The following is a 140,225-nucleotide window of genomic DNA, read 5'->3' as shown; positions in this document are numbered from 1 at the left end:
CTTCCTCCCCACCCCCTTCTCTTTGCTTATCTCTAAGTCTAAAGAAATGTTGAAATGTGTTGGGCAAAAACATCTGGGCAGCGTCCAGGTAGAGGCAGGCTTGTCTTCATGGAGAGGATTTATGAGTTCAGATGTGCAGCCAAGAGAGGAGAATAAACCTGGCAAGTAGCACATGTTCAAGAGACTTTCCCACCAAAGTAAAAGGCAAAACATGTTAAGGATATTTCCTTTTATTTTCCGTTGTCAATATTTTTTCATCAGCTAGTGTTGCTAAATCACATCAATGCCTTTTCAGGGAAAAAACAAATATTCCTTTTCTGATCTACTTCCTTTTTGTTTCCTTAATGTTGCTTTTCCAAAGGCAAAGGTGTTGAAATTTTGATGAAGTCCCATTTATCAAGTTTCTTTCATGGCTCGTACATTTAGGATCCAAAGCAATCTTTGTGTATACCCAAACTACACATTTTTCTCCTGGAAATCCTGCATAGTTTTTAATTTAGCATTTAGGGCTAAGATCCACTTTGAGTTAGTTTTTGCGTGCAGTGTGGCAAGGGTCAATGCTGATTTTTTTTTCTCCACGTGAATATCCAGCTGTCGTAGCAACAGTTGCTAAGAGGTGTTCCTGTCTTCAATGAGTTATCTGGGCACCTTTGTTGAAAATGACTTGATCATATACATGTAGGTGTATTTCTACTGATACATACAGACAGATGATTTTTTTTATGTTGGGCTTGGCTCAGGCCACCCCGCCCAGTCCATGATGTTCCTCCTGGTGCTTGTCTCACCACGCGTGCACAGGTGCCGATTGCTGTCATGGTTTTCTGTGTGTGTCCCCTACTGACAGGACCATGTAATTTTCCTTCTTTGGTCCGTTAATACGGTGAACTACACTGGATGATTTAAAAACAGTGAAACAGCTTCACATCCCAAGAGTGAACTTCAGTTGTTCCCGGCGTGATGTGACCCCGCACGTTGCTGGACTCTCTGCTTGTGCCAGTGAAGGATTTCTGCATCGTGTCTTCTCAGCTTCCCTTCAGCTGAGATGCTCTGGTTTCCCCTCAACCTGAAGCTGTTGTTGCAGATACAGGCCTCTAGGCCGACCCTTCCTTTAGTGTCTGAGAATGCCAGGCTCTGCCCTTTCGGTTTTCTTGCTTCCTCATGAGACGATGTTGTAATGTGAGTGGTTTTCTGAATTTGTTGATTTAAATGCTTAAAACATCATTTCATTTTGTCTTCAGCTTTCAGAAGTTTGACTTTGCTGTTTTTTTGGTGTGGATTTCCCCATTTTGGAATTTGTTTTTTCAGCTTAATTTTGTGGGTTTAAGGCCTTTTGCAGAATCTCAGCTGTTTCTGTCCTTATTTATGTTTTCTTTAGCATTTCCAGCTCTGTCTTCACGCTCGTCTCCTCCAGGATCCTACGACGTGAAGCTGTGGCCCTGCAGTCCCTGACATTCTGAGAGGTTTGGTTTCGGGTCTGGTTTCTCTCTGTTGTTCAGACTTGGTGGTTCTTATTGGCTCAGCTGTCCAGTCACTGATTCTTCCCTCTGTCTCCTCCGTCTTTCTAAGCCAGTCCATTCAGGTTTTTCTTATTTCAGTCCCTCCTTCCAGGAGAGCCATCTGCCCAGCTGGTCTGAATGCCAATTGGGTGCCGTCTCTCTGGGCCCCAAGGAGTGTGGTCAGATGTCAGGAGGACGGGTTGAGTTCGGCCCAGCCACCCGCTCCAGGATCAGGCGGCGCTCGGGGGACTGGGTCGTCACGGGACCACAGCTGCCTGCTCAGCACACTGTCCTCTGCTTCCCTGGACGTAGACAGGCTGCCAGCCAGCCCTGCAGTGGCGGTCGGTCCCCTGATATCTGCTCAGGCTCACAGGACAGTCTCTCTACGTGGCTTCATTTCTCAGACTCGGGCTGTTCCTGGGATGACCGGGACACACAGTGGTGGAGGCGACAGGCAGGCGCACGTCCCATTGACAGTTCCCGGCACCTAACGACCCTTGTGTGTCCCCCGGGGCACGTGCATGGATGAGGAAACACCCGCAGTGGCCTCACCTGAGCTTGTGTCCTGATGAGGGCCGGGTGCAGGAGCCGCAGGGCCCAGCCTGCCTCTGGCCCAGGCCTCAGCGCTGCACTCTGTGCCCCCAGCCAGCAGAGGCCACGAGAAGCCTCGGGCCCTGCTCTGCCCAGCAGGGACGCGGCCATGGGCTGCGTGTGGGTGAGACAGCAGGTCAGCCTTCCTTTCCCACCAGCCTGGGACTCCTGGCGCACAGAGGGCCAAAGGCGTCCACCTCTGGATCAACGAAGTAAGCAGAGCATATTTTCTTAATGCCTCTCACTGTGTCTGTACCTGGTTCTGTGTGATGTGTTCAGTGGAAGGAGAATTCATGCTTGGTTCAAGCAGACGCTGAAGTTGGAAAGAAGGCTGTCCTGTGGTGGGTGAAGGAGCCGGAGGGAAGGCTGGAGGGGGCAGGGATAGGGTTAGGGGCTGGCTGCCCGCACGACCCTTGCGAATGGACTGACCTTCAGTCCTGGCGCCCGGCGGTGCCAGCGGCATCTGGAGTGCATTACATGTGCGCTGCGGGCAGTGACTTCTTGGCTGATTAGAAGTCAGTTCCTTATTATGGCTGCGTCTCGGGAGCCATCTGCCTGAGTCCCTCCGTGATCAGAGGCCCCGCTCCTGTGAAAGCACAGCTCAGAGCATCTCTGCTCAGAGCGGGTCCTGTGTCCTAATCACACTTTCAGTCCTTGCCCGGTTCAGAGCGCCACAAAGCTGGCCGCCCAGAGGGACAGCTTCAAGTCCCCACCGGTCTGTCCTTCTCATACTGTTCAGACGGACTTTGACATTTTGGCTGTGACTGGCTTGCAGAAAACTACAAGAGGATTTTAGAAGAGCAGCATGTCCTTGGCAAGCAAATTAGATAATCCTGCCATGTTTCTGTGACTTTCCTCTGCAATTGTGGTTCCAAATCATAGACAGCGGTTTCCTAGGAAGTAAAACCCCAGGAGACGGAAGACCGTGGGGGCCGTCGGTGGGTAGATGTGGGTGGGCAGCCACCGTCCGGAAGTTTCGGGCGTGTGCTGAGGTTCATTCCACCTGGAGCTCTGAAGCAGGTACTAGAGGGGTGGCGATGCCGCACGGCCGGCTCTCTCAACACCCTCCTGACGCTGCAGAGACAGTGCTTGTGAAACCTGGACGCTGCACAGCAGAGCTCACAGACGCATCGGTCATGCTTGGAACGTCTCTGGAGGGCAGAGCCAGGCTAGCGGCAGGATTCCGTCCCCAAGGGAGGACTTCAGGACAGGCACGCCTAAGGCCGCCCGAGCTTGGCGGACTGCGCAGACGGGGTTTCGAAACCGGTCTTTGTTTCCTCTTCCTCTAGATGCAGTCATCAAAAATCATCTCAACTGTCACTTCGTGCTTAGTCGCTCAGTTGTGTCTGACTCTTGCGACCCCACGGACTGTAGCCCGCCAGGCTCCTCTGTCCATGGGATTCTCCAGGCAAGAATACTGGAGTGGGTTGCCATTTCCTTCTCTGGGGGATCTTCCTGACCCAGGGATCCATCACCTGTGTCTGCTGCATTGCAGGAGGACTCGACCCGCTGAGCCCCGGGGAAGCCCTCACTCACTGAGTGAACTCGATGGCCTGAGGGCCGTGTTGTTCCCCAGACAGGAATCGAGAGGCTGCCGCGCTCCGACCTGAGGGCAGGGGACACAGCTGCTCCATCTGTTGCCTCTAGTGGCGCGGTGGCCAAGGCTGACCCTGGTTCCATCTCTCCACCCCGCTGCCCCAGGAACCAGATGGCTGCGTGGACCTCACCCTGCAGTGACTCCCCAGCGCGTGGGGTGAAAGAGGAGGAGAAGAAAAGGGAGCCCAGCAAGACGCAAGACTGGAGGGGCAGCATGGGCCAGAGCCCCCGGTCTGGTGGGCATCGTCCTGCCACCTGGAGGACAGGTAAGTGTGGGCGTCACACGTGGGTGGTCCTGAGGAGGTTCTCTCTGAGGAAGCAGCTTGGGCCAGTGCAGCAGCTGCCGACCTTCTCTGCAGAAGCCGCCTTGGCCGGTGCTGGGAGTGTGACCACCTGCATGGCCCTGGGGCCTGGCAGGGTGGGCGGAGGGCCCAGTCGACACAGCTCGGATTCAGGCAGGAAACGGGCTCTGAACGCGGGAGGGTCCTGAAATCACAGCGGTGAGAACCTTCCACCCAGAGTGTCCTGAGGACAGAAGCTCTGCCGAAGCCTGTCCCAGAAAAGCGCGTGGAAGGAAGTTCTCGGCCCCAGGCTGGAGCAGGCTGGCTTTTGCCCAGACCTGGAGGCCCAGCTGCCCCAGGGCCTCAGCGCAGGGCTTGCAGGGGTGTGGTGTCCGGCCCACTGCCTGTCACGCGGACGGGCACTCTCCACTGGCAGCTGCCGGTTCAGGCTGTGCTAGCTTGTCATTAATCCTCATACGGACCTTCGAGGACCATCCTGACATGCCTGAGCTCACTCCTTCTCCTGGAGGGTCATCTCTGAGCCCTAAGAGACAACGGCTCCCAAGGCCACCAGGTCAGCACCCACTTTGGCCGTGGCTTGGAGGGCGTGCCCAGACCTCCTGAGCTCTGCAGGGTCATTGTCAGCTCACCCTTTCATGACCAAGGTGGGCGGAGGATGCGCCCTGGCCTCCTGAGCTCTGCAGGGTCGTTGTGGCCCAGCAGAGCAGCGTGTGGAATGTGTGTATTTAGTTCCTGGCTCGTAGCAAGTGCTTGATAAATTTCAGAGATCATCCCAAATATTTCTAGCGCTCTGAGGCCGAGTGTTTAAAACTGCATCTGGTTCATCTTAGAGCCTCTGCAGCCAATCCCACCTCCGCCTTGGTTTAAACTTGGGCCTGGGAGCTGACCCCAAGGGGTTCCTGCAGGACAGAGAACCCCTTTCCACCTGTCATGGGGAGGCCTGGGGTCTCTGGCTGAGCTGCGAGCAGCCCTCAGTGGTGGGTGGGCGACCAGACTGAAACCGCACAGCTGGTAAGTGCCTGTGTCCGGGCCTTGACTGAGGCTGACCCTGCGCCTGTTGCAGAAGACTCTTGAGAGTCCCTGGGGCAGCAAGGAGATCCAACCAGTCCATCCTAAAGGAAATCAGTCCTGAATATTCATTGGAAGGACTGATGTTGAAGCTGAAACTCCGGTACTCTGGCCTCCTGATGCGAAGAGCTGACTCACTGGAAAAGACCCTGATGGCGGGAGGAGAAGGGGACAACAGAGGATGAGATGGTTGGATGGCATCACCAACTCAGTGGACATGAGTTTGAGTAAACTCCGGGAGTTGGTGATGGACAGGGAGGCCTGGCCTGCTGCGATTCTTGGGGTCGCAAAGAGTCGGACACGACTGAGTGACTGAACTGACTGACGTGGCGCCAAACGGTGGGTGTGCCCGCGTCCTCCCGCCAGGAGGCTGTGTCTCAGTGTTTTGCCCCTCACCCCCTCTGGCTCTGGGTAAGCAGACTGGAGGCCTGCGCTTTTGCTCACTGTGAGGCAACCCTGTCCCACAGGGTGCCCTGTCCCCTGCTTCTCCTTCGCTCCCCTTTGTGGCTGAGGCACCCCCCGCCGCCCTACTCCAAAGGGCGGAGCTGCGCAGCCGCAGCTTAGTAAAGGCTTTATCTGATTAAATTTTAAAGTGCGGACATGAGAGATTTTCTCTTTTAGTTTTTACTGCTTAAAAAAAACTACACAAAATGCAATGTGAGTCTCCCCCTCAACTCTCTCATCCACCTCCTCCAGGAAGCCTCACAGGCTCCTCCTGGAGGAGCCTGGCCCTGCCTCCTCTGCAGCCCTGCTGGGACTGCCTGCTCCGCAGTCACTGTCTGTTAAAGTCCCTGTAAGGCCGCCTTTGTGTGACCACCACCTCTCGGGGCCAGCGGTCAGCCAGTCTGCAGATGGAGCTCACCAAGAGAGGGTCAGCCCGGAGCGGTAAATCCACTTGACGTTTGTCACTGTCTTTATTCTCGAGTGAATGTGGGATTTCACCCACTGGTGTGCACTGACTGACTACTCGATGGTAGGAGGCTGCTGGGTTTCTCCCTCCTGCAAGGGAGATGGGGGTGATGCAGGCGTGGGATCTGAGGGAGACCGAAGAAGGAGCAGGGGCCTCTGGCCGCAGGCAGCATCCTGTGCACCCAGCTGTCCATCCACCTGTCCACTCTGTCCACCCAGCTGTCCACCTCATCCACCGTTGCCCCTGCCATCCACCCAGCTGTCCACCCCTGACCACCCACCTGTCCACTCACCTGTCCACTCTGTCCACTCACCTGTCCACCTCATCCACCAACCTGTCCCTTCCCTGTTTTGAGGTGTGACCCTGCTGCAAAGAGAGCCTGGGGCAGAGGAGGCCCTGTGGTTAGAAGCGGCCCCTCCTGCAGCGCCGCCCCCGCTGGGCTTCTTACTCTTCCCCACACCAGGCTCCATTCCGCGAGGGTGACACAGTTAGGAGCTCAGCCACGCTGCAGAAGGTGACGTTCTGTGTCCGTTGCTGGGGTGGGGGAGGCTTAACTGAGCCGGAGCCTGGCCTCAGCCTGGTGAGTGCAGACAGGTATGCTTTCTGTGCTTGGTGAGTTGATCAAGGTGCTGAATTACAGATGTGAGTTTTCACTCTGGCTCATTCATCTGTGGTCTGAGCTGCACGTTTCCTCTTCTAAAAAATGGGATTACTGACTAGATGAAGTAACGTTGGCTTTAACCTTGTAAGTCAATAAAAAAGATAATTTTATTTTATTATGAAAATATTGAAAGACACAGTGTTGCTCACTTTTTAAAACCAGCCTTACCTATTTTGGGTTCTCCTTGTTTCTCACACACTTAGCCACATATGCACACACATCTACACAACTTCAGTCTTGCTCACACACTAGTGCTCCGACTTTCCTCAGATAAGGTGTTCTGGGCACCTCTTTACAAATGTACACATTACCAGTTGTCAGTGATAAAATAATGAGCCTTGAACCGCCTGTTGCTGGACGTTTGGGGCGGTTTTCTGTTTGCAAGCACATAGCTTTAGCATCTGTCCTCTTGCCACTTCCTTATGGGGTTGGATGTGTTGAGAGGCACGGAGTTTCCACATCCCTCCTCACATCTTGCCAGCTTGCCTTCCCAGAGCGGGAAGGAGGCCCACCGTCCCAGCATCTCCTGCCATATGCTGCACCTCAGGTCCTGGCCCCAAGTCCTCGCTTTAAACCATTGACCGGAAGTAGAGCAGCACCCGGTTTCCTGTGCATTTCCGGGGTCGCTGGCAGCAATCCCGAGCTCATCGTGGGGTTCCTCTGTAGGACCTGGTCCTCCCTGCACAGGCTGCTGCGTGCCCCCGGAATTTTGCACGTCAGCCCTTTGTGGTCGGGATGACCCAGCACCCTCCCCTCATGCAGGCTCGCCAGGCTGGGGTGAGACCTGCCTTCTGGGTGAGACACTGCTGACGGGGAACCAGAAGTGTTACATTGTCTTTTGTGATCCAAGTATCTCATTAGTGCGCTAGTTATTCACTGGCGTCAGGCTCTGTGAGACCCCATGGACTAGCCCGCCAGGCTCCTCTGTCCATGGGACTCTCCAGGCAAGAACACTGGAGTGGGTAACCATTTTCTTCTCCAGGGGATCTTCCCAACCCAGGGATCAAACCTGGGTCTCCCACAGGACAGGCAGATTCTTCACTATTTGAGCCACCAGGAAAGCACAATTATCTCACTACGTTTTTAGCTAAAATAGTCGTATACACATGCCACACCTCAGTGCCAATACAACAGGACCAGGAAGCTCACCTGGAACTGCTCGCCTGTTTTCTTTCACTCATTCCTGGATGAGGTTTTGCGTCACTTCTCACGGCTGGTCCTGCTGGCCTCTGGCTGGGGGACGTCGGCCAGGCAGGTGCCGGTCCCGCACCTGGGTGCTGAGCCCAGCCCCCGCGGGGACGGCTCTGGGCTCATGTTTGAGCTGCTCTGTGTCACTTTCATACACAGAGCTGCGCCCAGCAAATCTCCTTCTAGAGGTCTTAAAATGGGCTTACAGACTTTTCTTAACATTTGTCTGGAAACAAGTATGTCATTTCAGCCTATGTTATGCAGTCAGGTTCAGAACATCTTATCAAACTTGCTCTGAGGGTGGGTAGCTGGCTTCTCCGGAGGCGAGTCACTAGCCTGCAGGAACAGGTGGCTTCTTTCACGGCCCCATGTGGCCACCCCTGTGAGCAGCGAAGGGCTAATTCCCAGGTGGATGTGGCAGGATTAGGCCTCCTAATTCCCTCGGGACACTGGCCCTTTGTTTCTGTGGCTGCACTGCCGTCCTGAGCCACACAACCTGACCCGCCATTTACCCTGGAGCGCATCTCCATCCGCTGGGCTGCCCGCCTGCTGTGCAGGAGGCCTGGCCAGGCCGGGAGGCCAGGGCGCACTGCCCTCCCGCAGCTGGGCCGGGCTGGGGGCACCAAGGTGGGCCCGGGTCCGCCCCGGCGCCACTGATTGGGAACCAAGGAGGCAGCAGCCGGCTGTCCAGAGAGAGGCGGGACGGGCTCCGCGTTGGTGGAGAGGATGCTGCCAGCAGTGACCGTCCTGACCACGGCCCTGGTGCCTCAAGCCCCGAGCAAGTGGCAATGCTTCCGGTGAAGCTGCTGTCACCAGGGAGCCTGCGGTCATCATGACGTGCTCCTTCTGCGTGTTCTTGTCCTTTCCTCCGCGAGATGTGACTAACCCAGGAACAGAGGGGAACAGCAGGCCTTAGCAAAGCTCCCTGTCCCCTGAGCGTCCCTTCAGCCACACAGCTGCTCTCCATCACCAGTGTGGACTCGTCCTCAACGTCAGCTCAGGGCCAGCTCTCAGCTGAATCTGCTCCCGACCATAAGGGATCCCTTGTTGGGTTTGAAAGATCCTTAAACTTGCAGTGCTGGTCACTGGCGCGTCTCACAACCCTTAGGACCTTGTGCCCTGTGGTACAGCTGCCAGCGGACAGGTCATCTCTACTGACTGGCCTGAGCCGTAGGCCATCTGTTTTTGTATTTCCTGCACACTGTATTGTGGGCAACAGGCATTGTTCCATAGATGAATCGATAGTTGCTCTCTGAATGTTTCATTGACCATACATGTGACTCACTGTGAATTCATTTACTGAATTGATAACTGTTTGATGAACAAACATTTGTTAAATAGATGAAGAGTATTATTCACTTTCAATAATAGAAGGAACACTGGAAAGAGGATCAAGAAAGAAACAGAGGACTTTGACCGCACTGTCAACCAGCTGGACCAGACCACAGGAGCCCTCAGAGAACCAGCAGACGCACAGGCCGCATGTGAGACGGTCCCCAGGAGAGACGCTGTCAGGCCCAAGACGGTTCTCAGGACATTTAAAAAGATTGAACTCATACACACCATCTTCTCTGGTCACAATGGAATGAAACTGTAAATCAACAACAGAAGGAAAACTGGAAAATTTGCAAACACATAGAAAGCAGATAACGTAAACGGTCAATGGATCAAAGAAGAAACCGTGAGGGAAACTGGAAAACTCCTCTGAGAAGATACTGTTCAGTCGCTCAGTTGTGTCAAGCCATTTGCAACCCCACGGACTGCAGCATGCCAAGCTTCCCTGTCCTTCATTATCTCCTGGAGTTTCTCAAACTCATGTCCACCGAGTCAGTGATGCTATTCCACCATCTCATCCTCTTTCGCCCCCTTCTCCTCCTGCCGTCAGCCTTTCCCAGCATCAGGATCTTTTCCAAGGAGTCAGCTCTTTGCATCAGGTGGCCAAAGTATTGGAAAGGAAACACTTAGAGAAGATGGAAAAGGAAACACAACATAGCAGAGCTTAAGGGTGCAGCAATAACAGTGCTCAGAGGGAAACGTATTAGCTGCAAACACCTACACTGAAAAAGTAAAGTTAATTCAAAAGAAACCCCATGTTCATTGAAATGTATTTAAGATACCCAACACATGAAAACCATTCAAATGCTTTTCATTAGATGAATGGATAAAGGAATGCAGTGTGTGTGTGTGTCTGTGTGTGTGTGTATTTAGATACACACAGCTGTTCCTTGACTTAGAGTGGGGACTGTGTCCCAGTAAACCTATCGTGAGCGAAAATATTTAAGTCAAAAATGCGTTTAATACACCTTACCTACTTGGTGGCTTGGCCTGGCCTACCTCAAACATGCTCAGGACACTAAAGTCTATTTCATAATAAAGTGTTGAAGAGTTCATGTGATTTACTGAACACTGTACTGAAAGTGAAAATCAGAGTGGCCGTCTGTACAGAGTGCCTGCAAGTGTGTGGGCCATTTGCCCTCGTGACCTTGGGGAAATAGGGCATCCGCCCCTGCCCAGCCTCAAGAGCGCGTCATCACCAGCCCAGAGAAGGTCAAAATTCAAAACTCAAAGTACAGTTTCCACTGAATATACAAACAGTGCAGCTGTATGAACCCTGAGAACATTACGCTCAGTGGGAGGATTTAGACACGAACGCTCATAAGGTGTGAGCTTCCTTTTACATGAAATGTCCAAAGATGGAAAGGCCTTAGAGACGGACACAGCCTGGTGGTGCCTGGGGCTGACAAGTGGGAGGGGCAGGGGTTACTTAATGGTTTGGGGGTATTTTTCTGGGGTGAACATTTTGAAAAATTTTTAGAACTAAAGAGAAGCGGAGAGAAGTAGTGGTTATAGACACTGTAAATGCACTAAATGCCACTGGTGGATTGCAAGGACACCCAACCCGTCCATCCTACAGGGGATCAGCCCTGGGTGTTCACTGGAAGGACTGAGGTTAAAGCTGAGACTCCGGTACTTTGGCCACCTCATACAAAGAGCTGACTCATTGGAAAAGACCCTGATGCTGGGAGGCTTTGAGGGCAGGAGGAGAAGGGGACGACAGAGGATGGGATGGCTGAGTGGAAGCACTGACTCGATGGACATGAGTTTGAGTGAACTCTGGGAGTTGGTGATGGACAGGGAGGCCTGGCTTGCTGGGATTCATGGGGTCGCAAAGACTCGGATACGGCTGAGCGACTGAACTGAAGTGAGCTGATACACCTTCAAGTAGTTAATCGTGTGCTCGGTACATTTTACATCAATAAAATACACGTAAAAGAAGGAGCTGTGTTTCTGGGCGAGCCCATCCTCACACGGGCAGTTCCTGAGGTCTACAGTTAGCAGATGGGATCCAGTTCGGCCCTCGCTCTTGTTTTGCTGCCATGTCAGGGTCTTTGGGGACCAGATCGGCCCAGAGGCTGAGGCTCTTGCAGACGCTGCCTGTGGAATCTGCTCCTCCAAGTCTGAAGACCACCTGGAGTCTCCCCAGGAGTTGCCTCTGAGCCTCCGGCCTCCTGGGACACGATCAGAGCAAGGTCAGAGCTCGCTCTGCTTCACCTGGCTGTCCTGGCTGATGACTGCGGCACACTGCACCTGTGGGGCGACTGTCCCCTGGGGCTTCACTCAAGAAGGGGGCCCTTGAGTCCTTGAGTGGGCAGGCATCACAGGCACCTGCCATCCAGGCCGAAGGGTGGAGCGAGGGCTCTGGCCGACCAGAGGCTCGGCAGGAAGCCACTGAGCTCTCTCCAGACCCCAGTCCCTCCATCCCGCCTGCCTGCACCCTTCCCTTCCTTTCCCTTCCCTTCCCGGGGTTGGGTTTCTTGAATCTGGACTTAAGCTCCAGGACAAGGGATGGGCATTCTCCCCAGACCCCCTCCTACTCCACCCCCAGGAGTCCAGCTTGGAGGAAGCCCTCCATCCTGCCACAGGTGGCCCTCCTGTGCAGGGTGGTCGCCTGCTCATTGGGGGCGCACTCATGCTGGGGAGCACTCATTGGGGGGAGCACTCACGCTGGGGAGCACTCATTGGGGGGAGCACTCGTTGGGGGAAGCACTCATTGGGGAGCACTCATGCTGGGCTGCACTTGTTGGGGAGCACTCGGAGCACTCATGCTGGGGAGCACTCATGCTTGGGAGCAGTCATGCTGGGGAGCACTTGTTGGGGGAGCACTCGTGCTGGGCTGCACTCATTGGGGGGAGCACTCATGCTGGGGAGCACTCATGCTGGGGAGCATTCATTGGGGGAGCACTCGTGCTGGGGAGCATTCATTGGGGAGTACTCATTGGGGGAAGCACTCATTGGGGGAGCACTCATACTGGGCTGTACTCGTTGGGGAGCACTCAGAGCACTCGTGCTGGGGAGTACTCGTGCTTGGGAGCAGTCATGCTGGGGAGCACTTCTTGGGGGAGCACTCATGCTGGGCTGCACTCATTGGGGGGAGCACTCATTGGGGGGAGCACTCGTGCTTGGGAGCAGTTATGCTGGGGAGCATTTGTGTTGGGGGAGCACTAGTGCCCAGTGGCTATCCCTGCTCCAGTGAAACAGCAGCAACCATGGGATGACTAAGGAGACTCAGTCACGTCTATGTTTGCCAGAGTTTCCAGTCCCTGAGGCCAAGCTCAGCACCACATGCAAACCCCAGCCAAGCAGACCTGGGCGCCAGCCCTCGGCCTTCTGTCCTCATTTCTGGTGGGCAGCGGCCTTCCACGCCCAACACGCGGCCACTTCCAAGCCCAGCTCTGTCAGCATCCCAGGCCAGGTCTCCAGTGAGCATTCCTGAGCCTGAGCCCTGGCCTGGGCGGCTCCTGGCATGCCCATACAGACCCCCTCTTCCTGGTAAAAGGATGTCTGACTGCGGTAAAAGCCACAAGACCCTGGAGGTCCCGGAACAGGAGGCACTGCATTCCTCCAGCTGTTGTGAAACCCTTGCTCCAAATGTGGCCCATCAGCGAGAGCAAAAGTGGAATTTCTGTGTGCCCTCTTACTCGCTGGCCACGTGTCTCGTCTTCCCGGCCAGAAGGCCTCATGGAGCAGCATCCCGGCAGACCACAGGGAGGAAGAGCACATCCCTGACCTGTGTGTGGGGCTTCTATGGGCTTGTTCAGGGACTGAGCCGGGGAACGGGGGTCTTCATGCAGGGGGAGTGGCCTGGGCCAGGGTGCCGTCCACTGGGGGGTGGCCTGGGGGGCATCCATCACGGGGTGGGGGTCCAGCTGAGTGAGAACAGAGGCTGGAGCTGAGGGTGGAGCCTGGAGCTGAGTCCCCAGGAGAAGGGGGACCGGGGGGCGGAGGCCAGGGAGACCGGGCAGGCTCTGGGCCTCCTCGCCTGTGATGGACACAGAGGGCCTGTGCACCCCCATGGGTCGTGACCCCAGGATGCGATTATGAGCTCCTCTCCAGCCTCCTTAGGAGCCCCAACGCCCAGCTGCCCCTCAAGGGTCCCAGGTCCACTTCGCTCTGGGACCTCTGGTGCTGGTGCTGACTGTCACGCCCCTGGGTCACCATGCCCCACTGTTCTGTCCAGGAAGGAAAAGGGCCCGAGGCCAAGGGCACGGCTGTGTTTGATTAAGGAGATGTCCAGAGCCCTACCTTGGGAGGCTGGGGTTTGGGCCAAGGTCAGAAGAATCTAAGCCCTGGCCACACTAGTGGGGTGGAGGGGCTCCAGCAGGCAGGGCCAGCAGCAGCATCTCAGCCAAGAGAGAAGTTCAGTCCTCCTCCCAGACCACAGAGATGCTTGGGACCCTGGCCTGCAGGCCCTGCTCCCCTAATCAGGGGTCAATCTAAAAAAGAAGTGGAAAATTTTATCTGAGCCACCCTGAGGATTGTAACTCAGCAGACAGTCTTTCAGAATCTCTGAGGACATTCTGCCCCTCGGAGGTCAGAGTACAGCTGGATAAGCGAGACAAAGGGTCTTGCGTCAAAGTCGCGTTATTGACGGTTCACATGGTCCAGCAGGGCGAGTGGTGGGGATTGCGACTCCTTACAGGATTGGGAAAGGAATGTCGTCTCCTAAAGAGTCACCTCGCGAGTGCCCGGAAGAGACCAGCTTTCTTTCCTGGGAGCAGGCAGGCACTCCTGCATCTCCACCTCGCTGTCCGCATCCCGTCCGCCTCCCCGTCCTCCTCCCCCGTCCGCACCAACCCCCCCCGCCCCGTCCTCCTCCCCCGTCCGCCTCGCCGTCCTCCTCCCCCGTCCGCCTCCCCGTCCTCCTCCCCCGTCGACCTCCCTCGTCCACCTCCCCCGTCCGCCTCCCTCGTCCTCCGCCCCCGTCCGCCTCTCCATCCTCCTCCTCGTCCTCCTCCCATCTGCCCCGCCGTCCACCTCCCCATCCGCCTCCCTGTCCGCCTCCCTCGTCCGCCTCCTCGTCCTCCTCCCCTTCCGCCTCTCTCGTCCACCTCCCTCGTCCTCCTCCCTGTCCTCCTCCCCTGTCTGCCTCTCGGTCCTCCTCTCCATCCTCCTCCCCTGTCTGCCCCACCGTCCGCCTCCCCCGTCCGCCTCCCTCATCCGCCTCTCCGTCCTCCTCCCCCGTCCGCCTTCCTGGTCCACCTCCCCCGTCCGCCTCCTCGTCCTCCTCCCCCGTCCGCCTCCCTCGTCCTCCGCCCCCGTCCGCCTCTCCGTCCTCCTCCTCGTCTTCCTCCCGTCTGCCCCGCCCTCCCGTCCCGCCTCCCGTCCGCCTCCCTCGTCCGCCTCCCTCCTCCGCCTTCCCCTCCCTCGTCCACCCTCCTCGTCTGCCTCCGCCTCCTGTCTGCCTCTCTGTCCTCCTCTCCCGTCCTCCTCCCTGTCTGCCTCCCGTCCGCCTCTCTCGTCCGCCTCTCTCGTCCTCCTCCCGTCCGCCTTCCTGGTCCTCCCCTGTCCTCCTCCTCCCTCCCCTCCGCCTCCCTCCGCCTCCGCCTCTCCGCCTCCTCCTCCTTCCTCCCGTCTGCCCGCCGTCCGCCCCCTGTCCCTGCCCCTCCTCGTCCTCCTCCGCCTCCCTCGTCCACCTCCCTCGTCTGCCTCCCCGTCCTCCTCCCCTGTCTGCCTCTCTGTCCTCCTCTCCGTCCTCCTCCCCTGTCTGCCCCGCCGTCCGCCTCCCCGTCCGCCTCCCTCGTCCGCCTCTCCGTCCTCCTCCCCCGTCCGCCTCCCTCGTCCACCTCCCCCGTCCGCCTCCCTCGTCCTCCGCCCCCGTCCGCCTCTCTGTCCTCCTCGTCCTCCTCCCGTCTGCCCCGCCGTCCGCCTCCCCCTCCCTCGTCCGCCTCCTCGTCCTCCTCCCCCTTCCGCCTCCCTCGTCTGCCTCCCCGTCCTCCTCCCCTGTCTGCCTCTCGGTCCTCCTCTCCGTCCTCCTCTCCGTCCTCCTCCCCTGTCTGCCCCGCCGTCCGCCTCTCTCGTCCGCCTCTCCATTCTCCTCCCCCGTCCGCCTCTCTGTCTTCCTCCCCGGTCCGCCTCGCCGTCCACCCCGCCGTCCTCCTCCCCCGTCCGCCTCGCCCTCTGCCCCGCCATCCTCCTCCCCCGTCTGCCTCCCCCGTCCTGCCCCGCCGTCCGCCTCCCCCACCCCCACTCCGTCCACCCCACCATCCCCTCTAGGATATTTGTTAATTTCATGTGAATTTTTGTATTATATTTTTTTGGAATGAGGCAAGAGTTTTAAGGGATTTTCTTTGTTTTGTTGCAGATGAACATCCAGGTGACCCAGAGTCATTTCTGGAAAGATGATTTTTTTCCCCTTGAATTGCATGGGCACCTTTGTCAAGTCAGCTGACTGCATCTGAGCAGGTCTGTTTCTGGAATCTGCTCTATCCAGTTCATCTGTTGGTCTGTTATAACCATGATATATCACTCTTGATCAGCGTTACTTAAAATAATCTTGAAATCATGCAATATAAATTCTCCATCCTTGTTCGTTTTCATGCTTGCGCTGGTCCTATACATTTCTATACAAATTTTAGAATTAGCTTGAATGTTAATTTCTACTAAAAACATGCTAGGGCTTTGATTTGTGCTGATTCTGCAGATTAATTTGGGGAGATTGGCCTCTTGATGATTCTGACAATATTGAATCTTCCACTCCATGACCTCAACGTTTCTTTATTTATTTAGGTCTTATTTAATTTCTCTCAGCAATGTTTTTACATTCTAACCCTATGGGTCTTGTGTATAACTTTTGTCAGATTTATTTCTAAGTATTTATATTTCTAGTTTTGTCTTTTGAATGAATCACCGCTTCATAAGAAGTTGCACAATGGTACAGAGAGGTCCCACGTACCCATGGCTGGGTTTCCACAGATGGTGGAAACTTACATGACAAGACTAAATGTTCAAAACCAGGAGCTTTATGTAGTTAACATTGTTAACTAGACTAGTTAGTGCAGGTAACACAAGTAACTATACTAGTTAGCGCCATTAGACTAGTTAGCACAGGTAGCACCATTAACTGGACTAGTTAGCACAGGCAACACTGTTACTAGGCTATTTAGGACAGCTAACACCATTAACTAGACTAGCTAGCACAGTCAACACAGCTACTAGTCTGAGGCGCTCACAGGGTCACCAGTCTCTGCAGGATTGTGCGTTCCTTTGGGTGTCTCGTGCAGGGGTCCCACAACGTGTAGACCCTAAGGCCGTGTTCAGGACGTGAAACTCCCGTCCCCGCAGAGGACTCCTTCATGTTGTCCCTCCCCAGCCCTTGGCTTCTTCTCCATCACAATAATTTGTCATTTCAGGAGCATAACGTAATTGCAATACACTGCTTCCAGGATGGGCCAGGACTTGTTTAACCACGGAAGGACACGTAGGTGTTTCTGGGCTTTAGCTGTCACAGGTAAGGCTGCTGTGAACATTTGAGTATAGACTTTTTTGTGAATGCAAATTTTTGTTACTCCAGGATAACCCCAGAGAGCAGTTGTGGGTTGTATGGTAGATATATATTTAATTATTTAAGGAAAGTTTGAGACAAACAGAATGGATGGAGGTGAGTCAAATGTGGCAGGGTGCGGGGGAGGACGGAGGACCAAATTTAGAAAAAAGAGTCTTGGAATTTTCCTTTCAAAAATGACTTTAAAAAAGAAACAGACCTGCTGTATACGGTAAATCATTTAAACAAAGGCGCCAAGACAACGCAAAGGGAGAGAAAGCTTTTTCAACAGATAGTGTTGGATCCACTGGATGTCCTTATAGGGAGAAAGACATGTCCTTTGTCTCATACAACACACACACACACAAAACTCAAATAGGTTATACATAAATGTAAGTTCTAAAACCATGAAACTTCTGCAAGGAAACACCGGAGACAGTCTTTCGCTTGGGGCAGGCAAAGATTTCTTAGAACACAGAAAACATGAAATAATCTTAAAAATTGATCAATTGGACTTCGTTGCAATTAAAAACTTCTCCTATTAAGAAAAAAACAAATGACAGAAACCTACACAGCTGCCACCCAACCATCCCACCCTTTGCTGTTTACTCAGAAAACAAAATGTGTGTCCACACCAAGGTGTGAACAAGAAGCTTCCTTTGGAATCACTGAAGCCGTGAACAGACCATATGTCTGTCATCTGGTGACACGTCTGCCTCACGGAGCACAGGGCTACTCAGAATTAAAAAGGGAAGAAAACATGTAAGGACAGGAGAGTCTCAAAGTCACAAAGCCGAGTGAAAGAGGCCGGGCCGAAAAGAGCCCACCTGTGTGGTTCCTATTGTACAAAATTTGTAGCCACAGGCAGACAGCTGGCTTCTGGGATGTCCTGGAGAGTGTGTGATGGACACAGTGAGGTTTCTGGGTTCAAACGCACACCCAAACCTAATTACACACTTCAGGTGCATTCAGTTTATTGCTCTTTAATTTTAATTCAATAATCTTACACCAGTGAAAAAAATACTTTAAAAAATGTGAGTGCTACTGCTAAGTCGCTTCAGTCGTGTCCAACTCTGTGCAACCCCATAGACGGAAGCCCACCAGGCTCCCCCACCCCTGGGATTCTCCAGGCAAGAACACTGGAGTGGGTTGCCATTTCCTCCAATGCATGAAAGTGAAAAGTGAAAGTGAAGTCGCTCAGTCGCGTCTGACGCTCAGCGACCCCATGGACTGCAGCCCACCAGGCTCCTCCATCCATGGGATTTTCCAGGCAAGAGTACTGGAGTGGGGTGCCATTGCCTTCTCCGAAAAAAATGAGAATAGGTACCGACAAAGATCCGTACAGTCAAACTGGTTTTTCCAGTAGTTGTACAAATGTGAGAGTTGGACCATAAAGAAGGCTGCGTGCTGAAGAGCTGATGCTTTCCAACTGTGGTGCTGGAGAAGACTCGCGAGAGTCCCTTGGAATGCAAGGAGATCAAAGTAGTCAATCCAGAAGGAAATCAACCCTGAATATTCACTGGAAGGACTGATGCTGAAGCTGAAGCTCCAATACTTTGGCCACCTGATGCAAAGAGCCAAATCATTCTAAAAGACCTTGATGCTGTGAAAGAACCCAGGAAGAAAAGAGGATGACAGAGGATGAGATGGTTGGATGGCATCACCGACTCAATGGACGTGAGTTTGAGCAAGCTCCGAGAATTGGTGAAGGACAGGGAAGCCTGGCGTGCTGCAGTCCACGGGGTCTCAAGGAGGTGGACACAACTGAGCGACTGAACAACAACAGATGGCTCAGGGCCAGACCCGCCTGCCCATCTTGTTCTGCGGGGTCTGCCTGGACAGGCAGTGTCCCCAAAGGGCTATGGGCGGCTGCCTGGATGTGTGCTGGACTCCATCCTTAGACGTCCGCACGCCACCCACTCCACCCCCCCCCCAAGCAGTGTGGGGAGGCTCGCTTTTGCTTGTCTGGAACCCGGGGCCAACCTGGCCTTTCAGCCCAATCTTTTCAGCTCCCTGGGGTCTCGGCCCAGCCATGTCTGGCTGCAGTGCCCAGGCCTGGGTCCTCCCCCATCACAACACCTGGGCACCCCTCACAAGACCCTGAGGACCAGGGCCTGTGCCTCTGTGTGGCGCCCCTGCCTCAGACGGCCTGGTCAAGCTCACGGTTCCGATAGGCCACTCGTGAAGTGCTGACTGCTTAGTGCCGTGGTGCCCCTGGCCAGGCACCTTGGTGGAGGGTCTCCTGCAGCCATCCGGAGCGAAGGTATGGGAAGAGACCCACCCTCTGCTGCGGGATGGGGCTGCTGGGCCTGGGCAGGTGAGGGCCATGGAGGAGTATCCCGGGAGGGCCTGGCGCCCAGCTCCCCTCTCCACCTGCTCACAGAATCAGCGGGCCTCCCTCTCCCCGACCCCAACCCCCAGTCTTGCCTGGGGTCCTAGTACGGGAAGACCCTTCCTTGCTTCCCTGGGGCCTCAACTCCAGGTCAGGACCCAGTCCTCAGGCATGATGCTGCCGGGAGCCTCCGCCCCAGGACCTCCAGCTGCTTGGAGGGAAAGTGGAAAACAGCTCCCAAAAGCCGCCTTTGGCCCCGGGCCACTGTTTTCTCTCCTAGCAAACTTGGCCCCCATGCGCTGTTTGACCAGTAAAGGTTTGGCCTCTGTCTGCCTGCTGCAAAGCGCAGCCTGGCCGAGGCCAGAACAAACAAAGCCTTGGGGGGCTGGCTTCTGGCCCAGCAGCCTGCCTCTTTCCGCAGCCCTTGCTTTTGTTGGATTTCAGACTGTCCTCTTAAATCTCTCCCAGAAGATCCAGCTTCTTCCCCTTTAGCGAGGAAAGGGTTGGTAGCCTGATCTCCCAGACATCTGTCTCTCAGCAGCCAAACTGGGGGTGCTGTTGGCCCCGCCGCCTGCTTTCTGTTGCTGTGGCAACTGCTGTTTGCGGTAAACTGCACTCAGGAGGCTCGGGGCTCCTGTTGGCTGTGAGCTGCTGGAGGCCTGGACGCGCGTTTGTTTTCACATCTTCTCTTTGCTCCCCTGGAGAAGTACCTGGCACGGAGGGGCTACGCCTCGGCTGCACAAGCGTGCACACAGCCGTGGAGCGCCCTCTCCACGCCAGGCCTGGCGCCAAAGGTCAGCTGAAACTCAGCAACTTTGCAAACTGTGATCACAATCGGAAAAGCCCCTTGCTGCATGGAATTTGCACAAATGACTAGCTTCCTAAAACCCAGCAGGGCTGTGCAGGACGAGCTGGTGAAGGCAGGACAGCAACCCGCGTGAAGCTCCTTAGTGCTTGCGGAAAAGACACTCACCCGCAATAGGTTTCCACCAGGTTCAGAGGATTTTTCAAGAGCTCAGAGTTGGAAAACACAGACACAAGTGCCAGGAAGTGTGGGTCCGTCAGGGACAAGCCCTGGGTGGGGATGGGGAGTTGGGGCTGGGGGGGTGGGGAGTGGGGGTGGGGTGGTGAGCGGGAAGGGAAGCAGGATTCATGGTAGGGACTCCCTGTCCTGCACTCAGCCCCTGCTGCTTGCAGAGCCCATGTTTGTCCAGGCCAGAGTCCAGCATGTCTCAGCCCTGAGCCGCCAGGCAGGCTCCAGGGTCCTGGCTTGGACTGCGGCCCTGGACTCTGCATTCTCCTCGTAGCCGGCCAGGCCCCAGGGTGACGGCTCAGCCCCAAGGGAGCAGCTCTGGCTGATCACAGGCTTCACAGCTTAAGATTCCATCGACTCAGTGCCTCCCCGTTAGTAGCTGGGGGTCAGTCGAGGCTGTGCTGGGCTCCGAGAGCTGCAAGGCCACCTTCAGGGATCCTCTCTTCCCAGCACGGGTGGCCTGACCTCGGGGCCACACCCAACAGCGCAGCATCTCCGGCCCCGCCTGCCTCCGGGCCAGCCTTCCCTTGCCTTCCCTTGGCCCAGCTGGTGCAGTGGCCCACTTCCACAGAACAGGAGCCCCGCCTCAATCCCACCCGCCAAGTCCTTGTCCCCGGTGAGGTGATGTCCCCTTCGGTCCGAGGGTTCAGATACAGGTGCCTCGGGGGAGGGGTCTCCACGCAGCCCACCTTGACGCTTGCTCCAGGAATGCAGTCTCCCCTCCTATCTCCACCCTGGCTCAGCCAGCCCCGTGGCCAGCACCTTCCTGGTGGCCCTCACCTGCCACCCCATCCCTTCTGGACGCTCAGCTGCCCTACAGCAGAGCCTTCCTGAACACAGCACCAGCCTCAGCCTTGCGCCTGTGTGCTCAAGATGGGGCAACCTCCCAGAGTGGGGCGGGGACACCCCTGAGGGAGGCGGGACCAGGGTCTCTGCAGGCCCTGGTGAGAGGCCTGGAGGCTGCCTCAGTTTCCCGAGCTGTGAACGGGCACGAGCACAGGAGGCAGGGTCAGGCCCCAACCGACCTCACAGCTGCTGGCCAGCTCGTGTGCTGCGTGGCCCTGGCCAGTGTGCTGACCTCTCCATGGCCCCAGCCATGGACAGCACAGAGCGAATGGCAGTGCCTGTTCCAGAAGTGTCACACAAGCACCGAATGGGTCATCCACTGAGGTGCTGGTGAGTGTTGGGTGAGAGTCACTGTGGGGGAGAGGCCAGGGTCTCAAGGAGCAGGTGTCAGGTGAGGAGGCCAGGCAGGGGAGGCCACATGTGGGGGGCCAGGTGTGGGAGGCCAGGTGTGAGAGGCCAGGCAGGAGAGGTCAGGTATAGGAAGCCAGGTATAGGAGGTCAGGTGGGAGAAGCCAGGTGTGGGAGGCCAGCCGTGGGAGGCCAGGCAGAGGAGGGCAGGTATAGGAGGCCAGGTGTGGGCGGCTAGGTGTGGGAGGTCAGGTGTGATAGGCCAGGTGTGAGAGGCCAGGCGTGGGAGGCCAGGTATGGGAGGCTGGCCCGAGTTTCTCAGGAAGAACGTTTTCAGGCTCTGGGGGGAGGGCTGCCTTCCAGGCAAGTAGCTGTATGTTCTGGACTCTCCCAGGGCACCCATGAGCTGAGGATGCCGCAGACTTGGGGTTCAGGGCCTGCTGCCCACCTGCTCCCCGTGTGAGGGGAAGACTGAGCTGGAGCCTCAGGCCCCTGGAAGCTTGTCTGCCCTTCCTTCCTTCCTTGGGGTCACAGTGGTGTCCCCAACCTGGACCCGCAGCTGCCCTGCTGGCTGGCCTGGAGGCCCCCATCTCCTCCGTGGGGAGAGGGTGCCCTTGCTCTCTATGTTCCTACAGCACATCTTTTCAGCTTTCTCAGTGATGCCTGGAATCTCCCCTGTGAGCTGTCGTTGTTGAATGGGTGCCCCCACCTGTCCCACTCCCCACTGGGTCAGGGAAAACACAAGCTGAGCCTGGAATATCTTGTGGGGCCAGAAAGCCAGGAAATGTTCCCCAATTTAATTAATTAGGAAAGTAAGAGCCTGTAGCAGACACAGGGCACACCCTGGGAGTGCGGCCAGCAGCCACAGACAGACGCCGTGAGCAGCAGACTCGGGCTGGTGTATTGTCACCCAGAGTGGCACGTGTGTGCGAGCTGGGCCAGTGGAAACAGCCGCCTGTGTAAACAAGCAAACAGGGACGAGGACAGCGCCGCTTTCAGGAAACCTTCCCTAGATAAGTGACAGGGAAAGAGGGAAAGAGAAGGTCGTCTGGGTGAGCCCACTCCAGCTGCGGAGGCTCACAGAGCAAGAGGGCAGACGTCCGCAGGCACGCAGAGCCTTGCACGCCCCTCTGGAGTCACCTCATGGCGTCGGTGTGGCTCCCACGGCTCTGTCTTCACATCCACAATGCAGCCAGCTTGTTCTCCATGGCAGGGGGGTGGGGGTGGGGGATGGGTGGTGTCTGAGCGTGCTGGGGCTGCCCAGGGACTGTCCCTGTGACAAGCAGAACCCTCACCCAGGGAGCCAGCCGCTGGTCTAGAGGGACCCGGCAGATGGTCAGCTGGGCAGGTGGTGAGCTGGATCGGTAGTCAGCTGGGTTAAGTAGTTAGAAGGGCTAGGTAGTCGGTATGGAACATGGTCAGCTGGGTAGGCGGTCAGCTGGATTGAGAAGTAAGGTGGGTTAGGTTATTAGCGGGGTCAGGTAGTCAGCTGAGTCAGCTCTAGGTTAAGTGAGCACCCCTGCAGGGGCCGTGGTGTCTGAGCTGCCCTGCTTCATCCTGTCCTGTCCTGTCGGGCCAGAGGTGTGACTGGGGCCAGGATCACGTGTGTCAGCAGCTGGGCTGCAGGCTGTCCTGGGACTTGTCAGACCCACACCCAGTGCCCCTCCCCGCCCGCCGCTCAGCGGCCCGGGTGATGCCGGAGCCGCCCCGGCAGGACCCTCAACTATTCCGGTGAAAACAGAGGAGCCAGGGCTGGTGTTCCAGGCCAGGGAAGTCCCTGGTTTGGGGGGCACAGACCAGGCTGGAGGTTTCCAGGCCGGTGGACGCTGACTGGGGCACACATCCCCAGAAGCCCCGGGAAATGAGGTCAGAGCTCCACGCTTGGAGGAGGGTCTGGGTGAGACCCTTTCGTTCCGGGAGAGCTGGGAGGCAGGCCTGCGTCTAGGGCTGGGGCCAGTGATCGTGGACCCTGAGCAGGGCTCACACACGGGATGGGGTGGGGACCAGCGAAGCAGCCCTGGGATGGCGGGCAGTACTGGTCACTGAAGAAGCCGGAGTCTTACTCCTGGCCCACGTGGTTGCCTGGCTCCTCAGGAAGCAGGGGCCCAGGTCTGAAGGCCCTGTTCGCTCTCCGAAGGGCATGGAGTCCAGGATGAGAGAGTGTGAGGACTGAGGCAAGGACAGCTGCCTGTAGCCAGGGAGGGCCTGGGAGGAGCCGGCAGGGGCCGGGCCCGGACAAGCTGGAGGCGGCAGCTCTCTGCCCCAGCGCCCCCCACCTGTGGGCCCAGGACGTACCACGTCTCCGGCTGCCCGTGACCCTGGCCCATGAACGAGGCTCTGGCTCCCACATCTTGGGCCCGTGGAGGGTGTTTGTGGCTGAGAGGAGCAGCCCCTGACACACGGCCGGGCAGATGGGCAGGTGGGTGCTGCTGCTGCCCTGGGGGGCCTCAGGTTTGTCTTCCCCTGCCCTGGACAGCCCCTTGGGGACCGCGCTTTTCCCGCTTTCTGCCTGAGGAGGGGCAGGCGGGGACGCTTTGTGTTTTCCTGGCCCGCTCCCTGGCCCGCGATTCTGGCTGTCAGCACTGACCGCTGTCCTGCCCTGTCCAGGAACCCACGTCAGGCCTTGGAACCCAGGACGCCCCAGAGAGCGGCACCAGCCCTGGGCTTGGGGTGCTCCATGTGAGGCCTCAGTGGAGTCCTTGGGCTGTGCTCGGGGAAGGACAACTCATGGACAGGAGGGGTTCTTCCCCTCGCGTGGCCTGGGCTGCTGCTCCCCACCACCTCTGAGGGTTGCCCCTGGGGGCCCGTTGGCCCTGGCAAGCCCCTCACCTCCCAAGGCCTCAGCAGCACCCACTGCGGCCAAGCTGGCCTTTCTCAGCTCCAAGCTCGTCCCAGATGGGCCCTCCAGCCTGGACAGCAGGGTGTCTGGAGCTACGGCCCCAGGCTCAGGGCACCTGGGGGCACCCCGGGGACACTGGGGACATGGGATATGGGGGCACCTGGGGGCACCTAGGGGCACCTCGGGGACACTGGGCACGGGGCTGTAAGCGTGGCGCCCTGTGAGTCAGCTCTGCATTTTGTCAAATCACGTGAAGTGCGGCAGAACATCATGGGGAGCCTCTCTTTGGGGCCTGGGTTCCGCACGGGCCAAGTGTCGTCCACCCACCCCTGGAGGTGCGCAGGACTCTACACAGAGGGCAGGCCTGTCTGTCCGTCCTCCATAGCTCCTGGGACTGTGGGTCTCGAGGTCATGGCACAGGGAGGGCCGGGGTCCAGGACCCTTGACCTCTGTGCCCTGGATGCAAAAGCAGGGCAGCTCCGCACAGGAGGCCTGGGTCCCGCCCCTCAGTCCGCCCGCCGCTGGCCACCAACACAGCCTCCTTCCGGCTGCTTGTTAGTGAGTAGAGGAGAGTTCACGTCTGTAAGGTGAGGAGATGTCAGGCCACCGACTCCTGGTGGAAGGTCTGGGAGCGTCACTCCGGCTGGACGTCAGCGGGAGGCCGGAGGGCCGGCTCGCCACTAGGGGGCGCTCCAGTCAAGCGCAGCCGCCGGTCCCGGCGGGAGCTCAGAGAAGCGGCCTCGGACACGGCCCTTGCACATCCATTTCCTTGGAGCGGCAGGAAGAGCCAGCTGATGCTCCGGCACGGTGGCTCCTGAGGGCAGCTGCCTGGATGCGGGGTGCCCTGCTAGTGACCCCTCACTGCCACCCGCCACCCCTCCTTCCTGCTGCAAAAGCAGGGGGAATAACAGGGCCCGCAGTGTGGACGTGAAAGATGCTAGTCCGTGCAGGGCAGGTCGCGGGGTGCAGAGCAAGCACCGCCCTTGAGGGTCCGCCGCCGTGGCCACGAGCGCCACCCTCAGCTCGCCCTCCCCAGGCCCCTTCCCCGCCCAGCCCACCACCTGCGTTTCCTCCTAATCTGTCAGCCTGACGGCAGGTGCCTGCCCCGGGTGGAGCAGCCGTGGAGCACCGCTTTCCAGGGGATGCAGCTGACCGTCTGTTAGGCAACGAGCAGTGGGCGTCCACGCTTGTCTCCCCCCAGACTGGAGGCTTGAGAGGCCAGGGTTTGTTCAACCACCATGTGTCCCCTGAGTGTTGGGGGCCAGAGTGAGGTACTCCGCCCATGACAAAGGTCATGAGGAAGGAGGCTCGACATACGCAAAGGCGGGATCGAGCCTCAGGAGTCCCCCTGGAACTCCTCGAGCATCTACCCCCATAACCAGAGCCTGCCTACTTTACTACTTTGTGCTCTCACCTACATCTCTGACTTTACGGGGGGCTGTCCCCCACCACCTCTTTCGGAGAAGGAGTTAACCTAGAGCTCCAGTTAATAATAATTCCTGGGCATGATAAGAGTGTTTTAACCTACAAACTCCTCTGAAGGTTCTCTAGCCTGCCTGACAGGCTTGTCCGGCCACATGTGATTGCTCACAGCCTCCCAACCGTGAGAGGCACGAGATGCTTTAAACTTTCTAAAAACAGGTTCCTTAGAAAAGTTAGAAAACCATTAGTATAAGTATAATGGGCTGATTAGAAATTGTGTTGGTGAAGGGTTTTTCATTTGTTGAGCCAACGTTTGTTGCTAAGTCTCCACATCCCTGCCCTTACACACGTTAATGAATATATAGAAGGAATAAGTATTGACCTTTGATATTAATCACGTTAGACCTTAGGCTAAGTAAATTCTTTCCTTAACTAAAACCCACTACACCCTCACCCTATAGGAATGTAACTTTATTTGGGTGGTGTCTGTTTTGAGAATAATCACCCCTGGAGAAATAAGTGTCCTGGTTGACTGACCACTGTCACAAGGAGAGGGTCGTAAATTGTCAGCAGGCCCCCCTGGCCAGAAGATGATGTAACACCCCTAAGACCTCTGTATACATTTGTATGAAGCACCTGACTTTGATAAAAGTCAGGACTGCTGACCCCGCGTGACTTTTGCATAACATCTCAGTGTATAAAAGTAGACCATGGAAAATAAAGAATTGGGATCAGTTTCTCGAAATACTGGTCTCCCCATGTCGCGCTCTCTCTAACTCTGGTTGAGTCTCCATCTGGAGCGCGGAACCCGCCATGCTTACTAATTATGCCTGGGCTTCTAAGATCTGACCGGGGAGGCCTCAGTGTCTCCTCTCCTTCGGGAGAACGGAAGGACGCCTGTGGCCTACGTAAGTGGTGCAAGCTTCTTGTCTTGAAGTTTTATTGGTCTCCCGCGTAAACCAAGCTACTCAGCCTCTTTTCTCCACTGAATTTTCCTACTGAGCTATCCTCATCCTATTACTCTTTATATCTTTGATAAAATATTTAAATAAATAGGTCGCTGATGCCGTCCCCGCTTCAAATACCCTGGATCAGCCGGGGCAGGACCCCGGCACCTGAGTATCACCTGGCACAAGGCAGGCTTTCAGCAAACACTGACCGACAGTAGTGGGAAAGGGTTTGCGAGGATAAAAGGAAAAACTGTAAACAAAACAAAACAAAAAGTAAAACACACCCCAAAACTAGTGCAGTGTGGTGTCAGTTTTGTGAAAAAGCTGTGTTTACCTATCTCCATATACAGCTCGCTCTACATATTTGAAGCAGAAGCAGAAATCCTGCCAGCGGTGGTATGAAGGTCGCAAGGGGACAGGTTACACGCTTTCTGCCAGCTCCCACGTTGCCCACAATGAAAGAGCATGTGCGATTTGGGAGAGACTAACAATGCTGGGAGGAACAGGCTGGCGGCAGGGACAGGCCTAGCGGGGTGCTGTGTCCACCAGAGCCATTGGGCTGGGCCCGCCCTCGGGGCCCTGCGGCCTCGAATTCACTGGTCTGAGCAGCTGTGGGCCTGCAGGTGCTGGGGAGGGAGCCGGGTCAGGCCGGGGGGCCAGCCTCGCAGGCTAAGTTGGGGGCCCTGAGGACTGGGGCCCTCCCGGGTGTATATGCCCCCCTCCCGCCTGCAGTCCATGAGGGCTGGGCTCCAAGTACCGAGATGGACAGACAGCTCCACGGCCCCCGGGGCGGCAAGGGTCGGGGCTTGGCCTCCTTCCTGCTCCGGGGCGAGCGATCTCGCCGCCAGCGGTGACCTTAGGGCTCCACTCTCCTTAAGGCTGTCGGCTCTTCATACCCTGCAGGTCCGGGTCACAGCGTCGTCTCCGCTGGCTGTGGCCCAGCTTCCCAGGTAGGGGTCTCTCTGTGGCCTCAGCAGGCCTGGGGACCAGATCGAAGGCTCCCAGGCCGCGTCCACCTGCCTTTCTAGAGCCTGGCCCGTGGGCTCCACCACTTCCGCCCCCGCACCGTCCTGCCGGCTCTCATGGGCCGCCCTGACTGGCTCCCTGCAGGCGCCCCAGCTGACCCAGGAGGTGAAGGTCACCCGCAGCCAGACATGCACGTATGTGGGGCTGCCCTGCCCTGGGCTCTTCCATGGGTCTGAACAAGGCCAGCTGTCCGTGGAGGCCAGGGATGGACAGGGAGAGTATTGGCTGAGGACCAGTCACACTCCTGGCCTGTGGCCTCCTCTGGCCAATTCTCTGGAAGCTTCTCTCAGTGGCCATCTCGGTGGCCGAGTGCCAGGGCTGGGAGCTGCCACCCAGGGGCAGGGACGAGGGGGTGCTTGCTTGGGAGGCTGTGCCTATTGGTGGAGGCTGTGGATGTGTCCTCAGGAGGCGCTGTGATGCCGCGTCCTCAGTCTTGGGCTGAGTCAGACGCATGGCCGGAGGTGGGCTGCCAAGCCCCAGCTGGTTGGACAAAGGAGCCACAGACCTCGCGGGGTCTCCCTGGTGAGGCTTCCCTCCTGGTCCTGCCTCCCTCCCCCTGCAGGCGGCATCTCCCTGTGGCTGCATTTCCTCCGTGTGGTCCTCAAGGCTCCCAGTCCAGCTGTAGGAACGCCTGCCCCTTGGTCTTCGGGGACCAATGCCCAGGTTCCTCAGTGCCCTGGTGGCAGCTGTGGTTGGGGCCAGGCCCCTGGGGCTCTGGGGCTAAAAGTGAGGTGCTGCATGACCACATGACCTGGGAGGGGAGGTGTGACCACGTGACCTGGGAGGTGTGACCTCATGACCTGGGAGGTGTGACCACGTGACCTGGGAGGTGTGACCATGTGACCTGGGAGGGAAGGCGTGACCGCGTGACCTGGGAGGTGTGACCTCATGACCTGGGAGGCATGACCATGTGACCTGGGAGGCGTGACCACGTGACCTGGGAGATAAGTCCCTGAGCTGCTTCTCTTCCCTGATGTACATTTTGTGGGACAAGATTTGTGGCAAGAAGGGATGGGGCCCTTGAGAAGTACAACATCTTTCATTCACTTTTTATTGCGTGTTTAAAAGATGGCCTCATCGCTTCCCAGTGGTGGAGCATCATGTGTGGAGCAGTCATGGCACCTCTGAAGCAGGCTCCTCTGGTGTCTCAGGACAGCTGTCTGCATCCTCGCCCCTCCCGGTCTGGCTGGTCCAGGAGCCATGTGGAGGCCCAGTTACTGGCCAGAGGGGCAGGTCTGGGGTAGGACCCGGGAGGCAGCCTGCCCTCCGCCCACCCCACGCCATGCTCTGCCCCTCCCTCAGCTCGGCCCCTCCCTGAGCCTGAATTACCTTCTCCAGGCTACGCGCTTTGCTTCACCTTCTTTCTGGTGGAGTACGGGATGCAGCACACCCAGCTGGTCCTGGACCTAGAGGCCAAGGGAAGAGGGTGAGAGGCACCCTACCCCCTCCCACCAGTTCCACGTGGATAAGCTCGCCAGCCAGAGACAGCTCCCAGGCCCCTCTGGGGCCCTCCCCTCTCCTGCCTCGGCATCTCCATTCCAACAGGAGCCCCTTGAGCCCGAGAGGTCTTGAGGGCCCGCTGAGCCTGACGCCCCGTCCATCCACAGCCCAGCCGTGAAGAGGCGTCACAGGTGGACAGTCAGTGTTTCCAGAGCACTGTGGCCTGTGCCTAGTCCTGCTGGGGGAGCTCTGGGGGTTCCACTTCCAACCAAGGCTGCCTCTGGGGTCTGATGGTACTCCTCTTCACAGGGACCTCCATGGCTCTGGGCCAAAGTGCCCCAATGGGCCCCTAACAGGCACCTGGGTGCCCAAGGGGGCCGACTGGACGGACTGAGGCTGCAGGTGAGCAGGCAGGTGACCCCGCCTTCCTGGCATGTATCTAGGCACCCCCCACGAGCAGACCCTGTCCTGTCCGCCAAGCAGTTGCCAGCCGCCGAGGCCTGGTTCCTAGGCATGGCCCATCCACAGGTTCTCTGGGGTAGCTGAGCAGAGTGTGGGAGCCAGACCCAGAGGCTGAGAGGTGGGCCTGGGCCCGCCTGGCCTGGGGCAGTAAAGGAGCTGCCAGGCTGTGTCCAGGGTGACCAAGTCCATCACCATGTCCAGTAAGAAATGATGAGAAAAGCAGACATTAGCTTAAGGAAGACTTTCCTGGCAAGCCTAGATCTGAGGCTGTGCCAGGCAGTCCTGACACCTTGGTAAAAGCTGTGTGCCTGGCCGTGTGAGCAGAGATCAGCGCAGACTTAGGGGTGACACTTCCTCACAGGGACACTGTCCCCCTGGAACCCAGCACAGGGAGAGGCAGTAACAGCCACTGCCAAGTTGCAAAGGGCCTGGATGCTGCGGCCAAGCACGTCTGGAAAGCAGGAGAGTGGCCGGGGGCCCCCTGCCTCCGCTCACCCATGCTCCGGCCTCTGCTCTGGCCCCTCGGGGCCCAGGCGCCCACATGCCCGACTGTTTCTAGTTGGTGGCACATGGGTGTTTTAAACCTTTCCTCTCTGTTTTGCTACTTCATGTCGCTTCATTTATTTTAAATGACTATCAGTTTTACAAGGTGAATAGAGAATTTTTCCTTTTTAAAACTGTGCAAGCAAATCAGCCAAGATATTAATACAGTTGATTCAGGTGAAAGGTGGATGAACTGCTATTTTCTTCTTTGCGCTTCTCTGTATCGTTTAAAATACCACCGACCCACAGCCCTTGGGCGAGCGTCGCACGTCCTCCTGGCTTCAGAGCCTCACGATCTCTACCCGGGAGGGTGGAGGCGTTGGCACAAACACCCCCCTGCCCCCCAGGCCCCCCTGAGTAGACGCCTCACTCACTCGTCCTCTGACACATCCCCCATGTCCCTCTGGGGCCGCTTCTCTTCTTTTGTGATGCACGTGACCACCTGTGGGGTGGGAGGCATTAGGGACTGAGGCTGGACCTGCTGGGCCCGCCGAGAACAAGAGGGGATATGCAGACGGCCCGAGCGTCCTCCCACGCTGCGGGGCTCCGTCAGGCGGGGGTTTCTAACTAGGGGACCCAGACCAAGGGGCCGTGCCCTTGACCCTGGAATGCAAGTCAGAAGGCCTGGTCCCTCAGTCCCAGCTCTGCCCTGGCTGAACCTTCTTGAGTCCCTGAACCCTGTCCCGTCGGTAACCTTGGGGTGAGTCAGTAACCAACTCTCTTCACCATGCATCGTGTTCTGAGGGCGAAGAGCTAGGAAGTACCACCTGGAAAGGAGCAGCCCCGAGGCAGGGGCTTACTTTTGCCGAGAGAATTAGAGAAAGCTTCCAAAGAGACGGCTCCTCACAACAAGAGAAACAGAGAATATTTGTGTTGGAAAGGCCCAATCAGGTCACTGGGTCAACCACTTCCGTTTACAGAGAGTGGTGCTGAAATGCTGGTGGTGTCGGAGGTGGTGATGGTGGCTGTGTGATGGCGATGCTGACGCTGATGGAGACAGTGAGTGGGGTGGTAGTTGTGGTGATGGTGGAGACAGGGATGATGGTGGTGGTGGTGAAGATAGCAGCTGATACTGGGCTCTCTGGGCGCCAGCAGTGTTCTGAGGGCACTGTAGAACAACGCTGGGCTGCGGTATTAAGATCCCCATTTTGCAGATGATAAAACTGAGGCATGGAAGGGCATGGTGACTTGTGTGAGCCTTCCCTGCATGTGGAGACTAAGTCTTCCTGCTCCTGGCTTGGACCCACTCACCACCCCAGCACAATCCCACAAGAGGTTCTTGAGGCCCCTGGGCACCTCGAGTGTCGACCCAGGCCCTGGGGTCTCTGGTGGTGCAGGAATGTGTGTGGGTTGGCGTGAGGGACTGAGAAAGAGGCCAGGTGCCCTCTGGTCCCCAGGCCAGTCCTCAAACCCCGGGCCCCGTCTCTCCTCAGGGGCCAGCACACCCTGCTTGGGCACGGTCCCGGGACCGCTGCGGGCCCCGAGCAGGCCGCCTCCTGAGGGTGGCCGGGCTTTCTTGGCTCTGGCGCTTTACCTCCTCGGCAAGGTCTCCCAGGTCAATCTCCACAAACACAGGTGGTTTCTGTGGAGGGAAATCAGAGACGCATGGATGACGGGCGTGGCTGAGCCGGGGGAGCGCAGCTTCCTGGGAGGGGCGTGGGCTCAAGCCCCGCGGTGCTCAGGTCTGGGCATTCGTCACCCTGGGGTCTCCGTCCCCGGCTGTGGGTGGTGGGTGCTGCTGGCAGTGGGGCTGGTGAGGCCTCCACGGCAGCCCTGGCAGAGGGCAGGGAGGTCTGCCCCCCTCTCCCCGCAGCCTCAGACACCTTGTATCGGGCCCCTGGGGACCCAGAAGGGCCCCCACCTTTACCTGCTGAGAACCAGAGCCTGGGTGAGCAGGCGCGCCTAGAGCTGGGCGGTCGCTGCAGGCCCACACACGCCCCCGGGCCCCGCTGAAGGCGCCCCTCCGCCTGGTGCACAGACGCACACCCAGGAGTTGTGTGGTGGCTGCCCTTTCTCTGCCCCTCAGGCACCTTGGCTCAGCCCTGAAAGTGCTTCCTGTGGTAGCGCCTTGGTTGACACTGGGAGAAATGTTTCTGGGAGTGGAGGGAACCCCAGAACCCCTGGACGCAGGCCCAGGGCCTCCGGTGTAAACCCTGGCATAACTGCCTAGCTCCTCTCCACCCCCATGAGCATGGGGGGGAAGGAAGGCCCCTCCTGGGGGGAGGGCGGCGTCCAGGGAGGGCTGTACCCCAGGCTGCAGGCCGGGCTGGGTCTCCCCGACAAGGCTGAGCTGAGGGTGCCTCGGTCAGGACTCCCTGCTCCCTGAGCACAGTGCTGTTTTGCGAGCTGGGGTTAAGGCGCCCTAGGGCAGAGCACAGGCCTGGTGCCAAGGGAGCTTGGGGCCGGTCTAGCCCGCAAGCCCAGCTCCACCTGGGGGACTGACCGGCATCCACAGCAGAACCGCGCCCCGCGGCCTCCCCGCCTGATTCTGCCACTGAAGCGAGATTCTCTTGCCTCTTTCTCCAAAAGGTCGTCTAGCTTGACGGACTTGGGCTCCAGTTCCTGTAAAGAGGAGGTGGGACAGGCTGGGTAAACGGGGCAGGGCTGAGCTGGGGGCTGGCTGCACATGCGGGGGGCGCGGCCCACCTCGTCCTCCGGGGCGCACTCGTCCGCGCCCTCCCCTCCGGCCAGCTGCTCGTGGCGAGTGCTGGCCTCCTCCACATTCGCATCCTCCAGCGCCTGCCCACGGGCATCCTGGCCCCTGTCCTGCTTGTCCTCCAGGCTGGCCTGGCTGCAGGGAGTGGATAGAGTTGGGAGACGGCTTCGTCCTAACCCTAACCCTAACCCTAACCCTGGGAGCCTGTGCGGTGCCCCTGCGTTGGCAGAGGGGCGGGGACGATGGGCAAGGCAGGCCCAGGGGGAGAGGAGGTGCAGAGGCATGAAGGGTGCAGGGCTCCCAGGGGCCGTTCCGACCCAGACCCGCCCAGCGTGAGGGTCGCCTGAGGCCCCAGCAGCCTCCCGGGCAGCAAGCTTTCTGGAGATCCTGGGGAAGGACTGCAGAGACAGGCGCTAGTGCCGAGGTGCTGGGCCGAGCCAAGATGAGCTGCTGTGTGCTGGGTGACCCGCCCCTCTGAGCCGCCCTGGACCCCGCCGCCCTCCTTCAGGGCCTCCAGGCCTCGCTCCCGCCCTGCCTCGCATCTTCCAGCACGCGTCTGCCTCGGCTGTGCCGAGGCTGCTCACCAGCTGGCATCTTCTGCTTCGCTCCTGACGTCCTTCCCCGGGTCTTCAGACTCTGAGGAGGGGCAGCAGGGCTGCAGTCAGCCTGCGAGGACGCTGATGCCACCCGTGGGGCGCCGGCTCTGCCGCCCCTGTGCGCATCCAAGTCCCCCGGCGTCCTCGCCCGGGAGGCCGCCAGCCCTAACGTCCCCATCAGTGCTTTGCAGGCTAGTGAGGGGCCCTGAGGGATCGCAGCTGGGCCGAGGGGGTCCCCACAGGGACTCGCCCCCTCAGTGGAACTTGGGGGGGCCTGTGGTGTTGCTGTGTTCTCCTGGAGGCAGCAGAGTGGGGGCGGGGGGCACTCGGCCTGCGGCCAGTGGGCCGCGCGACCCCCGGCGGTGGCATCTGAGCCACAGTGGCCCCGGGACACTGTGGGGGCGGGTTCTTGACTGGGGGTGTCTGTCCGTGAGCAGAGCAGGGCGCCTCACACACGGGGAGCAGGGGGGCCGCGTTTCAGGGCCTTGTGGGGCAGTGTGAGTCCTGAGTTCCGGGCAGGAGGCCGTGGCTTCCTGGTGAGATGCAGGCAACTCGCTCAGGAGCTCGGAGTTTGCAGTGGGGGTTCCCATAGGCCCTGGGGCCCCAGAGGACCCTCAGAAGGGCCCCAAGTTTGCCATGCTCCAGCCCCACGACTTTGCAGCCCCCTTGAGCCTGAGGTGCCCCATGGCCACTCCGGAACCCCCCAGTGGCCCGGTTCCCACTCACAGCCTGACACACACCCTGGGCCCTGGCCCTGCAGCCGGCGCAGTCTCGGGAGGCTCCCAGCTTTAAAGAACGCTTTCTGCAGGACGCCCGGCAGGACGCCTCTGGTGGCCATGGTCCTGGAGGGTTTCCTACAGAACCTGGTGGCCAGATCAGCTACTCAGGGTCTTTTCAGCTCGCGGGCCTCGGGGCTGGGGGCACCGCCAGGGAGGGGGTCAGGGCCAGCCCCTCGTGGGAGCCCTGCCAGCTGTGCCGCTTCGTTCGCTGTCCCTCCCCCGGCCTCGAGCCCGTGTCCCCGGCTCCTGACATCCTCCAGTGCCATCCTTCACGGGGACCTGGGCCCCCGCCCAGGGTTAAGTGACCTTCCGAGGAGGGAGTCTTCTGCCTGGCCTGGCCTCCCTGGTGCTCGGCACCCACGCCGAGCCCACTGGTCTGGGTCATTCCCTCGCCTCTGGGCTGGGTTCCCTTCAGGTGAGAACTGGGTGCTGTGCATCCTTCTCCATTTCCAGCACCCGTATGGGCTCCAGGGCACCTGCTGACCTGTGCTGTGCTGTCCCCAGGCAGGCCCTGGCCACCCAGAGACAAAGTCCTGAAGGCCAAGGGTACAGCCGCAGCGGGCCTTCAGAGAATGTTTCAGAGCTCGACTGCTCTCAGCAGGAAGGGCCTGGAGGGTCAGGAGCCGCTGTTTGCAGGCAGTGCTCCATGTGACTTCCGGAAAATCTTCAGCAGCCCCTAGCCTGCACGCACACTTGTGAGCCTGTGTGCTGGTGCACATGTCTGTGTGTGCACAAGTTTGTACATGTGTGTGCTGCCGCGTGTGTCAGTGTGTGAGCACAGGCTGGTGCACGTCTATGGGTGTGTGAGCGTGTGCACATGTGTATGTCGGCACACATGTCCCTGTGTATATGTGTGCAGCGTGTGTGCTAGCGCCCTAACCCTGTGTGTGTGTGTATGCACATGTGTGTGTGAGTGTGTGCACACGTGTCTGTGCATGGGCTGGTCCACATGCTCTCCACTGCCCCCTCCTCCTGTGTGGACTGACAGGGGAGGAAGCATCAGCAGGAAGAGCTGGTTCTTCTCTGCTCTGCCACAGCTGTGGAATGAGCAACAGTCGCCTTTTCCTCCAGCACACCATCGTCAGAAAGGGAGACTCTCATGTGTTGGTGGGTCCCCCGTCTGCCTTCTAAGGACGATCCTGCATTCACCCGGGTTCTGGGCATGTCTGCAGGGTCTGCAATGATCTCCGGGCAGATGGGAGGGCTGCTCCCCTGGGCCCCACAAGCAGCCTCAGGACGGGGTGCAGGGGGTCAGGAGTTGGCCCAGAGGGAGAGCACCCCCTTTGCTGCCTCCCTTCAGCTGGGCTCTAAGCGACCCTCACACCACTCACAGATCACTGTCCGAGACTGAAACGCCCCCGTAGGTCTGGGATGAGCGTGGAGGATGAGCAGGCCAGGTGGTGAGGGGCTGACATCGCAGAACCCTCTGCACGACCTCACCGACCCTGCCTTGCGGCCAGGGTGCCCTCACTCCCTTCACAGCAGGAGAGCCTCCTCCAGCGCGTGGATCTCAGCAGGTCCCACCACGTGGAGCAGCCCGAGGCCCGGAGCCCACCCTCGGAATGGCCCTCCTCCTCCTGGACACGCCCTGCAAGAGGGCTGTCGGGGGCAGGGGCTGATTGGCGGCTTTGCGGCTTCCAGCGGCTCCTGCACCTCTGGGCTGGTGTGTCCGCGGGCCCCCCATCTGTGACCTTGTGGTCTCTACAGCTGCAGGTCAGGCAGCATCAGCCTCCTCCCTTGTGATCCCTGCATGCTAGCGTCGAGGCCGGGAGGGTCTTTAGCTCCTTCAGGGGGGCCATGTCTTGTTCCATTTGATCACATGGACAGCGAGGCCCACTCTGTGTTCCAGCTCCTCTGTGCTGCCCGGGACCTCCCAGGCCTGGGGCCTTGGGGCAGGTGGGCACAGGTCAGGACGAGACTCAGCTTGACGCTCCTGGCCATCCAGCCTTGGGAAACTCCGCGGTGCTGGACGGGAAGGTCTGAGGCCACCGTCACCGGGGAGATACCACAGCCACCTGAAGTGTTTCTGAGCAGGTTACGGGTTGGTTTCCTCTCGGAGACTCAGCCCTCCTGAGAGCCTGACATGTGCTCGGATGTTAACGGTGGGATGTGGGGGAGATGGAGTGGCCTCTGTGCTGTGACCTCCTCCACCGACACAGGTTTGGATTTTTCAGCTGAGATAACAAGTATTTTTACACCACGACCTCTTAAAGGCATTCCTAGGGCTTGACAAGCAGATTGCATTCCTGCTCACTGTTTCTCTTCCTTGGCCTGAATGACGGTCTTGGCAAAGGGTGCTTGCTGGCGTGGCCTTCTCAGGAGAACCACGACCTAGGGGCCCCGCCGATGAGTGGCAACCCGCCCGTCTCTCCACCAGCTCAGGGCCAGCTGCCCCGGGGTAGCTGACCCTCGAGGGGCAGGTCCACATTAGCACCAGGGCGTTTTGAGCATTCAACCCCACCTTGGGCACACCACTGCCCGCTTCCGGGGTTAGAAACACACTGGAGTGGGAAACACACAACACAATAGCAAACGTGCAGTTTACAACGTAAAAGCCTCATTCGTGCCGTGTATGGGGGCGGCTCCAGCCCCGTGGGTTCCTTGCTGCCCCCATGAGGCCCCTGCTTCCCACAGCGGAATCGAGGCTCGTCCTGGGGCCTCACTATGAATCCGAGACGCTTTCCGCGCCACCTCAAGAGCCAGAGGTGTTCCCAAAGTACTCGATGCCTTCACAGGCCACAGGGCCAGGTCTCTGTCACCCCTTTCTCCTGCCCTCCACAGAGCTTACAGCAGGCCCCCCGAAGCCCTGGGCCAGCCCCCAGGATGGGCCTCCGCAGCCCCCGGCCCCAGGATGGGCCCCCGCAGCCCCCGGCCCCCAGGATAGGCCCCCGTAGCCCCCTGGCCCTTAGGATGGGCCCCCGCAGCCCCCCGGCCCCCAGGATAGGCCCCCGTAGCCCCCTGGCCCTTAGGATGAGCCCCCACAACCCTTGGCCCCCAGGATGGGCCCCTGCAGCCCCCTGGCCCTTAGGATGGGCCCCCGCAGCCCCTGGCCCCAGGATGGCCCCCCACAGCCCCATGTGTGGGGATTGGGGGCCTGTGTTAGCTCGGGGTGAGCCACCTGCCCCCACCTAGCTCCTTGCACAGCTTCTTGATGCAGCTCGGCGGGTCCCCCTTCTGGAGCAGGCCGCCCACACTCCGGCTCCGCTGCAGCTCGGCCATCTCACTGGCTGCCTTGAGGTGTGCGGGGCCCACGCCCATGGGAGGGGCGCCGGGGCCGGGCCGGTGCCTCCTGTGGGTGGCCGAGCCGTCCTTGTCCATCCTCCCTGCCTTCTGGTCACAGCAGAGTGGGGGCGGTGCTCCTGAGGGCCCTCAGCCGGCGCGCATGGCTTCTGCCCTGCGGGGAGCTGCCCATGGGCACCAGCCCTGTTGCTAGGTGGCCCCTGTGACATCACCACAGGGGCAGAGGCCAGAGAGTGCCCGGCCCCAGGATGTGGCTCCGAGTGGCCTCCCCGGGCCCCCAGCCGCAGCAGAGGCACAGAGGGCCAGTGGTGGGGGCCGGCACATGGCTCCCAGGGCTCCTGGTCCCGTGTCTGCCAAGCCTTCAGTGAATCCTTTGACTTTTCCCAGGGACAAAGGACTTGGGGGGCGTTGGTGACACTACTTGGCTGGCGGTCTGGGCCCTGGTGGCGTCCTGCATCCTCCCCACACCAGACAAGGGGAGATTCGCTCAAATGTGACGCTGAGGTGGTGGGTGGCCACCTGGGGACAGGCTCCTCAGAACTGTGCTGACAAAACGCTTCCCTGCCTTTTAAGTGGGGCCTTTTGCTGGCATGTCCGTAAACAGGGCTCGGGCAGTGTCCACAGCAGATGCTCTGGGTCTGGAGCCTGGAGTCAGAAGTCCAGGCGTGGGGTGGGCTGCTCTCTGGAGGCCTCTTTCCTTGAGTGTAGATGCTGTCTCCTCACCATGTCTTCACGGGGTTGTCCCTGTACGTGTCTCGGCCCTAATCGCCTCTTCTTAAAAGGACACCAGTCAGACTGGACCAGGGCCCCCGAGGGACCTCAGGTAGCCTTCGTCTCCCCTTTAAAGGCCCGTCTCAAACGCAGTCACTCTATGAGGTCCTGGGGGTCAGGGTTTCACACTGTGCGGGGCACAGTCAGCCTATAACACAACCTAACAGAAAGGTTCTGATGATCTATTCAGTACAGATTTTTCTTCTCCTCTGGGACCATGGGGACAAGTCACAGCAGAGGCTCCTTGAGCACCCAGCTGACAGCACTGTGTTCTCAATGTTCAGAATGAAGCCACAGTGACTGACTCCCATTTCCCACATCCATCCCTGAAGTCTCACAGCATCGTGGCTCACAGGAGGCCTCGGACCCGCCAGCCAACCCCGCCTGTCACTGCGGGGCCTCACCTGTCATCAGAAAAACCTCACCTGTCATCAGGGGGGCCGCCTCCATCATCAGAGGCACCTCACCTGTCATGAGAAGGAAGGATCCCACCCGTCATCATGAGGACCCCACTGGCCATCAGGGGAACCTCACCTGCCATCACATGTCATCAAACTCCTTTCCTGCCCCACTCCACCACCCACCCCCATCTCCACAGGTGCATATTATCAGTGGGTGCTCCTGGGAAACCAAGTCAGTCTCAGAAAGAATAAAAGGTCTGTTTTAATTAGCCAGTAAAATACATCGCACATCATTAGTATCTTAGAAACATTAAGTTACAAATTCATGTTAAAAATTGCTGTTTGGAGCAGCCTAATAGTTGTGTGATGCAAGTTTCTTTTTTGCAACATTTTATTTCACCATTTGTGACAACTGGTAACATTTCTGTCTGTCATCTGGATCTCCAGTGGCACAGGGTACCGGGTCCTAGGGGTCCGAATGGGGCTTTCCAAATTCAGGCTCAGCCTGGCTGACCTCAGGGCGTCAGAGGCAGCAGCTCTGCCTGGGCCCGGTGTCTGCTCCCGAGGCCACCCAGCGCTGGCCCAGTGGCTCCCCCTCCCTTTTCTCTTGGGGACTTGACTTGCTGACGTGAGACACGCCCATTCCCTTTTTGGTCACCAAATCTCTGCAAAAGGACCCCTGCCCCCAAAGACCGAGGCCGTCCTCAAACTGGGATCTCCGTGTGGTTCTGACCCTCCGACCAGGGGTGATACCAATGTCAAGGCTGAAACTGGAGGCCTTGTATTGAGGCTTTGTCCCCCATGAGACACCCCCATTCCCTTTTTGTCCTAAGGTGGCACCTCCCTCGAATGGTAGAGGCTTGGATGTTCTAAGTTATTAACACTTTATATCAAAGAGCTAATTTAAAATGGTTCTTTAAAAACATTAAGAAAAACAGCTTGAAAATAATGCACATTTCCATTTTTACAAGCTTCCCCACACTCCCACCAGGGAGGCATTCTACTTTAAGCCCCACTGACAGAAACACAGCTTTCCTTGATGCGGTAGCGGGGCGGACGCATTTCCGCAGCACGGTGGGAACGAAGGCTGGGACCCCGAGGAAGTCTCTGCAAGAGGGCCCCTGCCCCCGAAGATCGAGGCCATCCTCCAGCCGGGATCTCCGTGTGGCTCTGACCCTCCGGCCAGGGGTAACACCAACGTCAAGGCTGAAACCGGAGGCCTTGTGCTGGTGGCCACCCGGACAGCAGGCTCACAGGAGAGTAATGCTCAGGACGTCCCCACTCAAGTGAAGCAGAGCCTTAGTGCCGTAGAGACAAATGTGCGTGTGACATGGGCACGCGCCTTGCAGGCTGTGGTGTTGCCAGCACCGTGTTCCGGGAGGGCCAGCTCATCTGCCACCAACGTGACCAAGGGCACGGCCGCCCGGAGGTGGCCTGGGAGCCTCAGGAGTTTGTGAGCTGGACGTCCGATGAGCTGCCCTCTGGTCTGGTTCTCTCCTCCCCCAGCACGGGCTCTTCTGGTGCAGCTCAGGCTGCCATCCTGGGAGAGCTTGTGCATAGACTTCACATGGAATGGGCAGGGGTCTCAGACTGCTGCCTGATGTAGCTCTGGAAGCTCTTGTCTCCAATGGGGTGCTCCCTAGAGTGTGGGGACAGGAGCGTGAGCATGGGCTGCGCGTGCCTGGCACACTTCTGAACTCTCACTGCCTGCTCCTACCTTGGCTTGTGAAGCACAACCCTCGTAACATGCACGAAAAAGGCAGACCAGCAAGGGAAGAAGTCAGCCCGAAACCACCCAGGAAGTGCCCACCGTGAGCCCAGCCCCAGTGGGTGGGGCTCGTCCTGCAGGTGTGTGCGGACCGTGAGCTCTGGCAGCGGGCACCGCGGTGCTGTGCCCCGTTGGCTACAGATGCTGGCACAGCTGTAAGTCATGGCTGTTTCCAACAAGGTGGGTCTGCTATGTTTAGGAAAAGGCAGCATCTTCACACGGCTGACGTGGGCTCTGACAGAGGGTGTTAGAGGGTCTGGAAGGTGATGTGAGTGTCTGTGGAGCCGGGAGCAGACACGGTTGGCATTCCTGGAGACGCTGGGCACCCTTGCAGCCTGGCTAGAGTTGGGGTCTCTTCCAGAGGCCCCCTTCCCTTCCCAAACCAAACCCACACGCTCCCTGGAAGGAAGGGGGAGCAGGGAGGGGGACTGGGCCCATGCCAGGTGTGTGCCAGGTGTGTGCTGGGTGAGCTCTGCATGGGTCTGTGGGCTCCAACTGCTCATGGACTCTCAACACCCCATACTCAGAGCAGGAGGACAGGGACCCTTGGCTGAGCCGCCTGCAGCTAGTGGCATGGCGCGCAGGTGGCTGGGTCAATCTGTGTCTCTGCCGTCCATCTCTCCCAGGACGTGGGGTGGGGTCCATGGCCAACCTGGAGAGAGGCTGGGGTGCCTCCTGGAGGCAGGGAGCCTGGGGGCCTGAGGGTCTGGGGGTGGGGGTAGAAGGCACTGCTCCATGACACAGTCCAGAGGGACGTGCTCTGGAGGAGGCAGGAAGGTGGTCCAAGGTGGTCCCTGCCCGCAGGCAGGTAGTCCGAGGCATCCCCCCCGGCTCCCCGTGCCGCTGAGGCCCCACACTCACTGGCTTCCGTACTTGGTCCTCCTGAACTTGTCCCTTTTGTACTGGGCATGCTCCTGCTCCAGGGCCCCGACCCCGGCGACGACCTGCTTCAGCGTCTTGTAGGTCTCCTGGGGGTCGTCGATGATGAATGTGGAGTACTCCTCCTGCTCTGGCCCGTCATACACGGATCTGCTTCCGCAGGCCTCTGCAGCGCCAGGGAGGGCTGAGGTCAGTGTGGGGGGCTCAGACAGGCCGCCCCAGAGCACGCCAGGAAGGACCAACCGCTCGTGCAAATGCACACAAAACAGAAGCCACTAAGAGTCAGGCCCCTGAGCCGCAGAGATGCCCGTGAGGCTGGGAGCCGCCAGGCACCTCCGCCTGAGGGTCCAAACCCTCCTAGAGCCTGGGCCAGGCAGGGTCAGTCAGCCTGGGCAGATGTGCTCAGGGAAACCCCACCTGAGAAGGGGCGCCGGGCTCCATCCACTTTCGTGAGGGTGCCCTGCCAGGGGTACGCACAGGGCACAGGGTGGTCATAAAGCCTTCTGTCGGCCAGTCTGCACTGGCAGCTTTCTAGGGCGCACTGCCTCCCCTGCTCAACAGGTAGCTTCTCCTGAGACCACCTCACTCTTGCTGGAGACCACACTATGGCCTCCAGGATCCCATCTGACCCCAGACACCTGAGCCAAGTCCTGTGCTCCTGGTGCCTGGCCCAGGTGGACCAGCATCAGGCCCCTCACCCTGGTCTGTGATGCAGAGCATCACCACCATCATCATCATCATCACCATTGATATCACCGTCATAAACCTCATCGTCGACATCACCTCATCACCTCCGTTACCAACATCACACCATCATCACTACCACCATTGATATCACCATCATCCCCTCCATCAACATCACCACCATCACATCACCATCATCCCCTCCATCACCACCACCACATCACCATCATCCCCTCCATCATCACCATCACATCACTATTATCCCCTCCATCACCACCACATCACCATTATCCCCTCCATCACCACCACCATTGACATCACCATCATCCCCTCCATCACCACCACCACATCACCATCATCCCCTCCATCATCACCACCATTGACATCACCATCATCCCCTCCATCACCACCACATTGACCCTCCATCACCACATCATCCCCATCATCCTCCATCATCACCACCACCATCACCACATCCCTCCATCATCCCACCATTGACCATCACCACCACCACATCACCATCATCCCCTCCATCACCACCACCACATCACCATCATCACTACTGTCGTCACCACCGTCACAGAAAGCTTCACTGCCTTTACTAACTCAAAGGAGTCTCCTAATTCTTACTGAAAAACCACGAGTCTGTGCAAAGAGAAACAGAAGATTTAAAATTTCAAGAGAAAAGGGAACATGGTGTGAGGAAGATGAGGGTCCACACGTCAGGGGCAAAGAAGCAGAGGCCTGGGGGCACCAGTCGGGGGGACACAGCAGCTGTGCGCCTGCGCCTGCTGGGCCTGCATCTCTTCCCCAAAGCCCTGCTGTGCCAGCTGCTCGGCCTTGAGCAAGTCACTGAAGTGCCGAGCCTCAGTGAGCCCTGCTGGGAGATGGGGCTGCTGAGAGCAGGATGGGAATCACGGAAGGGCCACACTGGGGAGATGGACGGGGGTGGGACAGGGCACAGGCAGGGAGACCCCGAGGGTGGGGGGCGGGGGTGGGCACAGGCAGGGAGACCCCGAGGGTGGGGGTGGGGGTGAGCACAGGCAGGGAGACCCCGAGGGTGGGGGTGGGGGTGGGCACAGGCAGGGAGACCCCGAGGGTGGGGGGGCGGGGGTGGGCACAGGCAGGGAGACCCCGAGGGTGGGGGTGGGGTGGGCACAGGCAGGGAGACCCCGAGGGTGGGGTGTGGGGGTGGGCACAGGGCACAGGCAGGGAGACCCAGGCCGCCTTAGGATGGGGGCTGTATGAACCACCCCACAGGGTGACTATGCAGCCCTTGGAGCAGCCTGGTCGGTGGGGCCGGTTCCTAGAGGAGGAAATTGGCGCTGCATGGTGGGTGATGTGCCAGCTGGTCTCACAGGGGACACCAACGTGGCTCTGAATGAAGATCTGTGCATCGGGGCTCCCCTGGTGGCTCAGTGATAAAGAACCTGCCTGCAATGCAGAAGACCCAGGTTCGACACCTGGGTCAGGAAGATTCCCTGGAGGAGGGCATGGCAGCCTACTCCAGTATTCTTGCCTAGAGAATCCCACGGACAGAGGGTCCTGGCGGGCTGCAGTCCACAGGGCTGCCCAGAGTCGGACCTGACTGAGCGCCTGAGCAGCAGCAGCACTGAGCCATCCCAGGGCAACAGGAACGCGGCCAGGGGACGGGAGCGCGACCAGGGCGACGGGAGCGCGGCCAGGGGATGGGAGGGCGAAGGGAGAGGCTGTGAGAAGGCCCCAAGGCTAGGCTGGGGAAGCAGGTCTTAATTCTTAGCCCAATGTCAGACACAAGACTTGTGACTGGACCGAAAACAGACTCTGAGCATCCGGAGGCCGGGGAGCTCACCCGCTCCTTTTTAACAGGCTCCCAAAACCGAGCCTGGCAGCGCTGGATTGCGTGCTGAGGCCCGCCGGCAGCGGGCATGGTTTTATGAAACAGCTCCAGGAATGAGGAGAAGCGCAGGGCAGACGCGGGACAGGCCAACAGGCGGACTTGCCGATGGGCCAGCCACATCCTGAGGGCCAGAGGGCGGTGAGGTAGACTCTGCCAGGTGACAACGGGGGTCAGAGACTCAAAGTCGGGAGGACACCCAACGGCCAGGTGACGCAGCACACAAAGACCCACAGGCCCAGCCACAGGGCAGTGTCTGCGCCCCGAGATGGAAGGTCAGGCCCGCTCTGGTCTCTGGGCGGACGGGGGCCCTGGGCTCGCGGGCAGTGCTGCTTTGTGTCTGGAGTCACCCTGCGCCCTCCCCAGGCCCCAGCGACCGGGTCTGTGCCTGGGGCACAGCAGGGTGGCCGGTCACCATCACCAGGACCCCGGCCGCACAGCTCTGACCAGCAGCTGGGGCCCACGCCCGCCCCTTAGCAGCGATCCTGCCAGCCCTGCGCTGGGCCTGCCCGCCCGAGGCACCAGCTGCACCATCTCCAAGCTCCAGGGGAGCACCGGTGGGGTCCGTGCTGTGAGGGCTGACGGGTGAGAGTGACGCAGCCCCCTCCAAGCCCCGAGAGGCTGCTTCTCCAGGGCAGTGGCCTTGGTACATCCCGAGCCCACAGGCTGAGTGCTCAGGGCAGTCTGGTGAACACAGACAAGATCCCAAAAGGATGAGAGCCTCTGAAGGCAGACTATCGGCCTTAAGAAAGCGCTGAGGTTCCAGGCAGAGGCCTGAAGACCGTGGAAAGTGACTCGGTGCTTCGGTGCCTTCATGAAGTGGAGGGCAGGGTCCCTGATCCTACTGACATCCTGTGAACCCTGCTTGTCAAGATCAGTGCTGCCCAGGAGGGAGGCGGGGTGCTCAAGACCCCTTTCCATCTGACCGTCCGTCCATCCATCCATCCAGCAAACAGGTACCGAGCACGTCCTGTGTGCCGGGCATGGGGATGAGTCACACCAGCCTCTCTTCTCAAGGCTCATGTGCACCACAGGTGAAGCTCTCTGAGACAACTATCATCGAAGAGACAGAGGTGAGCACAGGCTGTCGGGGGGAGGGGAACCCACAGGCCATGGGGGTGTTAGACTGGGGGTGTGCCAGGGGTAAGGGCACGGGGTCTGCAGCGTGGTGCTGGGCACAGAGGGAGGTGGGCCTGAGAGCAGTGGGCTGAGCTCATGGACAGGCAGCTGCGTGCCTGTCAAAGCAGGGTAAGGCGCCCTCCAGGCCTCGGGCCACACGGACACTTCCGGGCCGGACGAGGGGATGAGAAGGAAGAGTCTGACAGCCTTGTTTCCAGGTTCCTTCCGGGGACTTCAGGGCCTACCGCAGACTGTCTGACCCCAGCTCTGAGAGTGCCGGCCCCAGGGCACGGCTTGAGGATCTCCCGTGATGCAGCCCAACCAAGCCCCCGGGCCTCCTGACTTGTCCCACCTACACTGCTTAGTTCAGTAGGGCAAGAAGAGCAATGAATACCCAGAAAGACGAAGATGCATCGACACGCCTGGAGCTGCTGGGCAGGTACACATGCTCACACACGGGTCCACACGCATGCACACACACTCACATGGGTCCACACTCATGTACATAAGCTCAAACATGGGTCCACAGACATGCACATACACTCACATGGGTCCACACTCATGTACACTCACACACACAAGGTTCCACACTCATGCACACACATATACCAGTCCACAGTCATTCACATATGCTCACACAAGGGTCCACACTCACACACACAACATACAAGGTCCACACACACACACACACATATATACAGGTACACACTCATGCCCACATGCTCACACATGGGTCCACACTCATGCTCACACACTCACACGGGTCCACACACATGTACACATTCACTCACAAGTGTCCACACTCATGCACACATACACTCACACAGGTCCACACTCACACACGCACACACACAAGGTTCCACACTCATGCACACAAACTCACATGGGTCCACACACACGTACACATGCTCACACACAGGTCCACACTCATGCACACACACTCACACGAGTCCACACACATGCTCACGTCTCTCTGGGAAACACGGAAGAATGAAGCCCTCTGGGGGCGTGGGAGCTACTAAGACAGGCTCTTCTCAAGAATTTGGCAGTTCAGAGGCTGCAGGCTAAACGCCATCCTAAAATTATCCACAGAAACTGTTACTAAAGTAACTCCCCCAGAACACCACCCAGCTTGCAGAAGCCTGCGACGCTGGCTCCCCCAGCCCTGCCTCACCTTGCATCTTCTCGAGTTTGCTCATGTATGAGCTGAAGAGGGAGTAGATGCGCTCGGTCTCACGGTCCCCGTCGATGTCCAGCTGGATGTTTGCTGGGAGGCCGCTGCCGAGAGCCGGTGGAGAGGAGCAGGGTCAACTGTGATGCTGGTCATTTAGCGGCCCCTAAAGATGGAGGCCCCGGCCCCCCACTGACCCCTGCGGGGCCGGGGCACCAGCGGCCACGACCTACCCGGTGCAGGGGGAGCAGCCCGCGGCCGTGTCCGAGGAGGCCCTGCAGCACAACCAGTGGCCGTTCAGGTAGGCGGACGGGTGGTAGACGGCCAGCCGCTTCTGGTTGCACTGGCTCACCTTGGTAAGGATGTCGATCCAGGCCTTGGCCTCCACGCAGTTGTTGGCCTGGATGTACAGCGCCCGCTCGGGCTGGATGACCTGGAACATCTGAGAGCGGGGAGGGCTCAGGGGAGCGCACGGCAGAGCCCCCGCCTGCACCGTGAGGGCCGCGGCCGGCCGTGCCAACCTGCCCAGGACGTGTGGGAGCGAGGTGAGCGGCGAGGCTTGGCTGGCTCAGCCCTGCTCAGCCGGGCCAGGCGCTGCCTTTCCTGGGCCCCAGGTGCACTGCTGGCCTGCCCCCGGGACGGCCGAAGTGGATGTGGCCGTTACACAAGAGTGCCGGCTTCCCTGGGCCTCCTTCCTTGAGTGAGACAGGTTTTGTGCAAGATATGCCCCAGCAGACCTGTCCATCCTCCCATCTGCGACCCCAGACCGGCTTCGGGACCGGCGCACGTGCTGTTGTCCATGTGGGAGGTGCCCCTCCCAGCCTGCCACTCCAGTGGCCCCTCCTCCGCCCTCCAGGCAGATGTTATGTCCCCCCTGAGGCTTCTCAGAACGTCCACTGCCTTTCCTGTTTATTATTCACTCAACAAACAATACTAAGCCCAAGGCATTGTCCAAAGTTCTGGGGACTCAGTGGCCCAAACAGAGTTTCTGCTCTTGTGAGCGTCTAGACAGCCAGAAAGACAAGAGTGAACTCAGAGCACTTGGGCTGTGTGAAGGAGGAGGCCTAGCGAGAGTCAGGAGAGAACCTCTAGGTAAACGGTCCTCCAGCTGCGATCGGATGGCTCGCCTGGAGTTACCTGAGCTGAGCGGGGACAGTGAGCAGCAGGGGCAAAGGCCCTGGGGCAGCAAGGGCTGGCACCTCCCGGCCGACACAGCCATGCCGCCCACAGAAGGGCAGGGAGGTCGGCAGGCTTGACCCTGGGAGGCTGGACTTGTCAGAGGGCACAGGGGCCAAGAGTTAGAATGTCAAAGTCCAAGGTGGCCTTTGCAAGGTGGGGAGGTGTGCCCAGTGAGGAAAGAGAACAGGATCTGAAGGATCCCCAGAGGAGTTGGACTTCGGGTTCCTGAGTGAATAGCCAAGGCTCCTCTGGCCGGCCCTACCCACACAAGCACCATTGCACAGGCCGCAGACTGCACAATCTACGTACAGCTCCATCCCCGACGGAGGCAACACCCTGGAGGAAGGCACTCAGAGTCCTTTCCTCCTGCTGCCTCCACAGAGGTGGTTCCCGTGGGCTAACTCTGAAGTTAGGAATTTCCTCTAATACTTCTCATAATAGTTCTTCTAATTATTATCATTAAGGAATCACTCTACACCTGACGGAATGAGCGGTTCCGGTTGCTTCAGGGCACGGCTCCACACAGCGTCCCTCCCTGGACGTTGGGAGCAGGCTGTCCCCAGCCCCACCCTGGGGGGACCTGTCACCGGCCTGGGAGGGGCCGCGATGCTGTGCAGACACACACGGCAGGACACGGGCGCTGACATCCCTCAGGCCCACGAACACCTGCCACGAGGCCACGTCCCAGCCCAAGAAATCACCTCAGATCGCCCTGGGGGCGGGGCAGGAAGCCAAGGTGAGGAGCCAGCGCAGGACGAGGGCAGCTGCCTCTGACCATCATCTAGCCAGCAACTAACCCTCTGCAGCCGCGGGGTCGGCCTCAGACCAGACAGAGGCCAGGCAGACCCACCCTGTGCGGCTGGATGCAGCTATGCAAACCAGACCTCCTGCAGGGGCCCAGCGCCGGGGGCCCACGGATGTGGGTGGGCAGACCAGACTTGGCTGAGGCCTGCGAGCCGGGAGAGGGACTGGCAGACACCAGAAGCTCAGCCTGGAGGGGCTTGCGGCAGCAGCTTGGGGCAGCGGCGTGAAGAAGGGGAGGCGGGTCTGGGGCCCCACGGTCGGCCCAGGCCAGTGCCGCCCCCATGTGAGGGGGTGAGCTCCCGGCCAGCTCCAGGCCCTCCTCCTCGGGATGGTCATGGGGGAGTGGTCTCGAGACACGAGGGCGCTCAGTGACCTCGGAGGATGCAGACGCCTAAAGCCTAGAGGGCACCCCACTGAGCCCACCGAGGCCCCAGCAGTGCCCCTAAGGGCACGGGAGGCAACTTGTCTGAACACTGAAACAAAACCCCTCCTCACGGGAGTGTCCTTTGTGCAAAGAGCTCCAGATGACCATCCTCGCTCAGGTCTCCTCAGGGTCCTGCTCAACCAGACCGTCCCCCGAACCATAAACCATGACGACTCAACACATAAGGGGGAACCGACTACACGGAGCCCCTTGCTGCACCTGGCATTTGCTTGGCCTGTGACCACCCTGAGGATGACCATCGTCTGCAGAGGAGGGCGCAGGAGCTGACCGCCCGGCCAGGTGGTCCCTGCCTGCTCCATCTACCTGATGAAGGGGTGTCCTGGCCACCACCTTCCTCAAGGAGACCCCAGTGGGGCCGTCTCTCCATTCACCTAGCCTTCGGGACACGGAGACAAGCCTCAGAGAAGAGAGGCTCAGGCTGGGGCCGCCGAGCAGATGCCCACACTCCTGAGGGGCCTTTGCCCTCTGACGGCTGGATGGCAGGGCCCACACTGTCCGCCACCCTCCCGGTCACACTCAGGGTCTCTTAGGAAGATCAGCGAACCGTGTGTAGGAGTTCAAGTTTTATCTATTAGTATTTACATCCCGTCTGCCTTCAAAAAAGACTGCACACGACTTACGCAAAATGCATCTAATGAAACTGAAAAAATAGAAAAAATATTTAAAAAATTAGGAGGAGAATTAGAGCAGAGAACGGCAGCAGACAGGATAAACAGGACCTAATCAGAGCAGAGAACGGCAGCAGACAGGATAAACAGGACCTAATCAGAGCAGAGAACGGCAGCAGACAGGATAAACAGGAGCTAAGGACGCAGATTTTCTGAGGAATACAGACAACCCAGAAAAGCCCTTGGATCAGGCTCTGGGAAGACAGCTGAGGGAGATGGGACGCAGGGCCAGGACCCCACGGTGCCCTCACGAGGCTGCAGGGACCTGCCCCCTGGAGGCCGGCCCCTCAGACAGCGGGTCGTCCTGGAACCCAGTGTGGACCCTGTGCCCCCTCGGAGCCTCGAAGGGGAACAGGAGGGACGCGGTGACCATGCGGCGGGGGTGGGCACGTGTTTCCTCCTCCCCGGCGTGTGGAGGTGCTCACCAGGCAGAACTCAGGCACTATCCCCCACCCCCATGGTCCCCACGGTGTTGGGGGAATAAAGGCAAAGCAGGGGTCCCCAAGCTGTTTGCCAGTGTCCAGATGGCCAGCAGAGGCGGACCTGGGGGAGGTCCATCAGGATGGGGGGCCCCACAGCCTCCACCCAAAGCTGACTTTGAGAGAAACCCCATGGATCCTGGCCGATCCGACAGGCAGGGTAGGCTCTCTGCTTCACGGGTCCAGGAACAGACCAGGACCAGGGAGGGGCAGGGGGTCGGGGGGGCTGGGGGGTAGGGGCTGGGACTCACGTTCTTCATCTTGAAGGACTCCTCCTCCAGCGGCTCCACGGCCAGGATGTTCTCGATGGGAATACTGTAGAGAGGTGGGTCCCCTGCGGCAGAGCACGCCGTGAGTGCCAGGAGGGGCTGGTCTCCCTGCAGGTCTCCCCGCAGGCTCCCACAGGCCTCGAGTCCCCTGGAGATGCCCACCATCCAGACCACGCCACCCACATGGGACAAGAGTGTCCGTCCCGAGACCTTGACCCCCCACACTCAGCCATGGAGGGCCAACCGCTCCCCACGCCACCCAGGCCACCCTCTTGGAGCCCCCGCCTTCCGTGTAAGGAAGTGCTCACCCCAAAAGCAACCTGGACCCCACGGGGCCCAAGATGAGGCTCTGGTCCCTTGGAATAAAATATGTGAAAACAAGTAAAAAGTGACCTTTTCTTGTTACCTTTGCTTTTCTGGTAGGTAAATTCATGGTTTGTCAGGCGGAACCATCTTTTCTTAAAATTCTTCATCCCAAATCGTTTTCTCCCTTGTGCCCTCTTAATCATGAACCTGTCGTGAACAGGACAGTCTGGTGGGTGAGCGGCTGAGGGCTGGGCCAAGGCACCTGCCTGCCTGCCCCCGCAGGCCAAAGTCACAAAATCAGAACAGCTCACCAATTCCACTCCTGTGACATTTGATGCAGACTATGGGGTTTCAGTATCTTATTTCCAAGGGACAGGATTTAAGAATCAGAAGATGAAGGCCTCTACTTTTGAAAAGTTTAGCCCCTGTGCTGGTGTCGACTATCAACCTCAGGTTGCGAGTTGCTGACAACTCTGGTCTACCAGAGCTCCAACAAGGAGCCCCGCCTCCTGCCCTGAAAACGTGGACTAAAGGTGCCCCCAGAGCCAGTGTGGCAGTAGGTCCCAGCCCCGCAAGCGTGTTCTGGAGGCAGAGACAGCAGAAAGCCAGCTGCTCTGGGCTGCGTCCTGTGCTCTGAGCCCCGGCGGGGGACGCTTCTGCCTGGGGGGCTGATGGAGGGCAAGGGGCCCTCAGACTCTGCTGCCTGGGGGGCTGATGGAGGGCAGGGGGCCCTCAGACTCTGGTGAGGGAGCCACCGGGCAGAAGCCTCTGACTACTCGGGGGCCATTCAGTCTCCTCCCGCTCCCTGCCCACAGACGGGCATTCCTCCCCTCGCAGCCTCAGCGGACAACAAGCACAGGGGAGCAGCCCTGATGTGTCTCAGAGCCACAGACCAAGGCCCCAGGCAGCTCTGGACGCCCCTGGCCCTGCGGGCAGGCCCCCTGCCCCTGAGCCTCCCTCCCGCCACCTCACCCTTCCTTAAGCAGGATGGGCTGCTGCACGCTCTTGGGGTCTCTCCTCCCGGAGGATGAGATCAAATCCAGGAACTGAAGTGGGACAGAAAGCAGACAGTTAAGGGGAAACTGTGAGAACTGCCCAGGCACCCTGTGTCTCCTCCTGCAGCCAGAGAAGAGGTGGGTCTGAGCGCGGGTGCAGGTAGAGCCCCTCAGGGAACCACAGAGGCCGGGCACCCCGCCGAGCCCACCCCTCCTGGGAAGGTCTCCCGCACCCAGAGCCGCTGCTGCTCCTGAGAGCTGCCAGGCCCCAGGTGACTTGGGGAGGTTCACCCTCCCCTCTCCCCGAGCTCGAAGCCGCTCCGGCTCCCTCCCACCTCTGGGTTTGGCCCCCGCAGGGCCTCCCTGCTCAGCTCGGCCTCCCACGAGTGACCCACCTCGGCCTCTGTGAGTCTGGGTAATTGATGCTGAGACTTACGTTTTTCACCGCATCAGCGTACTTCTGCTCATTGAAGAATTCGTAGAATGCAGCCATGTAGGACTCCTTAAAACTGGCCTAAGACAGAAAAGGTCACTTAAACGAAGCCTGAGGTCGCTTGGCCCAAACCTGAAAGGCCTGGAGCGTGGACGTGACGAGCCTCAGCTCGGAGCTGACCACAGGGGGCTGGCATCTCCTCCCAGCAGCGTGAAGTGCAGGCACCCCTGCTGCTGAGGCCCGCCGCACACCACAGGAGGGGCTCCACTCAAGCTATGCTTCAAATGCCAACTACACAGGGTCCTGGTCCTGGGTGAGACCTGTTACGCATGACTCAACACCCTTCACGGGCATGTGGCTCCCAGATGCGTTGCTGGGATGGGGAGGTTCTCACTTTCAGAAGTCAGGTCAACGGCAGGAGGAACCTGGGGGCCTCTGTCCACATGAGTCATTTTATTACAAGGGGGTCTGTGTGGACCTCAGCCCGGCAGGGGCCTGCTCATTGCTTTGGCTGACAGATGCTGGGCTGATGGACGGACAGAGTGTGGGGCTTTGGCCTGCTTCTGTGTATGTCACTTACGTTCCGAGAAAGCTGACTGGCCTGCAGGGGCTGCTGTGTGCAGGGCCGGAGGCTGGGGGCATGCAGGGCCGTGAACATAGGAGAGCAGGGGCTGCTGTCTGCAGGGCCGGGGGCGGGGGGCACACGGGGCCGTGAACTCAGGAGAAGGGCAGGGGCGGGGGCCCTGTGAGTCGCGGCTCAACCCTTTCCCAGCAGAGCCCGACGGGCCCGCCTCCGAGGAGAGGCCGTGCCACTGGCCCCCGCACAGCTGCCCTCACGTACAGACTTCCCGGCCCCACACGCCAGTCTCGAGGGAGCCCGGTGAAGGGAAGATGGATGAGCGCGGGCCTGGGGAAGGAGCGGCTGCCTCTAGCTGTGTGTGGACAAGGCTTTGGTCACTGGGCGGCACCCCAACTTCCTTAAAACGCTCAGGCTGAGAACGCCCAGCTGTGCAGTGGGGCTGGGCAGTGTCTGTGCCAAGGGCACACGTCTACGGATCCACATACAGCAGTGGAAGTGCCAGCCACTTACAGGGGACAGTCAGCACGCACAGGTGACGTCACAGCCCAACAGGACGGCCACTGTATACGGTGACGTGACATCACTGCCCACGGGGGACGTCACACCTTCAGGTGATGCCACTGCCACCTGCTGTTACCCTGCTCCTCCCAAAGGCGCTCTTACAGCCTCGCGTGGGGAGGCCAGGCTGCGACCCTCCTCACCCTATTACTCCACGTCCTCCTTTGGGGAGGCCAGGCTGCGACCCTCCTCACCCTATTACTCCACGTCCTCCTTCGTGTTGGAAAGGGAATTAAAGCCAGTGACTCACAGACTTGGACTTGGACAGGCTGCCCAGAGTCTGAATGGCCTTCGAAACAAGTGTCAGCGTCCTCGACGTCTGTGGGTCCTGCCAGAGACGGGAGGTGACAGTCTCTCAGACAAGTTGTGACTGAGCCCAGCACTGCCACCAACAAAAGGAAGGACACCCCTAAAAGCTGTGCTGTCACGAGTGTCATCCGTGAGGGAGCAGCTAAGCCCAGAAGTGCTGGATTCACAGGTCCCTGGAGACCCTCGGCCTGTCCAGTCTGGGAACTGCTAAAGAGGCGGGCCCTCGGGCCACCCACACCCAGTGCTGCCAGCCAAGGGGATCTCTGGCCATGTCTCCCAGGACCCTGCCCAGGGGCCCCTCGCCCCCAACACGGCTCACAGGCTGGACTCAAACCCAGGAATGGGCCATCACCCTGGGCTTTCCACCAAGCGCGGGGGCCGCCTGGCACTTTGTCCATGAGGGCGTGGGCCTCGCTCATGGTCATGGAGGGAGTTCAAAAGTCCATGCTGACTACCTGGCCTGAATGATGACTGAATATACCCAAGGTCAGGAACACTCTGTCTTCCCATGGAGGGCGGGGTGGAGTAAGCCCTCAGCTGAAGCCCTGGTCACACCATCCAATGGTTTTAATGACATGACTTAGATCAGAATGTCTCAGCACCTCCCCGAGATAAGGACTTGAGGGCCTGTGGCTTATCCATAATCCAGTCATCACGTGGAGCTGTCTCTGCACCTTCCCCTACTCGGCTAGCAGCACCTTCCCTAACCCTTCCTGGTCCAGGGGGCGGGACGGGTCAGGGCAGCAGGACGGGTCAGGAGGGCTGGGCGGGTCAGGGCGGCTGCGAGGGTCAGGGCGGCTGGGGGTGGTTAGGAGGGCGGGACGGTCAGGAGGGCTGGGCGGGTCAGGGTGGCTGGCCAGGTCTGGCTGACTAGTGCTCTGTGCTGTGTTTGAGGCTCACTCACCGTGTGGTGGGGCGTGAGCTGGAAGAGGTTGGGGGACAGGATGGCTGGAGCGAAGAACCGCAGGAAAATGAAGCTGCTCACAGCTGTGTACCGCACGTCCAGGTCATCTGTGGTGGAGACAGACAGACTCGTCTGGGCTTCTGGAGCCATAGGGAGAAACCGGGCCAGGGAAGAAAACGGGAGCCACTGGGACAAAGCTCAGCTGCGAGCTGTGATTCCCCAGGCAGCGCTGGGGCCTGGCTCCCCCAGGGGCGGGTGTAGACAGGGGAGTGTAGATGGGGGAGGTGCGAGCTGGGGGGTGCAGACAGGGAGCCCTCCACGCTGGTGGCTGACCCCTCCCAGCAGCAACGGCTGGAGCCCTAACCCTGATGGGACCTGAGAGTCCTCTGCGGCCTGGAGGCCTCTCCACAAGGGGCCCACGAGCACTCACCCTGGAAGCGCTTGGCGGCTGCCTCCCGCAGGGAGAAAAAGATGTCACACATGACGGTGGGGCAGCTCACCCCCGATTTGGTGATGACGCTGAACACGCGGTCCACAAACTGCCGCAGGTTCTCCTGCAAAGGCAGAGGGCAGTGCCGGCTGCACCCAGCCCTCCCGGGGCTGCGGAGCCGGCCACTCACCCAGGGCCCTCGGGCAACAGGCTTCCCACCACGGGTCAGGGCCAGCGTGCTGTGGAGTCCAGACCCTGCATCCAACCAGGGAGGGCGGAGGGGCGCATTGTGGCCCTGCCCCTGCTGACCAAGGGCCCATAGACCGCACCACGGGATGTGACCTCCGAAGGCCAGGACCCCTCTGGGCTCTTTAGAGGCACAGACAGTGTGATCCGCGGGCCGGGCCTGGAGCAGGGTGTGGCGGCTGGTGCTGGGTGGCTCCCACAGCCCCGCCCGTCCCGAGCGCGTGGCAGGGCGCGTGGGTCTCACCATGTTGCTCTCTAGGCTCTCGCCGTCCTTCAGCCTCACGGGGTCAATTTCACAGGACTTATGACTCTGGCAAATCTACAAAGAGCGTTCAGGACAAGCCACATGTGAACTGAACTGGGGCCCAGGTGGGCGGAGATCCTATGAGCTCCTCACGGCGCCCTCAGGGCCCGGCTCACGCCTCAGGGTGCCCTCAGGGCTCGGTTCACAGAGCAAACCGGAATCTAGCCTCCATCCTCTCAAAGCAAAGGACCCGTTTCTTGTTAAACTGTGCTGAGGAAATGCCCTTCCCAGAAAGGGGACCCAGAGGAATGGCCTCCAGGACCGGGGAGGGAGGTGTCCTCCCTGGGTCCTCCTGTATGAGCAGAACAATGGACTTTCTGAAGTATTTTTTTAATTTGAAAAATGAGGGAGACTCTGGGATGCTTGGAGGCACCCTCGGGAGGCTGGGAGGCTGGTGTGGCGGCGACAGCTCTGGGTTCCGGGGGCACCCAGCCTCCCCTCCTGCGGGCCCTCACCTCCTCTATGGTGGGTTTCAGGGTGACGTGTAGGTACTGCATGCCTGCCAGCTTCATCGTCTCATCGATGCACTTGGATGTCAGCGAGTTCCCTCGGAAGATCGTATTGGGGTCCCTAGAAAACAGCATGGATAGGGAGGTGTCCAGGGAGTGGGGGGCTGCCCTGACCAACGAATGCCTTGCAGCACCCAGAGGTCCAGGCCTGCCTGCTGCATAACTAACCCCCCACCACTATGGCCACCACGGGGCCCCCAGGGCCCTGCACTTCAAGAGCCACATCTGGTCTTCAGGGACTCATGACAGCCCCAGGGGCAAAGGGTGTCTTCGCCACATCTCCACAGACACGTATGGATCTTTCTGAGCTGTTGGTCCCAGCAGAGCCCACCTCCCAGAACAGTGGCAGGCCCTGGGGAGCAGGGACCCGGCCCCTGACGCAGGCTTCTTGCTGACCCCGCAGCCCCGACCTTGGAACTGAGCTTCCCCCAGGCACCCAGCTCCCCGCTCGCCTGCCCCCCCCACACCTCGTTCCCAGGACGAAAGGCACAGTTGTGAAAGAGCCAGAGTGTTGGTGAAGTCCGCGTGGCTCCCTCCAGCTCCCTGGGCCCCCGCCCTGCCCCAGGACCCCAGAGGGTCTCAGGCCCAGCTGGCACTCACTGGGTCCTGCGGACCTCGGCGCTGGCGATGGCGCTGATGAAGGGCACCACCCGGCCGTAATGCAGGAAGAGCCGCACCAGCGGGATGGCCGCCTCCTGCTTCTCCCTGCAGACCTCGCCCAGGATGTGGGCCGCCGATGCGGAGACAGGCTGGGGCAGGGTGCGGGAAGTGAGCCCTTGCCTGCCAGCCCACTCCAGGAGCCACACCCACCACCCACACGCAGCACCAGCCGCTGTGCAGAGAACCCGCCCGCGACTCTGGGGTCACAGTCAGAGAAACCGCCAAGTCTCGGGCCTGATGGGTTCCCGTGGCTCTTGTGTGGAGGGTGGGGGTCCCCGTGGCTCTCGTGTGGGGGTCCCCGTGGCTTTTGTGTGGGGGTGGGGGTTCCTGTGGCTCTCGTGTGGGGTTGTGGGGTTCCCGTGGCTCTCGTGTGGGGGCATGGGGTTCCCATGGCTCTCGTGTGGAGGGTGGGGGTCCCTGTGGCTCTCGTGTGGGGGTGTGGGGGTCCCCGTGGCTTTTGTGTGGGGAGTGGGGGTTCCTGTGGCTCTCGTGTGGGGTGTATGATTCCTGTGGCTCCCATGGGGGATGTGGGGTTCCCGTGGCTCTCATGTAGGTGTGGCAGTTCCCGTGGCTCTCGTGTGGGGGCGTGGGGTTCCCGTGGCTCTCGTGTGGAGGGTGGGGGTCCCCATGGCTCTCGTGTGGAGGGTGGGGGTCCCCGTGGCTCTCGTGTGGAGGGTGGGGGTCCCCGTGGCTCTCGTGTGGGGGTGTGGGGGTCCCCGTGGCTTTTGTGTGGGGAGTGGGGGTTCCTGTGGCTCTCGTGTGGGGTTGTGGGGTTCCCGTGGCTCTCATGTAGGTGTGGCAGTTCCCGTGGCTCTCGTGTGGGGTGTGGGGTTCCCGTGGCTCTTGTGTGGAGGGTGGGGGTCCCCATGGCTTTCCCGTGGAGGGTGGGGTCCCCGTGGCTCTCGTGGTGGAGGGTGGGGTCCCCATGGCTCTCATGTTGGGGTCCCGTGGCTTTTGTGGGGGAGGGGGGTTCTGTGGCTCCTGTGGGGTGTGGGGTTCCCGTGGCTCTCATATAGGTGTGGCAGTTCCCGTGGCTCTCCTGTGGGGGTGTGGGGTTCCCATGGCTCTTGTGTGAGGTGTGGGGTTTCCCGTGGCTCACATGTGGGGGTGTGGGGTTCCCATGGCTCACATGTTGGGGTGTGGGGGTCCCGTGGCTCTCCTGTGGGGGTGTGGGGTTCCCGTGGCTCTTGTGTGAGGTGTGGGGTTTCCCGTGGCTCACATGTGGGGGTGTGGGGTTCCCATGGCTCTCGTGTTGGAGGTAAGGGTCCCTGTGGCTCTTGTGTTGGGGTGTGGGGTTCCCGTGGCTCTTGTTGGGGTGTGGGGTTTCCCATGGCTCACATGTGGGGGTGTGGGGTTCCCATGGCTCTCACATAGGTGTGGGGTTCCCGTGGCTCATGTTGGGGTGTGGGGGTCCCGTGGCTCTCCTGTGGGGGTGTGGGGTTCCCGTGGCTCTCGTGTGAGGGTGTGGGGTTCCCATGGCTCTTGTGTGAGGTATGGGGTTTCCCGTGGCTCACATGTGGGGGTGTGGGGTTCCCATGGCTCACATGTGGGGGTGTGGGGTTCCCGTGGCTCACATGTGGGGGTGTGGGGTTCCCAAGGCTCTCGTGTGGGGGTGTGGGGGTTCCCATGGCTCTCCTGTGGTGGTGTGGGGGTTCCTGTGGCTCTTGTGTGGGGTGTACGATTCCTGGGGCTCCCATGGGGGATGTGGGGTTCCCATGGCTCCTGTGTGGGCTATGGGGCTCCCATGGCTCTCCTGTGGGCTGTGGGGTCCCCACCCCCAGTAAAGGGAGACACAGACGGTCCTGAGCACTAGGCAGGCTGGGAGGTCCAGGCTGAGGGGCGGGGGTGGGGGGAGGCTGCCAGGTGCCGGGTGGAGGCGGGCAGGGCCATGGGGGGGCCATGCAGGTACCTCCACATCCGCTGACTTCAGCAGCAGGTCCCTCAGGGGGCTGTAGTAGTCGGAGGAGAAAACATGGTCTTCCGTGTAGACCACATTCAAGCGCAGGGAGCCCAGATCCCCTGGCTTTAAGCTCTTGCTGCCGTTGTCCCGAGGCTGAAGGAAGTACCTGGTGCGGGACCCACGGACAGGCGGCATGAGGCCGCCGCTCCCCAGGGACCCTGCCACAGCGGTCCTCCTGACACGGGTTGGGTCAGCGTCTGAGGCGAGGGGTCTTGTGGACACTCTGCAGGACACCCCCTCCGCATCCCCACCCTTCAGTGGCTGCCCCCGACCCCTCCCACAGAGTCCCTGCACCTGGAGAGTCCCCCACCTGATGCCCCCAGAGTCTGCATGGGGGACAAGCCCCCATGGTCGCTCACTTTGGGCTGATCACAGAGCCACAGACTCAGAAGAGGGTGTGGGAGTGGGAGGAACAGGCAGGGCCGTGAGCAGTGCAGGAGACTGCAATAAAACCATTTACCCTGGAGACTGACCCTGGAAAATGGCCATCACTGAGCAGCCCCGGGTGGAGAGACCCTCAGGAATGGACGTTAGTGGGGAGGGAGGGCTTGTACTATGGGCTGGGTGGCCCCAGGCACAGGGGCACCCAGCGGTGCTCCTGACGGATACCCTTGTCCTCCCAGCCTATCCGTGGCCTTGCAGCACCCAGCTGCCCTGAGCGCCCATGCCAGGCAGCCTGAGGTATGAAGCAGCTGAGCCACTGACCACCAGCAGGCCTCCCGTCCAGCCCCATCCCAAGGCCAGGCTATTGGTCAAGCAGGGCCGCCTGGGAACCGAAACAGGAATTCCAGTTTCCTGGGACGGACGCTCCCTGGGCACAGCACCGTCTGCCCACATGCTCACAGGTGAGTGGGCTCTGGGGTGAGGTGTGAGGCGAGTGATCTGCGCCTGCCCCCACCCCAGTGGTGGGACAGGGCGGTGAAGCCACTGTCAGGGCTGCTGGGCCGTGGGGGCCTCACCAGGCTTCGTGGGGGCTGGACTGCCGCAGCACCTTCAGCGGGACCCTCAGCTCCCCCAGGAACTCGTCCCCGAACTTCAGGTTGCTGGCGTTCCACAGGTCCACCCTGGAAGGCAGAAGGCATGGGGCCTCTTACCAGGTGGCCAGGCAATGGGAGCCCTGAAGCCCAGAGCTGGGGCAGGACAGGCCCACAGGCCACTCTGAGCACAGCTGAAGCCTGAGATCCAAGCGCTCAGGCCCTTGGAGGGGGAGTGGCTCGCCCAAAGCCCCAGCCCATGGCTTGTTGCTATGTGGAGGCTGGGCTTGCAGGACAGAACCCAGACTGCCCCCAACTGAGTGTCAGAACCTCAGGCTTCAAGGGAAGTCCTGACCCACAGGAAAGCAAACTTAAACGGTGTCAAATCTAGAGAAGCCCTATGGTTCTCATGAGCATGGTGGTCAGACCCACTGTGGCCACCCCAGACTCAGGCTTATGATCTGTCCCCAGACACAGGGGGTGGAGCTGCAGCCACAGAGGCAAGAGGGCTGGCGAGGCCCAGAGGGATGCCGGACCTTGCGCTAGAGGCCCCACTGCGGGGCCCTGAAGCAGTGGAACTGTGTGCCAGGCCAGGCCTCACACAGAGAGGGGCTTGGAACCTTTGCACTGCACCCAGGAAGACACTGCAAAGTAGACACAGACCATGTGTCCTCCAGCCACCTCCCAGCATCCTCGTGCTAAAATGATCCAGAAAACTGAGGTTCCTGTCTGTAGATGAGACAGTTACATCTTAGGTAGGTTGGCAAGGAGTCCGGGGCCCTCGAGGAGGAGAAAGGGACAGACATTTTTTTCTACATTGCTTTGTCTTAGTCACGTAAGACATTTTTTCTTAAACTCTGAGTTGTTATGACAACAATCTTTAAGACTAACTTTTTACACAACCATACAGAACAATTCATCTTGCTCAAAGGTATGTTTTTCCTTAAGCTCTGTACTAATGATTATATAACAACGATACCTTGCTCAAGGACATGTTTCTTCCTTCTAACAGGAACCTTCTGACTAACCTTGCTATCTTAAGAGTACGCTGTGGGAGTGGGTCTGGCTAAAGTACTTAAAGCTTTGATCAGACTAGCGAGGGGGTACTCCCCATCCCCCTTCTGATGTCTGTGTCAGAAGCTTTCTCTCTCCTTTTTCACTGTAGTAGAACTCGTGCCACACAGAGCTCTGAGTGATCAAGCCTGGTCCCGGGTCCTGAAGCTGAATCTTTGGAGGTCGCGATCCAACACCGTTCAGCATAAGCTTCATGGGTGTCGCCCAGTTTCCAAACACAGCACAAGGGCCCAGCAGGCGGCAGGAGCCCAAGCGTACTGCCTGGGAATCTTGACCCCAAATGCCCTCACGCACCGGATTTCCAGTTTGTCCACATCCTCGTCCTCGAAGTCGAAGTGGGACTTGCGGCTGTAGCTGCAGGGCCTGGTCACCTGCGGGCACGGAGAGCGAGCGTCAGGCCTCCGCTGCCCCTGGCTCCTGGCTCACTCCTGCACAGCCTGCAGATGCACCCCATGAGGGAGAGCTGGCCTCCTTTTCCTCCTGGCTACAACAAGCACATCCCAGGACGGCACAGTTTCTTCACCCAGGCTCTCAGGCTGTGCCTCCAGGCCTCCACAGCCGCCCAATGAGGCCACCGTTGCCCATCCTTTTGAGGGCCCAGGTGGAAGAGGCCAGTGACCCCCGCACATCCTGACCCATCCCTCCAAGTTCATTTGCAAAGTCCCCTTACACCTTTCCACCCTAGCATTTCGTTTCCTACAGCTCCAGTGCTCCATGTACACCCTTACCAGCCCCACTCCAGAAACCCTGCCCACTGCCTCTTGGAGGGTGGTGCACCCATTCTGCTCTGGGAGCCCCAATGCCGTGGTCGCCACATAAGGGCACGGCTGCTCCGCCCTCCCCGCGCTGGGCAGTGAACCATGGAGATGGGAGCGAGACCCTCATGCTCACCTATGGTGGCCTTTGTAGGGGGACAATGGCCTCTCGAGCATTACTGGGGCTGGCACCTCTGAGCCAGTGGTTGGCAGTTCTGTGCCAGCCTGGCCCTCACCCACCAGCCAACTGGTGGTTCTGGTTCTAAGGGGCTCTTGTTTGAATGCACTACTTCCACCCCCAAAACCCTCACTACTTGTGGTGAAACAAGCCTCTCTCTGCTGCTCAGGGGAGACTGGGTGGAGCAAAAAAAAAAAAAATCAAGCCAGCCAAAAAACCCCAAGGTCTTGGTAATTTGGAAAGTATTGATTTGCCAGCATTCAACACAAAACTGGGTCAAACTGGAAGCAGCACACAGCCTTTCCGCCCAGGGAAGGAAGGAGGTCCTGGGGGTTCACACTGCAGAGTGGGAGGGACTCCAGGTGAGGGACAGCACCCCAGAACTCTCCGCGGCAGTGACCAAGGGCCCTTTTGCCAAAGACCCCGGGGTGTGGGTATCGATTGTGTTTGTGCCACTGAAACACCGACCTCAAAATAAAACACTTCATCAAACTGGGGGTTGTTGGTCTTCTTCTTCACCTTCGTCTTCTTCGCTTCTGACCTGCATTCGAGGGGAAGGATCGGATGGAAAACACTGTGATTCCACCAAGGCTGGGCCACCCGGCCCTCCAGGGCACAGACCACCCAGCCTTCTAGGGCACAGACCACCCGGCCAGCCTCCAGGGCACAGACCACCTGGCCCTCCGGGGCACAGATCACCCAGCCCTCCAGGGCACAGACCACCTGGCCGGCCCTCCAGGGCACAGACCACCCGGCCTCAACCACCAGCGGCTGTGTCTCCAGCACCAGATGGTATGCAAATCGGGACCCTTTACTGAGCCAGAAACACCCACATGAAGAACAGGAAGGCTTTCTTCTTACAGACTTCAGGCCATGAAGGAAACAGAAGGAAGTGAGGCCTTCACAGCCTGCCTGGCCCACCCGCTTTCAGGAGGGAAGCCCCACCTCAGCGACCTCGCCCACCCTGCAGCTGAGGCTGTACTTGCCTGCATGGTCCCGCCAGGGTCACGGTGGCATAGGGGTCACACTGCCCGTTCACGATGGGGAGGCCCTGGCACTCGAGGATGCTGAGGAGAGAAGTGGAGGTCAGGAGGGCATCTGAGGCCCAGGGGCCATCTCACAGCCGCCCTGAGGTCTGGCAGAGCAGTCGTCTCAACAGCTCAGGCCAAGAGCCACAAGTCCCTGCAAAGCACGCCCCAGGCTCCCGTCTAGTAAACAGAGATGGACAGCTGGTCAGCGGGCAGCAAGCACCTGGGGGCAAGAGGAAGCGTGTGTGCACCAGGGGAGGACAGACACACTTCCAGTGTTGGCTGGAAACAAAGCACAGCATAGGAGTTGAGGGTCGTGTTTACGTGGTGGGCTTTCTGAGGACCTAGCCCAGGATGCAGTGTCTCAGACGGCTCTGAACAGGTGAGAGGCGCCAGGGTACACAGGAGCACCTGTGACCAAGGCCAGGTGGTCGGAACATCGAAAGGCCACTGTTAACTAAACCCAGACACCCCGGGTTAAGGAGTTTAGTGCTTTTCCACACACAGGAAGATACGCGCGGGAGTCTGGGCTCACTGAGATCATTCCTCTGATGGGCATCTCCGCTCTCTGAGGCCAGAGTCCTGGACTGTCCACCCTGAGACCCTTGTGGGGAGGCTCTGCTGGGGGCGGCTGCAGTGGCTGCTGGCTTGGAGGTGCAAAGCCCTCTGTTTATGATACGGCAGGTGACGTTCTCTGTCCGCAGTGCAGAGTTTCCAAGGCGAATCTCCTGCCTTCCGACCCCAGGAGCTCGAGAGAGGTCTACGCAGCCCTGTCAGGCAGGAAGCAGGACTCGGTCTCTGCTCTTGGGGGCCTGAGGGCCCAGCACGGCAGGGGCTCCCAGCCCTGGCCTGTGTGCTGCCTCCAACGTGCTCCTCGGGCAGGGAAATCCCATCTCAGGCTTTGCTCCATCAACTGCTCTGGCTCCTGGCTCCCTTTGGGTCTGGACCGTGGTCCACCAGCTCTTGGACTGCCCTTGTCCATCACCTGTCGCCCTGGTCTGTTGCTGGACAGGCCTTGTTCCTGCTTGAACTCCTGGCTGGATGCTGTGAGCCTCACATTTTTGGTGCCCGGGTTCTGGGCCCCTCTGCCATCAGAGGCTGTGGTCTCGTTTGAAGAGACTGCTCTGCAGCTCTGTCCGGGAGGTGCTGGTGGCCTCGTCTGGGGACAGTTTGGTCTGCTGAGTGTTCGAGTGAGAGTGTGCTCTCCACTGGGCTGGGGGAGACTCTAATGACCCCCAGCTCTGCAGCCCCTTTGCCCTCAGCCTTCTTGCCCACCTGGTCCTGAGGGGCTCCACCCCGTCCATTCGTGCAGGTCCAGGGAGTGCCACCAAGTGCGCTGCCCCACAGAAGACGCCCTGGCTCCGTGTCTCTTCTCACTCGCCCTGGGCTCTGCTGGGGGAGCTCGCTGGCTGTCACCAACGCACGTCTGGGACAAAAGTGGGCCTGTGGTGACCTCGTCTGCTTCCTCCCGTGGGGGCCGCCCCCATCCGCATGGCTGGTGCAGACGGCGTCAGCTCTTGGTTCTTTGAGGTGAGAGAAGGCACGTGTCCCACTGTCCCATCCTGGCTGGAAGCAGAGCCCTAACCCCACTCAGACGCCGAGGGTCTGAGCGTCCCGCCTTCCTGCCTCAGGGAGACCGAGGTCCCGTTCACGCCTGCAGACGGGCACCTGGGTGGCTTCTGCCCCTCAAGGGGCCTGGCGGTCCTGGCCCTTCACGGGATCTCCTCTCTCCAGGCAGAGCTCCGCTGCTCCCACTCTGCGAGTGGGCGACCCTCTTTCCGTTTCTGTGCCCACTGAACAGGCTGGGCTTCGGGAACATCTGCGAATGTCTTCAGGTCTTTCCCTTCCACCCTTCTTTCTGGAATGTCGCCCTTCTCTCCCTGCTACAGACCTGGTCTGGGGTCATGCTCCTCCCTCTGTGAACTAACTTCTCACTAAACAAGAATCTTAGGCACATTTCCAGGGATGGGCATGTAGCCGTGAGCTAGCCAAGGGCTCCTGTGAGGGGCCCAGGGAGGGGCAGACACCCCGAGAGGCCTGGGGAGGGGGCTTGTGTGAGGGGCTGACACCCTGAGAGGCCCGGGGAGGGGGCTTGTGTGAGGGGCTGACACCCCTAAAGGCCCGGGGGCTCGGGAGCCCAGCAGCCACAGTGGGACAGTGGGTGGAGCTCCCCAGGAGGAGCACAGAGGGTGGCCCGCCGGGTGGGAGGGCGGGAGGCCACGGCCCTGGGGCTGGAAGCAGGAGGAGGGACTCACTTGCCCCACACTGTGCCAAAGGCACAAGTTCAAGGCTAAAGGGTTTTTATCACATCCAGTTGTGAATCAGGAAGAAGGCAGGATGGTGGACTCTCTCTGGAACCTCAGGGACAAAGGTGTCCTGGCAGCAGCCTAGTCGGGGAGCAGCTCCTCCTGCACCTGGCGTCTTGGAGGCGCACCTGGACGTGGGGCCAGCCGCCTGCCAGACAGCCACCTGCCGGCCAGCACCGCCCCTCCTCACCAACCAGCACTCGGAAGGCTCCGAGCGGCAAGGGGACGGCTTGACTGCAGCCACCCAAACATCTCAGAGAAAAGGAAACCCGACATGCTGCCTCCCAGGATGCACCATGGGAGATGCGTCGTGGGCTCATCAGCCCTCCTCCCAGGGACGTCGCTGCACCAGCTGCACAGCCTGGCGCTCAAGCCTGTTCAGAACCCGTCTGCCCAGAGCCCGTCTCAGTGGGAGAGGCACATTCACACCGGGGTGTGTGCCTACGCTGACCCCACACACACAGGTGCACGCTCACCCTGCAGACCTGCAGGCACGCACCCACAGGTGCAAACCCACTCCTGCACACTTGCATGTACACATGTGTACACTCACCTCTACATACCTGCAGGCAGACCCAACAGGTGCACACTCACTCCTACACACTTGCAGGCACACACCCACAGGTGCAAACTCACTCCTGCACACTTGCACACATACTCACCCCTACAGACCTTCCAGCACACACTGACAGGTGCACACTCACTCCTACACACTCGCACACACACACACATATGCACACTCACCCCTACAGACCTGCAGGCACACACCCACAGGTGCAAACTCACTCCTGCACACTTACACACACACACGTGTACACTCATCCCTCAGACCTGCAGGTACAGACTCAACAAGTGCACATGCATTCCTACACACTTGTAGGCACACACCCACAGATGCACACTCATTCCTGCACACTCGTACACACACATGCACACTCACCCCTACAGACATGCAGGCACACACCCATAAGTACACACTCCTTCACACTTGTACACACACTCAGACACCTGCAAGCACACACTGACAGGTGCACACTCAGGTGCACACTCACTCCTACACACTTGCATGCACACAATCACACTGGTGTGCACACTGATTCTTACACTCCTGCACACAAAGAGATGCACATCCACCAAGCATTATGGGTAGAAGCAGCTAAGATTTGGGGGTTGTGGTCAGAGGTCAAACCCCAACTCTGCCCCCTACTCACCATTTCTTTGAGCAAAAGCCAGGGGTGTGACCCCAACCTCTGCTGTCACCCCGAGTGACTGGCTATTTGCAAAAACCAAACGCCGCCTCCAGGGTGAGCGTGAGCCTCACGAGGACGTTCAGACTGTCTCTGGGGAAGCCCCGTTTCTGGGTATCCTGATTCATCTGTTTACAAATCATGACCTGCCCACTGCCTAGGGTCAGGTTCAGGGCCAAGCAGACCAGCGGTGGGGCCGTCCCGGGTCTTACCGCGTGGCCAGTTTGTGGCAGACGACACCTGAATCGGTGATGACCTCACTCAGCCTCAGCTCCAGGTGGACCTTGCCCTGGAAGGCACAAGGACAGGGGGTCACAGGGGCCAAGAGCAGCGGGGGCTCACGGGCTCCCACCAAGCACTGGTGAGACCTGACCCTGCATTGCATCCATGGCCCATCTACCTGCCCAGCTCAGATCCCAGAGTTTATGTCTGCAGCCCTCCCGCTTTACGATGAGCAGGCTGTTAATGCAAGTGCTGCTTCAGCTCAGATCCCAGAGTTTATGTCTGCAGCCCTCCCGCTTTACGATGAGCAGGCTGTTAATGCAAGTGCTGCTTCAGCTCAGATCCCAGAGTTTATGTCTGCAGCCCTCCCGCTTTACGATGAGCAGGCTGTTAATGCAAGTGCTGCTTCAGCCCAGAGTTTATGTCTGCAGCCCTCCCGCTTTCGATGAGCAGGCTCAGATCCCAGCTCAGATTTTATGTCTGCAGCCCTCCCGCTTTACGATGAGCAGGCTGTTAATGCAAGTGCTGCTTCAGAAGAAACAAAAGGAAAAGGCCCTGAGGGCACAGTGTCTGCAGCATGTCCGGCCGCTGCTTGGGCGAAGCTCACTGCACGCTGTGGGCCTCGGGCAGTTCTGCTGCCATCTTGGTGTCTCTGTGTCTGCCGTGAGGCTGGTCGGAGGCCAGGAGCCTCAGCCCTGCTCTTCAGGAAGGAAGTCAGTGCGCATGGATGCTCTGGGAGAAGGGGGCAGGGCTGGAGGAACGCAACTGGGCTGGGGCTGTGTGTGCAAAGGGCCCCTGGCTGAGGACAGTAAGTGGGCAGGACGGACAGGTGGACACAGCCAGGGCATGATCAGGGCTGCAAACAGAGTGGGGAAGACCAGCCCCCAAAAGTCCAACAGGAAGAGCATGGTGTGGGTGCTTCTGTGAGTGAGTGTGATGTTAAACTAGAATGACTTTCCTTAGAACGGAGCAGCACTGGGTAATTGTCTCCAAGTTCCTTTCCTAAACCTCCCACGGACACAGGGGCCATTGGCTGCTTGGCTGCACACATGTGTCCCCTGGGCTTGCTCTGACCCCAACGGGAGCCATGCCCTGACCTCTCCAGGGAGGTGGCTCCAGAACCCCTGCCAGGCTGAGGGCTGGGGTGGTCCCCCTCCCACAGGAGGGTCAGCTGAACCTTGCTCATTAGCTGTGAGCCCAGGCAAGATGTAGGGAGACTTTGCCAAGGGTTCTTGCATTACACTGGTCTGAGAGAAGAGAGACTTGGGGCAGAGCACTGAAAATGCTGACTTCATAGACTTCTCAGTCTTATTTGAGGGGAATAATGACTGAATAGCATCACAGACCCGGTCACATGAAACATCCACTGGGACAGACCAACCTGGCTTTAAATACATGTCAGCAAGTCTAGAAAGCACCGCAGCCACTCTCTGACCACACTGGAAACTGAACTAGAACTCAGTGAGATAGAAAGCTAAAAATAACAAAATATATGGAGATTAAACAACACATTTCCAAATAACAAGAGGGCCAAAGCAGAAGTTTCAGGGGAAAAAAACTTTGAATTTGTTTCTTTTCATAAGTTGACGTGAAATAAAGCATCAAGATTTATGAGACGCAGCCAAAGCAGCATTCAGAGGGAAATTCAAAGCAGTGAATCCAGATATTGGAAAAGATGGAAGGTCTAAAAATCAGTAATCTAAGCTTCCACCTTAGGAAACTAGAAAGAGAGAAATTAAATCTAAAGTGCCAGAAGAAAACAACTTGAATCAAAGCAGAAATCAATGAAACCAAAAACAGGAAATCAATAGAGAAAATACATAAACCAAAGCTATTAAAAAAAAACAAACAGTAAAATTGGTAAACTTCTAACCATGCTAAAAAAGAGAAAGAGGACACAAGTTACTAAAACCAGAAATGAAAGTGAGGCATTGCTGCTGGCTCCAGGAAAGAAGCTGTGGTTCTGACAGTGTGGCTGAGAGCCACGAGGGGGCCACGTGTGCTCACGGCAGCCCACGAGGGCGCACGCAGGCGCACCTGGACTGGGGGGACCTGCGTGGTGTCGGGGGCCCTGCCCAGGTGCGCGGCTGTCACCGGGCGGGGTCCGGGGAGGGACAGGACCCAGACCCGGCGCGTCTGAGCGTAAACAGGCTAAGCAGCACGCCCTGGGCAGCCTCTCCTGTGACTTCCTACGACTCGATAACAACTTCAGAACTAAAAGCTCAGCTTTTTCAAAAAGGCAAGAGCAAGGGAAACCTACACTCGCCACCAGAGCAGCGTCTACATCAGGGGACTGAGCAGTGGGTTTGCCGCGGCTGCAGGTGGCGTCTCTTCAGAACAGCAGTGACGGGAAAGTGTGGACGGAGGCAGCGGGAACAGGAGTAAAGCACGCGTAGCACGCATGTCTGACTGCCTCCCGCGGAGGGGCCTCCCGGCCACCCGAGCAGAGGCGGCCGCTGTCGTCCTCCAGCATCGGCGTCACAGTCAGGACCGCGCCCCCCGTTCTGAGTGATCACAGGCCCCTCCGCCTCCTGCAGCACATGGGGCCTCGGTCAGAATCGACCAAGCGTGAGCACCCTCACCACATCCTGGGCGTCTCAACGCGCCCATGTGCCATCTCCCTGTCACAGGCTGGGCATGGCCCCAGTGGTCACGAGGCGTCCACAGCAGAAATCCTGAGCCCCGGCATACAGCTCCGAGCTCAGTGGAAGCCCTGGGCCCACGAGGAGGCATGTGGACACTGGGCCAGGAGCCCGGGAAGGCCTCGTGGGCTCCCCAGAGGATTCAGTCTGTGCCCCTGCTGTTTGACCCCCGGGAAGGGCTCAAGGGCCCCCCAGAGGATTCGGTCTGTGATCCTGCTGCTTATAAAATCCCACGTGATGGGGAGGAAGCCGAGGCCCAAAGCACCAGGGCCACGCTCTGCTGAGCTCAGTGCAGGCCCCGGGCTGCCACGCTGCTGGCAGAGGCTCTGGTCCTGGAACCAGGCATGGCCTGGGCTCGGGGACAGGCTGACCAGGAGCACAGGCAGGGTCACCAGGGAAGAGAAGATGCAAGCAGGCCCCCCGACGAGCATCTCCTGGACCCTGGACCCAGGCAGCGGCCCTGCTGGGGGGAAGCCCCGGGCCTGGTCAAGGTGGCACTCCCAGTTAACACATGGCTGGGGCACCAGGTGGGCCCTGTGGACGCTCAGGCCACAGGCCCTTCATCACCCCTTCGGTCCTCCTTGGGGCAGGGAGCCAGGACATCGTGGGCGCCTCCAGTAGATAGAGGCCCACAGCCTTAGGTTTTCTCACCTTATTCTCTTTCTGTATTCAATTATCTGTTACGTTCTTTTGCATTTTACATTTTTAAGCTGCACAACTAAGTCTGACGGCAACCGATGGAACAAACAAAAGGAACCACCCAGGAGGACACACCCAGGGCACAGTCTGCTAACCCCTGTTTCCGCTGAAGGCCAGAATCCTGCATCTGCTTCTCCAGCCACGGTCAGGTCTCCTGCACCCCGAGGTACCTGGACCCGTGGGCTCCATGAGCCTCACCTGCACTTCGGAGTCAGCATCCACGTGCTGCAGCTGGAACCACGTGTCCCTGTTGTGGTACTTCTGCAGGTCTTCCTTCTGGATGGCCACCTTTCCTGGAAGACCAGTGCAGGGGAGACCAGTCACGAGGGGCCGATCTGCCCGCCTGACCTGCCCGGCCGGCAGGCTCTCCACCATCAGTGTCAGTCATCTCAGACGGGAGACGGACAATGTGGTAAGGGCACAGAGGCCACTTTTGTCTTGGAAGTGCCACGTCCACCCGAACACAGCCTGGGCCTGGGCGGGCTCCTCCTCCCATGTCACCCAGACTGTGGCTCAGGGGCAGCTGGTGGAAATCTTACAGATCCGGGGGGGCGGCTCTGCCAGGGGTGCTGCCCGGGCCCGGGGCGGGGTGTGGGATGCGGTGAGGGGACAGGAACCCAAGGCAGCCATGTCACAGCCCCTCCTGCCCCAGCATCCATGCTGTGGCACGTGGTGGGTGGTGTCTGCTGAGGACTTTGCCGCAGATACCCTGGAAGTGTGTGCGCTTGCATGAGCCATGGCTGGGAACTCACATGTGTGCACATCTAGTGTGTGTGTGTGCTTGTATGAGCTGCCGCTTAGAACTCACGCGTGTGCACACCTAGCTCATGGGAGCACGCACAGTCGGTTCACACTGTGTGAACGTGTGTGTTTAGCTTATGTAGCATGCGTGCACACGTGTTCCTGTCAGGCCTGCGGAATGAGCCGGTTATCACCTGCCTGGGTCTATGAGTCAGTGTCTCTCGACGTGTGATCACAGGCCCTCTGCATCCAAACAGCTGCCGGGCTTCCTAATGCAAGTTCCCGGGCTTGTTCCAGATGAGAAAGCAGCCTCCAGGGTGGAGGGATCTACAGAGGAGTTCCTCCTGGAATCTGCATTTCCACAAAGTCTGCAGGGAACTCCTAGGGTCCCAAAGTTTGAGGATGCCCACTCTCAACAGCTTTACGTTCCTGACACAGGCTTGGTACTGAGGAGTCAGAACGTCAGCGAAAACATACACATAAATACACGCGTGTGATGTATATTACCTGGTACAGAATCGTAGTGTTTAATATATATCTACAACCATCACGCATCGTTAATTCACCCTTTTCTTTCCAGGAAAGCGCATGGGCAGTTAGCAGATGCGTGCCCACAGCTTGTAGTGACAGAGGGCACCAGGCTGCCCACCTCCCCACACTCCGTGGCCTTGAGCACGGGGACCACACTGTCCACCAGAGGAGGGGAGGGGGAGCCTGGCCACATGAGCACCCTGTACACGTGTGTGTGCACATGATCCACATGTACACACATGTCCCAAATACACGGTAAATCACATATGGAAATAGGAACAATAAAGGACAACATAAAATTAAACATTTTTAAAATTCAGTTGCTTCCTTTTGGAGCTCAGGACACACAGCCTAACTCAGGACCACAGTCTCGTCACCAAAGACGACACTATTGAGCCCAGAGCTGGAGGGCCAGCCCTGCCCTCACCCAGGACACACAGTCCTCCTCTCCAAGGAGGAGGGCTCCATCTCGGGCTTCCGCAAAGATACGTTCCAGCTCCCACGAGACAGGAGCACTGGCAGCCTCACGGGGAGGCCTGCCTCGCGGGTCCCCAAAGCTTCTGTCCCCTTGCTTCATCCAGCAGCTGTCTGGGGGGGCAGGCGGCAGGTCGCTGATGCGGCCCGGTCACTGAACAGGCAGCCTGTCCTGCGAGGCTCCGGGCCTCCTGCCTCGTCAGGCGCCTTGCCTTCCCATCTTTCTGCCTCATGCTTCTCCCAGACGCCATCCCACCAGGCTCCCCAATGATGCGCCCTCCTCTCTGGCTCCCCTGGGAGCTGCTGGTGGCCTCGCTGGGGCCCGGTCCCATCCGCCAGGAAGGGGGAGGTTTGAGGAGAAGGACGCCCTGCTGCTGGGCTTGGGGGCTCAGGACATGCACCCACAATACAGGTGGTGGAGCCAGAGCAGCGAGGAGGCGTCAGAGAGTCCCGCACTCTCCGCAGCCCCTCCTTTGTCTTGACCCTTCTCCAAAACCCACCGTCCCTTCCCTAAGCTATGCTGCTGGCCCACGTCACCAGCTCCTCCTCATCGCTGAGGTGTCTCCCTGCCACATGCGCTTTAAGAGGAATTGAAAATGCTTGTTTCTTCTTGTTAGTCTGTCTTCTGTCTAGTTTTGCAAGGGCAGTCAGAGTACCCAGGTAGGTGAGACAAGGTCTCTGCCCTGCAGTTTTCACACTCTGGACTCCAGACATCGACAGATGCACCTGCCGGGCACAGCCAGGAAGTTAGAAATGAAACAGGGACATGCCATCCCGAGAGCCGGGGGCTGCGGCGCCATCCCCTGCCTGTTCCCCTGCCCGCTGTCCCCGCAGCACGTCAGCACGTCCACCACAGGCCTCCGCTCACCTCCCACCGTCACACGTGGCGGCTCGAGGCCAGGCCTCTGTCCACGTGCACAGTGGATGCAGCACACCTGGCTCCAAGGGTCAGCACCAATCCCTGCTCACGTCGACCTCGCTGGCTCAGCTCTGGCCATGCAGAGCCGAATCCTGCCCACCACAGGCCTCACAGGGCACTGAGGCCACGGCACTCAGAGTCGGATGAGGAGCCCATGCCAGCGAGGAGGCAGAGGGCACAAGGCACACAGCAGCAGAGGCTGCCGCAGAGTGCAGGCCGCAGGACAGCAGAGGACGCAAGTCACAGCCAGGAGGGCCTTCCTCAGTCAGCATCAGCGACCTGCCCCAGGCTCCTCCCCTACCACCTCGCCTTGTTTTGGGGGGCATCTCGCCAGGGCCTGACGTGGGCTCCCCCACCTCTGACACCTGTCAGCAGGCAGAGCCCCCAGAAGACTGCTGCTTCTCTGCTGGGCTCCTACAAAACTCTACCCTTCTCCCCGATGGGAATATGACTTTGAGTCTTGCGTGCATAAAGCCACAAGAAACAAACATTTCTTGGAACTGAATTGGGCAACACATTTCATTGAAAAGGGATAAAGAAATGTTCAGACTCCATAATTAGTTCAGCTGGGTAGGAGGGCTACATTTGAAGTTTGAGATTTTAAGTAACCACAGTGTTTTCCTGGTTTTTTTTTTACTGGAGTAGGGAGCAGTCACATATTTAATACTCAAATGACTTCTATGACTTACACATCAGTACTACTCTTTATTTTTGGAAGTGCTTAATTCAGATTTAAGTGGGTAATACAGAAACACAGAATAAAATCTGAAACATCCAAAAGGATATAAAATACAGCCAAGAATAAGCTTGTCTCTCCCCTGCTACACAGGTTCCACCTTGGGGTCACCTCTGTCACCAGCTGCCAGCCTGTCCTTCTAGAAGCTGACCACGTCAAGAACATATGGACGTGCACTCTTTACATGTCAGAGGCAGTGGGCTGTCCTGGGGAGCACTGACCTGCAAACCATTTAAATGTGCCCAACGTGTCATAATCCATAGATTCGCTGATTGATCTGGGTGACATCAGGTCACTGTATCCCCTGGGCCTCATCCACTCAGGAGAACAGACTCAGGACCCACTTAGGAGGAAAGGCGCAACGGCCTTTCCACCACTAAAACCCCCGAGTGTTATTTCCTGATGGCACTATACCTGCTGGGGTCTATTCAGAAGAGAGAAGCATGTCAGGCAGTTCAAGAAGGGGGATGTGACGGGGGGACAGGGACGGTACAGAGGGCGCAGGAAGGTAGGCAGCCAAGGGTGACACCTTCAGGACAGCAACTAAGGAGGGACAGCTGGATGCTTCCCCAAGACAGGCGGGGCAGACACTCTCGGCACTCCTGTTCCCCTGGCGTCCAGCAGGTGCACGGAGGCAGAGAGAGGAACAAGGGCCTGCAGACTTGAAGGGAAGAAAGAAGGCTTTGCTTACAGAATCTACAGGAAAAGCTAGTAGAGTAGCTGTGTTTAGCAAAACCACAGAATACAAAGTCAGTACGTAAAAATCAAGTCTATTTGTGAACAGAAGCAATGACAGTGGGAACCGAAATTGCAAAGACACTAACACACCCATAAAATGGTGGTTTTATGGCTGAGCTTTTGGTGAACTACAGAGAAATCTTTGTCTACAGCACCAAAAACATGAACACAGGGGCGTATGTATATAAACACACACACACACACACACACACGCATATACACACACACTGCCCACACATAAGCGTGTGTGCATGCAAGATGTGTATGCTGAAAACACATCACAAAACCTTGATGAAAGAAATTAAAGACCCAAGGACGTAGAGAGACATGCCATGCTGGAGGGTCTGAGACTCAATTTTCTTAAAGTGTTAATTCTCCCCAAATTAATCTACAGATCAATGTAATCTCAATTATTTTAGAAATTGAGAAGTGGATCACAAATGTAAATGACAATTCAAAGGACCTAAAATAGCAAAACAAGTTTGGAAAAGGACAGAGCTGATGAGCTCACAGGACCGATTTAAGACTTATTGTGATGATGCAGGATTTGAGACAGTGTGATGTTGGTGTGAGGAAAGGAGTGCACACCAGGGGAACAGAACACAGAGAAGCCACAGCTAGACCCAGGCGTGTAAAGTCAATCGATTCTCAAAAGATGCTAAGGAAATTCAACTGGACATCTATAAGGAGAAAAACAAATCTTGCTACATGCAAAATATACTTGAAATAGATCTAAATATAAGAACTAAAACCAAAAACTTTCTAGAAGAAAAAAACAGAAGATCTTCGCAACCCTGGAATAGGAAAAGAATTCTTAGATATGACACCAAAAATACAAACTATGAAAAAGTTTTTATAAACTGGAGTTTATAAAAATTAAAAACTTTTGCTCTTCAGAAGACACTAGTAAGAAAATAAGAAGACAAGTCAGAAGTTAGAAGGAAATATCTGCAAGTGCACATCTGATAAAGGGCTTGTATCCAGAACACAGTTTAAAAACTGAAAGTCTCAACAAGAAAGCCCAACTAAAAGGGCAAAGATCTGAACAATTTACCAAAGGAGAGATAAGACGGTAAAAAGCACATGGAAAGATGCCAAATAACTCTCCATTATGAAAAAGCAGGAAAACTACAGTAAGATACGACACACATATTAGGATGGGAAAAATGAACTGAAAAAAAAGACACGAGTGTTGGAGAGAATTCAAAACGGCGCATGAGGAAAGCAGTGTCAGTCTCTAACGGGCAAATACTGACGGGATGGAAATCTTTCTCCTTCTCGTTCAGGTTCTCTGGCCTCTGTAACGAAAGAAAAATTAACGAGGGAAAAACAGACAGGTTTATTGACATGTATCTCAGATACATGAGGGGAAGCCTGGCGATGAGTAACTCCAGGAGGCGGCAGCAACTCGGAGCATCTCCACCTAAAGCCAACGGTCAGGGATTTTCAGAGGAGTGATGACACAGAGGAGGAGCTTCAGGGAGTCCGAGCTTCAGGGGGACGGAGACGACAACGGCGCCCACTCCAGTACTCTCGCCTGGAAAATCCCATGGACGGAGGAGCCTGGTAGGCTTCAGTTCATGGGGTCGCTAAGAGTCGGACACGACTGAGCGACTTCACTTTCACCTTTCACTTTCATGCATTGGAGAAGGAAATGGCAGCCCACTCCGGTGTTCTTGCCTGGAGAATCCCAGGGATGGCGGAGCCTGGCGAGCTGCCGTCTATGGGGTTGCACAGAGTCGGACACAACTAAAGCAACTTAGCAGCAGCAGCAGCAGAGGTTCAGAGGGCTTGCTACGTGGGCTCCTCGGGGGTCGCCTCCAGGCTGATCGGGGTCTAGAGTTGTCCCGGGTTGCAGGGCAGAGAGATTTCCATGTGTCTGCTTCTTCTCAACTGCCTTCAGCTCAAACAATTCCTTATGCCAAAGTGGCCTATTCGGGATGGCAAATTCTGCTGTCTTCTAAAGCCTACAGAATGCCCCAGCAAGCTCACTCCTAGGTATTTTCTAAGAGAAATAAAACCATTTGTCAACACAAAGACCTAGACAAGAAAATTTAGGGCGGCTTTGTTCACAGTCACAAAAACCTGGACACAACCCCACCCCCATCTGGTGATGAGTGGGCAAAAGCAGACTGCCCTGCGACAGGCAGAGTGCACAGACTACAGCTCAGGAAACTGGCCTACGGACCAGGGGACCAGGGTCTCACAGCAAACCCCCGCCTTTCACAGAGAAGCTGCAGGACGCCCTCCCCACGACAAAAGTGGGAGATGGTGGGAGGGGCCCCACCAGCCACCCTCCCAGAGCCGGTGGCCCTGACCCGGCATGACCTCCACTACTCACACGAGCATCTCCGCACCCGCCCTGGGGCACCCGGGACCCAGCCCGCCGGGGGGCCCACACGGGGGCTGCACAGGGCAGAACCGGGGGCCGTGCCATCAGATCACAGGCAGACGTGAGAAGCCGGTGACACAGTGCTTGTTTCTGTGACACAAATTTATACCCTAGAATGTGGTTTCTCATCCTGGTAACAACATAATTGCTAGTCATAACTTTAAATTACCCCTGGAGATCAGACAGCCTCTTATTTTTATGGCTGTGAGAACGATTTTGAAAACTCTAAATCTGGTTGCACCCTGACACATCCCAATTTTAAAGCCACCAGGAATTGCTAAACCATGATTTTGCTAGTTATCTTTAAGAATAGCAGGTGCCTTAAACAGAATGATTAATAAACATTTTTGTTGTTCAACTCGCTCAGTCATGTCCAGCTCTTTGCGACCACATGGACTACAGCACGCCAGGCTTCCCTGTCCTTCACCATCTCCCGGAGCTTGCTCAAGTTCATGTCCATCGAGTTGGTGATGCCATCCAACCGTCTCGTCCTCTGTCGTCCCCTTCTCCTCCTGCCTTCAATCTTTCCCAGCATCAGGGTCTTTCCCAATGAGTCAGTTCTTCACATCAGGTGACTAAAGTATTGGAGTTTCCGCTTCAGCATCAGTCCTTCCAATGAATATTCTGGACTGATTTCCTTTAGGATGGACGGGTTGGATCTCCTTGCAGTCCAAGGGATGCTCAAGAGTCTTCTCCAACACCACAGTTCAAAAGCATCAATTCTCTGGTGCTCAACCTTCTTTATGGTCCAACTCTCACACCCATACATGACTACAGGAAAATCCGTAGCTTTGACTAGATGGAACTTTGTTGGCAAAGTAATGTCTCTGCTTTTTAATATGCTGTCTAGATTGGTTACAGCTTTCCTTCCAAGGAGCAAGTGTCTTTTAATTTCATGGCTGCATCACCATCTGCAGTGACTTTGGAGCCAGAAATAAAGTCTGACACTGTCAAAGTCTGCCCGTCTATTTGCCATGAAGTGATGGAACGCAATGCCATGATCTTCGTTTTTTGAATCTGCTGAATTTTAAGCCAGCTTTTTCACTCTCCTCTTTCACTTTCATTAAGAGGCACTCTGGTTCCTCTTTGCTTTCTGGAATAAGGGTGGTGTTATCTGCATACCTGAGGTTATTGATGCTTCTCCCAGTAAACTTGATTCCAGCTTGTGCTTCATCATCCAGCCTCGCATTTTGCTCCATCAGGTAACACGTCACATTCCAAACCCATCGCTCTGTTCCCTTTCCTCCTTGAACAAACCCTGGTGTGTCCAGCAGCAGCTGGACAGAGACACCCCAGCACCGCACAGGGAGCCCAAGGCCATGGGAAGTGCGGTCCGGTGGACACAAAAGAGCCGCTCCCACAGTGACGGTGGATGTAGCATGCACCGAGGGGCAGCCCCTTGCTGACTAGGGTCTTGGCCAACAGTGGTAGCCACGCGGGCACCAGGGAAGGGCCTGAGGGGGCTCCAGGCCAGGAGGCACCAGGCGAAGGCACCTCTTAGTAGAGGCCGGAGCCCATGTCTGGCTTCGAGGAGGAACTACCAGGGCTTGACAGCTGCTAAGGGTTTGTTCGAGCACCATCCTTAGGGCAAAGGTAGCCATGCACACAGGGTGAGCGGCATGAAAGTGCCCCCTGTCTACCCCACATGGAAAACCTTCCGGATCAAGAGTTAAAGGTCCTGCTGGCAGCCCAACCACAGCTCCACCTTAAACAAGTCAAGTTATGAATTGCCTGAGTTCCTGTGTGATCCAGGCCATGCACTTGTCAAACAAACCCTGGTGACCTCTACTTAAAACTCAGCAGTTTCCAAGAATGCGACTTGTTGGCCAGACCCAGTAACCAGCATCTGCATCTTGACAAGTGTGAGAAGCTCTGATCCATGTGCTGGGAACTCTGCTAGATGCTTCCTTAAAGGACCGCAGCGCCAGCACTGCCTTCAGACTTTTTCTGAGGGCCACTAGTCTGGACACAAACACCCTTGACCGGTCATATGTGGGTGGTGAGTGGAGCTAGCTGGGCGCCCCAGGGGCGGGCAGGAGACTGGAGGGTCAGGGGCTGTCAGAGTCAACTGCTCTGCCCCAGAGCAAGCACTGAGATTGCGCCCGCTAGGAGCAGCCAGGCCACCAACGATCAGCTGGATCCTGAGGCTACAGCTGAGCCCGTGTTGTGGGGGCTCGGGTCTAATTCTGGGGCCAAGGGAACTGATGGGGCTTTCCTGGGACAAAGGCGCACCCACCAAATGGGCAGCTCTGGGCTGCTCCCCATTTAAGGTGGGCCTCGCTCTCTCCAGGATGCTGGTGCATCTGGGACCCTGACACCTCCGAGAGCCCCTGAACACCTCTGAGAGTCCTCAACATCCCTGAGAGCACCCAACACCTCTGAGAACACCCCAACACCCCTGAGAGCACCCCAACACCTCTGAGAGCACCCAAACACCCCTGAGAGCACCTCAACACCCCTGAGAGTACCCCAACCCCTGGAGAGCACCCTAACATCTCTGAGAGCACCCAACACCTCTGAGAGCACCTCAACACCCCTGAGAACACCCCAACACCCCTGAGAACACCCCAACACCCCTGAGAGCACCCCAACACCCCTGAGAGCACCCAAACACCCCTGAGAGCACCTCAACACCCCTGAGAGTACCGCAACCCCTGGAGAGCACCCTAACATCTCTGAGAGCACCCAACACCCCTGAGAGTACCTCAACACCCTGAGAGCACCCCAACACCCCTGAAAGCACCTCAACACCCCTGAAAGCACCCACCACCCCTGAGAGCACCTCAACACCCCTGAGAGCACCCCAACACCCCTGAGAGCATGCCAACACTCCTGAGAGCACCCCAACAACTCTGAGAGCACCTCAACACCCTGAGAGCACCCCAACACCCCTGAAAGCACCTCAACACCCCTGAAAGCACCCAACACCCCTGAGAGCACCTTAACACCTCTGAGATCACCCCAACACCCCTGAGAGCACCCCAACACCCCTGAGAGCATGCCAACACTCCTGAGAGCATCCCAACAACTCTGAGAGCACCTCAACACCCTGAGAGCACCCCAATACCCCCTGAGAGCACCCCAACATCTCCGAGAGCACCCAACACCCCTGAGAGCACCCCACACCCCTGAGAGCACCTCAACACCTCTGAGAGCCGCTGAACATATCTGAGAGCACCCCAACACCCCGGAGAGCACCTCAACGTGCCAGAGAGCATCCCAACACCTCTGAGAGCACCCCAACACCCCTGAGAGCACCCCACACCCCTGAGAGCACCTCAACACCTCTGAGAGCCGCTGAACATATCTGAGAGCACCCCAACACCCCGGAGAGCACCTCAACGTGCCCTGAGAGAGCACCCAACACCCCTGAGAGCACCCCACACCCCTGAGAGCACCTCAACACCTCTGAGAGCCGCTGAACATATCTGAGAGCACCCCAACACCCCGGAGAGCACCTCAACGTGCCGGAGAGCACCCCAACACCCCTGAGAGCACCCCACACCCCTGAGAGCACCTCAAGACCTTTGAGAGCCGCTGAACATATCTGAGAACATCCCAACACCCCGGAGAGCACCTCAACGCGCTGGAGAGCACCTCAACACCCCTGAAAGCACCCCAACACCTCTGAGAGCACTCCAACATCCTTTGCAGGACCCCAACACCCCTGAGAGCACCTTAACACCTCTGAGAGTACCCCAACACCCATGAGAGCATCCCAACAAGTCTGAGAGTACCTCAACCCCTCTGTGAGCACCCCAACACCTTGAGAACAGCCCCCCCATAGGTGGGTGCTGGGTGTTAGGGATAGGCAGGGGCTGGGGTGGTTGGAGGAGCCCTTGGGAGTCATTTGGGGGCAGGGCCAGGGACCCCACTCTAGCCCTGATGGACGGCTCCGATGTGTTTCCGTGAGCTCATGGGGCATTGCCCTGCACCCGCTGATGGCCAGCCTGGGACAGCCAGCAAGGGCAGGCGAGATGCTGGTGCAGTTCACTGGCTTAGATGGGGTGTCCAGTAGATGTCCCAGTTCCTCCAGAACAAGTCCCCATTCAGAAGAGGCAGAGAAAATGAAGAATACACCTGGTTGGTTGGTAGGGACCTACCTATGATGGAATCCCTCCGGAAAACATCTCGATCAAAAATGTAAAAGGACAGGTGACGGAAACTCCGCGGAATCTCGCAGTAGAAGTCCTCTCCATAGAAAGGGCTAGACAGAGACAGAGGGACAGGGTTAGACTCTGTGAGCCATGCCCCAGTCCTGGGGGTACCGGGGCCGGGGTGTCGTCAGTCCTGGGGTGTCATCCTAGGGGGATCAGTCCTCAGGGGTGAGCACAGGGTTGGGCCATCATGGACCCAGGCCACTCCCTCTTGGTCAAGGGGAAGCCCACAGTGTCTCTTCGTGGGGACAGAGTTGGGAGCATTTTTCCAAAATACAGGAAGCTGTGGACGGTGGGGAGCAGGGTGAGACCTCCTCACGTGCCTGTCAGACTGTCTCTCCTCTCTGGGCCCCAGAGGCCACGCAGCCCGAGCCCCCTGCTTGGCACCTTTGCCCGGGCATCTCTGCACGCGGGTCATAGAGGCACTGTTGCAGGCTTCTCCAGATAGAGGGAATGTGCAGCCCAGGGACAGTTGGCCTGAACTACCACTGTATGACGAGGGTTTAATACCGGCAGCCCTGAGGTCAGCCAGACTGCCTTCCTTGCTAATTATAGGGAGAAGTTCAAAAGCAGATTCCCCTTTCCCTGAGCCCAGATGCGCAACCACCTCCCTCTGCCAGCAGAGTCATTTCCCACCCCCCACCCCCCAACACTGCGCCAGGATGGCACCGCCCCGCCCCTACCAGGGCCAGCCTCGAAAAAGAACCCGGTTTTCCCCTTTTGTGCTGTTCTATGTCCAAACACGGGCATCCGTTTCCCAGGTCTGGGGGAGGGGAGGGCGGGAGCCATGGAATAGAGGGGAGCCTCTTATGAGCCCCAGATGCACCCCAGGGCAGCCCACACAGAGCCCAGGGGTCCAGAAGTGGGCTCAGGACCACCCTGCAGAGCAGCGAGAGCCGGAAGCCAGGCAGGTAGGGCCAGGTCTCCAAAAAGGGCACCAGCCAGATTAAACAGCTCAGCGTCTGGCTGATAATCACGCATTGGTTAAACCATTCCCTAAAATCTGGAGTGAAATTCATTAAGCCAAACACTGTATCCAAGCATCTACAGGAGAAGAGTCAAGAATGGAGGTGACGACATCCACAGGGCCAGTGCTACAGGGCGGTGGTCTCACCCCACCCGCAGGCTGCCCCAGGGCTGGGAGGCCCGGCCAGCCCCGGGCATGATCTCGCTCAGCTCCCAGAAGCAGCAGAAACCCCTTCTAGCTTCTTTGGAGTCCCTCTTGCACTTCCTCTAAACGGTTTTAAACTCCTTTAAAATCGCCAGGCAGCATGGCCCTTGGTGCCTGCGAGTGTGCATTACGACAGCTTCTGTTTGAGGCTCCCAGATCCTCTCCAGAAGCTCAGGTTCCCCCAGTTGGGGGTCACGGCCAGAGCGCAGGACGGGCCGGCTTCCGGAGAGAAAGCCGCTCCATCCACACAAGGACGTGGACAGTCAGCAGCATCCCTCCGGCCGCTGCTCACATCTGCATGAGACTGTGGGCAGGGCCCGTGGCCAGGGCAGCTCCTCTCCCCCTCCCGGACTGTCTTCCTGCCTGGAAGCCCCTGCTCACGTGGGGTTCATTACCCGGCTCACACCCCACACTCCCCAGGGAAATCATGTGTTCTCACCAACAAGTCACACCTAGACTGTCCTTTTAGGCCACATTTCCTAAAGCAACTGAAGCCACCAGATCCCAGAAGCTTCAGAAAGGCCCTGAGGGAAGGAGGGTGTCGGTGAGACCCCTGGGGGTGAGGGGGCGGCAGCCTGGGAAGCCCTGGGGGAACCCAGGGGGGTCCCATTAACCCGACCCCTAGACTGCCCAGCCCGCAGGCCCACAGGGAGGGACTGACTCCTCAGAGGGGTGCACGGGGTCCACCCATGGTCTCTCCTGCAGGGTCCCGGCCTGGCCAGGGCCTGGACACTGTGGTCAGCAGGGCATCTGGGAGCTCAGAGAGAAGCCCCCCATCCTGAGACTAAGGGGCTCAGGGAGGATGGAGACAGGTGCTGGGGGGATGCTCTGAGCTGCAGGCCCGCCCTGGACCAGACAGCCCCAGGACTATGGGGGGAGGGGTCCCCATCAGGGCCCCAGGACTGTGGGAAGAGGGTCCCCCTGAGAGCCCCTGGGACTATGGGGGGAAGGTCCCCCTCAGAGCCCCTGCAACTGTGGGGGGATCCTCTCAAAACCCCTAGGACTGTGGGGGGTCCCCCTCAGAGCCCCCAGGACTGTGAAGGGAGGGTCCCCTCAGAGCCTCCCAGGACTGTGGGGGGGTCCTCTCAGAGCCCCTGGGACTGTGGGGGGAGGGTCCCCTCAGAGCCCCCTATGGGGAGGTGGGTCCCCTCAGAGCCCCCTAGGACTGTGGGGGGGGTCCTCTCAGAGCCCCTGGGACTGTGGGGGGTCCTCTCAGAGCCCCCAGGACTGTGGGGGTACACCCACTCCAGGTGGTATGGAACGTGTGGACCTGAGACCTGCATTTATGTCAAAAATATTTTAAGCTTTAACTTGAGAAATTAGAGAGAAAAATGCAAGCAAAGAAGATACTATTTGTACAGTCTCATAATGTCAGTTGGTGTTTTCTAGTCAACAACTTGGTTTTCATTAAAAACATCTGAGAAAATGACGTCTTTCCCCTCAAACCACAGACTTCCTCTCCCCCGTCACACCCTAACCCCAAACAGCTTCTCCCTCGGAAGACTGCAGAGGCCCTTCTGGGTCTAGTCACTCCCATCACACAAAGCTCTATTTTCCGAGCAATTTGCATCTCTTGGAAGGAACAGAAGGACCCTCTCAAGTCACTGACCCTCATGCTCCCTCTGACTGCAAACCGGAAGCTCGCGCCCACCGGCTAGGGAACAGCCTTTCATTCGGGAAAGATCTTGGCAAGAGCGGCAGACCGAGATTCTGTAATTACAGCCCAATCGATGCGCTAGCTCCTCCTCCCTGCGGTCCAGAAAGAGGTTATTTAAGTAACTTCTAATTACGTAAAAGGACAATACCTACAAACAAAAGAACAAACCGCCACTGTGATCCCACTGCTCAGAAATAATAGCCACACTGGCCTTTAGGTCCTCACACTCCAGGTAATTTTTAGAGCATCCCAAGGTTTAAGCAAAAAGGCATCTTACTATGAACGCAACTTTGTAACCTGCCTTCCTTGCTTGACAGACACAACCCAACAAGGGGGCAGGACGTGCCCGCCTTGCACTCGGCAGGGCCCGGGCCAGGGCTGCAGAGCCAAACAGTCACGCGGCCGAGGCCTGGAGGGATGGGGGCGTCCGGGCAGGAGGCACGGGACACCTAACAGAGCCGTCCCTGGGGGAGGCGAGGGTTGGAGCAGGAGCCCCTTCCGACCTGCCCCGGGGAGCAGCAGACAGTGTCACCCTCAACACGATCACTTATGTGGACCAATGGAAATGAAGAGCGGCCACTTCGTGCAATACTCCTGCAGAGGACTAGACCAACCCAGCACTGAAGTGAAAGTCAAAGTCGCTCAGTCGTGGCCGACTCTTTGCAACCCCAGGGACTACACAGTTCATGGAGTTCTCCAGGCCAGAATACTGGAGTGGGTTGCCTTTCCTTCTCCAGGGGAGCTTCCCAGGGATCAAACCGAGGTCTCCTGCATTGCAGGCAGATTCTTTACCAACTGAGCTATGAGGGAAGCCCCTCAAGAGCTCTGTTTCACTTTGTGTGTGTGTGCCCATGGCGTCAACATGCTCCTTTTACTGGATAAGGTGATGGGTTCCTCCAGGGGCAGACTTCAGCCCCATCTGCCCCAGCCCGGGGACCCCAGGATGCCTCGCAGGCGCACCATGGCCCCGAGCAGGGAGCCATCCAGCCCCAACCCTGATGACCCAGGTTCATAGAGCCTTAACATTTAAATCAAAGGTAAAGAAGTGATGACTTGTCATTTAAATGATTAAAAAGTATGGCTGTAAGAAGTTAAATGTGAACCAGTCCACTTGCAACATCAGGAAGATGCTGCTTTTGGGAGAACGGTAACCATTCCCAAATCACCTGCTGGAGGTGGCCTGGGGTGGACAGAGGCTGGTTCTCCCTGAGGCATCTGACCCTGCGAGTCCCCGAGGACATGTGAGCACGGGTCCTGCACCAGACATGCAGGAGGGAAGGCAGGAGCCGTGAGCCAGGGCGTGGGTGGGCAGCGTCCGGCAGCCCCAGGGTGTGGGGGCTGCCGCACAGGCAGGCCCAGCCTGAAGCCAGGGAAAGGAGGGAAGGGGTGAGTGTCTTCACTCCACTCCTCACGCTCCAGCTGCACCTCAGGCTGTGGAAGGACAGAGCACACTGGGTGGGCTGACCCGCCCAGGCGGCCGAGCTCCCTCTGATACCTCCCCTGGATGGGGCGCCAGACCCTGCGGGCTGTCGGGTTAAGACCAGACCAGGGCTCTTTGATTCTACAGCAACTTTATCAAACAAACAACCAAACACCAAGGTGGTTACTGGAGGAGATTTGGGAGTTAGGGCCACGACACAGCAAGGCACGCAGCCGCCTCGGGGGGCAAGGCTGAGCCCCAGAGCCCGTCTGCGTCAGTGGCCTGTCCCAGGGGCGACGCCCTCCTGGCCTCGCGGGCACGCTCCCCTCCCTCACAGCCACCGTCTGAGTCTGGGCCTGTGCCTCTGGGCGCTGCCCTCAGATGTGGCCCCTCAAGGGCTGAGCGGCATCCAGACGCCGCCTCCTTCCTGTGACCTTTCAGTGGCTTCTGGCCTTAGGAATTTCCACGGGGTGTGTCCAGCAACCCCTCCACCTTCTGTGTCTCTAACCCTCTCTCACCCCTTTCATCCCTTTATGTCTCTGGGTATCTTTCAAATGTAATACCTTCAGTTTACCAATTTTCCCTTCGGCTATGTCTAATCAGCTATTTGACCCATTCACTGAGTTTTTCATATCAATTTTTGGGATCTTCATTTCTGGACATTCTATGTGAACTTTTCCCAGGGGTTCAGGTGCTCATCACTTCTTATCCTGCTGCTGTTTACGATCCTGTCTCTCACTACTGTGTTCACTAACCTTTGTTAGCTGACATTCTGTGAACTCTGCAAGTCTAATTCTGCTGTCTACTGTTTATCTTGGGAAATGCACGTGATGCTTTATTCCTGTGTTCTCTGTGCCTTTTCTCCTCTGAGCACAAGTTCCCTGGAATGCTATACTGGAGAATCTTGAGACCTAGATTGAAGAAGACTGGGTTTGCTTTCGACTGGCTCATCATTGCCTCGGCGGGTGTTACAAACCACTAACCCTGGACTGCATTAATACATGTGCGTGGACTGTGGTTTCTAGACCACAGAGTGTGGTATGGATTCAGCTTGCACACTCACAAGAGCCAGCTCTGCTTGCGAGTGTTTGGCGCCAAGTGGAGGCCGTCCCCCTCGCTGGCTTCCTTTGCAGGCAGGTTCCTTGCTCTCGCCCTCACACTGTAGTCAAGGTCCAGGGAGCAGCGTGGCCCCCACCAGTGTGAATAAGGTTTTCGCCTCAACACTAAACATAGTCATATTATAAACCAGTTTTTAAACTGAAGCATACTCGGTTGACAACGTGTTTCAGGTTCACAGCAAAGTGGTCCCCCCCCCCCACACATTCTTTGTCAGATTTTCTTCCGTTACAGGCTATTGCAAGATATTGAATATAGTTCTCTGTGCTGACAAGAGGTCCTTGCTGTTTATCTACTTTATATACAGTGGTGCGCATGTGTTAACCCCTCTCCCCTCCCCCACTATACCCTTTGGTAACCATCAGTTTGTTTTCTATGTCTGTCTATTTCTGGTTTGTAAGTAAGTTCATTTGTATCTTTTCTTTTAGATTCCACATGTCAGCAGTACTGTACGATATTATTTTCTGTCTGACTCACTTTACTTAGTGTGACCATCTCTAGGTCCATCCATGTTTCTGCAAATGGCATTATTTCATTCTTTTTTACGGCCAAGTAGTATTTCATCGTGTGTGTGTGTATACACACCTTCTCTATTCATCTGTTGACGCACTTGAGGTTCTTTGCATGTTCTTGCTACTGTAAACAGTGCTGCAGTGAACACTGGCATGCGTGCATCTTATTGAATGATGGCTTTCTCTGGATGTACACTCAGGACTCGGACTACTGGATCATACAGTAGTTCTGTTTTCAGTTTTTTAACTAAAAAAAACTTGTGTCTTGCATAGTTTAGTTTCGATCTGCTTTCCTCTAATAGTTAGCAATGCTGAACATCTTTTCATGTGCCTGCTGGCTCTCTGTATGTCTTTGGAGAAATGTCTAGGTCTTTGGCCCATTTTCTGATTGGGTTGTTTGGTTTTTTGACATTAAGCTGTATGAGCTATTTATATATTTTGGACCTTAATCATTTGTCAGTAGTGTCATTTGCATATACTTTCTCTAATTCCATAGGTTGTCTTTTCATCTTGTTTATGGTTTCCTTAAAAAAGGAAACAACTATACAAAAGTGTTTACATTTAGCTAGGTCCCATTTGCTTATTGTTTCATATTTTTGTAGGCTCTTGGAATTATTTTGTGCAAATTTGTCTATTTGCTGTCAGCTTTAACTTTCTGCTTTCAGCACTCCTGGCCTTATCTTGTATATTAGATAAGCACTCAATAAATATTAGTTGAGCTAATGAATACATTAACCTTAAAAGTTAGCATATTAACACTGCCTGTGTGGAAAGCATGAATGGGGAGTGAGGGTCAGAAGGAGCGTGTGCTCTGGGCCCTCCTGAGCTATCTGACCCTCCTGGAATTACCCAGGCCCTCCTGGAGTTACCCGGCCCTCCTGGAGGTACCTGGCCCCCCTGGAGCTACCCGGCCCCCATGGAGTTACCCAGGCGCTCCTGTAGTTACCTGGCCCCCCTGGAATTACCCAGCCCCCCTGGAGGTACCTGGCCCCCCCCTGGAGCTACCCGGTCCCCCTGGAGTTACCCAGGCCCTCCTGTAGTTATCCGGCCCCCCGGAGTTAACCGGCCCCCCTGGAGTTACCCAGCCCCTCTGGAGTTACCCGGGCCCCCTGGAGGGCCGGCCCCTGGGACAGCCTCCAGGGCTGCCCTGGTTCTGGCCGCCCGCCCCGCTCCCCCCACCCCCTCGCTGACAACACCACTACACCCCGGCTTATGTGCAGCCCACAGTCTCCCTCTCTGCCCCCAGAGCACAGTGTCTTGTGCCACCACAACCAGAAAGTATGGTTTCTATTTCTAAACTCGTAAGAAATATTTTTAGGAATGGTCCTCACTTCTTGCCCTCACCTGAGGCAGAGGTTCCTCAACAGAGTTGCTTCCCAGAGACCCTCACCCAGCAGGTCTGCAGGGAGCCCAGTTTCACAGGAATCGATGCTAATTCTCCAGGTTTATGATCCTCTAACAGGGACTATTTAAACACAGAAGGACTCCTCTCCTGGGGAGCTCACAGAAATAACCCTTGCAGGTTATCCCAAAGCCACACTAGAGTCTTGACAAACTCCTCAGTCTTCTCGTTTTGCTTCAACAAATCACTTCAGAGGATGCGAAGTGTGGACTGAAATAACACAGGACCTTGGGAGCCGCCCTGCTAGTGTGGGCAGAGACAGGGCAGATGGTAAAGGGAAGTGTCTCCATGTTTCGGGGGCAGGAGATCTTAACGGTTTCTAAAACTTAAGTTCATTAAGTCATCAGAACGTGCTGTTTGTTCCCACTTAGAAGCAGCAATAAGCAAGGATATAATTCATCTGCTAAAAATGTTCTCAAACCCAAAATAGCTCTGTGGATGGACCCAGACAACCCACAGTCCTAAGCCGAGGGCGGGGCCGCAGCCAGAGCCTCGCTTGTGCTGGTCGAGACCCCACCCGGCTCTGTGTTTCTCCCAGACCCACATCCCAGCCCCACCCACCTGCCAGGCAGCAAGGCACCGCCCCCAGCCTGCTGTGACCACAGATGCTACAGTTCCTACCCTAGGGTGGGGTCCCTAGGGTGGGGTCCATAGGGTGGGGTTCCTAGGGTGGGGTCGGAGCCAGGGAGCCTGGAGCTGGAGGGAAATTCGAATCACAGCCCACTGGAACCAACTGGAACCAATCGGGCTTGAACAGGCTCTCCGGGGATTCCTATACAAGCTGACCTGTTTCTTTTGCTGCAAACTCCTCTGTCTCGAGGCCTGAACTCTCCTTTTCTCACCTGATCCCCACACCTCGAATTCCATCGGCAAGTGTTCTCGAGGCCTCTGACCTCTGTGGGCAGTGACTTCTACACTCATCTTGAGCCTCCTTAGGAAAAGGAAGATGGTAAAAAAGCTTCCCAAATGTTTATGCTCTGAAATCCACGATCCTGTTGCACCAGTTCATCTGGACTTAGGACGTTACTACCCACCTCCCAGCAGACAGACAGCCTCTGCTCTGTCCTCCCACCCAGTCCTGGACACTAGGAGCATTCAGGGACCATCAGCTCATAACTGCCCAGTGAGCCAAGAGACAAGGAGATGGAAGGTCAGAGATTATCAGCCTCAAACAGAGCAGCAGCAGACATACCAGAGTGATTTCTCCACGACTTTGGTCCTGAAAACCTCCTCCTGGTCGAGGTTCACTGTGCAGTAACAATCACGCATCTTGTTTGGCCCCGGGTATGTGGGAAGATTTTTGGCTTCACCTAAAAGCAAATGTAAATCATCCATTTAGCATGGAATTATTTAGTCTCCTAGTTAATCTCAGACATCTTTCCCAATAATGGGTTTATTCCACAGCAAGGCGCCTGCTCACTTCTGCATATTCTGTACGTTTTCTCATCACCACCAGTCAAGGTGCTGAAGGAAAAACTGTTTGCACTGTTACAAGAAGGTGACATGCATAACCCTCTAAAACAATGGATCCTGTAAAAGTAGGAATCCATCAGCCCAGAAATTAAGGATTGTTTCCTTTTACCCACATTTAGTCAGTTCAGTTCAGTCACTCAGTCATGTCCAACTCTGCAATGCCATGGACTGCGGCACGCCAGGCCTCCCTGTCCATCGCCAATTCCTGGAGTTTACGCAAACTCATGTCCGTTGGGTCAGTGATTAGCCCCTTTAATATTTTTAATGTTTAAATCATGGTGTGTGTTAATCCCTCAGTCGTGTCTGACTCTTTGCGACCACATAGACTGTAGCCCACCAGGCTCCTCTGTCCGTGGAATTCTCCAGGCAAGAATATTGGAGTAGGTAGCCATTTACTTCTGCAGGGGATCTTCCCAACCCAGGGATTAAACCTGCGTCTCCTGCACTGCAGGCAGATTCTTTACCATCTGAGCCACCAGGGAAGACCTTAAATTATGGTAAGATACACAGAAATTTAAAGTATCCTCTCACTCCCCTTTAAGCATACAGCTCAGCGGCACCCTCGTTAACTACAGCACGCTTGCACAATCGACCTCAAGAACCCTTTCATCTCAGAACACTGCAACCCTTCTCCCATGAGACAACAAGCCCCATTTCCGCTCCTGCAGCCTGCTCCTGGCTTCGGTCTGTGTGGCCTTGGCGACCCCAGGGGCCTCACAGGAGTGGGGTCACTGTGCTTGTCCTTCTGGGCCCGGCTTATGTCACTCAATGCCGTGTCCTCAAGGCTCACCCACGTCCTGGCCTGACGCAGCATCCCCTTCTTTCCCGAGGCTGACACTTGCTTATCTATTAATCCCCAGCTCTCTGTTTATTCTGATTAATTTGATACTATTAGGTCAAAGCTGGGGTAATAACCAAGGTTCACAAAGAGTCGGAAACGACTGAAGTACCTCGGCACGCACGCACAAACAACAACGCCAGCGAGGAGACGTCCAGGGGACCAGCTGCGCCCGTGCCTCCCTCTGCGCGTTGGGAGGCCCACGGCGCCTGTGACCCCGGGTCTGACTGGAGACTGCCGGCAAAGTCACAGCTGCCGGGCCCTCTGCTTGTGGACCAAGCGAGAGCAGAGGGGGCTTCTCCTCCCAGGTCAGAAGGAAGGAACCCCCTCAAAGAGCTCCTGCCCCCCAGGGGCCTCCTGTTCCCCAGCTGGGGGTCTGAGGGCCCCAGACACAGGGGCAGGGAGGGGGCAGTCCCGGCGCGGCGACACCTGCCAGCACCACCCAGGGCCGCACCCCCGCCCCTGGTAAAAGCTGAAGGAAAAACAACAACAACAGAAACCAAACTGAAACCAGAGCAGAAGTTCCTCGGCGCTCGGCACCCAGAACGGCCACACCTCCACCCCACGAACGTGCTTGACTCTGCTCTCGGGGAAACACGCAGTTTGCAGCTTCCTGCTGCAGTCTCTGAAGGGCAGAGGCGAGTTTGCAAGCCCGAAGCCTCTATTTCAAGCTTTTCATTAATGTCATCACTTGGGACGGAGCAAAGCAACACGTTAAAGAAGCCATGCAATAACCGAGTGGATGTTTTCTATGCCAATAAATCGAGGGTTCTGAGGCTTCCCAGCAGCCCTGGCTGCAACCTGAACACACACAGCTGCTGCACTCTGGGGACCTGCCGCACCTGCCTGGGACCCCAGGCCTCCCCTTGGAGCCTCAGCTTCCCAACCATGAGGCGTGAGGACACCCACCCCAGGTTCCTCTAACTCAAAAGCTTCTGCGGGGTTTTCCTGCGGGAATCGTCAGGGAATCATCAGTGACTCTCAGATGGTGAAGAAAAAGAAGTAACCAATGAATGTTTTCCTACGATTACCCCCATGACACCTCAATACTGCAAGGCCCTGGACACCAGGCCACTCCACGGCAGCTGGGCATAGAAACACAGACAAGCTGAGAAGGGCACGTGATTCCATGCAGCTTCCAGCCCCGTCATGCAGTGTCTAGAGACAGATTTTCCATGCGCTCCTGGCAGAGGCAAACACTCGCGTGTGCTCACACAGGTGCATGCAGACCGTGACGAGCCGCATCCGAAGGGGCCCATCGACTTCCTGCCCGCTTCCCGGACTGATGCTCACAAGCCTTCCCCCGAAACCACTCCGACTTCCCTGCTGACACTGCTAGGGTGTGACTGCACTTCCTGTTGGAATTCTTTTTTTTGGCAAGAAATGAGATATTTGGCTGCAAGTGTTTGTGTTTCTTAAAAGTAGAATTAAATCTTTTTTTTTAAAGTCTTACTGGAGCTGGCCTCTAGTGGAAAACACAGGACAGGGATTTTTCCTGTTTATTCTCCTAAGATCCTCAAAACACAAGCAGCAGCAGTTGACACTTCTCTTCAAGAACAGAAGAGATGGAAATGCCTTCTCTGAACAACCAGTTAAAACTGTGAGACGATGAACATGGCCTCCCACCCCCTGCCCCACCCCCACAGCTACAGAAACGTCCTGGTTGCTATGACGATGGCATCAGAGACCAGCCAGGCGCCGGAGCCAGTGTTAACAAGTGACTCAGGCCAGGAGGGCGGGGAGGAGGCCGGCACCCCATCTGGCCACGTTGTCTGCCGGGCCCTGCATGTGGGGGCCCCGCCAGGGCCACGGGGGCAGGGGTGGGTCCCAGCCACACCACAGCAGATGATGTCTCTTCCACAGGCGTCACTTATGCCAAAGGCTGGAGGTCGGTTTCTTCCTGACTACAGGTTATGGGGCCTTTTCGTCCCTCAAGTGAGAAGAGAGATGTGGTTTTTTTTTTATGTGTGGAGCTGTTTACCTAAGAAGGCAAAGTCATGCCTGGTATTCAGTAGGTGGTGATTATTTGATAAATGAATGGATGGATAAATGCCTGCAAAGAAAAAGGAAAGTAAACTGGTTTCATTCTAAGAGCCAAATAAGTCACATTATCAAATGCGTCCCTCCTGTTAACCACGACTCCAAAACGTATCCTGTTCACCCAGAGTGACTGTCTGCTGGTGGGTTGATCCAGACGGCAAATCTGTGCCAAGTATCATCTCTGAATGCTGAATTTACTGACAGACATAAAAGGCGGCACCTAAAAGCCCGTGATAAACCAGCGCTGAAGCAGCAAACCCGTCTCTTATTAAGGTGTCAGGCCGTGGTTCCTGGCCGCTGCTGGCCACGCTCCACGCACACTCCAGGCGGTCACAGCCAGAAAGACCCAGCCCCGCAGAGGGCTGGTCTCCAGCCTGACCCAGCAGAGGGGCGGGCCTCCTAAGGGCCGTGGGTGGTCTCTGCAGCTCCACGAGCTTCAGCCCAGACCAGGAAGCCCACTGCCCTGCAGGGCCAGCAGCGTGGTCTGCACCCCAAGAGGCCGTCGCTGGTCCAGCCGGCCCGGCCCCCACATCCACGGGCTCACCTCCAAGGGGCTCTGACCTCGGCTGCTGCCCTCACCTGCCCCTGGGAAGATGCCCAGCGGTGAGCCGGGGCCTCAGATTTGCCGTGTCCACGAAGCGCGGGACCTTTGCTCTGTCCTACTACGTAGGCTGGTCCTCAGTTCAGCTACAGGCCAAACTCTGTAACCACATGTGACCAGCTGCAGGAGCCCCAGACCCTCGTCCTGCAGAGACAGCCCTTCTCAGCCCTCCCCGCGCACAGGGGCAGGACCTGGTGAGGGAGCCACAGTCCCCGGGCTCCCGTCTGCTCTCTCCAAGTGCCTACAGGGCTACGGAGTCTGGTGGCCAGCGTAGCTCCTTGTAAGTATGTAAAAGCCCATTCCCCACCGGAGATCAGTTTCATGATGAAAACATTCTCTTTCCTTGACTATGTTTTTGACTGCCTTGCTATTTTCTTTTAACACTTGATATTAAATAGAACAGCTTCTCAGATGGCTCAGGGGTAAAAAGACCCCGCCTGTCAACGCAGCAGAGACACAGAACTGACGCAGCTTGGTCCCTGGGTCGGGAAGATTCCCTGGAGGAGGAAGTGGCCCCCACTCCAGTATTCCTGCCTGGGATATTCCATGGACAGAGGAGCCTGGTGGGCCACAGTCCATGGTGTCGCCAAGAGTCGGACAACTGAGCGACCGAGCACACACATTAAAAGAAAGAACATCCCCACAATCAGACGAGGCTAGACTTCAGAATCAAGTTACAGGCAGCCTCCTCTACCGCAGGCTGGTTTACAAGCCAGGAGAGCTCTGGGCTGAGCTGCCTGACCCAGAGCAGCCGAGGTCCGCTCCAGGTACTGCGGTGGGGGGGATACCCAGGACACAGGAAGACTCGCAAACGCGCATCTCAGGTCTCCCCCAATTTCCAAAAAGAACAGGTGACAACATGAAAGACAAGAATAAAATAAGTCTGCCAGAAGGCAATCAAAGTCTAACATACAGTAGGAGAGAGGAGAGCCGGACCTTCCAGCCCACCGTGAGTGGCTCAGTGACACACCCAGGTGCTGAGTCCCAGGAGCTAATGAACACGTGGAAATGGCAGAACACACAATTCTCGTGATTTACCTAAAAGTGAAACGCACTAGCTCTCCAGGAGAAAACACTATGAAAAGACAGTCAGGCATGTCTTCCGAGAAACTGTTACAGAAGATGCAGAAACACTCTCCGGGGCTCTTCTCTGATGACCTGTGCCGAGCATGCAGCATGGGAGGGCCCGCTGATGGGCCGAGCCCCCCAGGCAGCCAGGAGCCCTGGGAAGAGACCGACGGGGCCCTGCTCCCCACATGGACACCACAGGGTCACCCCTCAGACTGGGGCTGCAAGGCAGAGGGACCCCAGAGCGTCCGGTCACCCCCCCTCACCGTGACCCACAGTCCGCCTGCTCCCGCTTCCTCTCTGCATCCAGCAGTGCTGGGCAGTCGATGAGGCACTCCTGAAACCTGCATTCCATCGAGTCAAGGAGCAAGCCTGTGACGACATGGTCTGCTGGGCACTGACCACGTGGCAGCCTCTCCCCAAACATACAGCATGGGGCGTCAGAGCTCCTGTACTGCCCCTCCTGGGGGGACTCCCACGTCCCTCCCTCTGGTCTGGGCTGGCCTCAGGGCTCTGAGTGACCAGGGGCAACTGCAGGGCTTCCTGGGGGAGGTCACAGCCACGAGCCTCCACCCTGGCCGCTGGACACCGGTGCTCTGTGTGCGGAGCCACAGGCCAGGCCCCACTACCATGCAGGTGACCCAGGAAGCCCTGGCCAGCCTGACTTTCCAGCACCCCACACGGTGACAGAGGCCTCAAGTGCCCACAGGGCAGCCTGCCCACCAGCTGCCCACCAGAGCTCCCTCCCAGCTGCACGTCCAGCCCGTATCCCTGCCCCGACGTCCTGAGAGGTGATGGCGCAGCGCTCAGATGCTCAGGTGCTCGGACCAAGCGGCACCTCCCCACCCCACCCATGGTGACGACCCACAGGTGCGATGCACGCAGCTACGGAGCCCCCAGGAGGTCCTGGGCGTCCCCTCGCGTGAGGAGACCCTGCCCTGCGCCCCTGGTGCATCTGACTCTGACGCAAAGGCCCTCCGACTCGAGAATGATGACATGGGACGACCGTGCGACGGGGACATTGGGGCTCCGGCAGGACCATTGGCAGCTGGGGAGGGCACTGGGGGCACGGCAGTGGGGGACCCTCGGGTCGGCTGTCCCCAAGCGGTGACTTTTCAATTCTGAATCACCTGACGCTGTTCAACACTGGTAATTCAGAACTCTCACGCCTTTTACAAACTCAGAAGGTCAGTTGTGCCGGGCCACGTCTCCACCATGATGGTCACCAGCCAGCTCGGGGCGGTCCCGTCCAGGAGCCCTGCCTGCCCTCCTGCACTGAGACTGTCAGAGTTTATCTCATCGCCACCCAGGCCTTGCGGAAGCATCACCCAAGTACAAACATGAGCCGGGCCACGTAGGGGGGGCCCCTCCTGCCGGAGGCCTCCTCCCACCCCAGAAGCTTCTGTTTCCCCCAGGGCCCAGGCACGGGTCACCTTGAGTGCTGGGCATCTCTGGCTGAATGCACGGTCCTGTGGGGCTGCGGGAGGGGAATCTGGGGCACAGGTCCGTGGCACCTCTGCAAGTACAGGACGCAGGGTGGGCAGCACCCTCCAGGCTCCCGGGCCCGGTGCCCCAACACCTGCAGGAGGCCCCAGCTTCCGGGCCAGTGGGAAAGCAGGGGCTGCAGGGGTGGGTGAGGGCCTCCCACCCTGGCTGCCCCTCACTGCCCCTCACACAGCCGCTCCCGGAAGAGCCTGCAGACCACCTGCCCACCCAGAGCACTCCTCTGTCTGCGCTGCCGGCAAGGGGGCCTCGGGGTCAAGTGTCGCTGAGGCTCCCGGGGGAGACGAGCCACAGGCACAAAGCAGCTGGGTGGGGGTCACACTCAGACCAGTTTTGTGGACAACACACCCCAGAATTACTTAGATCTTCTATCTGAACTGGATTCAACATATTCAGCACCTGAAACACACGAGATGTTAGGTAACTTTGCTTTCACTCAGAGGCCCGTCTTCTCCCAACGGGACAAAAGCATACGCTGTCACTCCCTTGTACTTTTCTAATGAAGCCGGAAATAGAAATAGTGCTCTTGGACAACAGCTCAATCCTGAAATAAAAGCTGTGAAATTAAGTCAAGGGAAAAAGAAACCACGCGTCTCCTTTATCTTATAACGTTGTGAACAGGTATTTCTGATTCCTTGGAAACTGAAATTTTGTGCCTCTGATTAGGAAATACTTTTTCACCTAACGCTGCACTTCCAAGGGCTGCTAAGACCAGAGAAGAGGAGGGTATTTACGGCTGTCTCCCCAGCCTGGGGACACACCTGAGCGGCGCCCTGACAAGCCTGCCCGGATGATGGGACCTGGAGCTGCACCTCCTGTTGGGCACCAGGCGCCCAGCAGGCATGTGGGGGGCGTGGGGCATGTGGGCCCCTCCCTTCAGGGTCCCTCGGGGGCAGGACACACGGGAGACGCTGACGCACACGCTCAGTCAGGCAACAGCACTGTCACAGGCCCCCACATCCGGCCCATCTGACAGGCGTGCGGGTCACACCGGGGCCTCCGCTCACACGCCGGCCTGGACCAGCCTCAGCGAGTGACACCCCTCACTGGCGTTCCTGGCACCCATGCCTCGTCTGGGCCCCTCAAAGATGGAGCAGGGACTGCAATAGCTGGGCGTCCTCCCAGGAACTGCGTCCTGTGACCGCCTGCTTCGACAGGCCTGAACACATCTGTAAACTGCAAATCCCCCAATTAATTTTCACATACCAAGCTCAAAAAGAAGCTTCTGGAAAACAAACTACGGAAGCTACTTAAGAAGTCAGTAGGGCCGAGAATGCCCTTATGTGAGACACCGTGACAGCTAAAACAGGAGCTGAAGGCAGACTGTTGGAGTTTCACCCCGAGTCAGCCCCCCCCAGCTCGGCTCCACAGACTCTCAACCCTCTAGGCCTTGTGCGTCACTAACCACGCGGGGATTTCCAGGAGGTTATCAGGAAAGGGCGTGGGGTAAGGAGTCAAGGTAGCTGAGAGGGACAAAGGGATACAAGAGAGGGCAGGGGTATCACAAGATGCTTTTTTAATGCAACAAACTAAGGTGAAGACAGCGTGGAAACCGCTGGAAGAATGAGGCCTCCTGGATTCGAGCTCCCCAAGGGCAGGGAGGCCACCCCCTGGGGTCCCTGAGCCTCTGGGCAGGATCAGGAGGCGCCGGGACGCAGGCCATGCAGAACAGAAAACAGTCCACAAGACGTGCCTGCGGGGCCTCAGACAGGGGAGCGGACCCAGGAAGAGCCAGGAAAGGGGCACAGCTGGGCCGACGCCTGGCAGGGGACGTGGACGAGCCACCCCACAGCTGGCTGACCCACAGCCATCGCACAGGTGCCAAGGTCCACAGGTGTGTAGGTGCATGTTTTGATTTTTGTTTTTCAACAGAAAAATTTATTGAGATAGGGTCAGCAGACCACAAGATTCACCCACTTAAAATGAACAATTTAATGTTTCCAGCACATTCACAGGGTGTGTGCAACTGTCACCCCTCATGGGCTTCCCTGGTGGCTCAGCTGGTAAAGAATCCCCCTGAAACGCAGGAGACCCTGGCTTGATACCTGGGTCAGGAAGATCCCTGGAGAAGGGATAGGCTACCCACTCCAGTATTCTTGGGCTTCCCTAGTGGCTCAGACAGTAAAGAATCTGCCTGTGATGTAGGAGACCTAGGTTCGATCCCTGGGTTGGGAAGATCCCCTGGATTGGGGCATGCATCCCATTCCAGTATTCTTGCCTGCAGAATCCCATGGACAGAGAAGCCTGGTGGACAATAGTCCATGGGGTCGCAAAGAGTCAGACACGATTGAGCAACTAAGCACGTCACCCCTCACACCCGCGTCCTCCCCCTACCCGGGTCCAGGCAACTTTGTCCTGCCCAGGGTGCCCGTGTGGTCTGACTGGGTGTCAGTTCAGGGTTCAAGTTCCCCCCTCACATCTGCATGTCCCGTCCCATCTTCACTGCTCAAGTGTGGCCCCCCATGGCCAGCAGCTGCCGGTGGCCCGCCAGCCGGGGTGAGGGCTGCTGCAGTGCAGGGTCCTGGATTCCGACGGCAGAACACTCCTAAAAGTTGGCATTAGTGTTATTTAGGATTCCAGGAGGGAAGACAATCTGGAAAATATGATTTGGGGGAAAGTCGCCAAGGGCACTGTGGCCGTGGGCCCCGCCAGGCTCAGCAAGCAGGGGCGGGCACCTGGCCTCCATCCGCAGAGGGAGGATCCAGGTTCGTTTTCCAGAAACGAACCAAAGACGGCCCCACCGCGTCTACTCTGGGGCCACTTTTGCTTTTCTTTCTTTTTTCCCCCACCTTTCTCTGAAATAGTCGTGGCTTGAAGTTGAAAAGAAAAGTTCTTAGATGTTAACAAAAGATTAGAAAAATCATTTTCTTATGAATTCAGAACTTGCACTAGTACATCTGGTACAAAACACAAAGTTTCGGAAGTAATCTTCAGTGCACGGTGTTCCTTCACCCTTTGAGCCTGGCCTGGAGGGGCCACTGCCCAGACCCTTTCAGACGGGGGTACCCTGAGGTCCGAGACATCGACCAGGCCTCACTCGGCTCAGCTGTCTCCATGCTTACCTCCGGAGTGGGGGGGCCGTGGGGGGCCTGAACCTGCACACCCTCTGCACTCAGCACACCCCACCCCCTGCAACCTCAGCAGCTTCTGCTCCGAGTCAGGGTGTCTCCTGGAGGGAGGGCAGCCACAACACAGCTGGTCTGTTCACTCGTGTGACCTCCAGCGGGCACGTGTGACCTGTGCGAGCGGGCGTGTTGCGTGCCGGCTGCAGCAGGTCTGTAGGAGCAGCACTGACTGGAACCCTGGCAAGCGCCTCACTCTCCCAGCAAACCTACCGCGACGAGGCACGGCCCTCAGCTGGGCCCCTGAAGCCCCCCTGATGCCCGCAGTCCTGGTGCTCAAGCCTCTGCCATTTCGCGGAGGTCAGCTGTGCCCGTGGTGCCAGCTCCCCTCGCCCCCCTGTTCAAGACACCAGGCGACTCTCAGCAAGCAGGCGAGCAAGGAATGTGCTTGGCACTAATGGGCCCACTCAGAGGTCAGGGGGCCTGGGCCTGCAGGGGGACCTTGGGCTCATCAACCGTCTTTTCTCAGATAAGCAGAAACCCTGCGGCCAGCCACACGCACTACCCCGCAGAGGAAATCAGGAGGCGGAAGGGGGCACCCTGAGAGCGGGAAGAGGCTGCTGGACTGCAGCTGGGGCTTCGCACCTGGAGACCAGGGGGCAGCTCCTCGGAGACACAGAAGTGGGTCAGGCTGGGAGGCAGAGGGTGCCCAGGAGGTGGCGGCCAGGGGACCCGCTGCAGGCGGTGAGGGGCACAGCAGGGGCAGGCCAGGAGAGGCTGGAGGCTGGCTGGAGCCAGAGGAGGCGGGACACCCCAGGGAACATTCCAGAACACAGGCTTCACTGTGCCTGAGGCCGCAAGAAGAGAAGCAGCTGGAAGATACACAGGTCGGGGTGGGGGAGGCGGGACCTCGCCAGGGGTTCACAGAATGAAGTAATGAAAGCTTCAGAACTACTTCTAAAGGGCTGGAGGCTGTGCGCTCAGCTGTGATTCATCTACACGACCGTGGGCAGGAAGTGTCTCCTGGGCAGGAGGGCACAGCAGGGTCCCAGACCCACCAGTTGGCTGGGACCATGTATCCCCTGGGGGGAGGGGAGGGGGTGAGTGTGTGTATGCCCCCAGGGTGGGAAGGGGGCCCGTGTGCCTCGGGGGATGGAGGGCCCATCACTGACCAGCAGAGTCAAATGACCTGATCACCACTGCCCGCCTCACGACCTCTCCGGGTGCAGCCTCCCAGTACCCACTTCCTGGGGAACCAAGGCCCAGAGGCACCAGGCAGATTTGAACCAAGGGGCGTCTGGGCCACTGCCCACGTTGCAGGTGCCTCTTGGTCAGAAGGCCGCATGTCTGAGATGCACGCCGAGTCCACCTCCTCTGGAGCTGGAGGGGCGGGTACTCAGCGTCCTCTGGGTAGTGGCTGCCAAGCTGGGGCTTTCCGACGACTCCATTCCTCTGACAACGGCTGCTCGCCGGCTGGTGGAGGCTCCCTGAGAAAGAGCGCAGCGTGCACCCCTGGGCATAGGAGGCCACAGAAGCGAGATCCAGGACGGTTCCGATCACGGCGGCATTCCCGGCCAGCAGGGCAGGCCTTCAGGCCAGGATGCTGAGCTCCGTGCTGGGACGAGCCTCCGCAGTGGGGCTCCCAAGCCCAGTCACTCCCGCTGCAGGTTTGCCAGTCACTGGGGATGGACAGGCGTTGGCCGGACCAGGGACAGGGCCTGCCGGGGACTCACCCTCATTCTTGCCCTTAGGGCTCCACGCAGCGCCCTGGAGGCCTGACACAGCCGCTCCCTCGAGAAGCCCCGTCGTCGTCCCTTTTGGTTCGGGAAGCAGGGTCTCTCTGAATGATTAGCGGTCCCAAGAAACATGCAAACAGCAGAGGGCAAGGCTGTGGACTGGTTGCCTGGAAGGCGTGTGTGGCTCCGGGTCCTCATGGGTCAACGGCCCTGCCCAGAGCAGCGGCCGGGTTGAGGCCCCTTGGAGCTCACCGATCAGCATGTCCACAGCTGCGGGGCCAGCAGGTGCAGAGCAGGCTGACCAATGCATGTGCAGCAGGCCCCAGGCCCCAGATTGCGGCCCCTGTGCTGTCACCGGGCACCAGCAGGGCCGCAGACTGAGTGCTGGGTGGGGGCGTGTCCAGAACCAAGGCCTCCTCCAGGTGGTTCTCGTCCCATCAGAGCGTGATGGTCTGAGAGGCCTGCAGGCGCCAACAGGCATGGAGAATCCCAGGGTCCAGGCCCGGTAGGTCTGTCCCAAAGACCCGCTTCTCCGACGGGAGCTGGGCTCATGGACTCAGCCCTAGGGATGAGCTCCTGCCACGTGCAGCCAAGACAGGCCCGGAGCCCTCGCAGTGCAGCCACAGAGCACCACGGCCCACCTGCTGCCCCCACCCAGCACAGGCTGCAAGCCCCGCAGAAGTGCCTCCCTGGACCCTGGCCGTCGGGGATGCCAGCAACCTCCAGGAGTGCTGAGCCCACTCCAGCGACCTACCCGCAAAGAGAGACAGCCTGTAATCTGCTGCCTGCAGAGAACCGCAGGCCAAGCCCACACCAGCCACTGGGTCTGAGTCTTCGTGGCAGTTTTAGGACAAGAGGAAACAGTAAAATTAAGACTTTGGTTTTTCCTTCCTCATTCGTTCCCGGAAAGAGCAGCCAAGGGCGAGAGCAGGTTCCACGCCAGAGAGGATGGTGTGACTGCGCCTCCGGCAGCGAGCACACGGCTGCTGTCACTCAGACAGAGATCTGTGCTCTCACATAATCAGATCCGCCGTTTGTTTAGTTCACTGACAGCTTAGAAGTCCTCCCGCATTCCGCAGTTTATTCACAGCAGTTTCCAAAATGTTCCTCATACCTGGCAGCTGGGAGGCGGGGTGGGCTGCGGGGTGAGTCCTCGGCCCTGCGCCCACGTGGAGCAGGCGCACGCTCCGTGGAGGACGGCCGTGTCGTGCCTGGACCCACAGCAGCCTTACGATCCATCCGGAATTTGTCTATTATGGTTAGGATTAGGATGTAACTTGTTTCAAGCCAGACGGCCAAAGAAGGCAATGACACATTCTCCAGGGAACCACAGTGTGTCTCTGTTGTGACTTAGGTGCTCATATGTGTTCTGGTCTGCTCCATATCCTCTGCGACACTGTCTATCTGTTAGGAACCTAGGAATATCTACCCAACAGTTTAGAGAGTCGACCACGTCTGTCTAGTAAAGGTGACACATATGCAAGCTAACACTCCCATCCCTCGTCCACCCGAGGGGACAACAGTGTGACGACACGCCTCCACACGCAGCTCGCCCTCCCCAGGGGACGACACGCCTCCACACGGACAGCGGGCACACAGCCCTTCACCTCCTACACAATCTCTCCTGGTTTAAATCTCACGGCACCTAATAAACTGAAAGCTCCACATTTACTCCTTAATTTATTCTTATCTGAATTAGACCACCCACTGCCCACTCACAGTGTACTGCTCCCGAGCAAAACAGGGTTTTGCTCTATAAACGGGGTTTATAGAAACTCCTCCGGCCACGCGCCATCCGGGCCCGAGCACCGCCCCCCCCGCCCCACTCCGGGACACGCGGCCTCCCTGGAGCCGCTCCTCCTCTAAGCACTCGTATTTTTAGCCCCAGACTCTGAGCCCTTGGCTGGCCTAGCCTGCCTGCTTGTTAATCAACCACGGCCCAATTCACCACTTTTCATGAATTGAAATGACCTGCATTCACAGAAGAGCCCTGCCTAACGCCCATCACCACTTCTGAGAAAGGTGGGGTGCTTCCAGCCACAGGGCTGGGGATGGAGGAGGGGCCCTGAGGTCTGGGGACCGGGCAAGAATACCAGAGAGGGTGGAGGTCAGGCCAGGCAGGGAAATGGGGACGAAGGCCGGGAAGCCAGAGGGCAGAGAGCAGAGGGGTCGGGGAGGAGGAGGCAAAGGGCAGAGGGACCGTCCCTGAATTAACAACACAGGAAGCAGCTAGCATGGTGCGTGCTGCCAAAACAGCGGAACGGCCACCCAGAACTCCTGAAACAGAAAAAGGGGGCGAGAGAAGCAGAAGCCTATGGCCCGTGCACATCCCGAGTGCCTTCAGCGGGGCCCAGCAGACCTGGCAGCTTGTCTCGGCAGGCAGCGGGCGCCCTGCAGCGCCGGGGTCTCGGCAGGCAGCGGGCGCCCTGCAGCGCCAGGGTCTCGGTAGGCAGCGGGCGCCCTGCAGCGCCGCCACCGTGCTCAGTCCACTCTGCTCGTCGTGGGCTCCTCCCATTAGCCCAGACACCGGGCCAGGCCCTTGCAGCCCATTCGCGGCCACCTTTGTCTCAACGACCCTCTCAGAGCTCAGCCCGTCTGCACGGGGCTCCTCACTGACTCTCAACCTCAAGGCGTGTGGGGCCAAGGACACGGCTGACATTGTCCCCACTTACCGCTCCAGGTGGAACAGCTAGAACTACAGAACACTGTGGATGCCACCGATGTGCGTGGGGAAAATTCCAGGGTACTGGTGTCTCCAGGAAAGATGCGGCTGTACGGCCCGCCCCCATGCCCGCACGCAGGACCGGCCTCCCAGCAGCACCATAAAGAGACTCGGCACTTCAAGTACATTCGTGACACACTCCTTCCAAAGTGGCCACTAACCACCCAAGCTGGTCAAAGCCCCTCAGAACTAACAGCAGAGCGGGCTGAGCCCCCTGCCTGGCCGGCCATCAGGGCCTCCCTGATGCAGTCTGGGGGCTGGCGACCCCGGGGGGCTGGCGACCCCGGGGCGCTGTGGCCAGGTCCCCTCGCACAGCAGCGGTGACTCAACACAGAACACACCCAGCCTCACTCCTGCTGACAGACACCCCCTCCCTCCAATTCCAAAGTAGGGGGTGGGAGTGTGGAAGCTGCAGAAGCCAAAAGAGACCAGTTCCTGGGGTCCCGGCTTCTCCTGCAAATGGGGTACCTCTGCAGGACAGGACTAACTGGTGCAAATACGGGGGGACCCCGTGTTTCCTGGGCGTCAGCTCCATCCTATCATGGGGGGGCCCCTGTGTCTCCTGGGCATCAGCTCCATCCTATGACGGGGGGCCCCTGTGTCTCCTGGGCATCAGCTCCATCCTATGACGGGGGGACCCCGTGTCTCCCGGGCATCAGCTCCATCCTATGACGGGGGGACCCCGTGTCTTCTGGGCGTCAGCTCCATCCTATGACTGCGGGACCCCGTGTCTTCTGGGCGTCAGCTCCATCCTATGACGGGGGGACCCCGTGTCTTCTGGGCGTCAGCTCCATCCTATGACGGGGGGGCCCCTGTGTCTCCTGGGCGTCAGCTCCATCCTATGACTGCGGGACCCCGTGTCTTCTGGGCGTCAGCTCCATCCTATGACGGGGGGACCCTGTGTCTTCTGGGCGTCAGCTGTGTGCCGTGGGATGCAGCAGAGCAGGGGGTCTCCGTCTGGAGAGCAACAGCCTCTGGCCCCCGGGAGCCTGGCTGCAGGGAGGACAGCTGCCCCCCCCCAGCGCTGAGCGCAGCCAGCCTGCAGACGACTGCGGGGCGCACCACGGGGGCCAGCTCAGCTCTGACCAAGCAAGTGAGCAGATCTCAGGCCCTGGGACCCTTGAAACACGACCACTAGACCCCATCCCAGAGCTACTGCCCTGCGAGGATCCACACAGGTCAAGGGGCAGAAACTAGAGGAGCGGGTGAAGGTCCCCATCTTCTCCCACCTCCAGGGGGTCCTGCAGCCTTCTCACCCTCGAGGGCAGCAGAGGCTGAGGGTCTCAGAGCAAAAGGTTTCAGAAAGGAGTCCTGCCCCTCAGGGAGGCAGAGGCTCGCCTCGGGGCAGGGCGTGCAAGGGGCAGGGCAGGCGGGTGGACGGGGTGGCAGAGAGCAGGGGCAGCAGAGCCAGAGGCTGACAGAAGCTGGGGCCGAGAAGCCTCTCCTGACCATGGTCCTGGGCAGTGGGCTGAGCACACTGCCTGGATGGCACCACCACAGGACCCAGAGGCTGTGCGTCCCATGCACTGCAGCGCACTGGTGGGGCTTATTCAGCGTCAGGTCTCCTAAGGGGGTCTCCCCCTCAACAGCCCCGCCTCACACCCCACACTCTACCCAGCAGCTGTGGCTAGGCGGTGTCCCCTCAAAGCCCCAGCACCTTCCCTCCACCTGCTGAGGGGTGACGAACAAAAGGAACATCAAACAGGCTTGAAAGACACCCAAATCCCTGCCACCTATTGGGAAAAACCACGTTGCTTTTAACAAACTTCTAAGAGAGAAACAGACGAGTGAGAAAGCCAGGTTGCAGCCTTTGTCGCCCACATTTCAGGACCACGACTGTCTACTAGAGACTTGCTGGCTAGCACGCTGTTCTGAATTTACCCACGATGCCCAGCAGACACCGAGGCCTGGGGACTCGTTTATCTGCAGAGCTTAAAATCAATTTCCTCTGATCACGTGCTGACGTCTGTTCTGGATTTCCTGGGGTTTCCTTCATTAGACTTGAGCCCACGTCTACCTTGGAAAGGACTCTGGGTCACCTTGGCCTTTTTCGTATAAAGGAGGACAGTTAAAGACAGAGGGACCGTGGAAGTGGGTGTGTCCCACTCTGGGGCCCTTGGGGAAGGACGACAAAACTGCCACGGGCCAGGGCCTCATCCTACCTTTAAAAGTGCCTTACTCTTGGTTGGTCTTCAAACTTCATGGGTCAAACGAGTGGAACCTTATTATATATTTGATTGTATTTATCAAAGCAACTTGTTTTTCTTCACTCTTCACTCGCCTTTGTTTTCTCTTATCCGTTAATAAAGCTTGGGCAAGTTTCTAGAATGAGCCTGAGAGTGGGTTGGACACGTCCTCCAGCCCTGTCTGGCGTTGATTCTGCAGTAGCCCCATCTCCATGTGCAAGAGACACAGACCCCCTGAAGTCATCTGTGAGTGATCCCCACTCCCCGAGGGTCGGAGACTGAAGCTGGATGCCCCCTCAGCCGGTGTCCACATGCACAGAGCAGCCCGGCCTGTGGAGAGGCTGTGGTTGCAGGGGGTCAGCTACAGCAAAACGCCCCGGCCCGCCGAGGGCTCCCTTCGCTGGTGGGTGACGTTCACACTTCGTCCCCGTGCGAGACAAGAGACCAGGCAGCACCCCAGCATCTCTGGGCAAAGTCAGCACAGGGGCCGCAGTCCCCACCCAGCAGGGGCTGCAGAGACTGCAGACAGCACCCCAGGTTTACAAAATATCTACCGGAGTCATTAACGCCCACTTCTCGTCATGAAGACATCGAGCCACAGAGATAAAACCACAGAATGATCCAGAAAAAAAGACAGAATTCAACACATGGTAAATAACACCAACTGTCACCTAAAGTCCCTAACGGGGGCTGTTCTTCCTGTTTCTCCCCAAACACACGCAGCCTCGTGTGAACCTTCCGACCACGCCAAGTGCCCCAGGACACACTCGGAAGTCAGAAGCCGATCCCGCTTCCTCTGACCGCTGCCGCCTCAGGAAACCGCCTCCTGGCCAAGCCGCGGCACCTGCTCCCGCAGGTCTGCACCGACTGAGCTTGTGCTTCTCGGTGGGAAATTCGCCTTGAAGTCACAGTCGGCCGCCCACAGAAGCACCCGCGCTCCAAAGAGAACGCACAGGCCCAGGAGCTGACAGCACCCTGGGGTTCCCTTGTGGTGGTGGTGATGCTGCTTAGGCCGCGTGGCCAGGGAGGTATGGCCAGATCCCTGTGCGGACACGAGCCCACCCCCTCCAGCCCGGCCCTCCCAACACGGCCACATCCGCCCCCAGAATCCGCAGCCCAGTCCTGGATCTACTGCTCACAAAAACACCTTTGGCTCAAGGACCCAACGCTGTGATTCCAGCAGGTCTGAACTCTTCTGAGCCCTCTCTCCTCCCAGTGAAGGGAGGGAGGGGAAAGAGATGACAGTTACACTCAACCCTGTAACGATCCTGCGAAATAGCTTTTAGTGCCCTCATTTTAGACACTAAAGCCAAGGCACACAGAGGTCGTGACTTGCCATAGGATACAGGGTAGAAGTGTCCCCATCTGCCTGGCCACAGGGTCCCTGTCCTGGGGTCCTGCCCTCCTCGCCCACACCCCGAGCCGTCAGGCAGCACCTGCTAGTCCAACCGCGGGCGTCTCTCCATCAGGCAAGCACGGAACCTAGCTGTTCCTTGCCCCCAGACTCCTGAGGCGAGGCGGAGAGAGTGAAGGACCCACCAAGTGTTCATGGGGGTCCACTGCAGCCCCCTCTCCTGGACTCGCCCGTGCACGGTCAGGTGCTGAGCTGCAGGGGAGGGTCTCCACCCACCGGGTCCACCAGTGTGACAAACAAAAAGCCCCTGAGCACAGCCACCTGCACCCACGGGGTGGTTCCCTGGCTAGAATTGGGCTCTGAAGGAAAGCAGAAGGTCTGGACACACTGGCCCAGGCACCCGTGGGGACTGTGAGCCTGCAGCGGTCCCTCGGAGCACCATGGGGAGGCCGTCATCCACCCCAGACATCCGCTTTCGAGGCAGGGACAAGCGGGCCTCCTGCTGGTTCCGCCCGGCTCCTGGGGTGTCATCTGAGTCATTCAGCTCCCAGAGCCAGGAGACGCCTCAGGCAGGGGACCTCCCAGAAGATGCTCCCTCACGTCGCCCCCGTCGAGAGCCTCACCTGCGACTCGTGTTCTCCACGGCTGCTCCCCTTCTGTCCCCCACCCTGCGCCCTTGCTACGAGGACCCCACAGGTGACGAGGGACCCTGAGGAGGAAGAGACCAAAGTGCGGGACCACAGCTGGGTCCCGAGCAGGCTCCTCGTCCAGGGCCCTACTTTACCTCAGGAGGTTCGCACCTTGGAAACACTAAAGGGACCTACAAGCAGTGTCCTGCCCCGCCGCCCTCCCGCCTCCGCTCTGCAAGGAGCCTCGGACGCCTTTGGGACGAGACAGTGCTGTCATCTGCTGAGAGCGGGAGCAGTGTCCAACGAGCAGCGTGGTGAGCGCCCCCCACCCCGCCGGGGCTGTAGGCCGAGGGCAGGGCACCTTCGGACAAGCCACACCTTAGAACAGAAAAGATGTGCTGACACTTAGCATGTCCTTGATGACAAAAGTGGGCACTGCTCCTGTTCCACGGGGATCAGTGTCTTTAGGAGTCTTTGTGCACACAGTTTCTATCATCCCTGAGAATTCTCCAGGTTTGGAAAGCATACTGTGTGCAGAGCGTGCCGTGCACACGTCTGCAGGGGTCTGTGTATGCGCTCATGCACGTGTGTGCACACCTAGGTGCCCGTTCCTGGGGGAACAGGAGGAGCAGGCAGATCCCTCCAGTCTTCTTCAGCGGCCCCCAAGGCCTGAAAACCCCATTTACTGTTACTCCCATAACGCGTGAGTGTGCAGATGGGTTTGTCTCATTTACCATTCAGTCCGTAAACCCTTGGAAGGCAAGGCCTGAGAAATGCCTGGTTTATGACTCCACAGGCCTCTGTGAAGGTGGCGTCCAGCTGCCATGGGACGACCAGGGAGGCAAATGGCACGCCATCCTTGGGCCACCTTCACCTAAAGGTCAGTCCAGGGGATTCGGAATCACCCCTGAGATGACCTCTGAGCACCACATGCAGGGAAAAGAGATCCTGAAAACTAATTTTCCCACAACCAGTCCTTGTGATTACATCAGGCCAACCTGAAAGTGCCCACTGCTGCCTGGGAATGACCCTGAAAAGCCAGCTCCCTTACACTGACCTCCACACGCTGCCCAACAAGCCACCCCAACCCTGACTCAGAACCAGCACGTGTATACAGGCCTCTAACACATCCCAGATCAGACACGCAGAAACTTCCCAGCTGTTCTGGTATCTTCTGTCCAAAAGGGCGCCTTGACCACTTTCAGGCCCCGTGATACTAAATCTGGACTAAATCCAGATGGCCTCCAGCACGAGGGGGCTGAAGAGATCCATGTGCTCGGGCCAACACCCACGGCCATCAGCCCCTTCTGGCCACAGAAACTACTTCAGGAAACCGACATTCTTATATTCACCAAACTGGGGGTCCTAACCCAGTTAGCGGTAGCAAAGCCAGTTCGGCCGGCAGGAGCGGTTTCGGGACAGACAGACCTAAATTGTTACCAATCACACTGAATCGGGTGCAGGTGAAAAAGATGTAGAAGCCTCTACCCGGGCGGCTCGGCCTGCCCCTCCTCTTCACTCCTGCCGGGAAGGCCTGCCTGTCGGGAAAGACGCCGGCCAAGAGGGAAAGGCCCTGCGGAGAAGGCCGGAACACCCGCCATGAAACGAGCAAACAGAAGGTCAGGAGACTGAACAAAACCGTGGACACAGGGGTTTTCTGCCTCCGAGACCCTTTCCTTCCGGTCAGGACGCGCACAAACACACGCCTGGGTCCAAACGCTGAGAAACTCCTTCTCCAGATATGGAGGCGGAGCCGAGCGGAGCAGGAAATGATGAACAGAGAAAGGAACGCCATGGACTCCAGACGGATGGGGCCAGCTGGGCTCAGGAGGCGCAGGGTGCTCTGGCCGCCCCTCCCGACACCTGGGAGGCATCACCGAGAAGTTGCCAGGTCTCAGGGCACAGCCAGGAGAGCCGGGGTGGTCAGGCAGCTGCAGCCCACCCAGCTCGGGGCTCAGGTCCCACCAGGCAGGGTGCCCGCTTCCAGGGAGCTGGGCTCCACACCAGGGCAGGCGGGCAGGAAACAGCCTCATACTCGGGGGCCCCAGCTCCCCACCCGCCTCGGCTCATGCACCCTGCTCACAGCGCTTCCCTCGCCTGAACCAACGTCCTCTCACTTAATCCTGTGGTCTCCTGGCAGTTCGGCCCCGCCCAGGGTCCTAGGAGCTCGCCAAAAGCTAGGGGCTCCAACCTGAGCACAGCGAGGAGAGAGAGCAGCCGGACACAGGCAGGAAAAGAAGCTACAGGAAGAGCCTGGCTTGTGGACCGAAAATGCCAATGGTTTCTGATACGAATACGAAACATGAAATCAAAACAACTGCAGAAAAACGCTCAAGTCACAGAAACTGCACAGGCAGGTGTCCCAGCAGCGAGGCCCCGGCAGGTTGGGACCTGGCCAAGCTATCCTCAGGGCTCTCAGATGGCAGGTGCCCTCAAACACACCCCCACAGACCCCCGGGTTCGGCCCACATGAGCCCTGTGACTCTGCAGTGTGTCTGCAGCCTCCACCGCGCCCAGCAGAAGAAATAAGAGTAAGAGTTGCTTGAGGAACTGGAACCTGTGCGCACCTGCTGCGCAGACAAGGCTGGCTCCCTGGTGCCACAGGTCCTGCTGATGGGCCTCCCTCCCGTCACTGCACAGCGCTGCACTGCCCCGAGACAGCCCCCAGGCGTGTGTGCACGCACAATCACGCTCTGACAAGAGGAGCCCCCGTGAGGTGCTAAAGGCAGATGATTCCTCTCCCAGCCAAGCCCTTGGCCTCAGGGTGCAGCCCTTTTTGGGGAGCCTGGGGACCCTGCATGCTGCCAGAAGGCCTGGACATACCGCACCCAGGTGGGGTGTGTCCTCTATGTGAACATCATATACGAAGAGTTCTCTGCCCTTGAAAGTCACCCCTACAAAGCAGATAAAATACACAATTGTCTGATCCTAACTTAAAAACTGTTTATGGCGGTCAGCCCCAGGACAGGCCAGCAGGGCCGCCGGAGAAGGCTGAGCTTGCCAGCCACAGGCCTGAACAATCTGGAAATCCCCAGCCCGCCCTCACCCCAGAGGCCATGGGAAAACCCGCCCATCACAGCAGCCCATTGCAGCCCTCTACAAGGAGCCTGTGCGGCAGCATTCCCTGGGGTCTGCACACTGATGGGATTCCTGGAACCAGTTCGTGCTCCTGCATTTCTGCTGACAGCTCTGTGCCCCATCTGAGCTCGCCCTGGAAAGCCCCCAGTGAGCTGGGCCCAACCAGAGGCCCAGTGGCTTGGGACTGGGACCGAATCTCCTCCCCCACCCCCACCCCCAAGTTCAACAGCTCCACCCCGCACCACCACCACTTGTTGCCTGCCCAGTCCGGGAGCTTTTCCTGCATAAGGCAACCCCTGGGCCAGCAGGAAGAAGGGATGGTCAGAAGCCAGAGGGCAGGTGTCAGGAAGAAACAGTGCTGCTCTTACTGCACAGCAGCCTGCAGGCTGTCCCCGCGGAGCCCAGCCCCCAGCTCTGTCCACGGGGAGCCCAGCCCCCAGCTCTGTCCCTGCAGAGCCCAGCCCCCCACTCTGTCCATGCGGAGCCCAGCCCCCCGGCTCTGTCCACGGGGAGCCCAGCCCCCAGCTCTGTCCCCGCGGAGCCCAGCCCCCACTCTGTCCACGGGGAGCCCAGCCTCCAGCTCTGTCCACGGGGAGCCCAGCCCCCCACTCTGTCCATGCAGAGCCCAGCCCCCAGCTCTGTCCACGGGGAGCCCAGCCTCCAGCTCTGTCCCCGCGGAGCCCAGCCCCCCACTCTGTCCATGCGGAGCCCAGCCCCCTGGCTCTGTCCACGGGGAGCCAAGCCCCCAGTTCTGTCGAATCAGAGCCCAGTCCCCGGTTATGTCCCCGCAGCGCCCAGCCCCCGGCTCTGTCCTCGCCGAGCCCAGCCCCGCCCAGCCCCAGCTCTGTCCCCGCAGAGCCCAGCCCCCAGCTCTGTCCACGGGGAGCCCAGCCCCCCACTCTGTCCATGCGGAGCCCAGCCTCCTGGCTCTGTCCACGTGGAGCCCAGCCCCCTGGCTCTGTCCACACGGAGCCTAGCCCAGCCTGTCCACGGGAGCCCAGCCCCAGCTCTGTCCCCTGGAGCCCAGCCCCAGGCTCTGTCCACGGGGAGCCCAGCCCCGCTCTGTCCATGTCCTGGCTCTGTCCACGGGAGCCCAGCCCCTGGCTCTGTCCCATAGCCCCCGCTTTCTGTCCACGGGAGCCCCCCCAGCTCTGTCCCCGCAGAGCCCAGCCCCCAGCTCTGTCCACGGGGAGCCCAGCCCCCCACTCTGTCCATGCGGAGCCCAGCCCCCTGGCTCTGTCCACGTGGAGCCCAGCCCCCCGGCTCTGTCCACACGGAGCCCAGCCCCCCAGCTCTGTCCACGGGGAGCCCAGCCCCCAGCTCTGTCCACGGGAAGCCCAGCCTCCGGTTCTGTCCCCGCAGAGCCCAGCCTCCAGCTCTGTCCACGCGGAGCCCAGCCCCCCGGCTCTGTCCATGCCGAGCCCAGCCCTCCGGCTCTGTCCACGTGGACCCCAGTCCCGCATCTGAAGTGTGATCTCAGGTGAAGTTGCCCAGTTGTCCAGCAGCTCAAGAACCTTGGCTGGGAGGTGGTCAGCAGGCCCTGACCTCGCTGACCTGACCTCACAGGTGTCGCTTGGCTGAGAATGTCCCCAAATGCTCTTTCCAAGATTCTCAGGGAAGGGGAGGCCCTGGAGGGAAGTCAGCTGTCTGCTGAGGAAGTGACTTGACAACACACCCTAGAGGCTGTTCCTCACTGACCTGGGCAATTACAAGTTCATCACCAGACAACTGAGGCGGTCACTTCTCTCACTGTGCGACTTTGGGAAAGTGCCCTGGCCTCTCTGAGCCTCAGGGGGAGGGGCCAGTGAAAACGCGTGCCTGCACACGGCACAGAGTCGTGACGAGACTCAGACACTACCGTGTCCGCAGGGACACCTTCTGCTTCCTGGCGTGTCTGGGGCCCTGCAGGCAGGTCCAGCAGTGTGAAAAAGGGCGGAGCACAAACTCAGGTCAACTGGTCGTTCCAGTCCCTCCAACAAAGTGAAAAAGGAAAGTGACATCTTTTCCTTAAAAGAAAAATACACGAGACAAAGCTACAGAAAAGATCCAGGGGCACAAGCAGCTGTCCTCAGCCAACAGTGTGAGGAGGGGCTTGGAGTGGGAGGTCCCGGGGGACCACTCTGTGTGGCCTCTGGAAAGGAGAGTCACACAGAAAGAAATAAAGGTCCTGACTATGCTGTGAAAGTGCTGCGCTCAATATGCCAGCAAATTTGGAAAACTCAGTAGTGGCCACAGGACTGCAAAAGGTCAGTTTTCATCCCAATCCCAAAGAAAGGCAATGCCAAAGAATGTTCAAACTACAGCACAATTGCACTCATCTCACACACTAGCAAAGTAAAGCTCAAAATTCTCCAAGCCAGGCTTCAGCAATATGTGAACTGTGAACTTCCTGATGTTCAAGTTGGACTTAGAAAAGGCAGAGGAACCACAGATCAAATTGCCAACATCTGCTGGATCATCGAAAAAGGAAGAGAGTTCCAAAAAAACATCTACTTCTGCTTTACTGACTACGCCAAAGCCTTTGACTGTGTGGATCACAACAAACTGTGGAAAATTCTGAAAGAGATGGGAACACCAGACCACCTGACCTGCCTCCTGAGAAATCTGTATGCAGGTCAAGAAGCAACAGTTAGAACTGGACATGGAACAACGGCCTGGTTCTAAATTGGGAAAGGAATACATCAAGGATGTATACTGTCACCCTGCTTGTTTAACTTATATGCAGAATACATCATGCGAAATGCTGGGCTGGATGAAGCACAAGCTGGAGTCAAGATTGCTGGGAGAAACATCAATAACCTCAAGATATGCAGATGACATCACCCTTATGGCAGAAAGTGAAGAGGAACTAAAGAGCCTCTTGATGAAAGTGAAAGAGGATAGTGAAAAAGTTGGCTTAAAACTCAACCTTCAAAAAACAAAGATCATGGCATCCGGTCCCATCACTTCATGGGAAATAGATGAGGAAACAATAGAAACACCGAGAGACTTTATTTTTGGGGCTCCAAAATCACCGCAGATGGTGACTGCAGCCATGAAATTAAAAGACACTTGCTCCTTGGAAGAAAAGTTATGACCAACCTAGACAGAGTATTAAAAAGCAGAGACATTACCCTGCCATCAAAGGTCCATCTAGTCAAGGCTATGGTTTTTCAATAGTCATGTGTGGATGTGAAAGTTGGACCATAAAGAAAACTGAGCACCAAAGAATTGATGCTTTTGAACTGTGGAGTGGAAAAGACTCTTGAGAGTCCCTTAGACTGCAAGGAGATCAAACCAGTCCATCCTAAAGGAAATTAGTCCTGAATATTCACTGGAAGGACTGATGCTGAATCTGAAACTCCAATACTTTGGCCACCTGATGTGAAGAACTGAGTCATTGGAAAAGACACCGATGCTGGGAAAGATTGAAGGTGGGGGGAGAAGGGGACGACAGAGGATGAGATGGTTGGATGGCATCACTGACTCGATGGTAATGAGTTTGAGCAAGCTCCGGTAGTTGGTGATGGACAGAAAGGCCTGGCGTGCTGCAGTCCATGGGGTCGCAAAGAGTCGGACACAACTGAGCGACTGAGCTGAATTGAACTGACTCTGCACACAGATCATACCCAACTGGATCCACTGTCAAGTTCAAAACAAAGCTCCAGACAAGGTTAATTGTCAGCATCGCTCCCTTAAATGTCCCCAAAATCCAGAAGCCCAGGCCCCTTCCTGGGATCCCACCAGCTCTGGAGAGCGGCCGAGGGGGAACCAGTCCCAGGAGAGGCTGGCATCCAGGCCCTGGTCCTGGTCCTGGTCCTGTGGAGGCACCAGTGGGCACCAAGCGAGAGGGACTGTCTTTGGAGCAGCGATGGGGCAGCAAGGCTGGCGGAGCGCAGCCCGACTGACTGCGGCTCCAGACGCCAAGTCACCCTGAGCCCTCTGAGGCTCCCTTCGGGTTCCATCCTGCTGGCAATGGGGTTAAGACAGCCACTTCTTACGCTTCGGAAACCATTCAGATGACAGGAGCAAAAACTATGCAAAGAGGAAAATACAGGCCCCAGAGACACTCCTGGTCTGACTTAGGGGTGAGGGGTACAGTGCAGATCGAACCTGAGGGGGGTCCAGCCCCCCACAGCGGGCAGGCCTCGGGGTGGACACGTGACCTCACCGAAGGGGTCCTTGTGGGATACTGACCATCTCCACTACGGGCTGCAAGCTTGCTCTAAAACCACAACGGACAAGGCCATATCCTAGGACAGCCCCGGCCAGCCGGGACCCACCTGCGTACAGAAACACAGGAGTGCTTGCAGACACTCGGAGGACTAGGGCCACCACCTGGTCCCCATGCTCCTGTTGACCCATCACATCCCACAGACAAGCGTCCTGGACACTGATGCTGAGCGGCCCCGAGCCCCCCAGCAGCGCCGTGTGGGAACACACATGGGTCCAGCCCCTGGCGCGAGCTGCACGTGGAGTTGGGAGACTTGATCACAGAGCGTGTGATTGCCCTGCAATCTGAATGTGTAACCTGTTGAATTCCGGAATCCCTCACACTTAAAGAAAAGCACAGGGTCCTCTGTGTGGATGGCGGGACTCTAAGTTCCCCGTCATCTGGGCTAGACCTCCCTGACCACAGGGCTGCAGCCCAGGACGCCCACGTGTCCGCGTCCATTCGGGGCCCCCACCTCACGCACCCTGTGCTGGTGGCCGCCCCCCACTTGTCATGCATGAGCCTCTGCGGTCCAGGAAATTGTCTTCCTGGGCCCTGGTATCCTCCGCAGACCACTGTTCCCTTCACATTTTAAGTGGCTGTGATTTTTAACTCTTCGTTTAGCCATCTATATACACAACAGTAATGATCTTGCTTCTTCCAGCAGATCTATTTTCTCTTCCTACAGAAGTGTCTCCACACTCCCCAGCTGGGGTCCAGCGGACAGACGTGCATGGGGTTGTTTCCACGCGTGTCTGTCTCCCTGCTCTTCTTGGGGACCGTCAGAGGCGAGCGGGCTCTTCACACCGCTGTCTTTTCAGTCACACCTGTGGCTTCCTGCAGGTCACACGGCCTGGCTGGGCTCCAGCTCATTTCTCTGAAAGCTGCAGAACCCTCCTGGCTGTAGGGGTGCCACCATGTAATCACCCCCTTCAACTGGCATTTCCCACTCCTCTGAGCATTCCTGAGCACCACCAGCGACCAACAGCAGCAGGAACACGGACCTCCATCCTGCCAGCGACCGACTGCAGCAGGAACACGGACCCCCATCCTGACAGTGACCAACAGGAGCAGGAACACGGACCCCCATCCTGACAGTGGGGTGCAGAGGACAGGCATCCGGCCAGGACCCCACCTCCCCACCTCACCTCCCTCTCCTGACTCAGCTGGAGCCCTAACCTGTTAGAGGACTAACTGAACACGCAGCTTCCAATTGCACCAGCTAACACCTCACCCTCAAGACGGGAGCACCGCAGGCGCCTTTGTTCACACCGGCTCACTGAGCCGCACACAAAGGGCCTCGTGCGGCTCTGCCGTGCTTGGGGCCGCTCCTCCTCTCTCTGCAACAGAGCAGGCTGAGGCTGAGCCAGCCTGGCCGTGCCTGAAGCTTCAGTCAGCCAGCAATTGCCCAGGACTCCGTGTCAGGCCCCCCGCCTTTCCTGAGCGACCAGAACCCAGTGGACCCTCCTCCCTTGGAAGCAGGAGGGGCGCCTGCAGCCTCCACTTTCAGGTGTGACTTCCAAGCATCGCTTCTCAGCTTCACTCCTCCCACTTGGGTTGTTTCCACAGTGTGATGTGTGATGCGCTGACTCTCAAATGCCCTCAGGAGGGTGTGACTCGAGCACACGCCTCGTAAGCTTGAGAGAAGTCTGGACATTTCCTGCCAAGTGCTGACCCCGTCCCCCAGACCCTGCCCCTGAGGCCCTGCTCCTTTCCAGCCGGGCCCCGTGGGGGCAGCTGACTCGGTCCCTGCTCCTGTCCAATCCCACCTGCATGAGTTCTGTGCCCCCACCTGTGTCCCAGCGCCTGTGCACGGGGACCTTGCGCCTCGTCCTCACACAGGCCTGTCCTCTCCAGGGGGACGGGTGGCTGCTGCCACCCAGGTTCACTGCACGGCGAGGGGGCAGCACGGGACCCTGCTAGCTGGCAGGTGGGGCTGGGGCGGGCGCCATCACCGCCCTCCCTTGATGGTGACAGCAACACTGTGGGCTTGTGAGAAGGTAGGTGAAGCCAGAGAATGTGCACCCCAGACCCTGAGGTGTGCACCCCGCCCCACCCCACACGCCAGCACACGCCCCTTCCAGGGAAGCCCAGAGCCACAGGCTGGGTTAGGACCGACCTCACTGCCTCAGGCAGAGCCAGCCTGCACCCTGGTCCTCAGGGGCCAGAAATAGCTTGAGAGCCTAGCTCGGTTAATAGAATATCCAGGTTAATTTTAGAATCGGAGCACTCCGGAAAATATAAAACCCCAGATGCCAAGAACCGTGTGTGGCCAGCACAGCCCCTCCTCCCACTCTCTCTCTCTCTCTCACACACACACACACACACACACACACACATGCATGCACACACACACACACGCCCGCGCGCGCACACACGCGCACAGACATACACGCCCGCCCGCCAGACATACGCCCGCCACAAGACATACGCCCGCCGCGCGCACACACACACGCCCGCCCGCGCACACGCACACCGCCGCCCTACACGCACACGCACACACGCCCGCCCGCGCACATACGCCCGCCTGCGCGCGCGCACACACGCCCACCCACGCACACACGCCCGCCTGCGCGCGCACACACACTGTGACATCACCCGTCATGTTCACAGACCTTGTCCTCCGACTGAGCCCTGCGAAGCCCTTCTATTAAAAACGATTTCAATTTACAAGCCCTCATCTGAGCCTCGCAGACCCTGTGTTGGGCACACCACCGCTTCCCACGGTGGAAATCAGATTAAAAGTCATTCTCAGAACTGGAATCCTGAACTCTCAACCCCTGAGGTCTAGGGCTTCTTCACTAGGCCACCCAGGGTCCCTCCCCGCCAGAAGGGCTTCTGGAAGGATGCATTTGCCAGCGGGCAGGCCCACAGCCGGCCAAGGAGGCGCGGAGGTTCCCTGCTACTGTGCGTGCTGCACCCAGGCCGCACTCGCCCTTGGCCGTGGCAGGGTCTCGGCTGATGGAGAAGGAACAGGGGCAGGTGCTCTGAGCACCGGGGAGAAGGGGGCCATTTCTGGACCCAAGAAAGAAGGCCTCCCCGTGGCCTCACTCAGGACTCAGCACAGATCCCAGATGCCCTCAAACCTGACACTCACCACCGATCCCAGATGCCCTCAAACCCGACAGCAGTCCAACCACAGGCTGGGCTAAGGGGGCTTTTCTTATCCTCAAGTGCAAGGCCAGGATTTTCTGCTTTTTAGCTTGAGAGAAACCCCTCTGTATTGCTCTTAACGGAACACATTTATTGAGACGACACTTTTAAAAACAAGGAGTAACTGTCATGGAAATGGGAAACATCACTGGAAAGTAAAGCCGTGTCGCAAGTCCTAGAGGAGCGCCAAGTCCAAACGACAGCACGGGGCAGGGGGCTCCCGCTGGGGGTCTGCACCCATCCGCCTGCAGTCGCTCCCCTCCCAGGGCTAAAGCCCTGACTCACGGAAAGTCAGAGGAGCACACTTCCTCAAAGTGGCCTCATAGGAAGTGTGCTCAGTCTCGCTTGACATGAGACACTGCTGTTACCAAAGATAGACCACGGGTAAGATAGCCAAGTGTGCAGAAGAACCATCCAAAATAACTGCGAGACTTAAGTGGGGAAAGACACAGGTTCTTTAAGACAAGGACTCGAGATAGTTACAATAAAAATACCTTACTTTTCCCCAGCACTTTCTTATGTATTATCTCATTTGCAAAACGTGGAAGGAAAAAGAAAGGGGAAGAGGAAAAAAAGGAAGAGATTCTTCCCATTTTCCCCAGTGTTAGTCTCTTAATGACCAAGTACCACCACACGTTCCAGACTGAGGACTACAGCCCCACCCCAAAAGACTCTCAGCTCCCCAAAACATTCTGCCTTTCCTCTCAGTACAAGGGACAGTGATGCTGCTGACGGCATAACTGGAGGGAGAATTCCTCTGTCTCTTTTGGGGGGGTGGGGGTAGGGAAGCTCCCACAGGATGCTGTAGACAATGACTGCAGGCATTTTGCAAATGGAAAAATGAGGCCATGAAAGTGGGGGGGGGGGCGCTTACTCTGTGTCTTCCAGCCGGCAGGCCACCAGCAGACACGGGCATGCTGCCAGCCAGCCCCAAGACAGGGCTCAGTATGAATGGACGATCAGCCAGGGTCTACCGGGACCAGGAGGTGGGTGTGCCTGTGTAGCCGCCCCTCCTCCAGGTCAGTGCTGGTATCCCTCCTCATTGGCCTGCCTCCATGGCCCGGCACTGAGGCAAGTCAGAGTCAAGCCTGGCCACAGCAGGGGAAGGAAGAAAGAAGTGGAAAGCTTGGGGCACCACCCACCAGGCCCTCCTACTCACAGTGGAACAAGACTAAGCCCCTTGACCGGCTCCCGCATTCCCCCTCTGGGGCCAGGCCCAGGTTCGAAGTCAGCAGCAAGGCCCAGACCGCCTCTTTGCTCCAGCACAGGAGGAGGCCCTACCTGTGCTTTGCAGAGGCCCTTGCTCCCTCCAAGCCCCAGCGACAAAGATGGGATAGCCCCGCAGAGCGGGTGAAGACCCTCAAAGACGGAAGAAGACAGGGTCTTCTGAGAGCTGAAACCATGCCCAGGGAGCTGGACCACTGTAGACAGGCGTTTCTGCTCATCCTCTCTGCTGCAGTCCCCAAACATCAGGGTGGGGGTCTCCAACGGCTCTAATAATACCCGTCCCCACGCGGGGCTGGAGCAGCAGATGTTCAGTGGCTGCACTAATCCCCCACTGAGCCGGGCGCTCCTCTCACTTGTTTAAAGCGATACACACAAAAGAGAGAAAGCCTAACCAAGCAGCATCTCCAAGCCCTTTTCCTCCAGGCCCGGCCCATCTGTGTGGGTCCAGAGCCTCCCTGAGGGAGTCCTGCCAGGCCAGCAGAGTTCCTCTCCTGGACCTGTGGGGACCTCCTCGCCCTCTGCTTCTTGGACTGGGCCACTCTGGAAAGAAATCAATTTTCTCGGCTTCCTGACACAAGTCCAAGCTGGCTGTGCGGGGCTCGAACTCCAAAGTCCCCAGACCCCCTCATGCCTGCTGCACCCAGAAGCTTGGCACACCCCTGCGGCCATGCCCCACCCCTTCCTGTCCCCTGATTAAGGAAGCAGCTCAAGGCCTCTGATGTGAATCCCCTTCATGCTCACTGGCCCTGGGGCTGAGAGGCACTTTCCCTGCCTCACTTCAGGTGGAGGGCCCTGCTGAACCTCTCGGCAGAAAGTGACAGCAGATTCCAACCAAGTAAACAAGAGAAACCCTCTGCAGGCAATCTCCTCAGGGCTGAGGTGCGGCCCCATCCTATCTGCAGTGCTTCTGAGCCAAATATCAACAGCGTCTCAGCGATGATCCATAAACCAAAATAAAGCAGACAGGAAACAACACGCTGATTTGGGGTGGCTGGAATTCCTAAGCAGCATCAGATGTCATCAACAACTGACACTCCAGAAGTCATTGGGGGCCTGGCATGGTTCCCAGAGGCCCTTTTTCACATGGGAACGTGGAGGACCCGGGGGTTCAGTGAGCAAGAAGGACCCTGAGAGGGCAACTCTCGCAGGCCTTAGAAGCCCTCTCCAGCAGGAGCTGTCCTCTCAGCCGGCACGCCAATGGCAGTGACGGGTAACGGTCACTCCAGGCCCTGGTCTTGTTTTTGGAGAACTTGTACATCACCCTTCCCAGTCAGAAGTGGGAAAAAGCAAGTCTCTCCACATAAACCCAGGAAGTCCAGACACAGCCTCCCAGCCCCTCCCCCAGCTCCTGGATCCAGTGAGAGCGGCAGGCGGCTCTGGGGACACGACCTGAATGGCAGGCCCTGGTGGCCAAGAGCTCCCTCCGCCAGTTCTCAATGGAAGGGGGAGGGGGTGGCTGTCCTGGCGCCCTGCCCTGAGAGAGCCCTGGGCCAGAGCGCCGGCACACAGTCACAGGCAGACACACACAGACACATCCACCTACACAGCCACCCGCTCGGCCCCTCGCCCCGGAGGGAAGGTGCAAGAGCTCCCACGTCCCCAGCAAAGGAAGTGTCTGGGTGCCGCACTAAGCGAGGCGCGGAACCCCAAGCTGGGTGTTTCTGGCACCTAAAATTCTCGCATCCGGAGAGCCCCCATGCGCGCGCTCGTGCACACGCAGATACGCAGTCCCTGGGGACCAGACCCAAGTCCGGCGGAGCACCTCCCCCGGCTGCAGTCGACCCTGCCTCCGGGGACTAGGGGACGCCAGCGGCGGGGAGCTGCGTCCCCCAGGGCCACCGGCCCCCTCGGCCCAGCCCGCCCTCGGGGCAGGCGGGGAGAGGGCCGCCGCTGGGCGTCTCTGGTGCTGGGGAGGGGGCCGCGGCTAAGCTCTCCCGGGGTGAGGAGGGGGCCGCAACCGGGGAGCGCGCATCGCTGGGAGGCGCCAGTGCCGTGAACCCCAGCGAAGGGGTTGGGGACCGGGGGCGCCGCCGCGAGCCCCCCGAAGACTCCGCCGCCCCGCCTGCTCCTGGGAGCTCACCGATCTTGATCTTCACGCTCTGGAAGACCCGGAGCCCCTCTTCCTCCACCGCCATGCTGGGTCCGCCGGGATCCGCGAGCCGAGTCCCGCGGAGCAGCCGGAGCCCGAGCGGCGGCGCAGTCCCCGCGCTCCGGGCTGGACCCCGCGCCCGCGCGCCCGCTGAGCTCCGCCTCCGACTCCGCCCACACGCCGCCCATTGGCCGGGGACGCAAGCGGGGGCGGAGAGGCCACGCCCCCTGCCCCGGTTGCCCAAAGCCCGCCGCGGGGCGGAGGCGTCACCGTCCGGCCAACGGAGCGATCCCAGCCGCTCATTGGTTGAAGGCAAGAAGGAGGGGCGGGGAGGCTCCGCCCACATCCCAGGCCCGAGGGGCTGGTTCTGTATCCGCCAAGCATCCTAGGAACAGCACCGGACTCCTGGCGGGGCAGAGAGGAACCGGCGGGGAGTGCGGGGTCCAGGCCGGCGGCGAGAGCAGGACGGGGGTGCAGTGGGAAGCAGCCGGAGGGGCGACCGGGCTGGTTGCTGCAGGGGAAACAGGCCGAGCAGCCGGGTGTGCGGGGGGCGGCGAGTGTTGCTGGGTGTGGGGACCAGTCAGGGGCGTGGGAGGGAAGACACATGCACAGGGATTTAAGAAACGCAAACCTAAAGATGGAAAAGGAAAAGAATTCCGCGGCCCAACTCAGCCCTCTCAGAGTAGGCACTGCAGGCGACCTGGGATCTGGAGGAGCGGGCAGTCCTGGTGAGAACCAATCCCTCCAGCTGCCAACCTGCCCGTCCCGGGCCTCGGGCCACCCTTAGCTCCTAGCTTCTCACAAGGTCAAGTGCACTCCTGTCTGTCTTCCCTGCCCCCAGGCTACCATCCTCAGAGCATTTTCTGTGTCTACTGACTTCACGTCCTCTTCCCCTCCTCTGGCTTCAGAGCCCGCAGCACCACACAAGCACACACACACACACACCCCCCAGAATACAAGCATAATAAATAGAGAGGCCTGTTCTCTTCGTTACTTTTCCTCACTTCCTTAAAGAAATGTTGACGTATGTGTTGAGAAAAGTTAATGATCCTCTTTACCCAGACTACTTGAGCCTCCTTCCAGGTCCTCAGTCATCTGCTGGAGTTTATCTGCTCAAGACCTTCACAGAAGGTGTTTACTGGGGTTTAACAGGAAGGTTAGGGCAGCAGCCCCTCCCTTGTCCAAGCCCCAGTGAGAGCTGCTGCACCCTACTCCAGACCTCGGGGGCTCCTGCAGTAAGCCAGCCTTCCTTTGATCTGAACTGGGAGGGATTTGCCTCCATCTGGGGAACTGGAAAGCACCCCCAGCTCCCAAGTTTCTCAGAGGATCTGCTTGAGCCCTGGGAGCAGATGCCTTGTTGACCAGCTGCTCCCCAATGCAGTCTTCCTTCCCTCACTCCCTCTCAGGACTCCCCTTCTGAGAACACTTCCAAAAAAGGCCTTCACACTCCGATCTCTGCTTCAGAGTCTGTTTCCAGAGAAACCAGCATAAGACAGTTGGGGCCAGGAGTGTTCTAGGAGTGGCCTCTGTGATGGGGTTTGAGAGCTGGGAGCCCCCTACCTGCCAGTGACTGCATCCAAGCTGAGCATGGGGGCGCAGTGCAGTGCAGCATTTCAGGCACTAGGGAGGTTGGGAAAAGCAGGATTCACCTGGCTTTGGAACCAGAGGGTTCTTGCTGAGGGCGAGGCAATGAGAAGATCACCCATTTAAGGAAAATGTGACAAAAAGGTTTCTTTGTCACCATATAACTCTCCTACAGCCAGAGAACCAAAAAAGCTGTGGATCAGAGTGAGGACTTAATAACAAAAGTCAGAGTGCTCCAGGGCCGCCTGCAGGCCCAGCCCAAGGAAGGTTGCTGTGACCCAGAGGTTTGGGGGAGTGTCATCTGGATTAATGCACTCAGAACCTTGAATCCCAGCCTCCCTAAATCTTTTGCACTTGAAGAGGTGTGCCCCTTCCCCTGTCACAGGCAAACACGCCCTCTGTGCTTACAGATGATTGTGGGAGGGTGCCTGTGCTCTGCGTCGATCTCCACTCCCCAGCACAGCAGCATCTCCCAGCTGGGGAAGTGCTGGATCTGCAAACATGGAAAACGTGCTGGAGGGACCGGGGGAGCAAAATCAGGAGCAGAACCAAAGAACGCTGGACCCAGGAGAGGACTGCCATCACGGGGGACCAGGTTAGAGTCCCCTGACACAGCGTCATTGAACCATGATACAGGATTCAGCACCCGGGCTGGAACTCCAGACCCCTCGTAGGGCCTTTGGAAGCTTGTAAAAAGCAGCATCCCACATGAATTGAAGTGGAAATGCCCAGTGGTTGTGGCAGACAGCTGAGGACAGCATCCCAGTGCTCAGAGCCATGAAACAGGAGAGGAAATAAGCTCCAGGAGCCCAGGAAACCTAGTCAGTGCCTAGAAAGCCCAGGAGACGCTCCATTTCCAAACGTGATGAGGGACGTGCTGGCTGTGCAGGACTGAGGAGGGCGGAGACGTGGTTACAGGGAGCACTGGGCTCCCTAATAGCAGTGAGCATGACGAGGTGGTGACATGATAGAGGCCAGATGGTGACGTTTAACTTCAGAAGTAACTGGGAGTAGTTCCTGTGCAGCAAGACTGCAGTGGCAGCCCTGATGTGCTGAGCTGGAAAAGCTACAGTGATGGTCAGTCGAACATGGCATCAGGGGCAGGACAGAAGCCAGCCAGCAGGAGAACTACTCAGTTTATGCAACCAAAGAAAGTTGAAGACAGGGCTCAAGGGCCCAAGAAAGTTGCTTCAATAGAATGTCACAGTCCCTTACCCAGTTTCCAGGCGTGAGCCAGTTCTCATCCCAGGGACTGCCGACTGGAGGAGAGGACTACATCCCCCGGGACCTCCCCCAGAGGGACCTGTGGCCATTTACGCAGGTAATTCCACTTGGAGAGGCAAACACCTAGACGTTTGAAGAGCTGCTGAGCTGGGTTCTGAGTTGAAGGATTGTCATGCCCCTGTTAGAGTGAAACCTGTGAGGCCCAGGAAAACATGGAGCTCGGGGCCAGGAGCAGCTCACAGCAAGCCCGCCAGGCGATCATTTCCCCGCACTACAAGTGAGGGACTTGTAGGCACGTTTGTGACGGTTGTCAGAGCACCCACCTTGGTTCCTTGTTGTGCGGGTTAAGAGCCATCCCAGCAAGGAAGGCCAAGATGGGAGATCAGAAAATGATGATGACATGGTTGCAGCTGCTGGGCCAGAGGTGGTGCACAGCCAGACCTCTGAACAGGTGGCCACGGGGCTGGGGATGCCCTCTTCTGACCCCAAACAAGGGGGAGAATCAGAAGCAGGTTACATCACATGGCACAGACTCTAGCGCACCCTCGAATGTCTCTGTATCCTCAGGCTTTCCTGCTCTCTGTTGTAACACAGCCCAAAGAGATCTGGACGGGCTGCAGAGCAACAGTTTGGTTTGCCATATTGATGAAACCACTTTAATCAGATCAGAGGAGCAAGAAGTTGGCAGTTCATCAGAGGGTCTGAGAAGATATGTATGCTCTGAGACACATGTGCTCAGAGAGTCAGAAATAAGTTTACAGAGACGCAGGGGTTCCCACATCAGTGGGGCCGGATATTGTTGAGCACCTCACTTTCCATCCAAGAAGCACAGAGATGCGTACAGCGTCCTTTCTTGACTCCTTCTCTGAGAAGACTCACCCCCATAGACCGTGCAAGTACCGCGCCTCCTCAGATCTGTGTTCTGCTCAAAGGGATTGATCCTTCTCTCCTAAACTAGAAGCTGTCCCCTTATACCTGTGATTGTAAGAGACAAGAAGACAAAGAGGGATCAAAGGGAAAAGTGAGGACTCACAGAAAACACCTGTACTCTCTCTTGTTTATAACTCACTGTTACCATGTTCCCTCTTCCATAGAATCCTCTATTGCACCCGACCAAAATATTTATTGAAGCACCAATCTATCAACAAATGGATATTTGTGTATGGCTAAAATAGCATTGTGGATCTTCCTTATAGCTCAGACAGTGAAGAATCTGCCTGCAAGACAGGAGACCTGGGTTCGATCCCTGGGTCAGGAAGATCCTCTGGAGAAGGGAATGGCTACTCACTCCAGTATTCTTGCCTGGAGAATCCCATGGACAGATGAGGCTGGAGGGCCACAGTCCATGGGGTCATGAAGAGTCAGACATGACTGAGTGATGAACACACACACCACAAAATAGCATAATTAATTTATTTTCATATCTGCTCAATCCACTTTCAAAGGATTTGAAGTGACATAAAATAAATGACCAACATACAATGCATAATTAAAAGGTATCAAAAATGTATTGAAGGAAGAAATTGTTGTTTCTAACTTGTGTAGTGAAAGCAGCTACTGCAATGAACATAGAGCTCAGCTCTGAGTTTCCTGACAGTCAAGGTGAAAAGGGAAAGATGGAACACACTGTCTCATATATGTTGTTGCCTAATTAAAGGAAGTGTGTTCATGTTTCAGAAAAGACAATATTTTGGAGGAATTTTTAAGATAATTTTTTTCCATAAGGGATATTCAGTAAGTCAGGGAGTGACTTTCCATCCTTAACAATGGGGTTTGCTGCTCTGCTCATAACAGTGTCTGGAACATAGTAAAAGCTCAGCTGGTGCTTGCTGAATGACTATAATAGTTCCTTCCACTGTCACATGAAAAAAATTGGGGACATAAATTGTTGTTCAGTTGCTCAGTCATGTCCAACTCTTTGCAACCCCGTGGACTGCAGCACACCAGGCTTCTCTGTTCTTCACCATCTCCCAGAACTTGCTGAAACTCTTGTCCATTAAGTTGCTGATGCCATCCAACCATCTCATCCTCTGTCGTCCCCTTCTCCTTCCGCCTTCAATCTTTCCCAGCATTAGGGTCTTTTCTAATAAGTCAGCTCTTCACATCAGGTGGCCAATATCTTGGAGCTTCAACTTCAGCATCAGTCCTTCCAATGAATATTCAGGATTGATTTCCTTTAGAATGGACTGGTTTGATCTCCTTGCAGTCCAAGGGATTCTCAAGAGTCTTCTCCAACACCACAGTTCAAAAGCATCAATCCTTTGGCACTCAGCCTTCTTTATGGTCGAACTCTCACATCCATACATGACTATTGGAAAAACCATAGCTTTGACTAGACGGACCTTTGTTGGTGAGGTAATGTCTCTGCTTTGTAATATGCTATCTAGATTGGTCATAGTTTTTCTTCCGAGGAGCAGTTCAGTTCAGTTCAGTCACTCAGTCATGTCTGACTCTTTATAATCCCATGGACTGCAGCACGCCAGACTTCCCCGTCCTTCACCAACTCCCAGAACTTACTCAAACTCATGTCCATCAAGTTGGTGGTGCCATCTAACCATCTCATCCTCTTTGATCTGCTTTTCCTCCTGCCTTCAATCTTTCCCAGCATCAGGGTCTTTTCCAATGAGTCAGTTCTTCGCATCAGGTTGCCAAGGTATTAGAGTTTCAGCTTCAGCATCAGTCCTTCCAATGAATATTCAGGCTGATTTCCTTTAGGATGGACTGGTTTGATCTCCTTGCAGTCCAAGGGATTCTCAAGAGTCTTCTCCAACACCACAGTTCAGAAGCATCAATTCTTTGGCACTCAGCTTTCTTATAGTCCAGCTTATAGTCCAACTCTCACATCCATACATGACTACTGGAAAAACCAGAGCTTTGACTAGGTAGACCTTTGTTGGCAAAGTAATGTCTCCACTTTTTAAATATGCTGTCTAGGTTGGTCATAGCTTTTCTTCCAAGGAGCAAGCATCTTTTAATTTTATGGCTGCAGTCACCATCTGCAGTGATTTTGGAGCCGAAGAAAATTAAGTCTGTCACTGTTTCCATTGTTTCTCCATCTGTTTGCCATGAAGTGATGGGACCTGATGCCATGATCTTTGTTTTCTGAATGTTGAGCTTTAAGCCAGCCTTTTCACTCTCCTCTTTCACTTTCATCAAGAGGCTCTTTAGTTCCTCTTTGCTTTCTACCATAAGGGTGGTGTCATCTGCATACCTGAGGTTATTGATGTTTCTTCCAGCAATCTTGATTCCTGCTTGTACTTCATCTAGACTGCCATTTTGCATGATGTACTCTGCATATAAGTTAAATAAGCAAGGTGACCATATACAGCCTTGATGTACTCCTTTCCCAATTTGGAACCAGTTCATTGTTCCATGTCCAGTTCTAACTGTTGCTTCTTGATCTGCATACAGATTTCTCAAGAGGCAGGTCAGGTGCTCTGGTATTCCCATCTCTTTCAGAATTTTCCACAGTTTGTTGTGATCCACACAATTGAAGGCTTTAGTGTAATCAATAAAGCAGAAGTATATGTTTTCCTGGGATTCTCTTGCTTTTTTGATGATCCAACAGATATTGGCAATTTGATCTCTGGTTCCTCTGCCTTTTCTAAATCCAGCTTGAACATCTGGAAGTTCTCAGTTCACATCCTGTTGAAGCCTGGCTTGGAGAATTTTGAGCATTACTTTGCTAGTGTGTGAGACAAGTGCGATTGTACAGTAGTCTGAACATTTTTGGCATTGCCTGTCTTTGGGATTGGAATGAAAACTGACCTTTTCCAGTCCTGTGGCCACTTCTGAGCTTTCCAAATTTCATAATGTTCAGCCTAGTTCTCTGGTAGTTTACTCAGGCTCTTAGGAGTCAAGGGAGGTGTCTCTGGTGGCCTGATAGGTGCAAGAGAACGCGTTCGGAGAATCCAGAGAAAAGAGGAATAACACCCTTGAATAATCTTCCTCCAGTATTCGTTGTTTGCCCCACACCCAGGGGAACAGCCTCAAGCAAAGGTGTCTGCACTGAGCTTCCTGTCAGATGCTCGAAGCCCAGGTGTTCTGAGCTGCTGGTGGAGGGGAGGCCCGGCTCGGTGGCCTGCGAGGAGACCAGGGCTGGGCCACTGCCAGCCCGGGAGCTGCTCCTGGGAAGGGGGTCCACGCTGCCTCCCCTCCTGGAAGCTCGTTGCAGAGTCCAGCACCTCTTTTGGAAGCTGGGAAAAGCCGCCGATCAGCTCCGTCCTCTCTTCTCTGTCCGCAGTGAGCGGGAGGCCTCGCTTTGAGACTCAGACATAAGATGGAAGTGCCTGGGGCTGCCGATACCTGTGGGGAGACAGCCGCCCTGGAGCCGCCTTGGTGAGCAGCTGTGGGAAACATCGCGTGCTGTGTAAAGCCAGCGAGATTTAGGGATTACCAAGCTCCGCGGAGCCTGGTAGGCTGAAGTCTATGGGGTCGCACAGAGTCGGACACGACTAACGTGACTTAGAAGCAGCAGCAGCAGCAAGGGCAGCTCAGGCCTGGCCCAGCCTCACGAGCAGAAACCCTAAGAGTTCACGTGGGATGCCATTGATCAGTATCAATGCACCTGTCAATTTGAGTGACAGTAAAGTGTAATTGCAGGTATCTAATAGATTTACCTGTTATGTAGAGTTAGGTAATGCCATGATTGCTTATGATGAAGAATATTTGCTCAAAATATCTATGTTTTTATCATAAAGTTATTTTTTTACCTAATTTGCCAAATATCAAGAGATTCTTTGAGGATACCCCTGAAATCAGCAGCTAACTAGGCCCCAAGCCTTGCCTTCTTAGCTATGGCAGAAGGGTATGCGTTTTTTTTCTTCTAAAGTCTTCATCAAAGCATCCCAGAAGAAGCTAAAAGGAGAGGTGTGGGTACCTGGCACAGACCACTTGGGGTAGAGACTTCTTGTCAATGTTTTCTCACAATAGAATCACAGCACAGGCTGCAAAGGAGAGATCCCAGGAGCTCTGGAAACCTCTGCCTCTGACCACAGACTCTTCCTATGTAGAGAGCTGGGCTGCAGAGATCCAGCGATAAAGCTGCCTTGGCCCAAACTGCTCTGTAGGTTGTTAACAATTGGGCAAAACAGACTTTATGGTCAGAAGGAGCTTTTGTGAAACACTGGATCGGAAGACACAACATCGCAGTAAAGAAACGTGAGAGGAGCGAATGGGCACCTGCGGGCCCATTACGTGTCCTTCACGGTGTTACTATAATTTATAGGCGGTCTTGCACGGATCTCTACCGTTTTGCACGAGTATTTGCTGTTTAGAGATTCCTTTACTGGGCACAGGGCACGTGTCCGGAGGCTGCAGATCCCGTGGGAAGTTATGGTACACCCGTTGCTTCAGGCAGGCAGCTGCCCACTGCCTTGAGCACCCCTCGGGCAGGCTCAGCCTGGAGAGGTGGGGGAAGCAAGCAGAGGAGATGACCCCAGAGGTGGACATGGCCTCGAAGCTGTGAACACAGTGGCGGCACGTGGTGAAGACCGGAAGCCCATTTCCGAGGTCGCTCTGGCTCGGCGGCCGGTCCAGCCAGGACTGCCTCTCACCCCTCACAGAGGCCATCGCTCCCAGCTTCAGGGCCGCAGGCAGCACAGAAGGGAGCGGACGGGGGCCACTGGCCAGACCGTGCATCCCCCAGAGGCAGGGAGACCAGGAGGGGTCAGGAGCAAGCGTGGCATCTGGGAGCATGAATGCAAGTCCATCAACTTTGTGTGTGACCGTGAGGGGTGGACGCTGCTTTTATTAACACGGGCCCCTGACACCCACTTCAGTTACCTGCTATCCCTTCCAAATGGTTTGATGTGAACAGAACTCTTCTTCCCTCATTATCTCTAAGTGTCTTGGTCTGTGAAAACGGGCCAACAGTGCCCTCCCAGAGAGAGGCGCTGAGGACCACGAGGCGTTTTGCTGGCGTTCAGTGCTCAGGACAATTCGGTGGTTTCAGGGCGAGGGTGAGGCAGTTTCCTCTCACCCCACCCCAACTCCCCCAGCACCTGGGAGACACCTGCTGTCCCACAGCACCTGCACCGGACCTGGGAGACCTGGGGGAGGCGGTCAGCCGCTCCGCCCTGGGACCTCGGGTCGCAGCCCCTGCAGGTACCCACCCCCAGGAGTCGGCTCTCCCTGCCACTGCCTCCAGGATGAGCTTCATCCAGTGCAGAGGGAGGCCTCGTACTCACCCCAGACCCTCCCCTGGAGGAAGAAATCTTCAGAAGACAGGACGCTCGCAAAACCACACTGTTCACTGACACCCAAACCAGAGACAACCTCCACCCATCCTTCCGCGGGTGGATCTTAAACCGACACAGCTCAGCAGCAAAAAGGAGCAGATGGCTGACCTGGTGCCAGAACCGGGCGACCTTGAGAAGGAGGAGAGCCTGCCACGCTCACCTCACGAGGCCACTCACATGATTTAAAAACAAGAAACTGTAGAGACGGAGAACCGACTGTGGCCGTCAGGGCCCAGGGAAGGGGCGGCGGGGCTGTGCACGTGACAAGGCAGCAGGAGGGACCCACGCGGCCCTGGACCTGATCGCCAGTGAGCCCCCGACCGCCCAGAGGTCCCCGAAGTCCCTGCCTTCACTGTCCATCCCCCCCCCACCCGCCATAGAGCAGAGCGGCTTCCCAAGGCAGAAGGAAGGAGAGGCCACAGGAGAACCTGGGGACTGGCAGGGCCTTTGGGCTGCAGCTCCAGGTTTGGGGCCAGGGAGGCAGGGAGCCACACCGCTCCCAGCTGGTCTGGTCTCATTATTCCAGCTCACTTGGTGGAAAGGACTCAGAACACAATGTATGTGGCTGCTGGATGGAAGAGCTGGGAGACTGGAGGCCAGAGCAGCAGGAACAGCCCCTGACTACACAGGGCCTGAGACCATGGGGCCCCCGGCTCAGCGTCTGCACAGAGCAGCAGTAATGAGTCAGCTTCCAGGGGATCGCTCTCGCGGCCAAGTGAGGAACAGGTGTTCATTCAGGGGGATCTCAGCGACCGTGCTCTACTTCACCCCCAATTCCTAACAGGTAAAATAGAAATTTACCTTTTAAAAGTGCCTCTCCTAAGACTCACATGTTCATTTTACAGCTAATGTCCCAGTGGAAGCAGGCCAGGCAGCACCCCAGGAGCCGGCTAATCCAGCACCGTGAGTGTCTGTCGGGTGCCCCGAACCCCATCCACTGCTGTGTCTACACCGTGTGTGTTACATCTGCTGGTGGCTGGGGGTGGGGGCTGAGGCCCAGGGGTGGTCGAATCTGTCCAGCCTCCAGAGCTAATCCACGCTCTTGCCAGAGGATTCTCAGCCGGAGTCGGTGACTCACTCCCCACCAGTCACTTCCTTCCTGCTCCTGGAGGAGGCCTTCCCACAAGAAGGCGAGAATCATTGCTGCCAGCTCCCCGCAGCCCGCACAGCCCATGACCAGGTCGCCTGCTGAGCACGTGGCCTGTGCCCTAGTCCGATCTCCCCTCACACACACGTTACTCGGCCCAGAGGGAATTTAAAAGGTGGATTAACAAGAGAAATAAGATCTGTGGCATCATCATCTCTGTTGTTGTAACTGAAGATGTTTCTGATGTGGCCACTGTTCTGACTCTCAAGGACCCAGGAGTTGAGGTTTGCTGGGCCCCGTCAGGTGTCCAGATGGGAAATGGCTAGCAGGACTTCTGGACTGCCAAGCAAGCCAGCGCGCCTTGTCTGCGGGTTTCCCCGAATTCCTTTCTAGCCCTCAATGCTGAGTTTACAAAGGCAGCTGAGAAGTCCCAGGGCCAGAAGCACACACAGATCTAATTTCTTTAACTCTCAAGTGGGGTTAAGGCAAAGAGTTGAGAAAAGGAGGCAGATACAACTGCTCCAGCTCACGATGAGAATCTAGCTTTGACCTGCTGTTTCTTGGCTTTAGCCTCAGCTGCTAGGTGTGTGTTAACTTCACGTGTGTATCAGTCTGCGCATAAAATAATCAGAAATACAAAAACAAACAAGAGAATATGGCTGCACAGTATTTCGAAATTCTTGTTTGAAAGGCTGTGTTTTGTTCTTCTTTTTGGAAGGGATCTTCTACTTTTGTTTCATCTTTGTTTTCACAGTTTTTTGTTCTCTAAACTGAATGCCAGCATCTGCTCTATATATAGATAGACATCATTGTGTAATCACCAGCACGAGGCTCTCTCAAGACGGACTCAGATATTCAGAGGCTTTTGACTAACAAGTTTTTACGAACTCCCGGCTTGTGCATAATGCTCTTGACGGCTTGATTTCTCTCTGAGCCTTTCAAAGCCAGTCAGCAGAGCCCAGCTCAGCCCAGAATGTCAAGCATCGCCAGCCACATCTGCCTCCTCAGCACCGTGCTGAAATGCTCGATCCCTGGTTAGCTCACCAGACTGTCTATTAAAAACTCAGAAGGCCGATGTCACTGTTGACGCCAAAGCTAACTTTTCTCCCAGAATCTTCCGTGCACACATGTCACTGAGTTTCTCAGCCACGTCCCTACTGTGGCCCCAGTGGGCTGCTGGGGCCCACCAAGTTTCCTCTGCCGGCCGTGGTGGGGCTGCAGGTTCAGGGCTCAGGTCCTGCTCAGAGTACCCCACAATCCTGTCCTCTGTGGCTGTGGCAGGGGTGCCAGCAAGACAGCAGACAACCACGTGTAGACATCAGTCACCAGAATCACTGTGACATGGGACGATTTCTCAGGTAACAGAAATAACCTACACTAGATGATTTTTATTCTAAGCCAACTGTGAAGCAATGGGAATAGTACAAAAATTTATAGAGCTATTATCTTTGCCTAACTTCCTCCTTAGGAAATAAAAAAGTGATTGCATCTTTGGTCACACACATTGCTAAACCATTTTACTTTCTTCTCTCCCGTAGATTTTTACCAGAACTGGGCAACATTGCCACGTCACCTACAAAGCACAGTAAAAGCTAAGATGTGTTTAAGTGAACAGGGGCTGAAATTCAGAACATCATCCTTTATTCTTTTTCCTTAGAAGTCTGTGCTTACCATGCTCAGCGTGACTAGAGCCGAAAGAGTGTTCTTTTTTATTGCACACGACGATGCTCAAGTGCTTAATAATGCCATTACACGTTTCTCTTTATCACTGCTGATGGCATGATTGACCACTCGTGCGTTGCGAGTGGAGATGCCTGACTCAGCAGCTAAGTCAACTACTGGGTTTACTCAGATTTCTGACAGGGTGATTAGCATTTACCACCTGCTGAAAACATCGACAATGTCCCCAAGTGGCAAGGACTCCTCGAACGTGGCCTGGAGCCATCGGGCAAACCCAGGAGCCTGTGTGTGGGGCTGCGGGTCGGTGGTCAGACCACAGGTCCTCTGCTGACTGAACTTCCTCCAGATCTTCCCCAGCCACTGGGATCCTGAGGGTCCTCTGTTAAACAAGCCTCTCTGGGCCCCCACCAGACGAACCTGGGCCTCAGCCCCTCCCAGAGCCAGTTCATACCATCAGCATGACCTGAGGGGCCAGGTAAAAGCAGCTGGACCCATCCTGAAGCTCTGACCCAGCAGGTCCAGGGCCGGCCCAGAACTGGCCTTTCCTCTGATCCTGAAGGGTGCTGCACTGTTGTTTCTGGAAAAGAGTGGCCAGCAGCCCCAGCCTGCCCTAGACAAAGGCGGTTCCTAGGACATGGGACCTGTTAAGACTGGATTGTCCGGGGAAGCCTGTGACGGCCTCTGTGACCCCGACCACCCCCTCAGCGGCGGAGCTCTCACCAGCATGTGGTGTGTCCCTGGCAGACGTCCTCCTGAGATATAAATGCACCAGCAAGATCACAGAACAAGCCTCAACACCTAATCTGGATTTGTTTATAAGAAGTTTTCTCTTCTAAAGAGGAACTTTGAAAGAAGTAGCCATTCAAATAGGGGAAAGAACTTTCAGCCATCGCGCATCCAAACTGAAGATGAATTTTACACACTCCGCCTCTTTGGGTCTCAGCACCGCACTTCATAAAGTGTTATTTTCTTTTCCAGTGTCCTTGTATAGGTTCATTTCCACGTCTTCATTTTATGCACGAAGCAGCTTTAGCTACAGCTACTAACATTCTAGCAAAACCTCTCTGTCGGTTACATAGCAACCATCAAACAAACACCCCATGGCTTGCAGTGGCACCACTCTCTGGTTCTGGGTTGGTGGGCAGTTCTCCCATCTAGGGTGGCCTCGTTTGCTAGTGCAGGGGTGGCCACATTTCCCCACATTCGATCAGTCATTCTCACGGCAGCAAACCAGCCTTGTTAACTCAGCACCAAGGGGTTTCCCATACCATGAGCAGCAAACTCCAGGATCTGTGCACATTTCAAGCCCCTGCTTGTATCCCAGTGGTCAAACCAATTTACACGGCCAAGCCTAGAAGCAGCGTGGAGACGGGCCTTTTACCCTTTGTCTCAGGCAGACAATGGATTGTGGATTATTTGCCACAATCTCTGTTTCTCTTAACAAAAACTTTATTTCTGAATTGTCTTTCAAAGCAACTTGTGAGAAAGGAAAAGACTTACTACCAGAACACTAACTGGCTGAGCTCTAACCAACAGAGTGCTAACCGGCATGCCAATAAGCAGCAGAGTGCTAACCAGAAGACCGCTAACTAGCAGAACGCTAACTCACAGAGCACTAACCAACAGAGTGCTAACCGGCATGCCACTAACTAGCAGAGCGCTAACCGGCAGAGTGCTAACCAGCAGAGTGCTAACCAGCATGCCACTAACTAGCAGAGCGCTAACCAGCAGAGCGCTAACCAGCAGAGCGCTAACTGGCATGCCACTAACCAGCAGAGCGCTAATCAGCAGAGTGCTAACCAGAAGACCACTAACCAGTAGAACACTAACTCACAGAGCACTAACCAACAGAGCGCTAACCGGCATGCCACTAACTAGCAGAGCACTAACCAGCAGAGTGCTAACCAGCAGAGTGCTAACCAGCATGCCACTAACTAGCACAGCGCTAACCGGCAGAGCGCTAACCAGAAGACCACTAACCAGCAGAGCGCTAACCAGCAGAGTGCTAACCAAGATGCCACTAACTAGCAGAGCGCTAACCGGCAGAGCGCTAACCAGCAGAGTGCTAACCGGCATGCCACTAACTAGCAGAGCATTAACTGCCAGAGTGCTAACCGTCAGAGAGCTAACGGGCATGCCACTAACCAGCAGAGCGCTAACCAGCAGAGTGCTAACCAGAAGACCACTAACCAGCAGAACACTAACTCACAGAGCACTAACCAACAGAGCACTAACTGACATACCACTAACTAGCAGAGCACTAACCAGCAGAGTGCTATCCAGCAGACCACTAACCAGCAGAACACTAACTCACAGAGCGCTAACCGGCATGCCACTAACCAGCAGAGCGCTAACCAGCAGAGAACTCCCCCAGGTCCGTGCTGACAGGCAGGCCCGGTTCCAGGTCCTCAGGCCGATTAGCCAGTCCCCCAGCACAACCCCAACTCTAGGGTCCAAGGTCACCCTCAGCCTGGGCAAACAGAGATAGCAGTCACCTGTAATCACCCTGTGAGCCGGAACCCCTGTCCCCCCATTGGCAGGGGGACATCGGGGCTGGGAGGCACACAGGGCTGTCCAGCGCTCTGATGGGGAAGGTTCAGGCTGAGGCCGGGCCGGCCCATGCACACGGCAGGGCTGTAGCTGCCACGGCAGCTCCTGTGATGACTGAAGGCTCCGTCCCCTCTGGGCAGGGCTGCTGCCCTGTCATCACTCGCGACGTTTAAGATCATGATTCCTGATTCCTGTGGTCTGCATTAAAACTGTTTAAGGATGAGCCATAAGAGGGAGGCGGTGTGGCTGGCTCTGAAGAAGCGTGAAAACCCTTGAGGGTGGGGGCCTCCACAGCCCCCCACACAGCTCCTGGCAACGCTTGCTTGTGCTTCTCGGGGTCATGAATCTTTTCACTGTTTCAAGGCCAGGGCATCTCTTTTGCTGTGAAATGTCTGTTCATCATTACTGCTCACTTTTCTGTCGGGTCTGTGGTCTTTTGTATTGACTTGTTGGTATCTTCGTTTACTAAAGAAATGACTCTCTTTCTTAGATTATAGTATGCAAATACCTCTGGGTTTGTGTCTTTGGCTTGTGTTTTGTTAAAGATATAGTTTATTTTTCTGTAATAAAATTTATTGGTAGATTTATTTTTTAATATAGTGTTTAATCAGCTAACCCAAAGACCTTTATTTGATTTTTGAACAATTTTATTTTAAAACTGTTTTCATTAGGGCTCAGATCCCATGTATTATTGGAAGATTCTTCCAGGGATGTGATGCTATGCTGTGCTATTTTATTTTTAAAATTATTTTTATTAACTTTTGTCTTCTGGAGTTTTGTATCATACTGTAGAAAGAACTTTCCCTCTCACATTATTTTTAAAATAATTCTTATTTTCATTTACTACTTTCATGCTTTCTTTGTCTCCAGTTAAATTTTGATTTGTCTTGAATTTATTTTGATTAAGATATAAGATGTGGATTGAAGCTAATTTTTCAGATGGCTCTTTAGTTCTCTCAGACAACATGTGGCTAATCCTTTCCCTGATAATGGCATCTTTATCAGTAGATCCCTGTGTAACTTGTATTTCTGGGTTTTCTAATTCGTCCGTTCATCTGAGGACCAGCAGTGTGTGGCCGCCGTGAGTCTTCTTCCGCAGGCATTTTGTGGCTGTCTTTGCTTCTTTGCCTTCTCTAGTTAAAAAGGACATGCAGCCCCGTGGGTGTGTTCTCTTAAGGATCGTCTGTCTGGCGCGGCTCTGCCAGCTCTCCCACCACACACGCTCTGACTCCCTCTGCTGTAGGCCGGTTCCAGCTTTGTGATTCAACCCGACAGTCTGTCTTTTAGAAAGTGAGTTGAACTTACTTAAGGGCAATGGGTTGCTGGTCACACTTCCAGTGTCCTCAGCCTCGTGGGGTCAGTCCCTGGGCCGCTCAGGAAGTTTTCCTGTTACGCACTTGTGGTCGCTCGTCCTGTCTCTCTGAAACCCAAGTATTCAGACACTTCACTCCCAAGCTGACCACAGACCACCTCCAGCTCTTCTCGGGGGTCTCCCCATCTCTACGTTTGAGCTCCGTCCTGGCCGACAGCTCTTCGTGGGATTTAAGTTCAGTAAGCCCATATTTTAATTTCTTTACTGTTTTCTGCCTGTTAGAAGATAGCATCCTGTTCTTACATGATGGATATGCACTATTTTCTGAAATGTTTCTGAGGTCATTAATTCGACCTTTAATTTTCTATTTTTTTTATGTAGCTGTCTGCTCCAAGGTCATGTCAGCTCATCTCTGTGAGGATGCTTTGCAGCGCGAGTGACAATCCTCTGGGTTCACTAATAGGCCAGATCCCTAAACTCAAGTGTAAAGAGAGGAAACAGTATCCACTGGCCATGTTCTCTAGGTACCTGCATGTTTCACCTCAGTGTTGCTCCACTAAATTGGTAAGAATTGTGCTGACTCATTGCCCAATGCACTGACATCTTTTAAAATTAGGTTTCACAGCAAATTGCTATTCCATGCTCAAGGGCGAAGTATCACATCCTGTGTGTTAGTTATTAGCTTTAACATTTAGGATTCCAGCCACGGGTTACTTTGCTTTTCATAGTTTCTCTGAGTTCCAGGAAGTTTTCTTCACACAAAAACGCAAAACCAAATATTAAATGTGTCCAGATAGAGTATCTGGTTGAGTGTGGAAGGCTCTTGGGGTCCTGCCGTCTCAGCCTCACATCCTCTGGTGACCCAGCGACCACCCCCTGGAGACGTCCATCCAGCAGGGAACACAGGAGCAGGGAGGGGTTACAGAGAAGGAAGAGGTAGGAGCAGCAGCAGGTCCTGAAGTAGGTATGACCGGACGCTGGGGGAGGGGGTCGTCTATTGAAAAGAAAAAGGGTTAAAGTTATGAAGACAAGACCACTCGCGTCTTCCCAAGGCCTTGGGTGCGGTGGAGGCTCTGGACTTCAGGTCTTTGGCTTCAGGGCAAATCTGCGTTTCTCCTGCAGAGAGGCCAGTGGAAGAGAGGCGGGCGGGGCAGAAGCAAGATGAGGTCAGGGTGGGACCGAATCTTCGGGTTTGGCAACCAGCAAGTAAGATGTCAGAAATTTTAATTGGTGAGGTCTCCATGAAGGCTCGAGGTCAGAAACCTGACTGAAAGGGTCCCAGAAGCTCACACAGCAAAGGACACCACTGGTGTGAGCCGGTGAACCGGCGAAGGAGGTAGGACACCGCGGCTCCCCCTGGCCTGGCCCTGCCCTCCCCTCCCCAGTCAGTGACGCCGCAGAGGGAAACCGCTTCGCCTGCACCCCACGACCTCAAGGCAAGCAGCAGCTCGTCTTCAGCTGAAGACCCATCAAACCTGCTGCCTTGCGTGTCCTTGACACCAAGATACCTACCGTGATGTCTGCAGAAGGTAGGTTATTTCACCAAGGCACGGCAGACGCTGAGGCCTAGGCAGAGGGAAACATCCCTGACCCAAGGTCAGAGCCCCCGGACCCAGCTCTGTCTCCACTCCAGCCAGGCCTGCCCTGTGAGGTTGAAACACGTGTTATTGCTATCCTCTGCGTCTGGGGCCGTTTTCACAGCATCGCTTCCATTTTTAAAAGTTAAGTAGTTCAAGGGTGCCTCTGGACCTAGGACAAGGTGACTCTAAGACACTTTCTGACATTTACGTTCAATTTTGTCCTGGAAGAAACAAGCTTCAAGAACTCATCCGCTTATTTTAGTGAAGAGATGACGGTAGGGCAGAGTCTAAAAGCAGAGAGACCACACACATAACTACTTATGCTAACTTTGCCAGCGAGAAGGCCCCACCTCCCCACAGGACCAAGACACGACCTCTGCCTGGTCACCCAACAGCATGCAAGGCCAGCTGCCTCCACAGCGAGGTCACACAGGCACACGGACAGGACATTGAGTGCCCCCCAGACCTCCTTCCCACACCGAGGCCAGGACCCTTCGTCATAGAGCATTTCCAGTCTCTGCACCCCATGTGAATATGGCGGGTGACCTGCCCCCGGAGGACGCTGCAGGCACACCGCCCCACCAGCAGTAAAACTAGAAACATGGAAATTCATCATTTGTGTTCAAAACTTTTCTCTTCTTCTGGATTAATTCCCTACGAATATCTCCAGAGCAGGATTAAGAGACATAAGTGAACCTTTTTAGGACTAACATCCCTGAAAAGTGATTGCATAACTGAGGCTACAGATAACCCCACTAATTACTGGCAACTAAAACTCCTTGTTTTCAAAACACCCAACAAATATATCAGATGTATCCTGAAAGCACACTCACCAGCTGCAGGAACACTCTGTCTTGTTCTTGACCTTGGAGCTCATCCAGATACAGGTGATTCCCAGTTGTCCCTCTGCTTAATCCTCAGCTTAATCCCCACACTGCCTCATTATCTGTATGATCGTGGTTCTTTGAAACTTGTGGAGACTTTTTACGGCTCAGCATATGGTCAAATTTTGCCAATTTTGTAAATGTTCCTCATGTGTTGAAAATTTTGTGGTTTCCTGTTCCCTGAAGATATTTCCAATTTCATCTTTTTTTCCATTTAAAACACAGCGAGCACCGTTGTCCTCTAATCGTCTTGTGATTTCAGTAGCTGTTGTCTCTGGGAGTCAGTTCTGAGGTTTCTACTGGTTCTACTCACGTCGACTCACTTTGCAAGATGCCCATGCCCTGGAGACACTGGGCAGGTTTTGGGCCTTGGATGGAGACCGTCATTTTTTCTTGGTGTCTTAGGATGTCTCCAACCATGGCTGCTTCAGCCAGTCCCGCGAGTGAGAGCGTCCGGCTGCCCAGGCACAGGGGCTGGGGGCAGGGACTCCCGGCTTTGTCACTGCTCTGCAGGAGCCTGGAAACTGCTTTTAGAGGTTGTTTCTAGTTCACCTTCCCCCAGGGCTCTCCTGTGGGGCCCCCATGTGTCTCTCACAGAGACCTCAATTTTCGGTACCTGGAGTGCCCCCAGGAAGAGCCCCCTCTGTGCTGGCTCAGGACTCCGGCTGCTTTGACCGCAGCTTCGCAGCTTTGAAACTGTCGAGCCTGAGTCAGCCCCTTGGTGCATTTAAGGTGCTCTTTGTGCTTTCAGGCGTCTCAGGCTGGAGGAGCAGCAGCCCTGACTGGACAGAGGTGCCAGTGTCCCCATCAAGGCCCCCCATGACCCTAGTCACCAGAGGCCACGGGGGCACCTCTGTATTTCTCAGAACAGACATCTGTGGGCCAATTTCCCTCCAAAAGGGAGTAAGTTTGAGGCAATTTGAGATTCCTGCAAAATAAGGATGGAGCCTGTTGCTCACACTGCCCTTGTGGAAAGGCAGAGGGACAAAAGAGTCAACTGTGGTCACAGAGCACAAGAAAAGACTTACAAACATTAAGGATTTAACTGAAACATATTGTATCACAAATGCTCGATCCTGTGTACACATCAAAATCAATTGTGTGCAAGGGCTTCATGTAGTTGTGGTATCATTGGTAACATCTCAAGACCTTACTGCTGCTAAGTCACTTCAGTCGTGTCCGACTCTGTGCGACCCCAGAGATGACAGCCCACCAGGCTCCCCCGTCCCTGGGATTCTCCAGGCAAGAATACTGGAGTGGGTTGCCATTTCCTTCTCCAATGCATGAAAGTGAAAAGTGAAAGTGAAGTCGCTCAGTTGTGTCCGATCCTCAGCGACCCCATGGACTGCAGCCCACCAGGCCCCTCTGTCCATGGGATTTTCCAGGCAAGAGGACTGGAGTGGGGTGCCATTGCCTTCTCCACAAGACCTTACTAATAAACTCAATTTTCAAGTCAATATTGGACCAAAACACTGATTAAGGCTGAGCCAAACACACAGTCATCATGTGAATGAGCAAATCAAAAAAGGCCCTGGTATTTATTTTCTGCAGAACATATGTAGAAACTTTTACTATTAAACATTCAAATCTAGAACCATGTAAAAATTCACTACTTAAAAGCTCACAGAATGCAAAATGGTGTCATGGATCGGGTCTTGGACAGAAAAGAACATCAGTAGAAACCAGCACTGTCTCTTGCTACAAACTGAACTCTGGGCCTCCCAAGCTCTCACTTCTATGAGTGATTCCTCAATGTGTGTGGATCCTTGTCAGTGTTTCAGATTCTTCCCTCAGGACAAGCCCAGAGGAGCTCCGGACTAGCAGACTTTTCTGTTCTAATCTTGTTGAGAACATCCTAGCAACTGAAACTCAGCTCCAGCCAGGGTGGACGGGCTAGTGGGAGCCAGACCAGGCAGCTGCTGGTGACCTTTCTGTTCCTGGGGGCAGGTCCAGTTTTTCCAGGTTCTCTGCCCTGGTCCCCATCATCAAGTCAATCAAATAGCAAACGTGAATTAAGTGGTCAGGGGAGAGCAAGCCCAGGTGGACAGTTAGCACACAGCTGGAAGGGCGAGTGCAGCAAAACTATGCATTCAAAGCCCTCTAGCATCCTGTGACTTGTCCAGCTTCTGCTCTGCCCTCCATGCCTAGGCTGTCCACACAGTGTGAACAAACTGGACAGAGTGGCTTCTGC

General features: G+C 57.2%; 2 protein-coding genes and 1 long non-coding RNA gene across 5 annotated transcripts; all 3 read right to left on the bottom strand.

Annotated features, from left to right (window-relative positions):
* Positions 1–28,499: 28,499 nt before the first annotated feature.
* On the bottom strand, positions 28,500–31,430 carry LOC138990221 (uncharacterized). The gene is made up of 3 exons (XR_011466338.1): positions 30,249–31,430; positions 28,759–28,835; positions 28,500–28,615 (listed from the first exon to the last, which is right to left on the bottom strand). It is a non-coding gene; the product is annotated as an uncharacterized lncRNA (long non-coding RNA).
* A 610-nt stretch (positions 31,431–32,040) lies between these two features.
* C12H13orf46 (chromosome 12 C13orf46 homolog) lies at positions 32,041–37,223 on the bottom strand. Its single transcript, XM_070380870.1, has 5 exons — positions 37,034–37,223; positions 33,115–33,166; positions 32,521–32,665; positions 32,389–32,436; positions 32,041–32,088 (listed from the first exon to the last, which is right to left on the bottom strand). Exons 1-5 carry the CDS (start codon positions 37,221–37,223, stop codon positions 32,041–32,043), a joined length of 483 nt encoding a protein of 160 aa, XP_070236971.1.
* Positions 37,224–38,561: 1,338 nt separating this feature from the next.
* Positions 38,562–120,040, bottom strand: RASA3 (RAS p21 protein activator 3). 3 transcript variants are annotated; one of them, XM_070380680.1, is made up of 24 exons: positions 119,886–120,040; positions 88,136–88,253; positions 79,612–79,715; positions 69,176–69,270; positions 65,627–65,703; positions 61,820–61,900; positions 61,302–61,374; positions 60,195–60,271; positions 58,812–58,916; positions 57,802–57,958; positions 55,833–55,981; positions 55,179–55,293; positions 54,664–54,738; positions 54,174–54,297; positions 53,744–53,850; positions 52,781–52,858; positions 51,396–51,473; positions 50,937–51,010; positions 50,065–50,171; positions 49,641–49,723; positions 46,048–46,256; positions 45,818–45,921; positions 40,959–41,130; positions 38,562–39,956 (listed from the first exon to the last, which is right to left on the bottom strand). In XM_070380680.1, the coding sequence occupies exons 1-24, from the start codon at positions 119,938–119,940 to the stop codon at positions 39,881–39,883; spliced, it is 2,493 nt and encodes an 830-aa protein (XP_070236781.1). In that variant the 5' UTR covers positions 119,941–120,040; the 3' UTR covers positions 38,562–39,880. The 3 variants fall into 3 exon arrangements, with proteins under 3 accessions (XP_070236781.1, XP_070236780.1, XP_070236782.1); XM_070380679.1 differs by having other exon boundaries at positions 40,947–41,130; positions 119,886–120,039; XM_070380681.1 differs by lacking the exons at positions 79,612–79,715; positions 119,886–120,040 and having other exon boundaries at positions 40,947–41,130; positions 88,136–88,155.
* Positions 120,041–140,225: the final 20,185 nt, after the last annotated feature.

This window comes from Bos mutus, chromosome 12 (genome assembly GCF_027580195.1).
Source record: "Bos mutus isolate GX-2022 chromosome 12, NWIPB_WYAK_1.1, whole genome shotgun sequence".
In the NCBI taxonomy this organism is placed as follows: Eukaryota; Metazoa; Chordata; class Mammalia; order Artiodactyla; family Bovidae; genus Bos; species Bos mutus.
The sequence above is the reverse complement of the archived record's forward strand: the minus strand, read 5'-3'. Positions and strand labels throughout refer to the sequence as shown.

Bases quoted from the DNA above. Each gene is read 5' to 3' on its own strand.
- C12H13orf46 (XM_070380870.1), bottom strand. From the start codon at position 37,223: ATGGACAAGGACGGCTCGGCCACCCACAGGAGGCACCGGCCCGGCCCC. The intron at 33,167-37,033 runs GTGGGGGCAGGT...GCCCCTCCTCAG, and splicing joins GAAGCTGTGCAAGGAGCTAG to AGTCTGAAGACCCGGGGAAG. The intron at 32,666-33,114 runs GTGAGCAGCCTC...CACTCCCTGCAG, and splicing joins GAAGCAGAAGATGCCAGCTG to CCAGGCCAGCCTGGAGGACA.
- RASA3 (XM_070380679.1), bottom strand. From the start codon at position 119,940: ATGGCGGTGGAGGAAGAGGGGCTCCGGGTCTTCCAGAGCGTGAAGATC. The intron at 53,851-54,173 runs GTGAGTGCTCGT...TCTCCACCACAG, and splicing joins AGCCGCCAAGCGCTTCCAGG to ATGACCTGGACGTGCGGTAC. The intron at 51,474-52,780 runs GTGAGTCACTGG...TTTCTGTCTTAG, and splicing joins GCCTGTCCAAGTCCAAGTCT to GCCAGTTTTAAGGAGTCCTA.